Raw genomic sequence first — 144,179 nt, 5'->3', positions numbered from 1 at the left:
TCATCTCTTTCTAAAGATTCATTGTACAAATAATTACACTGTAACCTGCAAAAGTTGAAATAAATTTTATACCACGTTAAAAAAACAACAACAACAACACTCTGATGCTTTTGAGGCTGCTTTCCCTCTCCCATAATACCTTGTGCTTTCTTCTTTCTAACCATGGCTGTCAGCATGGCTCCCGTGAAGAAGAGTGGTGAGAAGGGCCTTTCTATTGTTAACAAGTAGTGACCAGAGAATACATCATCAACATTCACACACACATTCATGGAGTGGGTTTCAAGATGCGTGTCCCTGGGCACTCAAAGAGATCTGGAAATTTGCCAATAAGGAGATGTGGTGTGTGCACTGACACCAGGCTCAACACAGTTGTCTAGGCCAAAAGAATAAGGAATGTTCCATACTGTACCTGTGTGTGGTTATCCAGAAAACTTAAGATTTACCAAAACAAACAAAACGTAAGATTTACCAAACAAACTCTACACATTTTTTACCTTTGTATCTGTCACCACTTTCAAAAATCTTCAGACAGTTAATATGGATGAGAACTAATTGTTGATTATCAGTAAAGGCCAAAAAAAAAAAAAAAAAGTTTCCTGGAACATAATAAGATATAAAAACATGGAGCTGTTATTATTTCTCTAATTTACTTAGCCAATTTTGTTTGTTGTTGTTGTTGTTTTTAGAATCATCATTTCATTGTCTGTAACATTAAATATTTTTTTCTTTTTTTTTAAGATTTAATTTATTTATTTGACAAACAGAAATCACAAGTAGGCAGAGAGGCAGGCAGACAGAGAGGAGGAAGCAGGCTCCCCACTGAGCAGAGAGACCGATGTGGGGCTCGATCCCAGGACCCTGAGATCATGACCTGAGACGAAGGCAGAGGCTTTAACCCACTTCAACCCACCATATATATGTCACCATATTTTTAAACATGCTAAAGTTCAGATACAGACTCCAATTCTTTTCAGTTACAAAGAAACTTTCCTTTTACATATAAGCTAGAAATTTCTTTTGTCACTGAAATCATATAGCATTCTATTTTGTTTTTAACTGCTTACTGATGGGTAGAAATCACTTAAGGTAAATTATATTATGGAAATGATGCTCATAATTTTATTCTAAGTTGGCAGTATTTGCCTGAAAGACCACACCTGTCCATTATTATTAATAATAATCAGGTTTGTATAGTTGTAGATTACTTATAGAATTATAGAATTTGGAACTCTTGCAAAGTCTACTTAAAGAGTTTTTCATATATAGTTAATTGTTTAAGTTTTGCCTTAGCTAAAGTTTAAAAATCCTATCAATTCTATCCAAAAGACAGCATTTTTTGAGACCATAAAGGATTGTTACTTTTTTTCTTTAATTAAACACAAAATATTTTGATATATAAAGAAGTTCTTCAAGTCAGCTTTGGTAGGTTGTATGTTTTAATAACACTAGATTCAGAATCATTTGTATTTCTTCAGTATCAGTTGTATTATATCCTTTTTCATGTATAATTTTATTTGAGTCCCCTCACTTCTTGGTAAATCTAGTAAAAGGTTTATTTATTTATTTATTTTAAAGATTTTATTTATTCATTTGACAGAGAGAGAGATCACAAGTAGGCAGGGAGGCAGGCAGAGAGAGAGGAGGAAGCAGGCCCTCTGTGGAGCAGAGATCCTGATGCAGGGCTCGATCCCAGGACCCTGGGATCGTGATCCAAGCCTAAGGCAGAGGCTTTAACCCACTGAGCCACCCAGGCACCCCACAGGTTTATTTTTTATTTACAAAGAAGCCTCAGTTCTTATTTCCATTGATCTTTTCTATTGCCTTTTTAGTTTTAAGTTCTTCTCTAATCTTTATTTTCTTCCTTTTAATAATTTTAGGTTTCATTTATTCTTGTTATTCTAACTCTCTGATGTATAAACTTAGGTTTTTTATATGATTTTTTTCTTGCTTATTTACATAGGCATTTATTGTTAAATGACTTTTGCTGCATCTTATAAAATTTGGCAGGCTGTGTCTTCAATTTGTCTTAGCTTATTCTTTTATTTCTCCTTTGACTTCTTTTTTGTCTCAATAGCTTTTCAGGAGCAAGTTGTTTAATCTCCATATATTTGTGATTGTTCTTTCTGTTTTCTTTGTGAAATTAAATTCTAGTGTCATACCATTACAATTAGAAAATATACTTGGTATGACTTCAATCTTTATAAATTGATTAAGTAAGAATTATTTTGTGGTTTAACATGATCTAGCCTAGAGAATCTTTCATGTGTTTTTGAGAAGAATGTGTACTCTGCTGCTGTTATATGGAATGTTTTGTTTATTAGGTACATCTGGTCTAAAGTGTAGTGTAAATACAGGTTACCTTGATGGTTTTCTGTCTGGATGATCTATTCATTAGTGAAATTGGAATATGGAAATGTGCTCCTATTATTGTATTGCTATTTCTCTCTTCAGTCTATTAATATTTGCATATAATATACCCTCTTGATGAACTAATCTCTTTATCACTGATAATGACAATGCCTCTTGTTATATTCTTTGGCATAAAGTCTATTTTGTCAAATATAAGTATCAAAACCTCTTCTTTCTTTTGGTCTCCACACGCATGAATTATCTTTTTTTTTTTTTTTTTTAATCTCTGTACTTTCAGTCTACATGTGTCCTTAGATTTCAACTAAGTCTCTTTGATCCAATTAGTTACTCTGTTTTCTGATTGAAGAATTTAGTCTACTTGCATTTAAAGTAGTTAATGGTGGGTAGGTACTTATTAATGCTATTTTGTTCATTGTTTTCCTATTGTTTTTTGTAGTTGCATTGTTCCTTATTTTCTGTCTTGCTTTCTTCCTTTGTGATTTGATGATTTTCTCTAGTCATATGCTTTGATTACTTTCTCTTTATCTTTTGTGAATCTGCTGTAGGTTTTTGCTTTATAGTTACCATTTGGCTTACATAAAACATATTATAGATATAACAGTCTATTTTAAGCTATTAGCAACTTAATTCTGAACACATAGCAAAGCCATATGTATTCTCCTGATCTTAGGTTTTTGATGTCATAATATATCCCATTTTATATGTAGTTTTCACAGCAAATTATTGAAATTATAGTTAATACTTTTGTTTTTTAAGCTTCATACTAGATTTATAAGGGATTCACTTCTTTAGCACAACTTTTATACATTTCATGTTACTAATGAGAGCCTTTTGGTTTTCTTTTTTTATTTAAATTAAATTAGCCAACATATAATACCTTATTAGTTTCAGATGCAGTGCAATGATTCATCAGTTGCATGTAACACCCAATGCTCATTATATCACATGCCCTCCTTAATGCACATCACCCAGTCACCCCATCTTCTCTCCAGCAAACCTCAGTTTGTTTCCTATAGTTGAGAGTCTCTCACGGTTTTTCTCCCTTTCTGATGACTTCCCATTCAGTTTTCCTTCCTTTCCCTTATGATCCTCTGCACTGTTTTTTATATTCCACATATGAGTAAAAGCATATAATTGTCTTTCTCTGATTAACTTATTTCACTCAGCGTAATATTCTCCAGTTCCAACCACATCAATAAAAATGGTAACTATCATATCTGATGGATGAGTAATATTCCATTGTAGATACCTGTATAACTACATATATCTAGATATTTATATATACACATATATCTATCTATATCTATCCTTATATCTATACCTTTACCTTTCTCTCTCTCTCTCCATATATATATATGACACTTCTTTATCATTTTATCTGAACTGATTAAACTCAACACCCACAAAACAAAAAATCCTGACAAGAAATTGGCAGAGGATGTGAACAGAAATTTCCCCAAAGAGAATGTACAATAGACACATGAAAAAATGTTCCACATCACGTGGCATTAGGGAAATACAAATCAAAACCACAAAGAGATACTTCATCACACCAACACAAATGTTGGCAAGGATGCAGAGAAAGGGGAACCCTCTTACACTGTTGGTGAGAATGCAAGCTGGTGCAGCCACTCTGGAAAATGGTATAGACGTTCCTCAAGACATCTTTCAGTTTTCATTTGAAGAAGTTACCTTAACATTTCTTGTCAGACCACTTTCATGGTGATAAACTCCTAGAGTTTTTATTTATCTGGAAAACTGTTCTTTTTTCAAATCCCAAAGGACAATATTATTATATTTTTTAAAGATTATTTATTTATTTATTTGACAGAGAGAGACCGCAAGTAGGCAGAGAGCTAGGCAGAGAGAGAGAGAGGAGGAAGCAGGCTTCCCACTGAGAAGAAAGCCCAGTGCAGGGCTCGATCCCAGGACCCCGAGATCATGACCTGAGCCGAAAGCAGAAGCTTAACATACTGAGCCGCCCAGGTGTCCCCTGAAGGACAATATTATTGGTTAGAGTTCCTGTTTGGCAATTTCAGCATGTTGAATAAATCATCCCACTCTCTCCTGGTCTGCAAGCTTTCTGCTGAGAAATCTGCTGATAGACTTATTAGGATTCACTTGAATATGATGATTTTTTCTCCTGCTGCCTTCAAGAGTCTCTTTTTTGTATCTCTTTAGATTCATCTTTTTTAGAAATCTTTTTGTTTGTCTATGATTTCTGTTCCCCCACTCCCCCCCGCCCAGGTTAAGGAAATTTTCAGCAATTATTTTATGGAATAAGTTTTCTGGCCTTTTTTCTTTCTCTTTTCTTTCTGGGACACTTTATAATAAATATATTGGATCAGTAGATGGTGTCTCATAAGACCCATATTCTATCTTCACTCTTTTTAAAATATTTTTCTTTTTTCTCTTATGATTCAAAGAATTTTAGTGCCCTGTCTTCAAGTTCATAGATCCTTTCTTTCTTTTGTCTAGTTTGATGTTGAATCCAACTATTATAATTTCTAGTGAAATTGCTGTATTTTTCTATTCAGTAATTTCTGCTTGGTACTTTTAAATATTTTCTCTCTGTTGATATTTTTAATGTGTTTATGCACAATTCTCCTGGCCTTCATTGATCACTAATTTGAAATCTCTCTCAAGTGAATCATTTATCTGTTTCTTTAAAATCTACTTTGGGAGTTTTCTCTTGTTCTTTGTTTAGAAATTGTTCTTCTGTTTCTTCATTTTCCTTAAATATCTCATTTAGTTTCTGTGTACTAGAAAAAACATTCATCTCTCCCAGTCTTGATAGAATGGTCTTGTGTTGGAGATGAATCATGTCAGTTAGCCCAGCTTGAGCTCCTACTCACCTCTCAAAGTTTTGTGATTAAGCTGCCTCCTTTGTTCTTAGAGGCTTCTAGTAGGTAACGATGCCTTAAGAGCCATCAGTATCCATTAGGGTATAATTACAATCAGCACCTTGCTGTAAACTGATTAGAGGCTGGACCCTCATACCTGCCAGGAAAGTATAACACTAACACCCGAGAAGAAATTAAGAGGTGAAAATTTTTGCCTTCTCAGATGTAAAGCCACAGAAGTAGTACTCCTGCACCTATTAGAGTTGCTTCTTAGTTTTCTACAGTGTGGTGGGACTTGTTAACATAGACCCTCTTGACTATCAAGCCAGTGATCAGAGGCCTGTCTCTCAGATGGCAGTGACAAAAGTTTTGATGCCAAACATATGTACAAGCTCCTTCCAGAGTTGCTGGATGAAGGAAAACGTGGGAAATATGCCATCCAGTCTTTAGGAAAGACTACAGCTAGCTTCTCAGCAGCTTTTAAAATATTCAGATAAAGCATTTTCAGGAAAAGAGTGAGAAATGGATAGTTTTGTCTGCTGCTTCTGCATCGAACCCTGGGCAGATAGCCAAGTAAAAACTGCCTTTTTGTTTGCTACAGCTGTGTTGTGTAATATTGATTTTTAGAGATGCAAATTGTGTATCTATATCTTTATCTAACCCTAATGATTAAAACAACAACAACAACAAAAAAACTGTTAGAAGTCATAAACTAGGAGCACCTGGGTGGCTCAGTCTTTAAGCATCTGCCTTTGGCTCAATCATGATTCCCAGGTCATGGGATTGAGCCCTGAATTGGGCTCTCTACTCAGCAGTAAGTCTGCTTCTCCCTCTCCCGCTCCCTCTGCCCCCTGCTTGTGTTCCCTCTCTCACTGTATCTCTGTCAGTTAAATAAATAAATATAATTTTAAAAACTCAAATTAATCAGTAAAGTTATAAGATACAAAATCAATGAACTATCAGAAAGAAAATTTAAAGAAGTCACAAATGAGTAGAAAAATACCTTTTCTCATAGACTGTTAAATTAATGTTGTTCCAGTGTCTGCACTAACTCATGCAATCCCTATCAAAATCCCATTAGCATTTTTCACAGAAACAGAAAAAATAATCCTAAAATATGTATGGAACTACAAAGGACACTGAATTGCCAAAACAATCATGGAAGAGAATAATGAATTTGGAAGGATTACACTTCTTAATTTTAAACTTAAATTACAATATATGGTAATCAGAATACTATGGTAATGGCAAAATAGACAACAGCTATAAAATAATGAAAACAAACCATTATCTTATACTGTATATGTAAAACCAAAAATGGATGAAAGAATTACTGGGCCTAAAACTATATTAAATCCTAGAAGAAAACATAAACAGTTAACTCCTCAATATTGGTATTGAAAATGACTTTCTTGATATGAACCAGAAGTCGAGGCAACTAAAGCAAACAAATGGGATGGCATTATACTAAAAACTTCTGTACAGCAAAGGAAACCATCAACACAATAAAAGGCAAATTATGGAATGGGAGAAGGTATTTGCAAGTCATATATCTGATAAGACATTAGCATCCAAAATATATAACTATGAAACTCAGTAGGAAAATGAAACAATTAGATAAAAAATAGACAGAGGAGCTAAATCAACATTTTTCCAAAGAAGTGGTACAGAGAGGCTATGGGTGAATTAAAAAAATGCTAAACATTATTAATCATCAGGAACATGCATATCAAAAGCATAATGGAATATCATTTTGAAGCTGTTAGATGGCTGTTATCCAGAAGATAAGAAACAAATTTTGGTAAGGATGTGGAGGAAAAGGAATGTTTGTGCACTGTTGGTAATCTAATTTGGTGTAGCCACTGTAGAAAAAAAAGAGTATGGAGGTTTTTCAAAAAATTTAAAATAGGAATACCATATTATTCAATAATTTCACCTTTGGGTATTTACCCAGGGAAAATGAAAACACTAATTCCAAAAGATATAATGCATCCACCCCTATGTTTACTGAAGCATTATTTATAATAGCCAAGACATGGAAGCAATTTAAGTGTCCATCAATGGATGAATATATGTGTATATACAATATATATGTTTGTATATATAAACATGTGTATATATGCACACACATACACACATATATATACATATGCACACACAGACTAGAACATATATATATATAGACTAGAATATTATACAGTCATAAAAAAAGATAAACTTGTGTCATTTGAGAAAACATGGATGGACCTAGAGGTGTTATGCTAAGTGAAATAAGTCAGAGTAAGACAAATACCATATTATCCCACTCATAAATGGAATAAAAAAAAAGAACAAACATACAAAAAGCATAATCAGAACTATAAATACAGAGAACACAATAATAGTTACAATAAGGGAGGGGATAAGGGATTGGGCAAAATGAATGAGGGGAAAGAGAGAGATAGATCTCTAGTTATGGAATGAGTAAATCATGAGAGTAAAAAGCAGTACATAAAGAATACAGTCAACAATATAGTAATAGCAAAGTAATGGGACAGATGGTAGCTATACTTGTGAATATATGTGTAAATTTGTCAAATCACTAATTTGCACATGTGAAAGTAATGTGACATTGTGTGTCAACAAAAAAATAAAAAAAATAAATCTATAAATATACAATTAAAAAAAAAGACAAGGGATTACAAGTATTGAAAGGGGACCTCTTATGCACTGTTGGTGAGAAACTTCTGTGGAATTGATATGGAATTTCTTCAAAAATTTCAGAATAGAACTACATATGAACTAGCATTTACACATCTGGTTATTGACCAAAAGGAAACAAACTCAGAATCTCAAAAAAATATCTGCTCTCTTGTTATTGCTAGTATAATTTTCCATACCCAATACATGGAAAAAGGAGTAAGTGTCTATCACTGGATGAATGGGTAAAGAAAATGTGGTATATATATTTATATACAATGAATATTATTTGACCTTGAAAAAGGAAAGGTTGCCATTTGGAGCACCATGGTTAGAACTTGAGGACATTATGGTTAATAAAACAACAACAACAACAACAACAACAACAACAAAACAACCCATGAATACAAAAAATATGTTGGTCATTGCCAGAGATGAGGATGGGAGGGGAGCAAAATGGGTGAAAGTAGTCAAAAAGTACAAACTTTCAGCATAAAATAAATAAGTCTCAGGGATGGAATGTACAGCATGATGAGTATAGTTAATATTGTATTTTTGAAAACTGCTAAAAGTGTAGAACTTAAAAGTTCTTATCATGAGAAAAAATATATGTGGTAAAAGATATTATCTTACTATGCTAATCATTTTGCAATATTTATTCTTTTTTTTTTTTTAAAGATTTTATTTATTTATTTATTTGACAGAGAGAAATCACAAGTAGAGGGAGAGGCAGACAGAGAGAGACAGAGGGAAGCAGGCTCCCCTCTGAGCAGAGAGCCCGATGCGGGACTCGATCCCAGCACCCTGAGATCACGACCTGAGCCGAAGGCAGAGGCTTAAACCACTGAGCCACCCAGGCGCCCTGCAATATTTATTCTTATACAAAGTGGAGGGGTTGGGGAGCTGACCCCGAGTGCAGTAAAAAATGCATGTATAACTTTTCACTCCCCCAAAATATAACTACTAATAGCCTACTGTTAATCAGAAATCTTTCCTATAAGTCAATTAATATATATATATTTTATATCATATGTTTTATATACTATATTACAATAAAGTAAGCTAGGGAAAAATGTTATGAAACTCATATGGAAGTAAAAAATGCATTTATAGCACAGTACTGTATTTATCAAAAATATATGTATATAAATGGGCCCATGAATTTCAAACCCCTGTTTTTCAATGGTCAATTCTCCATGTGGTATATATGTTTATATACTGTGTTCTACCCTTAAACCTAATGCAGTGTTATATGTTGATTAAAAAGAGAGTGAAAGACATTAAGACACATAAACATATATAATGTGTATGCATTTATAGATGTGTATGTGCGTATATATAAATATGGCTCCCAAATATATAACCTTGGTGGCTCTGTCACTTAAGCATCTGCCTTCAGTCCAGGTCATGATCCTGGGGTCCTGGGATTGAGCTCTGCTTTATGGTCCATGATTAGTAGAAAGCCTACTTGTCTCTCTCTCTCTGCCCTTCCCATCCCCTCACTCATGCTCTCTCTCTCAAATAAATAAAATACTTGAAAAAAAATAAATGTATCTACTACATACACACACATATATTAAACATTTAAAGAAATTAATTTCAAAGTTAAAAAAAAATCTTGAGAAACTAATATTATAATTTATAGAATATCTAATTTATAGAATAATTATAGAAAAAATTTAACTGACAGAGTTATGACTCAAACTGAGTTTTTATATCATAAATGCTGCTAGAGCAGCACTTCCCAACCCATGATTTAAGCAGCAGTGGATTCTGAATCGACTAAAAGGAATTCCATACATTTAAAAACAACAACAACAATAATAACAAAAACAAAGAGGAGAAAGGTATATAGAGAGATATACATTATACATAGATAATGGATTTGAAGAGCTGAAAATTAAATTTAACTGAGTTACATGAAGAATGTCTTCCCAGAACCTTTAAAAATGACTTGAGTGCATCATGAAAATAATTGTAAATAAAATTTTTTAAACTTTTTGTAAATTTTCCCAGAGAACTTGACATTTACTAACATTGTAGGAAATCTAGTTTCTATTAAACTCAGTTTTAGAAATTCGGTTCTAGCGGAAAAGTTTTATTTCCCCTAAATTTTAAATATTTCTATTTGCATTGTATTCTCAAAGAACACATTCAACACCCAAAGTTAGTTTCCTAGTGCATATTGTGTGTCATTTTTTTCCTTTAAAAATAAGCAACTTATGTTTAAAGAATTCTACCAATATCAAAGGACACAAACATAATTGAATGTTACCAATGTCAAAATAATGCTTTAAAAGAAGAGTAATAGCTTTAGAGCTGGAGAACTGTCCCCCCATCCTTAGCCCACATTTTGTAGGCTGATGGTTAAAGAGCATCCTGAGATCTATAGTAGTCATACTTGTCATACCGAGTAGGTGGGTCAATTTTCTATATACCATATACAACTTGAACTTGTGTCTGGGCTCTCAATGTTTTGTTCATGATATCTAGTTGAATGAACCAGAATATAAGAAAAAAGGAATTTTGAGGATATCTGGGTGACTCAGTTGGTTAAGTGTCTGTCTTTGGCTCATTTCATGACTCTAGTGCCCAGGGATCAAATCCTGCTTCAGGCTCCCCAGTCAGTGGGGAGTCTGCTTCTCTCTATGACCCTGCCCCTCTCATACTGTCTCTCTCTCTCAAATAAGTAAATGAAATTTAAAAAAAAAAAAGGAATTTTGATTAAAGGATTCCATTTTCTACTCCGAGTTATGGGAAAACACTTATTTAACTCATTCAACAAGCATTATTTCCATTATTTATTCTAGGCATTCTACTAAGAATAGCTTAAGGATCATCGTGTGTTGTCTTTCCCTGTGGTGAGGAAATGAGTCAAACTACCTCTCATATACAAAAGCAACCACTGCATGCCATTTACACTACTTATTTATTAAAAAAAAAAGTTACCTTCTGGACTTCTTATAATAATAGAATAATCAAGAACTTTAGTGATATAGATATGAAAACATTCCTCATTTGAAGCCACAATTTCAACTTCTTTGTGCCTTATTGGTTGTCTCATTGGTGAAAGGGTGAAAATAACATCTTCCCTGAAGCACCAAAGAGATGTTTTGGAAATTAAACACAACATATTTCAGGCAAAGTTTAAAGTGCTAAAACATTTTCAGGGCTATTAAATATGCTTTTTACTTAAAATTTCTTTCATGATATTTTAATTGAGAAATTTAAACTTACCTCAAGTGAGCAAAATATGTTTTATATATTCTATATCTATTCCTAGTCACAAGTGATATTAAAGTTCATAAAATGAAACTTGATTAGAATAAATCATCTAGAAATAGTTGTAAAACACTTTCTATAGATGTATTTTAGCATAAAAATGTTTTTTTTTCCTTTACTCTTTCATTTTCTTTAATTCCAGTCCAGTGGTATGCTTATCATTTTACAAATCTGATGGCAAAATTTTGTCTTTCCTGCCTGTGCAGCTATCCATCTGGGAAAAATATATATATATTTTTAAAGTCACTGTTTAATTCTGAATCACACAACAGTGGGCTCCAAATTAGAGACATCTCATGTAGAGTAAGTTATTTTCTAGGTATTGGAATTTCCTTTCAAAGTACAATTTTCATGACAGATTCAGAATCCAATCTAGTGAAAAAATAGCTATTGGCAACAAACAAAATAAGACATTTCTGTAAAACCATGTGTTATTTTTAAACTAAATTTGAAGTTAAATAACTTCCAGGCAACATATCTTTAACACCATCTATGTGTAATATGTATGTAAAAATGTATCAGATTTTCCCGATAAGCAGTTGAGTAGGTAACCACAAAATTTTGTAACCAAAAAATTGTACTATAGAATCATGACTATATTAATTTTAATGTCTAATAGAAACAAATTTGCAACTAAATTTAATTAGTAATATTTGTGTAGAATTAATGAAACAGGGTATAATGACAAAAAAAGGGCAATTTCAAATAAATATATAGAAAGCAACAGATATAACTTTAATTTCTTAATCCAATCATATAGTTGGTGGACATCCATACAATTTTAATACTTAAAAATAACATTACATTTACCATTATTAGTTGTTTCTGAGTTTTCTTTCAATGAAATAATCTATTTAGATTTTTAAACATTTTTTAATGCATGATATTGTGAACTTAATAGGAATACAAGTAAGAAAATTGATTTTATAACTCCTATGGTCAAAAGCAATCATTATTACATTTACACACTCTTAAAAAAATTTAAACAAAATTAACATCATAGCAAATAAATACTTTATCTGGCATTTAATTTGTTTTCCTACAATTAAATTTTAAAGATTTTTTTGTTTTTGTTTATTTGACACACACAGAGAGAGAGATCACAAGTAGGCAGAGAGAGAGTTGGGGGGGAAGCAGACTTCCTATTGAGGAGAAAGCCTGATGCAGGACTCGATCCGTGGGATCCTGAGACCCTGGGATCATGACCTGAGGGGAAGGCAAAGGCTTAACCCACTGAGCCCCCCAGGCGCCCTCCTACAATTAAATTTTATAGAAAGTTTGCCATGAATCTTTGTATTCATTTGAATATGTCATTTTAATTATTTATTTATTAAGGATATTTAGTATATTTTAATATTTTCCTTTCATAATTAGCACTGGTATGTGTACTTAAGGTGACATAACTTCTTACCCTTTGTGAAATGGGTGTGCATTTGAATATGGAGTCTATCTTTTCTGATAAATATTTTTCTGTAATACATATGTAGATAGAGACTATACATGTGTATATAAAATATATATACTGTAATTATATATACTGTGTGTGTATATACACTTACCATATATATACTATATATATATGGTATAAACAAAAGTTTAAAACAATCCTGAAATATGTGAACTGTAAATGCCTTCAAAGCTTTGAGAGGATATGAATTTCCCTCTCTTGTCTCACCTCAAACTGAAAGTTTCCCAGGCTGGTGGAAAAAAAGTCATTCTGACTACCTGCAAAGCAGGGGTGGCAAAGGATTTAGGCAAAAATGTAGTTTTTACAATGTATTTTCCAAATGAATTACTTGTTTTAGAAAAGTGATACAGAGGAGAATAAAACCTGAGGACCATTAGGTAGGAATCATGACATTTAGAGACTTAAGAAAGAGATTGAACCTCCATTTAATCTCCTCTCTGGCTCTTGTGTGTCTTAAAAACAAACAAGCAAAAAAATTGCCAAGGTAATTTCATTCAACCAACTGATTTCAAATTGTTCCTTGAGGCTAATTTTGTAAAATTTCTTTGATATTTTATGGTTATACAGTTTTATGAGCACCATAAATGCCACAAACCTCAGAAATGGCATATCATTTCAACAGGAGCATCTTTTCTTAAAATCAAGATGAAGCTAAGTTACTGACTCTTGAACTCCTTTGACAGTCTCACTCTGGTTTAAATTTTACCAGACTACCTAACATGACTATTAGTTCAGTGTAATATTATCCTGAGTTCTTTTATTATAGATTTATTATTTAATGTTTATTTTTTTCTGAACAAATAATGTGTGACCTATTTGTGGTACAACACTTTCAGGTATCTCTCACTAAATTAAAAACTTGGCAAAAAACAAACAAACAAACAAACACAGAAACAAACAAACAAAACAACAACAACAACAACAAAAAACTTGATAATTAATCTCTAAGCACAGTGAAGTTACCCTTCAGAAAGTACTAATCACACAGGTATTGGATTGATACTCCAGCAAGAGAACATTATTTTTATATCAGAACACCATGCAATAAAACAGAAAACAAAAAACACTAAAATATCACTGTTGTATTAGAAATGCCCATAACTGAACAATAGGGCAGAATGAACAGTAGTGTCACTATCTGGTGCATTCTGGTACAATTAATACATTGTATACCTAAAAACATGCAGAATGTGGTATTAAAAAAGGCTGATTTTTCATTTTGATCTTTGAGAAAATAACAGGAATGCTACTGTTTTCCAGGTTTTAGAAAATTTCCTCCCGAATCAAGTCCATTTTTCCACATTCTATATTTTTAAAGAAATTGTAGCAAAACATGGGATATCCACAATGGATACAATTTCCCTTATTATAAGTAAAAATCACTTCTACTGAGATCTTAAGGACACTTCAGTTCATTTTCTTTCAAGAGAGAACAATAATTGCTCATCTTAAACCTTACCCTGCCAATGAAGACAAGAAGACAGTCTCTAGATAATAACCCACAATGCTTTCACTAAGTAGAGCTTTTCAAAAGATGATATGAATTTCACAAATATGTTATTGTGGTTTGTGTCAAGAAGCAAAAATCTCACACAAAAGACTGAAAAGGGAATAATTTTAACCTCAAGTAGGAAACTATTATTATCCCTATCCAGGATTCCAGTGAAAGGATATCCGAGAGAAAATAAGAATGGTAGAGATAGTAATAAACATTATGATTAATTTTGTATATTGTGCTGCATGGTGAGTGAGTAAAAATAATGAACCTGAGCCAAATTCTATAAATTCTATAAATGTTATTTTCAACATTTGTCAATATAAGTAAAATGTAGCTATGAGAATTGAGTGACCTTAAGCTGATAATACCACATTATTTTGTCATTAAGTACATGAAAAGGATGTATATCTTTGCATTTTACATTAGTGAAAACAATGATGAGGAATAAAGCACAAAACAGTGGACATTGCCTAACCTTTATCTGTTTGCCTAGAAACATATGACTGAAGTGACATTCCTAACCAATTATCAAATAATAGGAATATAAACTAAAGTGAAAAGTCTTTACAGGTGGGTAATAACAATATTATCAATCACAATTATAAACAACTATAGCAATTGTGTCTCTTTATTAAGAGGCACACCTTTGGAATACATTATTTATCTCATTTAATCCTCTCAGCAACCCAGCAAGAACATATGACTAACTGTAGTTTGAACATTAAATTATTAGGTCTAATATGTGCTTGCATTGAGGTAACTAGTAAGTAATTAAAGTCAAGATTAGAACCTCAGCAAGTTTTGACTCTAATTTTTTTTTTACTCTAATTACATCAAGCTGATTTTCTTTTTTTTTCTTTTTTTTTTAAGATTTTATTTATTTATTTGACAGAGAGAGATCACAAGTAGGCAGAGAGGCAGGCAGAGAGAGAGAGGAGGAAGCAGGCTCCCTGCTGAGAAGAGAGCCTGATGCGGGACTCGATCCCAGCACCCTGAGATCAAGACCCGAGCCGAAGGCAGCGGCTTAACCCACTGAGCCACCCAGGCGCCCCTCAAGCTGATTTTCAAAAGAAAAATAAAACATTGTTTCAAAGCACACAATGTATTTTCTTAATTAAATTGATGATTACACAAACCTGTGTGGTAAGTAATAATTATCATTTCTATTTAGAAATAATATAAAAGAGATTTAAAGAGGTTAAGCTCATTTCTGAAGCCACAATACTGAAGCTAAGAAAGGATTTATATCTCAGGATTTCCAATTTCAAATATAAAGTTGTTTCAAATATTCCACTATAGGGAATGCTTTAGAACAGTGGTTCTCATCTTTTCTTTAATACAGTTATTATTCTTCCAAAAACCTGGCAGAAATAAAAGATAAGAGTTTTCCAAGAATAGATTTTATATATTTACTGACATTTTAATAATATATTTAGTACTTATAATAGGATTTTGTGATTTACAAATCAAAGTAATGTTGGAATGAAGTTGAATATTATAACTTTAAAGTATAAGCAAATATATAGTTACTATTTGCTTAGCTATATAATAATACTATCAAGTTCACATTTTTAACTATGTTAATAGAAGTAACAAAAATGATAATAGATATCCTGCTTGCATTTATTATAGTTATATAGTTCCTAATAATTATGTTACTATAGATTAGTCACTATAGTACATACTTTCTCTACTTATTATTGAATCCTATAAATGACTTAGCATTCTAAGATATCGATATCCTCATTTTCACAATGGAAAAGTGCTAATAAAAGAAATTATCTTTGTTGTAGAATATTAAGTAAGTGACTGAACCAATCTGAACTGATGATCTTATCCATCATACTATACTGTTTAGGCCAAAATAGAAATTATCTCGATTTGACAGTACTTCACTGGGATATATTTGAAAGTGTACTAACTGAAACTAAGATTACAAATTTCAAAGGAAAAGTGGGTAGCTCTTTTATAAGAGTGGGAATTTCAGCCTTGCTGAACAGACATAAGCAGAAGAAGCAGTAGAGAATCATGTAGTATGACAATTCATTCATGAAATCTACTGGTTGATGTCAGTGTATGCTGATCGTGAGGTTCTCAAACCCAGCTCGCTTGACTTTTCATTCATTCTCAGCTAGTAATTTCCTTTTCCTTTTAGGATCATATGTTCCAGTATTCCCCATATTAAGGTAACGTCACTTTTCTTGAAATATTTGCTAGCACAATGTGTTTAGCTGCTATTACAGAAAATATCATCTCATCACATAGACATTTTGTACTAGAGAAGTATTTTTCCTAGTACATTCCTCCCATGATGATAATCAATGGTAAAATATGAATGAATTAATAGAAATTTGCTTTGCACCTCACTTTGCTAAAAAGGTACTATAAAAATACTTGAAATTTAAAGTGTCCAAATTTTCACACAAATATTATTCATGAAGGTAATTTTTCCTATTTTCCAACTGTGAAATATGAAGCCTTTAAAACTACCCAGTGTCATGCCATTATCCTGTATTTATTTTTTAATGATTCTGATACTCAAAAGATTATTAACAAAATCAAATTACATATTTGAAATAATACATTGAAATTTCATACTTAACATTTTATAAAAGGTACCTGTTCATTTTACTGTGTACTGTAAGCTATAATATGTAGTCTTTTACATTTAAAAATTTAATTTTTCAAAATTCTCCATATTTTGTTCCAAATCAGCTTTTTGCAGTTATTCCAATTACTGTACATCACTAACATAAAATCGATCAAAGTATTTACCATAATTTATTAATTAAAGATGGCTAATTAATATCATCATCAATTGGTAATGGATGCCCAGAATACTATGTTGAGAAGGACTATGAGGTTGTATACAGTTAAAAAGATTGCTGTGATAGATTAATGATACTATGTAAAAGCAAAGAACAAGGAAGCCAGAGCTTTTGGAACTCATTCTTCCAGATAAGTACTTGAAAATTTGGGGGCTGTAAACTTTATTTACATAACACTTTTGTTGAGTGGTCAAAAATTAACCATCTAAAAAAGATCAATTTAAATTCAATGCCTATGATGAAGCATATTTTGATCTGCAATTGCTAAGCAAGTGATAATAATCACAAATAATCAATAATTTGACTTTTTGGTATTATTTGTTATGTTTTCTATTTTTTTTAACCAACTATGAACATGCTTCCACATTTTGCCTATTCAAGGAACCCACAGAGGTCAGTATGTTTGAATAACTAAAAGATGAAAATGAAGAAGGTTATAATGTGATTTGGAGGTAGATAGGGGCATCATTTAAAGTATCAGAGGCTAATATGAAACTCCAAGTGGATTCATGCTGATAAGTGCCATGATCTGATTTATAGTTTAAGAAACATACCTGCTTGGGGTGCCTGGGTGGCTCAGTGGGTTAAGCCTCTGCCTTCAGCTCAGGTCATGGTCTCAGGGTCCTGGGATCGAGCCCTGTGTGGGGTTCTCTGCTCAGCAGGGAGCCTGCTTCCCTTCCTCTCTCTCTCTGCCTGCCTTGCTGCCTGCTTGTGATCTCTGTCTGTCAAATAAAGAAAAAAAAAAGAAAAAAAAAGAAGCATACCTGGCAGATGCTTTGAAAAGCATCTAGAGTATATTGCCTCAAGCACAGATCAAGAGTTGATACCATTGGGGCGCCTGGGTGGCTCAGTGGGTTAAAGCCTCTGCCTTCGGCTCAGGTCATGATCCCAGGGTCCTGGGGTCGAGCCCCAAATCGGGCTCTCTGCTCAGCATGGAGCCTGCTTCCTCATCTCTCTCTGCCTGCCTCTCTGCCTACTTATGATCTCCATCTGTCAAATAAATAAATAAAATCTTAAAAAAAAAAAGAGTTGATACCATTTTAAGTTCTAGTTAAAAAATAATTCTGGATCCATATATTTAAGGAAACTGTCAAAACACTAGCACATCACTAAACTATTGGGACACACACTTCAGTGGCTAGATAGAAAAAGAAACACATAATTTCAAAAGCTATTAAGAAAACTCACAACACAAGCAACAACCATCAAATGTTTTGTTTTCAACAACACCAAAAAAAAAAAAACTTGAGACATATAAAGAAAAAAGAGAAAAAAAGTACAGCTTATATTCAAGAAAATAGAAATTATCCATGAAGAAATCTAGGTGTTGGACTCAATAAACAAGTGCTATACAAAACCTATCTTAAATATACTCTGATTGGTCAAGCAACCCACAGACAGCTAACAGGAACAAGGAGAATAATGCCTCACCAAACAGAACATCAAAAAGGAGATGTAAAAAAGAATGAAATAGACATTTTGGAGCTGAAAATTGCAAAGCTTAACGGGGGAAAAATCACTGGAGATATTGGTCATCAGCAGTTCCAGAGAGCAGGAGAAAGTATAAGCAAATTTTAAGATAGGTCAAGTGAGATTGAATCTGAGGAATAGGAAAGATAAAGATTAAGAAAAATTAACAGAATCTCAACATATACTTAATGGGAGTCCCATAGGCAGAGAAGAAAAAGGGCTTAAATTTTTTTGTAGATAAAATGTCTCAAAATTTCCCAAACTTGATGTAAAATCCTAACCTACATCTCCTAGAATCTCAAAAAACTTCAGAAAAAAAAAAAAAGTCAAGGAGATTCATATTTGGACATCATAGAGAGCAAAAATCTTAAAAACAGCAAAAAAGGAGTGATTTGTTACACAGAAATAAATCCCATTTACAATTGCACCCCATTTAGAAATAAATCCCATTTACAATTGCACATTTCTACAATTGCAATTGCATAAGATAAGTAGGAATAAACCTAACCAAAGAGACAAAGTATCTGTACTCAGAAAACTATTAAGTACTCATGAAATAAATTGAGGAAGACAAAGAAATGGAAGAACTTTTCATTTCTCATGGATTGGAAGAATGAATATTGTGAAAATATCTATGCTACCTAGAGCAATGTACACATTTAGTGAAATCCTTATCAAAATATCATCAACTATTTTCAGAGAAATTGAACAAATAATCCTAAAATTTAATATGGAACCGGAAAAGACACTTAACAGGCAGAGGAATGTTGAAAAAGAAAACCAAAGTTAGCAGTATCACAATTCCAGACATCAAGCTCTATTGCAAAGCTGTCATCATCAAGACAGTATGGTACTGGCACAAAAACAGACATATAGATCAATGGAACAGAAGAGCCCAGAAATAGACCCTCAACTCTATGGTCAACTAATCTTCGACAAAGCAGGAAACAATGTCCAATTGAAAAAAGACAGCCTCTACAGCAAATGGTGTTGGGAAAATTGGACAGCCACATGCAGAAAAATGAAACTGGACCATTTCCTTATACCACAAACAAAAATAGACTCAAAATGGATGAAAGACCTCAATCTGAGACAAGAATCCATCAAAATCCTTGAGGAAAACACAGGCAAAAACCTCCTTGACCTCAGCCACAGCAACTTCTTCCTAGAAACATCGCCAAAGGCACGGTAAGCAAGAGCAAAAATGAACTATTGAGACTTCATCAAGATAAAAAGCTTTTTCACAGCAAAGGAAACAGTCAACAAAACCAAAGGACAGCTGACAGAATGAGGGAAGATACTTGTAAATGACATATCAAATAAAGGGCTAATATCCAAAATCTATAAAGAACTTATCAAACTCAGCTTATCAAACTCAAATAACCTAGTCCAGAAATGGTCAGAATATATGAACAGACATTTCTACAAAGAAAACATCCAAATGGCCAACAGACATGTGAAAAAGTGCTCCTCAAAACTCAGCATCAGAGAAATACAAATCAAAACCACAGTGTGATACCACCGCATTCCAGTCAGAGTGGCAAAAATTAACAAGTCAGGAAACAACAGGTGTTGGTGAGGATATGGAGAAAGAGGAACCCTCTTACACTATTGGTAGGAATGCAAGCTGGTGCAGCCACCCTGAAAACAGTGTGGAGGTTACTCAAAAAGTTGAAAATGGAACTATGCTATGACCCAGAAACTATACCATTGGGCATTTACCCTAAAGATACAAATGTACTGATCCAAAGGGACACGTGCACCCAATGTTTATAGCAGCAATGTCCACAATAGCCAAACTATGGAAAGAGTCTAGATGTCCATGAACAGATGAGTGAATAAAGATGTACACACACACACACACACACACACACACAGTGGAATACTATGTAGCCATCAAAAATTGAATTTGTAGGAATGTGGCTGGAACTAGAGGCTATTATGTTAAGTGAAATAAGTCAATCAGATAAAGACAATTATCCTATGCTCTTGCTGATATGAGGAATTTAGGAAACAAGCGAGAGGATCTTAAAGGAAGGGAGGAAAAAATGAAACAAGATGAAACCAGAGCGGGAGACAAACTACAAGACTCTTAATCTCAGGAAACAAATGAGGGTTGTTAGAGGGAAGGGCAGTGTGAGAGGTGGGGTAGCTGGGTGATGGACATTAGGGAGGGTATGTGCTATGGTGAGAGCTGTGAATTGTGTAAGATTGGTGAATCACAGAACTGTACCCCTGAAGCAAATAATACATTATATGTTAATTTTAAAAAATCTTAGATTTCCTAACTTATATATCAGCTTGCTTAAAGTTCTATTTTATTTAATAATAATAAACTCAAATATATAACATTTGAAAAAAGAAATAATCTTTATATTAAAAGCAAATTTTTCTTCAGACAACATAAACAGTGTGAAGCCAGGGATATATATTTATCTCTCTATATCTATATATCTATATCTATATCTATATCTATATCTATATCTATCTATCATCTGTATCTATACATCTATATATATGTATATTTAATGTGTTGAAATGAATAATAACTGAATACCAATATGTCTGTATATGACAAAATTCTTCGAATATCAAGGAAAAATTGAGATGTTATTAAAAAAAAAAAAGACCCAGTTACTAGTGGACCCACCCAAGAAGAAAACTTAAAGGAGTGGTCTAAGTTAAAATAAAAGGATACTATGTGGCAACTAGAATACATATAAATAAAGAGAAAGAAAATATAGCTACATAGCCAAAAATAAAAGCTAATTGTAGAGCACTTTGACTTTGGAACTTCTTTATACATATACAATTTAAAAGACAAATATAAACATACATGTTATAAGTATAAAAGGTACAAAAATTATTTTTTATAATAAAAAAATAAAGGCAACAGAGCTGTAAAAAAGCCGAGTTTTTGTACACTGATGCAGTTAAGGTGATACTAGTTTAAACTTGATAGCTATAAAGTTAAGTTACTAATAGTAATCTTAAGGATAGCCATTAAAAACAAAAACAAACACAAATCAACAAACAGAAAAAGCAATCAGGAAAGAATTAGAATGGTACATTAGAAAATAGTAACTAATCATAAAAGAATGTGATGATGGAAGAATTAAATGAAAAAATAATATATAGAAAAAATAAAATTGCAGAGGTAATTCCTTTCTTATCAATAATTGTTGAATGTAGAGTAAGCTGTTCAATCAAAAGGTAGAGATTGGAATAATTGAGCTGTGTTGATTCAACCAAATGCTGTCTAAAAAAGACTGACTTAATTATGACATAAAAATTTTAAAAACATAGAAAAAATATATATAATGAAAATACTATAAAATGAGATATGGTTATGATATTGTCAAATAAACTAGGCTTTAAAAAATTGTTTTAAGAGGCAAGAATGAACATTATACATTGTTAAAAGGGTCAGTCAAGAAGCTATATTATTAATGTGTACACACAAAAAAGAACGGAGCACCAAAAATATATAAAGAAAACCTGCCAGAATTGAAGGGATAAATAGTCCTACAATAATAATTTGACACTTCAATACAACAGTTTTCTTCCCCCCCTCAAAGACTTTATTTATTTATTTGACAGACTGAGATCACAAGTAGGCAGAGAGGCAGGCAGAGAGAGATAGGAGGAAGCAGGCTCCCCACGGAGCAGAGAGCCCAATGTGGGGCTTGATCCCAGGACCCTGGGATCATGACCTGAGCCTAAGGCAGAGGTTTTAACCTCTGAGCCACCCAGGTGCCCCCAATACAACAATTTCCAATAATGGATATAATAGCTATTAAAACCAAAGTATCTTTTCTACTATGAGATCACATTTGAAATAATAACAGAAGAAAAACTAAAAATTAACTAGTATGTAGAAATTAAACATCATTCAATGTGCCAAATAAGAAATTGTAGTGGAATGATGTGAGCAAATTTATTGATTAGGAGTTTCCAGTCCTCATCCTCTCACAAAAATGGACATAACCCTTAGAGAATGCCACATTAAAATGGAGAAGCTGCAGCAACCCATTGGGGCACAAAAAAACAAGGTTGGCTACATTAAAAAAATAATAATAATAATAAATAAATAAATAAGCAAACAAAAGATCCAGGATTTTACATCTGTCCTCCCATTCACTATCCCAGAACAGCTCAGCTCTAAGGATAACTTAAACTATTACTTTCCTCATGGGAAAAAGAAGAGAAGGAGAACCCCTGCCATTTTTGCCCACACTGACCAAAAAGGGCAGAACTTCCTGGACTCTATACTGCTATATCTTTTCAGAACAGGAGAGAGTTGTTCATGGCTCTCTCCTCTAAGATCCTAAGGCTGATAGGAATCCTTCAGGCATGGTGTTGTTACAAGAAGGTGGAAAATGAGAAGAGAAGAACCCCAACATCCATCAGCACTAAAGAACCCAGAAATGCTGCCATGACTGCAGATATCCACAGCCTTAGTAAACAAGAGCCCCTGGAATATTTACTGACACTGACCTCAGTAAAGAAGCTGTCTAGAATCCATGCAGCTGTAAATTTCTGGAAAGGGAGCTGCTGCACACCACACAACCAGTACCCTTGTACCAACCCAGAGTCAGTCCCTAAATTCTGTAAGAAGCAACTACTTATTCACATAAGCAAAAATTGATTCAAAGATACCAGTAGCATGAAAAACAAGGAAATATGACATGAGCAAAGAAACCCAATACGTTTCTAGTAACTAACATAAAAAAAGGAAATCTATAAATTATTTAACAAATATTTAAAAATAATGATTTTAAAGAAGCTAAGCAAGCTAGATGGACACTTCAATGAAATTAGAAAAGTAAACCATAAACACAAAGAGAAATTCAACAAATATGTAGAAATAATTTTAAAAAGAGAAATTATAGAGATAAATTATACAAATAATGAAATGAAAAGTGTTATGTAGAGCTTCAGTAGCATACATTATCAACCAGAAGAAAGAATCTGAACTCAGAACGATCATGTGAAATTTTCTTAGTGGTGAAAACAGATAAAAAAGAATGAAAAATGGAAGGAAACTTAGATCAATATTGGGACACTCTTAGGTGAAACAATATTCACATGATAGGAACCCCAGACAAAAGTGGAAGGCTTCCCTTGCCACCTTGTCTCCAGCTGCCCCACCATGGTATTCCCTATATATAGCACCTCATGATAATTGATCTAGCACCAATTTCAGCTTCTCACCAGGGTGTCTTCTGCACATGGAACCTAGAAAACCCATGTCTTGCACTCATTTTAGCTTCAGCTCTCTTACCAGGGCATGCTCTACATGAAGAGTCACAAAACCATCCCAGGTATACCCACTTTAGCTCTAGCCATCCTAGTGGGTCAGGTCTACCAGAGTGCTTCAGGACATCCCACCCAAGACAACCATAGCTCAAGCTAAACAGTCAGAACACTAAGCACACATAGTCAGCCAGGGAGGGAAACTATATCCAAGATCATTATTTCTAATTTAGGAGAAGTACCTATTCCACTTTATTCATAGATAGAAACACAAAGTGAAGCAAAATGAGGAAACAGAGGATTTTGCTCCAAAGAAAGAATAAACCTGGGTTTCTAGGTGGTTCAATCCATTAAGTGTCTGCCTTTGGCTCAGATCATGATCCTGGGTCCTGAGATTGTAACCCTCATTGGGCTCCCTGTTCAGCGGAAGCCTGCTTCTCCCTCTCCTCCCTGACTGTGCTCTCTTTTGCTATCTCTGTCACTATCTTTCTCTCAAATAAATAAGTAAAAGCTTAAAAAAATAAACCAAAATCTCAGAAAAGGGACTAAACATAATGCTCTCCAGATTAGGGAAAAGAGTAGAGGAACTCAGTGAGGACTTAAAGAGTGAAAAAATATTAAAAAGAACCAATCAGAGTTGAATAATACAATAACTAAAATGAGAAATACAGTAGCTAGTATCTTCAGTAGATTAAAAAGATACAAAATAATGTGTGGATTACTTGATGGACATAGTAATGGAAAACATCCAAGCTGAGGTATGTGGGTGGGTAAATCAGCTACACATCTGCCTTTGGTTCAGGTTATGATCCCAGAGTCCTGGGTTTGAGCCCTGAATCAGGCTCCCGGCTCAGGGGAGAGATCGTTTCTCCCTTTTCTCCTTCCCACTTGAGCTCCCTCCTCTCTCTTAAATTAAAAAAAAAAAAATCATTATTTTTTTGGAATTTTTCTTTTTTTTTATTGGGGTAAAATACACATAACATAAAATTTACCATCTAAACTATTTTCTTTCTTCTCTTTCTTTCTTTCTTTTTTCTAACCTATGTCTTTTTTAGTTTTATTTTTTTTAATTAACATGAAGTGTATTATTTGTTTCAGGTGTGCAGGTATGTGATTCATCAGTCTTACACAACACCCACTGGCTCACCGCAACACATACCCTCTCCAATGTCCATCTCCCAGCCACCCCATCCCTCAACCTACTTCTCCAGCAACCCTGTTTTCTAAAATTATGAGACTCTTATGGTTTGTCTACCTCTCTGGTTTCATCTTGTTTCATTTTTTTTTTCCATCTCTTCCCATATGATACTCTGCCTTGTTTCTTAAATTCCTCATATTGGTGAGATTATATGATAATTGTCTTTGATTGATTTAGCTTGCTTTAGTAATATCCTCGAATTCCATCCATGTCATTGCAAAAGGCAGAGTTTCTTTCTCTCTCTCTTTTTTTGTGACTGCATAATATTCCATTCATCTGTCAATGGACAGATGGGACATTGGGGCTTTTTTTGTTATTGGTTATAAACATTGGGGTGCAGATGGCCCTTCGGATTTCTACCTTTGTATCTTTGCGATAAATCACTACATTTGTATCTTTGCAGTACTGCCATTGCTGATTCATAGAGTAGCTTTATTTTCAACTTTCTGAGGAATCTCCATACCATTTTTAGAGTGGGTACACCAGCTTGCTTTCACACCAACAGTGTAAGAGGGTTCTTCTTTCTCTATATTCTCACCAACATCTGTCATTTCCTGATTTGTTCAGGTTTTCTATTTCTTCCTGGTTAAGTTTTGGTAGTTTATACATCTTTAGGAATGCATCCATTTCCTTCAGATTGCCTAATTTGTTGGCAGATAGTTGCTCATAAAATGTACTTATAATCATTTTTATTTCGTCAGTGTTGGTTGTGATCAATAATCTTTCATTCATGATTTTATTAATTTGGGTCCTTTCTCTTTTCTTTTGATAAGTTTGGCCAGAGGTTTATCAATCTTATGAATATTTTTCTTTTTCTTTTTTTTAAGATTTTATTTATTTATTTGACAGACAGAGATCACAAGTAGGCAGAGAAGAAGCAGGCAGAGAGGAGAAAGCAGGCTCCCTGCTGAGCAGAGAGCCAGATGCCGGGCTTGATGCCAGAACCCTGGGATCATGACCTGAGCCAAAGACAGAGGCTTTAACCCACTGAGCCACCCAGGCACCCCAATTGTATGAATTCTTTAAAAGAATCAACTCCTAGATTTGTTGATCTGTTCTACTGTTCTTTTTCTTTTTGTCTTTTCATTGATTTCTGTTTTAATCTTTATTATTTCTCTTCTCCTACTGGGGTTGGGCTTTATTTTCTGTTCTTCACCCAGTTCCTTTAGGTGTAAAGTTAGGTTGGGTATTTGCTACCTTTCTTGTTTCTTGAGAAAGGCTTGTAGTGCTATATACTTCCCTCTTAGGAACATCTTTACTGCATGCATTCCAATGGTTTGAACAGTAGTGTTTTCATTTTCATTTATTTCCATGAATTTTTTTTTTAATTTTTTATTTTTTATAAACATATATTTTTATCCCCAGGGGTACAGGTCTGTGAATCACCAGGTTTACACACTTCACAGCACTCAACAAAGCACATACCCTCCCCAATGTCCATAATCCCACCGCTTCTCCCAACCACCACTCCCCCCAGCAATCCTCAGTTTGTTTTGTGAAATTAAGAGTCTCCCTCCCAATTCCAAATTGTTTCATTGATTCTTCTTCTACCCACTTAAGCCCCCATGTTGCATCACCACTTCCTCATATCAGGGAGATCATATGATAGTTGTCTTTCTCTGCTTGACTTATTTTGCTAATCATGATACGCTCTAGTTCCATCCATGTTGTCGCAAATGGCAAGATTTCATTACTTTTGATGGCTGCATAGTATTCCATTGTGTATATATACCACTTCTTCTTGATCCATTCATCTGTTGATGGACATCTAGGTTCTTTCCATAGTTTGGTTATTGTGGACATTGCTGCTATAAACATTTGGGTGCACGTGCCCCTTTGGATCACTACATTTGTATCTTTAGGGTAAATACCCAGTAGTGTAATTGCTGGGTCATAGGGCAGTTCTATTTTCAACATTTTGAGGAACCTCTGGACTGTTTTCCAGCGTGGCTGCACCAGCTTGCATTTCCACCAACAGTGTAGGAGGGTTCCCCTTTCTCCGCATCCTCGCCAGCATCTGTCATTTCCTGACTTGTTGATTTTAGCCATTCTGACTGGTGTGAGGTGATATCTCATTGTGGTTTTGATTTGTATTTCCCTGATGCCGAGTGATATGGAGCACTTTTTCATGTGTCTGTTGGCCATCTGGATGTCTTCTTTGCAGAAATGTCTGTTCATGTCCTCTGCCCATTTCTTGATTGGATTATTTGTTCTTTGGTTGTTGAGTTTTATAAGTTCTTTATAGATTTTGGACACTAGTCCTTTATCTGATATGTTGTTTGCAAATATCGTCTCCCATTCTGTCAGTTGTCTTTTGATTTTGTTAACTGTTGCCTTTGCTGTGCAAAAGCTTTTGATCTTGATGAAATCCCAATAGTTCATTTTTTCCCTTGCTTCCCTTGCCTTTGGCAATGTTCCTAGGAAGATGTTGCTGCGGCTGAAGTCGAAGAGGTTGCTGTCTGTGTTCTCCTCAAGGATTTTGATGGATTCCTTTCGCACATTGAGGTCCTTCATCCATTTTGAGTTTATTTTCATGTGTGGTGTAAGGAAATGGTCCAATTTTATTTTTCTGCATGTGGCTGTCCAATTTTCCCAGCACCATTTATTGAAGAGGCTGTCTTTTTTCCATTGGACATTCTTTCCTGCTTTGTCGAAGATTAGTTGACCATAGAGTTGAGCGTCTATTTCTGGGCTCTCTATTTTGTTCCATTGATCGATGTGTCTGTTTTGGTGCCAGTACCATGCTGTCTTGATGATGACAGCTTTGTAATAGATCTTGAAGTCCGGAATTGTGATGCCACCAACTTTGGCTTTCTTTTTCAATATCACTTTGGCTATTCGAGGTCTTTTCTGGATCCATATAAATTTTAGCATTATTTGTTCCATTTCTTTGAAAAAGATGGATGGTACTTTGATAGGAATTGCATTAAATGTGTAGATTGCTTTAGGTAGCATAGACATTTTCACAATATTTATTCTTCCAATCCAGGAGCATGGAACATTTTCCATTTCTTTGTGTCTTCCTCAATTGCTTTCATGAGTACTTTATAGTTTTCTGAGTATAGATTCTGTGCCTCTTTGGTTAGGTTTATTCCTAGGAATCTTATGGTTTTGGGTGCAATTGTAAATGGGATTGACTCCTTAATTTCTCTTTCTTCTGTCTTGCTGTTGGTGTAGAGAAATGCAACTGATTTCTGTGCATTGATTTTATATCCTGACACTTTACTGAATTCCTTTACAAGTTCTAGCAGTTTTGGAGTGGAGTGTTTTGGGTTTTCCACATATAGTATCATATCATCTGCAAAGAGTGATAATTTGACTTCTTCTTTGCTGATTTGGATGCCTTTAATTTCCTTTTGTGGTCTGATTGCTGAAGCTAGGACCTCTAGGACTATGTTGAATAGCAGTGATGATAATGGCCATCCCTGCCTTGTTCCTGAACTTAGCGGAAAAGCTTTCCGTTTTTCTCCATTAAGAATGATATTTGAGGGGCGCCTGGGTGGCTCAGAGGGTTAAAGCCTCTGCCTTCGGCTCAGGTCATGATCCCAGGGTCCTGGGATTGAGCCCCACGTTGGGCTCTCTGCTCAGCAGGGAGCCTGCTTCCCTTCCTCTCTCTCTGCCTGCCTCTCTGTCTACTTGTGATCTCTCTGTCAAATGAATAAATAAAAATCTTTAAAAAAAAAAGAATGATATTTGAGGTGGGTTTTTCATAGATGGCTTTGATGATATTGAGGTATGTCCCCTCTATCCCTACACTTTGAAGAGTTTTGATCAGGAAGTGATACTGTACTTTGTCAAATGCTTTTTCAGCATCTATTGAGATTATCATACGGTTCTTGTTCTTTCTTTTATTGATGTGTTGTATCACATTGACTGATTTTTGGATGTTGAACGAACCTTGCAGCCCTGGAATAAATCCCACTTGGTCGTGGTGAATAATCCTTTTAATGTACTGTTGAATCCTATTGGCTAGTATTTTGGTGAGAATTTTCGCATCTGTGTTCATCGAGGATATTGGTCTATAGCTCCCTTTTTTGATGGGATCCTTGTCTGGTTTTGGGATCATGGTGATGCTGGCCTCATAAAATAAATTTGGAAGTTTTCCTTCCATTGCTATTTTTTGGAACAGTTTCAGGAGAATAGGAATTAGTTCTTCTTTAAATGTTTGGTAGAATTCCCCTGGGAAGCCGTCTGGCTTTGGGCTTTTGTTTGTGTGGAGATTTTTAATGACTGTTTCAATCTCCTTACTGGTTATGGGTCTGTTCAGCTTTCTATTTCATCCTGGTTCAGTTGTGGTAGTTTATATGTTTCTAGGAATGCATTCACTTCTTCCAGATTGTCAAATTTGTTGGTGTGGATTTGCTCATAGGATGTTCTTATAAAAGTTTGTATTTCTTTGGTGTTAGTTGTGATCTCTCCTCTTTCATTCATGGTTTTATTTATTTGGGTCCTTTCTCTTTTCTTTTTGATAAGTCTGGCCAGGGGTTTATCAATTTTATTAATTCTTTCAAAGAACCAGCTCCTATTTTTGTTGATTTGTTCTATTGTTTTTTTGGTTTCTATTTCATTGATTTCTGCTCTGATCTTTATGATTTCTCTTCTCCTGCTGGGCTTAGGGTTTCTTTCTTGTTCTTTCTCCAGCTTCTTTAGGTGTAGGGTTAGGTTGTGTACCTGAGACCTTTCTTGTTTCTTGAGAAAGGCTTGTACTGCTATATATTTTCCTCTAAGGACTGCCTTTGTTGTGTCCCACAGATTTTGAACCGTTGTATTTTCATTATCATTTGTTTCCATGATTTTTTTCAATTCTTCTTTAATTTCCCGGTTGACCCATTCATTCTTTAGAAGGATGCTGTTTAGTCTCCATGTATTTGGGCTCTTTCCAAACTTCCTCTTGTGGTTGAGTTCTAGCTTCATAGCATTGTGGTCTGATAATATCCAGGGAATGATCCCAATCTTTTGATACCGGTTGAGTCCTGATTTAGGACCGAGGATGTGATCTATTCTGGAGAATGTTCCATGTGCACTAGAGAAGAATGTGTATTCTGTTGCTTTGGGATGAAATGTTCTGAATATATCTGTGATGTCCATCTGGTCCAGTGAGTCATTTAAGGCCTTTATTTCCTTGCTGATCTTTTGCTTGGGTGATCTGTCCATTTCAGTGAGGGGAGTGTTAAAGTCCCCTACTATTATTGTATTATTGTTGATGTGTTTCTTTGATTTTGTTATTAATTGGTTTATATAGTTGGCTGCTCCCATGTTGGGGGCATAGATATTTAAAATTGTTAGATCTTCTTGTTGGACAGACCCTGTGAGTATGATATAGTGTCCTTCCTCATCTCTTATTATAGTCTTTGGCTTAAAATCTAATTGATCTGATATAAGGATTGCCACTCCTGCTTTCTTCTGATGTCCATTAGCATGGTAAATTCTTTTCCACCCCCTCACTTTAAATCTGAAGGTGTCTTCAGGCTTAAAATGAGTTTCTTGGAGGCAACATATACTTGGGTTTTGTTTTTTATTCATTCTGATACCCTGTGTCAGGGGTATTTTGACAGGGCATTTAGCCCATTAACATTCAGGGTAACTATTGAGAGATATGAATTTAGTGCCATTGTATTGTCAATGGTGACTGTTACTGTATATGGTCTCTGTTCCTTTCTGATCTACCACTTGTAGGCTCTCTCTTTGCTTAGAGGACCCCTTTCAAGATTTCCTGTAGAGCTGGTTTGGTGTTTGAAAATTCTTTCAGTCTTTGTTTGTCCTGGAAGCTTTTAATCTCTCCTTCTATTTTCAATGATAGCCTAGCTGGATATAGTATTCTTGGCTGCATGTTTTTCTCGTTTAGTGCTCTGAAAATATCATGCCAGCTTTTTCTGGCCTGCCAGGTCTCGGTGGATAAGTCAGCTGCCAATCTAATATTTTTACCATTGTATGTTACAGACTTCTTTTCCCAGGCTGCTTTCAGGATTTTCTCTTTGTCACTGAGACTTGTAAATTTTAGTATTAGGTGACAGGGTGTGGGCCTATTCTTATTGATTTTGAGGGGCGTTCTCTGAACCTCCTGAATTTTGATGCTCGTTCCCTTTGCCATATTGGGGAAATTCTCCCCAATAATTCTCTCCAGTATACCTTCTGCTCCCCTCTCTCTTTTTTCTTCTTCTGGAATCCCAATTATTCTAATGTTGTTTCGTCTTATGGTGTCACTTATCTCTCGAATTCTCCCCTCGTGGTCCAGTAGCTGTTTGTCCCTCTTTTTTTCAGCTTTTTTATTCTCTGTCATTTGGTCTTTTATATCACTAATTCTTTCTTCTGCCTCATTTATCCTAGCAGTGAGAGTCTCCATTTTTGATTGCACCTCATTAATAGCTTTTTTTATTTCAACTTGGTTAGATTTTAGTCTTTTATTTCTCCAGAAAGGGCTTTTATATCTCCCAAGAGGGCTTCCCTAATATCTTCCATGCCTTTTTTGAGCATGGCTAGAACCTTGAGAATTGTCATTCTGAACTCTAGATCTGACATAGTACCAATGTCTGTATTGATTAGGTCCCTAGCATTCGGTACTGCCTCTTGGTCTGTTTTTTGTGGTGAATTTTTCTGTCTTGTCATTTTGTCCAGTTAGAAGTATATGAAGGAGCAATTAAAATACTAAAAGTGTGGCAACAACCCCAGGAATATATGCTTTAACCAAATTAGAAGAGATCCCAAATCGTGAGCGGGGAGAAAGGGGATAAAAAGAGGTTCAAAACGGAAGAAAGAAAAAAAAAAGAAAAGAAAAGAATTTAAAAAAAGAAAATGAATAAAGAAACATATAAAAAAGAAAAAATATATATATTAGATAAACTAGTTAAAAAACTTTAAAAAAAAGGGTAAAAGTTAAAAAAAAGTTTTACCAGAAGGCAAGAAAAAAAAAAATGAAAAAGAAAAAAATTAAATTAACTGCAAAACTAAAAAAAAATCACAGGGAGAAAGCCATGAGTTCCCTGCTTTGCTGTCTCCACCTCTGGAATTCTGCTGCTCTCCTTGGTATTGAAACTGCACTCCTTGGTAAGTGAACTTGGTCTTGGCTGGATTTCTTGTTGATCTTCTCGGGGAGGGGCCTGGTGTAGTGATTCTCAAGTGTCTTTGCCCCAGGTGGAATAGCACCGCCCTTACCAGGGGCAGGGATGAATAATCTGCTCGTGTTTGCTTTCAGGAGCTTTTGTTCCCTGAGCGCTTTCCGTAGAGTTCCACAGGAGAGGAATGAAAATGGCGGCCTCCTGGTCTCCGGCACAGAGGAGCTGAGAGCCCGGGGCCCCACTCCTCAGTGCGCCCTCAGAGAACAGCGCCCAATTAGTCCCATCTGCCTGACCTCTGGCAGCGCTCCGAGCTCACTGAGCCTGCGACTGTTTCACGGTAACTCCGAGCTGTGAGCTTACTGTCGGCTCTGTCTCTGGAGCTGGTTTTTCCGTTCCAATACTCGCAAGCTCTGCGACACTCAGACACCCCCGATCCTTCTGTGACCCTGTGGGACCTGAGGCCACACTGACCCCGCGTGGGCCTCACCTCAGTTTAGCCTCTGGAGCGATGTCCCTCAGCAGAACAGACTTTTAAAAGTTCTGATTTTGTGCGCCGTTGCTCGGCCGTTGCCAGGAGCCCGCCCCTTCCCCCGGGGTCTATCTTCCCGTTGCTTTGGATTCATGTCTTTGCCGGTCCTACCTTTCAGAAAGTGGTTCTTTTTCTGTTTCCAGAATTGCTGTTCTTCTTCTCTTCGATCTGCCGATGGATTTGCAGGTGTTTGCAATCTTTAGATAATCTATCTAGCTGATCTCCTGCTAGTTGAAGTAGTCTCAGCCTGCTACTTCTCCACCATCTTGACTCCTCCAACCCTCCATGATTTTTTTTTTAAATCTTCTTTAATTTCCTGGTTGACTTATTCATTCTTTAGTAGGATGATCTTTAGCGTCTATGTATTTTAGTTCTTTCCAACTTTCCTCTTGTGATTGAGTTCTTGTTTCAAAGCATTGTGGTCTGAAAATATGCAGGGAATGATCCCAATCTTTTGGTACCAGTTGAGACCTGATCTGTGATTCAGGATGTGATCTATTCTGGAGAATGTTCCATGTGCACTAGAGAAGAATGTGTATTCTGTTGCTTTGGGATGAAATGTTCTGAATATATCTGTGATGTCCATCTGGTCCAGTGAGTCATTTAAGGCCTTTATTTCCTTGCTGATCTTTTGCTTGGGTGATCTGTCCATTTCAGTGAGGGGAGTGTTAAAGTCCCCTACTATTATTGTATTATTGTTGATGTGTTTCTTTGATTTTGTTATTAATTGGTTTATATAGTTGGCTGCTCCCATGTTGGGGGCATAGATATTTAAAATTGTTAGATCTTCTTGTTGGACAGACCCTGTGAGTATGATATAGTGTCCTTCCTCATCTCTTATTATAGTCTTTGGCTTAAAATCTAATTGATCTGATATAAGGATTGCCACTCCTGCTTTCTTCTGATGTCCATTAGCATGGTAAATTCTTTTCCACCCCCTCACTTTAAATCTGAAGGTGTCTTCAGGCTTAAAATGAGTTTCTTGGAGGCAACATATACTTGGGTTTTGTTTTTTATTCATTCTGATACCCTGTGTCAGGGGTATTTTGACAGGGCATTTAGCCCATTAACATTCAGGGTAACTATTGAGAGATATGAATTTAGTGCCATTGTATTGTCAATGGTGACTGTTACTGTATATGGTCTCTGTTCCTTTCTGATCTACCACTTGTAGGCTCTCTCTTTGCTTAGAGGACCCCTTTCAAGATTTCCTGTAGAGCTGGTTTGGTGTTTGAAAATTCTTTCAGTCTTTGTTTGTCCTGGAAGCTTTTAATCTCTCCTTCTATTTTCAATGATAGCCTAGCTGGATATAGTATTCTTGGCTGCATGTTTTTCTCGTTTAGTGCTCTGAAAATATCATGCCAGCTTTTTCTGGCCTGCCAGGTCTCGGTGGATAAGTCAGCTGCCAATCTAATATTTTTACCATTGTATGTTACAGACTTCTTTTCCCAGGCTGCTTTCAGGATTTTCTCTTTGTCACTGAGACTTGTAAATTTTAGTATTAGGTGACAGGGTGTGGGCCTATTCTTATTGATTTTGAGGGGCGTTCTCTGAACCTCCTGAATTTTGATGCTCGTTCCCTTTGCCATATTGGGGAAATTCTCCCCAATAATTCTCTCCAGTATACCTTCTGCTCCCCTCTCTCTTTTTTCTTCTTCTGGAATCCCAATTATTCTAATGTTGTTTCGTCTTATGGTGTCACTTATCTCTCGAATTCTCCCCTCGTGGTCCAGTAGCTGTTTGTCCCTCTTTTTTTCAGCTTTTTTATTCTCTGTCATTTGGTCTTTTATATCACTAATTCTTTCTTCTGCCTCATTTATCCTAGCAGTGAGAGTCTCCATTTTTGATTGCACCTCATTAATAGCTTTTTTTATTTCAACTTGGTTAGATTTTAGTCTTTTATTTCTCCAGAAAGGGCTTTTATATCTCCCAAGAGGGCTTCCCTAATATCTTCCATGCCTTTTTTGAGCATGGCTAGAACCTTGAGAATTGTCATTCTGAACTCTAGATCTGACATAGTACCAATGTCTGTATTGATTAGGTCCCTAGCATTCGGTACTGCCTCTTGGTCTGTTTTTTGTGGTGAATTTTTCTGTCTTGTCATTTTGTCCAGTTAGAAGTATATGAAGGAGCAATTAAAATACTAAAAGTGTGGCAACAACCCCAGGAATATATGCTTTAACCAAATTAGAAGAGATCCCAAATCGTGAGCGGGGAGAAAGGGGATAAAAAGAGGTTCAAAACGGAAGAAAGAAAAAAAAAAGAAAAGAAAAGAATTTAAAAAAAGAAAATGAATAAAGAAACATATAAAAAAGAAAAAATATATATATTAGATAAACTAGTTAAAAAACTTTAAAAAAAAGGGTAAAAGTTAAAAAAAAGTTTTACCAGAAGGCAAGAAAAAAAAAAATGAAAAAGAAAAAAATTAAATTAACTGCAAAACTAAAAAAAAATCACAGGGAGAAAGCCATGAGTTCCCTGCTTTGCTGTCTCCACCTCTGGAATTCTGCTGCTCTCCTTGGTATTGAAACTGCACTCCTTGGTAAGTGAACTTGGTCTTGGCTGGATTTCTTGTTGATCTTCTCGGGGAGGGGCCTGGTGTAGTGATTCTCAAGTGTCTTTGCCCCAGGTGGAATAGCACCGCCCTTACCAGGGGCAGGGATGAATAATCTGCTCGTGTTTGCTTTCAGGAGCTTTTGTTCCCTGAGCGCTTTCCGTAGAGTTCCACAGGAGAGGAATGAAAATGGCGGCCTCCTGGTCTCCGGCACAGAGGAGCTGAGAGCCCGGGGCCCCACTCCTCAGTGCGCCCTCAGAGAACAGCGCCCAATTAGTCCCATCTGCCTGACCTCTGGCAGCGCTCCGAGCTCACTGAGCCTGCGACTGTTTCACGGTAACTCCGAGCTGTGAGCTTACTGTCGGCTCTGTCTCTGGAGCTGGTTTTTCCGTTCCAATACTCGCAAGCTCTGCGACACTCAGACACCCCCGATCCTTCTGTGACCCTGTGGGACCTGAGGCCACACTGACCCCGCGTGGGCCTCACCTCAGTTTAGCCTCTGGAGCGATGTCCCTCAGCAGAACAGACTTTTAAAAGTTCTGATTTTGTGCGCCGTTGCTCGGCCGTTGCCAGGAGCCCGCCCCTTCCCCCGGGGTCTATCTTCCCGTTGCTTTGGATTCATGTCTTTGCCGGTCCTACCTTTCAGAAAGTGGTTCTTTTTCTGTTTCCAGAATTGCTGTTCTTCTTCTCTTCGATCTGCCGATGGATTTGCAGGTGTTTGCAATCTTTAGATAATCTATCTAGCTGATCTCCTGCTAGTTGAAGTAGTCTCAGCCTGCTACTTCTCCACCATCTTGACTCCTCCAACCCTCCATGATTTTTTTTTTAAATCTTCTTTAATTTCCTGGTTGACTTATTCATTCTTTAGTAGGATGATCTTTAGCGTCTATGTATTTTAGTTCTTTCCAACTTTCCTCTTGTGATTGAGTTCTTGTTTCAAAGCATTGTGGTCTGAAAATATGCAGGGAATGATCCCAATCTTTTGGTACCAGTTGAGACCTGATCTGTGATTCAGGATGTGATCTATTCTGGAGAATGTTCCATGTGCACTAGAGAAGAATGTGTATTCTGTTGCTTTGGGATGAAATGTTCTGAATATATCTGTGATGTCCATCTGGTCCAGTGAGTCATTTAAGGCCTTTATTTCCTTGCTGATCTTTTGCTTGGGTGATCTGTCCATTTCAGTGAGGGGAGTGTTAAAGTCCCCTACTATTATTGTATTATTGTTGATGTGTTTCTTTGATTTTGTTATTAATTGGTTTATATAGTTGGCTGCTCCCATGTTGGGGGCATAGATATTTAAAATTGTTAGATCTTCTTGTTGGACAGACCCTGTGAGTATGATATAGTGTCCTTCCTCATCTCTTATTATAGTCTTTGGCTTAAAATCTAATTGATCTGATATAAGGATTGCCACTCCTGCTTTCTTCTGATGTCCATTAGCATGGTAAATTCTTTTCCACCCCCTCACTTTAAATCTGAAGGTGTCTTCAGGCTTAAAATGAGTTTCTTGGAGGCAACATATACTTGGGTTTTGTTTTTTATTCATTCTGATACCCTGTGTCAGGGGTATTTTGACAGGGCATTTAGCCCATTAACATTCAGGGTAACTATTGAGAGATATGAATTTAGTGCCATTGTATTGTCAATGGTGACTGTTACTGTATATGGTCTCTGTTCCTTTCTGATCTACCACTTGTAGGCTCTCTCTTTGCTTAGAGGACCCCTTTCAAGATTTCCTGTAGAGCTGGTTTGGTGTTTGAAAATTCTTTCAGTCTTTGTTTGTCCTGGAAGCTTTTAATCTCTCCTTCTATTTTCAATGATAGCCTAGCTGGATATAGTATTCTTGGCTGCATGTTTTTCTCGTTTAGTGCTCTGAAAATATCATGCCAGCTTTTTCTGGCCTGCCAGGTCTCGGTGGATAAGTCAGCTGCCAATCTAATATTTTTACCATTGTATGTTACAGACTTCTTTTCCCAGGCTGCTTTCAGGATTTTCTCTTTGTCACTGAGACTTGTAAATTTTAGTATTAGGTGACAGGGTGTGGGCCTATTCTTATTGATTTTGAGGGGCGTTCTCTGAACCTCCTGAATTTTGATGCTCGTTCCCTTTGCCATATTGGGGAAATTCTCCCCAATAATTCTCTCCAGTATACCTTCTGCTCCCCTCTCTCTTTTTTCTTCTTCTGGAATCCCAATTATTCTAATGTTGTTTCGTCTTATGGTGTCACTTATCTCTCGAATTCTCCCCTCGTGGTCCAGTAGCTGTTTGTCCCTCTTTTTTTCAGCTTTTTTATTCTCTGTCATTTGGTCTTTTATATCACTAATTCTTTCTTCTGCCTCATTTATCCTAGCAGTGAGAGTCTCCATTTTTGATTGCACCTCATTAATAGCTTTTTTTATTTCAACTTGGTTAGATTTTAGTCTTTTATTTCTCCAGAAAGGGCTTTTATATCTCCCAAGAGGGCTTCCCTAATATCTTCCATGCCTTTTTTGAGCATGGCTAGAACCTTGAGAATTGTCATTCTGAACTCTAGATCTGACATAGTACCAATGTCTGTATTGATTAGGTCCCTAGCATTCGGTACTGCCTCTTGGTCTGTTTTTTGTGGTGAATTTTTCTGTCTTGTCATTTTGTCCAGTTAGAAGTATATGAAGGAGCAATTAAAATACTAAAAGTGTGGCAACAACCCCAGGAATATATGCTTTAACCAAATTAGAAGAGATCCCAAATCGTGAGCGGGGAGAAAGGGGATAAAAAGAGGTTCAAAACGGAAGAAAGAAAAAAAAAAGAAAAGAAAAGAATTTAAAAAAAGAAAATGAATAAAGAAACATATAAAAAAGAAAAAATATATATATTAGATAAACTAGTTAAAAAACTTTAAAAAAAAGGGTAAAAGTTAAAAAAAAGTTTTACCAGAAGGCAAGAAAAAAAAAATGAAAAAGAAAAAAATTAAATTAACTGCAAAACTAAAAAAAAATCACAGGGAGAAAGCCATGAGTTCCCTGCTTTGCTGTCTCCACCTCTGGAATTCTGCTGCTCTCCTTGGTATTGAAACTGCACTCCTTGGTAAGTGAACTTGGTCTTGGCTGGATTTCTTGTTGATCTTCTCGGGGAGGGGCCTGGTGTAGTGATTCTCAAGTGTCTTTGCCCCAGGTGGAATAGCACCGCCCTTACCAGGGGCAGGGATGAATAATCTGCTCGTGTTTGCTTTCAGGAGCTTTTGTTCCCTGAGCGCTTTCCGTAGAGTTCCACAGGAGAGGAATGAAAATGGCGGCCTCCTGGTCTCCGGCACAGAGGAGCTGAGAGCCCGGGGCCCCACTCCTCAGTGCGCCCTCAGAGAACAGCGCCCAATTAGTCCCATCTGCCTGACCTCTGGCAGCGCTCCGAGCTCACTGAGCCTGCGACTGTTTCACGGTAACTCCGAGCTGTGAGCTTACTGTCGGCTCTGTCTCTGGAGCTGGTTTTTCCGTTCCAATACTCGCAAGCTCTGCGACACTCAGACACCCCCGATCCTTCTGTGACCCTGTGGGACCTGAGGCCACACTGACCCCGCGTGGGCCTCACCTCAGTTTAGCCTCTGGAGCGATGTCCCTCAGCAGAACAGACTTTTAAAAGTTCTGATTTTGTGCGCCGTTGCTCGGCCGTTGCCAGGAGCCCGCCCCTTCCCCCGGGGTCTATCTTCCCGTTGCTTTGGATTCATGTCTTTGCCGGTCCTACCTTTCAGAAAGTGGTTCTTTTTCTGTTTCCAGAATTGCTGTTCTTCTTCTCTTCGATCTGCCGATGGATTTGCAGGTGTTTGCAATCTTTAGATAATCTATCTAGCTGATCTCCTGCTAGTTGAAGTAGTCTCAGCCTGCTACTTCTCCACCATCTTGACTCCTCCAACCCTCCATGATTTTTTTTTTAAATCTTCTTTAATTTCCTGGTTGACTTATTCATTCTTTAGTAGGATGATCTTTAGCGTCTATGTATTTTAGTTCTTTCCAACTTTCCTCTTGTGATTGAGTTCTTGTTTCAAAGCATTGTGGTCTGAAAATATGCAGGGAATGATCCCAATCTTTTGGTACCAGTTGAGACCTGATCTGTGATTCAGGATGTGATCTATTCTGGAGAATGTTCCATGTGTCCTTGAGAAAATTGTATATTCTGTTGATTTGGGATGGAATGTTCTGAATATATCTGTGAAGTCCATCTGGTCCAGTGTGTCATTCAAAGCCTGTATTTCCTTGTTGATCTTTTGTTTAAATGATCCGTTCATTGCAGTTACAGGGGATGGGGTGTGTAAGAGTCCCTTACTATTAGGATATTATTGACAATTTTTTTTTTATTTTGTTATTAACTAACATATAATTGGCTAATCCCATGTTAGGTGCTAAAATATTAATAATTGTTATAGCTTCTTGGCATAGACCTTTTAATTATAATATAGCATCCTTCCACATCTCTTATTACAGTCTTTGATTTAAAATCTAATTTGTCTGATATTAGGATTGTCACTCAGCTTTCTTTTGCTGTCCATTAGCATGATACATGATCATTTTAAATCTGGAATCTTTGGGTCTAAAATGAATCTCTTGCAGACAATATATTGATGGGTCTTGAAAAAATAAGATTGCTTCCAATCTGATATTCTGTGTCTTTTGAATGGGGCATTTAGTCCATTTACATTCAGAGTAACTATTGAAAGATATGAATTTAGTGCCATTGTATTGTCTGTAAGGTGACTGGTATTGTATTTTGTCTTTCCTCCTTTTTGGTTTATGCTAACTTTGGGCTCTCTCTTTGTTTAGAGGACCCTTTTCAATATTTCTTGTAGGACTGGTTTCTTGATTGCAAATTATTTTAGTTTCTGTTTATCCTGGAAACTTTTTATTACTCTTTCTATTTTGAATTATATCCTAACTTAAAAATTATTGGCTGCATGTTTTACTCATTTAATACCCTGAATACGTCATGCCTCTCCTTTCTGGGTGCCAGTTCTCCATAGATAGGTCTCCTGCCAATCTAATGTTTCTCCCCTTGTAGGTTATAGACCACTTGTCCCCAGCTGCTTTCAGGATTTTTCTTTTGTCTCTGAGATTTGTAAGTTTCACTATTAGATGTTGTGATGTTGACCTATTTTTATCAATTTTGGGGGGCTTGTCTGTGCCTCCAAGATTTTGATGCCTATTTCCTGCCCCAGATTAGGAACATTTTCTGCTCTATTTTGTTCCAGTAAGCCTTTGCCATCTCTTTCTTTCTTCTTTTTATGGAATCCCAATTGTTCTAATTTTGTTTTGCTTCATGGTATCATTTACCTTTCAAATTCTCCCCTTATAGTCCAGTATTGTTTATCTCTCTTTTCCTCAGCTTCTTTATTCTCCATTGCCTGTTATTCTATATCATTATTTCTCCCTTCTGCCTCATTTATCCTAGAAGTTAGAACTTCCTTTTTTTTATTGCATCTCATTAATAGCCTTTTTTATTTCAACTTGGTTAAATTTTAGTTATTTTATTCCTCCAGAAAGTATTCACTAGTGTTTTCTATTTTTTTTTTTAAGATTTTATTTGACAGAGATCACAAGTAGGCAAAGAGGCAGGCAGAGAGAGAGAAGAGGAAGCTGGTTTCCCACTGAACAGGGAGCCTGATGCATGGCTTGATCCCAGGACCCTGAGATCATGACCTGAGCTGAAGTCAGAGGCTTAACCCACTGAACCACCCCAATCTTCTATGCTTTTGTCAAGCCCAGAAAATATCTTTATTTATTGTGAGCTCTGGTTCTGGCATCTTATTAATGTCTATAGTGATTAGGTTCTTGGCATTCCGTACTGCCTCTTGTTATAAAAACACCACTACCAACAGCAGCAAACACAAACTGAACAACAACAACAACAAAAAATAATAAAAAAAATCAGGATATGTTAAGGGATTTCATGCACCACATCAAGAGAACATTCACATTATACAGGGCCTAGGACAGGGAGATGAAAAGCAGAAAGCTTATTTGAAGAAATAATACCTGTAATCTCTCTGAGGAAGTTGAGAAAACTTAACCTTGGGGAGAAGACATCCAAATTTAGGAAGTACAGAGTGATCCAAACAAGATGAATACAAGGGGTTCGGCATCATGTCACATAGTTATTTAAATGCCATGAATTAAAGATAAAAAGATAATTTGAAAAACAACAAGAGAGAAGAAAATAGTTACATACAAGTGAAACTATTAGGCTATCAGCTAATTTATCAGCCAAAAATTCTGCAGGACAGAAGGGAGTGTGATGATATATTAAAAGTGGTGAAAGGGAAAAAAAATTATGACTAAAAATACCCATTTGCCAAGGCTATTTTCAGAATATAGAAAACATAAAGAGTACCCAAATGATCAGAAGTTAAAGGAATTCATCACTACTAACCCAGTCTTACAAGAAATGTTAAAGGGACTTCATTAAGTAGAAAGAAGAGGCTACAATTCAAAAATAAGAAAATTATTAATAAAAGGGGGGAAATGTGACAATATTTACATAAAATGTGAAGAAAGGAATAAAAAGGAATACTTTTAGATTGTATTCAAACTTAAATGACCCTCAGTTTAATATAAATTGCTGTATACTAAGAATGGTATAAACAAACTTCAAGGTAATCATCATTTAAAAAAAAACTGTAATAGATAAATAAAAAATAAATACAAATTATCCTAAATATGACACTAAAGAAAGCCATTAAAAAAAGAAAGAGTAAGAGAAACAGAAAAGAACAGACCACCACAAAATCAACCAGAAATTATTTAACAAAAAAAGCAATTATTACATACCTATAAGTAATCATTTAAAATGAAAATGGGGCACCTGGGTGGCTCAGTGTGTTAAAGCATCTGCCTTCCACTCAGGTCATGGTCCTGGGGTCCCTGGGATCGAGCCCCACATCAGGTTTTCTGCTCAGCAGGGAGCCTGCTTCCTTCTCTCTCTCTGCCTGCTTCTCTGCCTATTTGGGATCTCTGTCTGTCAAGTAAATAAATAAAATCTTTTAATAAAAATTAAAAAAATGAAAATGGCATAGATGCTCTAATCAAAAGATATAGGATGGCAGAATGGATACGAATAAAAACTCATCACTATCCTGCTTACACAAGCTCACTTCAGACTTGTAGAGTTATTCAGACTGAAAGTGAGAGGATAGAAAAAATAAAATCATGAAAATAATACAGACCTACCTCAAGAAGCATGAAAAACCTCAAATACACAGCCTAATCTTACTGTTAATGGAGTTAGAAAAGGAACAGAAAATAAAGCCTAAAGCAAGCAGAATAAGGAGGATAATAAAAATTAGAGCAGAAGTAAATCATACAGAAATAAAGAAGTTAAAAAAAAACAACAAAACAGTGGAACAGATCAATGAAACTAAGAGTTAGTTCTTTGAAAGAATTAATAAAATCAATAATCATCTAGCCAAATTTATCAAAAAGAAAGGCAAAAGGACCCAAACTAAAAAAAAAAAAAAAAAAAAAAATCATGAATGAAAGAGAAGAGGGGCACTTGGGTGGCTCAGTGGGTTAAAGCCTCTGCCTTCAGCTCAGGTCATGATCTCAGGGTCCTAGGATCGAGCCCTTCATCGGGTTCTCTGCTCAGCAGGGAGCCTACTTCCCCACCCCCTCCTGCCTGCCTCTCTGCCTACTTGTGATCTGTCTGTCAAATAAATAAATAGTATCTTTAAAAAAAAAAGAAAGAGATCACAACAAATACCACAGAAATACAAGCAATAAGAATATTATGAAAAATGTGGGCACCTGGGTGGTTCAGTGGGTTAAGCCGCTGCCTTCAGCTTGGGTCATGATCTCAGGGTCCTGGGATCGAGTCCCGCGTCGGGCTCTCTGCTCAGCGGGGAGCCTGCTTCCTCCTCTCTCTCTCTCTGCCTGCCTCTCTGCCTACTTGTAATCTCTGTCTGTCAAATAAAATAAATAAAATCTTTGAAAAAAAAAGAGAATATTATGAAAAATGATATGCTGAGAAATTGGGAAATCTGGAACAAATGGATAAATTCCTAGAAACACACAAACTGCCAAAACTGAAGCAGGAGGAAATTAAAAAAAAATCAGATATATAACCAGTGAATAGATTGAATCAGTAATCAAAAATCTCCCAACAAACAAAGTCCAGGGCCAGATGATTTCTTGGGGGGAATTCTATTAGATATTTAAAGAGGAGTTAACACTTATTCTTCTCAAACTGATCCAAAAAATAAAAATGGAAAGAAAACTTCCAAACTCATACTGTAAAGGCAGAATTATTTTAATTCCAAAATCTTATGAAGACCTCAATAAAAAGGAGAATTGTAGGCCAATATTTCTGATAAACAGTGATGCAAAAATTCTCAGTAAAATACTAGCAAACCAAATCCAAGAGTATTTTAACAAAAAATCACCATGATCAAGTGGGATTTATTTTAGGACTGTAAGGGTTGTTCAATATTCACAAATCAATCAACATGATACAATACATTAATAAAATAAAGATAATAGACATACAATCTTCTCAATAGATTCAGAAAATGCATTTGAGAAAATACAGCATCCATTCTTGTTAAAAACCCTCCACAAAGTAGAGATAGAGGGAACATACCTCATCATCATAAAGGTCATGTATGAAAGACCCTCAGTGAATATCACTGTCAATGGGAAAAATGGAGATTTTACTGCGATTTTACTCTGTAGTCAGGAACAAAATAGAGATGTCCACTCTCATCATTGTTATTTGTCATAGTACTAGAAGTCCTAGCCTTAGAAATCAGACAACAATAAGAAATAAAAGACATGCATATCAGCAATGAAGTCAAACTTATACTCTTCACAGACACCACAATACTCTACGTAGAAAACCTGAAAGACTTCACCTAAAAATTGCTAGAACTGATAGACGAATTCAGCAAATTCTATGCATCAATAATAAAGAAACAGAAAAAGAAATTAAGGAATTGATCCCATTTACAATTGCACCAAACACCATAAGACATGTAGGAAAGAAACCTAACCCAAAAGATAAGAGATCTGTACTCTGCAAACTATAGAACCTTATGAAAGTAATTGAAGATGACACAAAGAAATAGAAAAAGATTCCATGCTCATGGATTAGAAGAAAAAAAATCATTAAAATGACTATACTATGCCGAGCAATCTACACATTTAATACAAGTCTTATCAAAATATGACCAGCATTTTTCATGGAACTAGAATAAGCCATCTTAAAATGTGTACAAAACCACAAAAGACCCTGAATAGCCAAAGCAATCTTGAAAAAGAAAAAGCAAAACTGGAAGCATTACAATTCTGGACTTCAAGATACATTGCAAAACTGTAATCAAGACAGTATAGTATTGGGGGTGGGGATAGATCAATGGAGTAGAATTTAAAAAACAGAAGTAGATCCACAATTATATGATCAACTAATCTTTGACAAAGCAAGAAAGATTATCCAGTGGGGGGGCGGGGAGACAGTCTCTTCAACAAATTGTATTGGGAAAACTGGACAGCAACATGCATAAAAATGAAACTGAGCTACTTTCTTATACCAAACACAAAAATAAATTCAATATGGTTTAAAGACCTAAATGTGAGACAAAAAACATCAAAATCTTAGAGGAGAACACAGGCAGTAACCTCTTTAGTTCAGCTGTAGCAACTTCTTACTAGACACGTCTCCTGAGATGAGGGAAACAAAAGCAAAAATGAACTATTGGGGCATTATCAAGATAAAAAGTAAATGAAACAATCAACTAAAGTGAAAAAGCAGCCTACAGAATGGGACAAAATATCTGCAAATGACCCATCTGATAAAGGCTTAGTGTCCAAAATCTATAAAGAACATACCAAACTCAATATCCCCAAACCAAATAACCCGGTTAAGAAATGGGCAGAAGAAGGGGCGCCTGGGTGGCTTGGTGGGTTGGAGCCTCTGCCTTCGGCTCAGGTCATGATCCCAGAGGCCTGGGATTGAGCCCCGCATCTGACTTTCTCCTCAGCGGGAAGCCTGCTTCCCCTCTCTCCCGCCTGCCTCTCTGCCTACTTATGATCTCTCTCTCTCTCTCTCTCTCTCTCTCTGTCAAATAAACAAATAAATAAAATCTTAAAAAAAAAAAAGAAAAGAAATAGACAGAAGAGTTAAATAGATATTTTTCCAAATAAGATCCAGATGACCAACAGAGACATGAAAATATGCACAACATCACTCAGTACCAGGGAAATACAAATCAAAACCATGATGAGATATCATCTCACACCTGTCAGAATAGCTAAAATTAACAACACAGAAAACAACAGAAATTGTTGAGGACATGGAAAAAGGGTAACTTTGCATTACCACCATTACACTGTTGGTGGTAATGCAAAGTGGTGTAGCCACTCTGGAAAACATTGTGAAGTTTCTTTAAAATGTTAAAAAGAAAAAAAAAAAAGAACTACCCAAGACCCTGCAATTTAACTTCTAGGTATTCACCCAAAGAATACAAAAATACAGATTTGAAGGGTAGCATTCACCCCAATAATTATAACATTATCAAAAATAGCCAAATTACTGAAAGAACCAAAATATTCAACCATTGATGAATGAATAAAGAAGATGTAGCATGTGTGTGTGTGTGTGTGTGTGTGTGTAATAGAATATATTCAGCCATCAAAAAATTAAATTTTACCATTTACAATGATGTAGATAAAACTACAGTGTATTTTGCTAAGCAAAAGTAGGCAAAGATAAATACCATATGATTTTGAACATATGTGAAATTTAAGAAACAAAGCAGGTGAACATGGGGACATTAAAAAAAAAAAGGAGAGGGAAGTGAACCATATAAGACTCTTATCTATAGAGAATAAACTGAAGTTGATGGAGGCAGGTGGGTGAGAGATGAAAAAATGTGTGGTGATTATTAAGGAGGTCACTTGTGTTGAGCACTGGGTGTTACATATAAGCAATGAACCACTAAACTCTACTTCTGAAACCAATATTACACTATGTTTTTACAAACTAGAGTTTAGTAAAAATGTGAAAAGATAAAAAAAAGAAAAGATACCCATAGAAATATAAGTAGAAATTAAAGAGAAATAACAACTGACACCACAGAAATACAAAGGAGTACAAAATATTGCTACACAATAATTATATGCTAAGAAATTGGACAGCCTGGAAGAAATGGATACATTCTTAGTAATGTATTTCTAACCTTTTCCAAAATTTAATCAAAAAGAAATAAAAAACCTGAACAAACCAATTACAAGTAACAAAATTGAATCAGTAGTTGAAAAAATTGACCAACAAACAAAATCTGGGATCTGATGAATTCACAGATGAATTCCACAATATATTTAAAGAATAGTTAATTCCTATTGTTTTCAAACTATTCCAATAAAAAAAAAAAAGAAAAGAAAGCAAAGAAAGAAAAAGAATGAAACATTCCAAATACATTCTATAAGGCCAGTGTTACACTGATACCAAAACCAGACAGAGACATTAAATCAATGAATCAATAAATAAACAGACAAACAAGCAACAAATAATAATAATAATAATAATAATAATAATTGCAGGCCAATATCTCAGATAAATATAGATAAAAACCATCTACCAAATACTAGCAAAAAGCATTCAGTAGTATATTAAAAGGTCATTTACCATGAGAAAGCTGGATTTATTCCAGTGAGGCAAGGATGTTTCAATATACACAATTCAACCAATGTGATATATTAGGGTAACAAAATGAAGGATCAAAATCATATAGTCATTTAATAAATGCAGAAAATAATTTTATAAAATTCAATATCTATTCATAATAAAGACTCTCAATAAAGTGGGTTTAGAGGGAACATACTTCAACATAATAAAAGCTTTATATGAAAACAATCTACAAGTAATATATCTTACAATGGCGAATAACTGAGAGATTTTCCACTAATCAGGTACAAGACAACAATATCTACTGTCATTACTTTGATTTCAAATAGTACTAGAGTTACTAGGTGTAGCAATCAGACAAGAGACAAAAAAAGTCATCTAAATTGATAAAGAAGAAGTTAAACTGTCATTATTTGCAGATGACATGATGCTATATACAGAAACCCTGAAGACTCCATCTTAAAACTATTATAAGTAGAAATGAATTCAGTAAAGTTACATGTAAAATATTAATACACAGAAATAAATTGTGTTTCTACAAAGTAATAATGAAAAATCAAAAACAGAAATTAAGGAAACCATCCCATTTACAATTACACCAAAAATAATAAAATACCTAGGAATAAACTTAACCAAAAAGGTGAATTATTCATACTCTTCAAACTTAAAACACTGATGAAAGAAACTGAATATGATATAAAGAAATGGAGTGGGTTAGAGCCTCTGCCTTTGGCTCAGGTCATGATCCCAGGGTCCTGGGATCAAGTCCTGCATTGGGCTCTCTGCTCAGCATGAGCCTGCTTCCTCCTCTGCCTCTGCCTGTCTCTCTGCCCACTTGCGATCTCTGTCTAACAAATAAATAAATAAAATCTTAAAAAATAAAAAAAGAAATGGAAACATATTCCATGCTCATGGATTGGAAGAATTCAAGTTTTTAAAATGTCTGTGATACCCAAAGAATTTACAGATCAATCAATCTCTACCAAGGTATCAATAGTATTTTTCATCAACCTAGAAAAAATAATTCTAAAAAGTGTGTGAAACCACAAAAACACCAAAGCAATCTTGAGAAAGCTAGAGGTATCACAATTCCATATTTCAAGATATACTATAAATCTATAATAATAAAAACAGTATGGCACTGAAACAAAAATAAATGCATAGATCAATGGAGCAGAATAATGAGCCCAGAAGTAAATCCATGCTTATATAGGTAATTACACTACAACAAAGAAGACAGGACTATACCTTGGAGACAAGACAATATTTTCAATAAATGGTGCTAGGAAAACTGGACAACTACATGCAGAAGAATGAATTTGGTGCAATTTCTTAAACCATATGCAAAAATAAAATCAAACTTGATTAAAAACCTCAATGTGATACTTGAAATTAAAACCTCTAGAAGAAAATTTGGACAGTAGTCCTTTTGACATTAGACTTAATATTTCTCTAGCAAAGTCTCCTTGAGCTAGAGAAGCAAAAGCAATAATAAATTATTATTATTATATCAAAATAAAAGGGTTTTGTGCAGTAAAAGAAACCATCAACAAAACAAAATGGCCTCCTAATGAGTGAGAGAGGATAGCCAATAAAGATTTAACAGCCAAAATATATGAAGAACTCATACAACTCAATACCAAAAAAATAATGCAATTAAAATGGGAAGAGACTGAATAGACATTTTTGAAAAGACAACATAGAGATGACCAATAAACATGTAAATATGCTCAATATCACTAATCATCAGGGAATTGCAAATGAAAACCACAATGAGATACCACTACACAACAGTCAAAATGCTTAGAAGAAAAAAAGAGAGAGAGAGAGAGAAATGACAGTGTTGGCAAGAACGTTTCAAAAAAAAAAAATCATGGCGCACTGATAGCTAGAATGTAAACAGGTGCAGTCACTGTGGAAAACAGAATGGAGGTTCCTCAAAAAAATAAAAATAGAGGGGCGCCTGGGTGGCTCAGTAGGTTAAAGCCTCTGCCTTCGGCTCGGGTCATGATCCCAGGGTCCTGGGATCGAGCCCCGCATCGGGCTCTCTGCTCGGCGGGGAGCCTGCTTCCTCCTCTCTCTCTGCTTGCCTCTCTGCCTACCTGTGATCTCTGTCTGTCAAATAAATAAATAAAATCTTTAAAAAAAAAATAAATAAAAAATAAAAATAGAAATAACATATGATTTACCAATTCCAATACAGGGTATTTACTTAAGTAAAATGTAATTCAAAAAGATTTAGGGTTTATTCTGGATATATATCCAGAAAATTGTTGAAAAAATAAACCAAAACTGGTGACATCACAATTCTGGACTTCAAGCTCTATTACAAAGCTGCAATCATCAAGACAGTATGGTACGGGCACAAAAACAGATACATAGATCAATTGAACAGAATCCAAGAAACAGACCCTCATCTCTATGGTCAACTAACCTTTGACAGCAGGAAAGAATATCTAATGAAAAAAGGACAGTCTCTTCAACAAATGATTTTGGGAAAATTGGGCAGCTACAAGTAGAATCATGAAACTGGTTCATTTTCTTACACCATACACAAAGATAAATTCAAAATGGATGAAAGACATAAATGAGAGACAGGAATCCATCAAAATCCTAGAGGAGAACATAGGCAGCAACCTCTTTGACCTCAGCCATATCTTCTTGATAGACACATCTCCAAAGATGAAAGATAAAAGCAAAAATGAACTTCATCAAGATAAGAAGTTTCTTCACAGAAAAGGAAACAGTCAACAAAAACTAAAAGACAACCTAAAGAATGGGAGAAGATATTTGCAATGACATATCAGATAAAAGGCTAGTATTCAAGATCTATAAAGAACTTACCAAACTCAACACCAAGAAACAAATAAACAAGTCAAGAAAAGGGGAGAAGACACAAATGGACATCTCTCCAAAGAAGACACACAAATGGTCAACAGACACATGAAAAAATGTTCCACATAAGTTGGCATTGGAGAGATACAAATCAAAACCACAATAAAATACCACCTTAAACCTGTCAGAATGGCTGAAATTAACAAATCAGGAAACAACAAATGTTGGTGAGGATGTGGAAAAAGGGAAACCCTCTTACACTGTTGGTGGGAATGTAAACTGGTGCAGCCATTCTGGAAAACAGTATGGAGGTTTCCCAAGAAGTTAAAAATAGTTACCCTACAACCCAGCAATAATAAATATGAGGTATTTACTCCAAAGATGCCAATGTAGTGATCTGAAGGGGCACCTACACCTCAATGTTCATAGTATCAATGTCCACAAAAGCCAAACTAGAAAGAATTGATATGTCCATCAAGAGATGAATGGATAAAGATGTAGTGTCTATACACAAGGGAATATTACTCAACCATCAGAAAGGATGAATACATACCATTTACAATGACATGGGTGGAACTGGAGAGTATTATGCTGAGCAAAATAAGTCATTCATAGATAGATAATTATCATATGGTTTCACTCATATGAAGAATATGAGAAACAGAACAGAAGACCATAAGGGAAGGGAGGGAAAACTGAATAGGAAGTCATCAGAGAAGGAGAAAAACCATGAGAGACTCTTAACCATAGGAAACAAACTGAGGGTTGTTGGAGGGGAGGTGGATGGGGAGGTTGGGTAATTGGGTGATGGCTTTAAAGAGGACATGTGACGTGATGAGCATTGGGTATTATACACAACTGATGAATTATTGAACTCTACATCTGATACTAATGATGTACTGTATGTGAGATAACTGAATTTAAATTAATAAAAAGGTATATGTACTCCTATGCTGCAGCATTATTTACAATAACCAAAATATGGAAGCAAGCCAAGTGTCCACTGATAGATGAATGCATAAAGATATGGTGTGCATACACATATAAACATACTCACATAATTGTATATTATTCCATCTTAAAAAAGAGAATGAGATATTGCCACTTGTGACATGAATAGACCTAGATGATATTATGTTAAGTAAAATAATTGAGACAAAGAAAGACAAATACTGTATCGTTTCACTTATATGTGGTATATTAATAACAAAAGAAAAGAGCAAGCAACAACAGAAGAAACAGATCCATAAAGATAGAGAACAACTGGTGATTGCCAGAGTAGAGGGAAGTAGGGGATGGGAAAGATAAGTATAGTGGAGTGGGAAGTTTAGCCTTCCAGTTATGGAATGAATAAGGCATGGGGATGAAATGTATAGCTTAGGGAATATAACCAATAGCATTTAATAACATTGTATGTATGTACTTGTCATGGACATAATATAATGCATAGGGTTGTGGAAACACTATGTTAGACACCTGAAACTAAAGTAACATTGTGTGTCAACTACACTCAATAAAGAAATTAAACGTATCTTTAAGACATTGTTTACAACATTATCATTTTCTATTATATCCGAAGTAAGAATTATTTTCTCTATATTCTCTTCAAAACCTAATGTAAGATTATTCCCACTGAGAATTAAAACAAAACAAAACAGAAATATTGGAAGGTCTTCCCCACCACTAGATCTGCCTTGCAAGAAATTATTCCAGTTTGAAAAAAAATTCTAACCAGTGACATATAAACTTATGAAAATACACTATGCTCTAGTAAAGGTAAAGTAGTAGAAAACTATAACACTATGTTATAATGGTGTATTAACCACTTAACTATAGTATAAAAGTTAAAAGAAAAGATTATTGAAAAGGAAAGTTATGGAAAATTACTATAGTAATTACAATATGTTAAAGAAAACATGACATAAAAAGAGGTAAATTACATCAAAAATATAAAAGGGAGTGATCAAGTGGGTTATCCTTTATAGACATAAAATAAGTTAAATGCTTTTGGGGCAAAATGGACTGTTTATAAGATGTTTTATGTAAGAATCATGGTAACCACAAAGTAAAAACTTAGGGTAAAATTACAACATAAAAATAAAAGGGAGACAGAGCATACCACTATGGAAACCTACAACTTAAAACTCAAAAATAAATCCTCAAAAATATTAGCTAATTGAAGCCAGCAGTATATCAAAAGAATCACAATGCATGATTGAGTGCGATTTATTCCAAGGATGCAATAATTGTTCAACAATGTGAACAATCAGCATGATACAGCACATTAATAAGATGAAAGATAAAAATTACATGGTGATTTTAATAGATGTATGGAAACCATGTGACAAAATTTAACATCCAATTATGATAAACATAGCAAAAAAGAGGGTATAGAGGGGCTGTACCTCAACAAAATGAATGTCATACATGAAAATCCTACAGCTAACATTATAACTCAATGGTGAAAAGCTGAAATCTTTTCCTCTAAGAATAAGAATAAGACAAGGATGCCCATTCCTGCCATGTTTATTCAACTTAGGACTGGATGTCCTAGCCACAGCAAGGGTAAGAAAAAGAAAGAAAAGGCATCCAAATCAGAAAGGGGAAACCAAACCTGTGACTATTTGCAGATGACATACTATATATATATAAAGCCTAAAAATCTACCAAAAGTCTGTTAGAATAAATGAATTCAATAAAGTTGTGAGATAAAAGTCAATATACAGAATTTTTTTCATACACCAATTTCTGTACACTAGTACACACTATACAATAACATATCATCAGAAAGATCGGGAAGAAAAATTAGGAAAACAATCCCAATTACAATTGCACTAAAAATAACAAAATAAATTTTTAAAAAGTAACTAGAAATAAATTTAACCAAGGAGATGAAAGACCTACAGTAAAGACTTTAAGACACTAGTGAAACAAGCTAAAGAAGACACAAATAAATGGAAATATAATCCATGATCTTGGATTGCAAGAATTAATATTGTTAAAATGTCCATAGTACCTAAACCAAGCTACAAATTCAATACAACGCTGCCAAATTCTGATGGATAGTTCATAGAATCACAAAAAAAACCAAACAAACAAACAAAAAAAAAACCAACTTTAAAATCTGTATGGAACCACGAAAGATCTCCAAGAGGCTAAGTAAACTTGAAAAAAGAACAAAGCAGTATATTTTACACTCCCTGATTTCAAACTTTATTATAAAGCTATAGTAATCAAAGCTGTATGGTATTAGTACAAAACAGACACACAAATCAATGGAACAGGATTGAGAGCACAGAAATAAACCTACATGTATATGGAAAACTAATCTATAACAAAGGAGCCAAGTAAAATGGAGAAAGGGCTGTCTCTTCAACAACTGATGTTGAGTAAATTAGACAGCCACATTAAAAAAGGAAGGAAGGAAGGAAGGAAGGAAGGAAGGAAAGAAGGAAGGAAGGAAGGAAATGATAAACAAACAAAAAGCAAACCGGACCAGGATCTTACACCATACAGAAAAATAACACCAAATGTGTTAAAGAGTTGAATGTAATACCTGAAACTATAACATTTCTAGAAAAAAGCATAGGCAGTAAGCTCCTCGACATCATTCTCAGTGATGTCTTTGTGGTTCTGACTCCAATGGCAAGGAAAATTGAAGGAAAAAAAAAAAAGTACAACCAAACTAAAAATTTCTTCACAGCGTAGGAAATAATTTAACAGAATGAGAAGGCATATATGCTCTTTATCTGAATAAAGTGGTCTCCTTCTATTGCTCATTGAGCCTTTTTCATGAAAGAATTTGGAAATTAAATTGTATTGTATTTCCATTAAAATGCTATATTACTTAATTTTATTAATTGAACTATAGATTTCTAGGGTTAATAGCACTTGGTTGTGAATCATAATCCTTTTATATGCTAGTATATTTAATTTGGTAATATTTTATGGAATCTTTTTACATCTACATTAAAAAAGAAAACTGGTCTGAGACAATAACAACAAAAAGACAACTTATTTAAAGGGAGAAAATATTTGCAAAGAGGAATTCTGATAAAGGGTTAGTATCATAAATATACAAAGAATTTACACAAATCAATAAGAGTTGTCAATCCAATTAAAAATTGGACAGAAAAACTAAATGGGCATTTTTCCAAAGAAATCATGCAAATGGACAACAGCTACCTGAAAAGATACTCCATATTTCTAATTACCAGGAAAATGTAAACCAAAACCACAATGTTATCTCACTTCACCACTGTTGGAGCAGCTATCATCAAGAAGACAAGAAATAAGAGGTATTGAGGGGCGCCTAGGTGGCTCAGTGGGCTAAAGCCTCTGCCTTGGACTCAGATCATGATCCCAGATTCTGGGATCGAGCCCCACATCGGGCTCTCTGTTCAGCAGGGAGCCTGCTTCCCTGTCTCTCTGCCTACTTGTGATCTCTCTCTGTCAAGTAAATAAATAAAATCTTAAAAAAAAAAAAAAGAAAGAAGAGGTATTGATAAAGATATGGTGTAAAGGTACCCCTGTACACTGTTGGTGGAGATGTAAATTGCTGAAATTACAATGGAAAACAGTATGGAGTTTCCTTAAAAAAAAAAAAATCAAATACAGAATTATCAGATGATCCAGTAATTCCAATTCTGGATATATATCAAAAGGAAAGGAAAACAAGATGTTAAAGAAATAAATGCATTGCCATGTCTATTGCAGCATTATTCAGAATAACCTAGATGTGGAAACACCTATGTGTCCATCAATGGATGAACTGATAAAGAAAATGTCGTGTGTGTGTGTGTGTGTGTATCTGTATGTGTATGAGTGTTGAATATATACACAGATATATAGAATAATATTGAACCATAAGAAAGAAGGAGATTCTGCAATTTGCAATAACATGGGTTGACCTTTAGGATATTATACAAAACGATATAAATCAGACAAAGAAAGACAAATACTCTATGAGGCTACTTTATGTGGAATCTTAAAAAGCCAAACTCATAAAAACAGAGAATAGAATGGTAGTTACTAAGGGCTGGGGGAATGGGTGGATTAGGGAGATAATAAGGGCACAAACTCGCAACTAATAGATGAATAAGTTCTAGAGATTTAATGAACCGCATAATGATTATAGTTAACTGTATTCTAAACTTCAAAGTTGCTAAGAGACTAGATCTTAATTGTTATCATTACAAAAAAGAAATGATAATTATGTGACATCATGGAGACATTAGATAACATTATGCTGGTACTTCCATTGCAATATATAAATGTATCTAGCCAACACATGTACACCTTAAACTGACAGTGTTGTATACCAATTACATCTCAATTAAAAAAAAAAGAAAAAAAACTGTAATATCAGGGAAAAAGAAATAATAAAAACACAACACAATTCGAAAAAAAACTATAAGATGACAGAAATAAGTCTTTATATTTTCATCACACCAAAAGTAAATAATCAAGTGACTGGATAGATAAAAAATTAAGACCCTACTATATGCTGCTTATAGTACTCATTTAGCTTTAAAATAGGACAGAAATTGATATATTATGCAAGTAAAAACTAAAAGAAAGTATGGATAGCCATACTTCTATCAACAAGTTTAAGCCAAAAATGATAACAGGGGGCAAGGTCATTATAAACATCAAAAAGATTATATATGTATACATCCAACAACACTCACACACACACACACACACACACACCACTTAAATTTCTCAAGCAAACACTAACAGCTGTGAAGAGAGAAATAGACAAACAACAACAACAACAACAACAACAATAATAATAGCAGGGGACTTTAATACCCCAATGTCATCAATAGATAGGTAAGCCAGATGGAAAGTCAAGGAAATGTAATAGAACCATACTTTAGACCAAATAGACTTAACATAAATATATAGAATAGTCTATCCAACATCAGTAGAATATATATTCTTCTCAAGTGCTTGTGGAACATTCTCCAGGATCAATCATATAGGATACAAAACAAGTCTTAGCAAATTTAAGATTTGAAGTCATACCAAGTAGCTTTTTAGGTCATAATAAGAATCTAAAACTCATCAAAAATAGACATTGGAAAACCTACAAATATGTGAAAATTTAGCAACATACTTCTGTATAACTAATTGGTCAAAGAAAAATCAAAGGGAAAACAGACTAAAATGAGTTAAGAGATTGAGTCAGTAATCAAATCCTCCCAACATAGAAAACTCCAGAACTAGAAAGTCTCATTGGCCAAGTCTATCAAGTACTTATAAAGAAGAGTTAATGCTAATTTACATAAAAATTTTCCAAAAAGATGAAGAGGAAGAAACATTTCTTTAAACTCATTCTATAAGGCCATTATTTTCCCGATATTAGCCAGATAAGAACATTTTAAGAAGACTAGATAATATCCTTGATTGAATATAGATGTAAAAATTTTAAAGAAAACAATAGCAAATCAAATTCAATAACACATTAAAAAAATTATTCACCACAACCAAGAGGAATTTATCCTTGGAATGCAAAGATGGTTAAACATACACAAATCAATGAGTGTAATACATCACATTAATAAGAAAAACAAAAAGATAAAATCACATGATTTTTTTAATGGATGGAGGAAAATGACTTAAAAATCCTTTTGTGATAAATACCCCTGGTAGAATGAGTATAGACAGAAAATACTTCAACATTATAAAGACCATTATGACAAGCCCACAAATAACATTATACACAATCCAGAAAAAAAAAAAAAAAGTTTTTTCCCATAAGATCAGGATGAAGGCTTTGATGCTCACTCTCACCACTCCTATTCAATATGGTATTAGAAATTTTAGGCAGAACAACCAGGAAAGACAAAGAAAAAGAAGACACCCAAATCAGAAAGGAAGAAGCAAAATTGTCTCTGTTTGGATAAGACATTATAAAGAGACAACACCAAAGATTTTATCAAAACTTTTGTAATTAATATACTAATTCAGCAAAGTTGCAAGATTCAAAATCAATATACAAAAATGAGTTGTTTCTGTCATTCAAGAGCTACTTGAAGAAATTATGAAAACAAGCCTATTCAAATACTGACTATAAAATATTGATGAAAGAAATTTAAAAAGAAAAAAAACAAATAGACATCCTCCTCATGAATTGAAATTGTTATTATTATTATTAAAATGAAAAAGAAATGTATTACCAAAAGAAATGTGATCTGCAGATTCAATAAAATCCAGATCAAAATTCCAATGACATTCTTTTTTTAAAATTTATGTTTTATTTATTTTCATCATAACAGTATTCATTATTTTTGCACCACATCCAGCGCTCCATGCAATCCGTGCCCTCCATAATACCCACCACCTGGTACTCCAACCTCCCACCTCCTCCAGCCACTTCAAAACCCTCAGATTGGTTTTCAGAGTCCATAGTCTCTCATGGTTCACGTCCCCTTCCAATTTCCCCCAACTCCCTTCTCCTCTCTAACTCTCCATGTCTTCCATGCTATCTGCTATGCTTCACAAATAAGTGAAACCATATGATAATTGACTCTCTCTGCTTGACTTATTTCACTCAGCATAATCCAATGACATTCATTACAGAAATTGAGAAACAATCCTAAAATTCATGTGAAAATACAAAGAGCATAAGTAGCCAAACCAATCTTGTGCAAGTAGAACAAAGAAGAAGGCATTACACTTTCTGAATTAAAAAAAAAAAAAATACAATCCTATACCATTAAAAGCTATTGACAATATTGACCTGGCATGAAAACATAAATATAGAATATTTCATCTTTATAGATCAATAGAACAGAATAAAGATCCCGGAAAGAAATCCGGGATCTTTTTTTAATTTTTTTCATATTTTATTCAATTTTTATTCAACTTATTTTTATAAAGGTGTCAAGAGTACACAATGAGAGATGGTCTCTTCAGTAAATAGCATTAGGGAAACTTGATACCCCACACCAAAGAATGAAATTGGAACCTTATCTCACATCATATAAAAAAAAAAAAACTAAAATAAATTAAAAACTTAAACATAAGACCTGAAATTGTAGAACTAATAGAAAAAAAATAAGGAAAATGCTTATTGACTTTGGTCTATGTAATGATTTTTTGAATATGTCAGTACAAGCATAGGCAACAAGACCAAAAATAGGCAAACAGTATTTCATCAACATAAAATCTTCTGCACAAGAAAGAAAACACTGAACAGAATGAATAGACAACCTATGGGATGGGATAAACTTCCAAACCTACAAGTAACTCCTAAAACTCAACAGCAAGAAACAAATAACTTGATTTAAAAATGGACAAAGCAGTGTCTCCCAAAATGGAGCTCATATTATTGTCTGGCACCTGAATATTTGTAGCAGCCATGAGGGGAAACCTCCATCTTTCCTGGCTTTGGTGGCCAGTGGGGCTTATGCCTGTGAGTTCCACTGAATTCTAATTAACTAAAAAAGGAGTTTTAAGCAACCACCACTCTCAGGGCACATCAAGAGGCAACAGACTTTGGAGCTCAGTCTTTCTGTGAAAGAGGCCTATTGTCTAACCATAGGTGCAGTTTGAGTAACAGACTTCTAATTAAACACAGAGCTAAAGGCAGACTATAATCCTTTCCAGAGTTCTCAAAAAGCAGTAATTGTCAATGTGTTCTCCCTCTGCCATGTTCTCTAAAAGGGGAGTTCTTATACATCTCTGGTGTCCTGGTTGCCTGGGTTTTGGTAGCTGCTACTCTGATGTTCATGACTCCTGGTGTTCAGGGGACCTTGTGATCCTGGGTCCTCCAGGATTCTAACAATCGGATATACAGTTCTTGGTAGGCTACAAACTCCAAGGGACTGCACCAACAACAAACTGAATCATACCCCTAGTCCTTCTGTGAATGAGGCCTATTTGTTTATCCTGGAGCCTCAGTCTGAAGAACAGGCTTCAGGTTCCACGCAAATTTTGGGCCTATGGAGTAGCTCTCAAAAAACATTAGCTGATAGATATTATCTTTGTGTTGCTCTCTGCCTGACTATAGCTTTCTAGTATCTTCCAGAGAATAGCTTATATAATTGTATTGTGCCCCAATTTTTACAGCTGCTGCCCAGATGATATCTCCAGATTGTCTGGGTCTGTGACCAGTAGGGTTATACCTATGGTCTTACGTGACTGTGCATATTTGCCTGTTTTAAGACCTGCTGACTGGGAGTCTAGCTTCCAGCCACAAGATTGTAAGTGCTGTGATCTTCCCTTTTTATAATACTAGCAGATTTTAGCACACCCTCAGAAACTAGGAGCTATTAAAAAACAATAGGTTGTTTGGGCAATCACAAAATTTTAAAAGACAAAAAAGAACAGGATAGCATGGAATGACAAGGTTCATCTACGATAAGAGACCACTACTCCAAGACTTCCAAGACTGGAAGAGGTGGTTTTTTCATCTAATATATAGAAACCAACACAATGAGTCAGAAAAAGGAACAAATGAATACTACCCAAACAAAAGAAGATAAAACTCCGGGGAAACAAGACAAAAGAAAACAAAACTTGTTTAAATGGAGATAAGTAATTTACCTATAAAAAGTTCCAAGATGCTAATTGAGCTTTGGAGAAGAATGGATGAAATGCAGTAAGAACTTCAACAAAGAGAGAGGATATTTATTTTTTTATTTTAAAGATTTTTATTTATTTATTTGACAGGCAGAGATCACAAGTAGGCAGAGAGGCAGGCAGAGAGAGAAGGAGGGGAAGCAGGCTCTCAGCTGAGCAGAGAGAGCCCAATGCAGGGCTCCATGCCAGGACCCTGGGATCATGACCTGAGCTGAAGGCAGAGACTTTAACCTACTGAGCCACCTAGGTGCCCTAGAGAGAGAATTTAAAAACAAAACAAAACATCATAGAGTTAAAGAGCTGAAGCATGCAATTCTGAACTTAAAAAAAAAAAAGAAAGAGAGAAATTAAATAAATAAATAAATCACTAGGAGGATTCAACAACAGACTAGGTCAAGTAGAAGAAATAATTAGTGAACTCAAAGACAAATCAGTGAATTCACCCAGTGAGAGCTGTAAATAGGAAAAAAAATGGAAAAAGTTGAAGATAGCTTAAAAGACACATGAGACAACATCGAACAAACTAACATTTCCATTATAGAGGTCCCAGAGAAAGAGAACACAAAGGGGCAGATCATTTCTTTGAAGGAATAATGGCTGAAAACTTTCATAACTGGGTAAAGAAAACAGATATCCAGATCCAGGAAGTCCAGAGAATTACAAAATTAGATAAACCTAGAGACTCACATGAAGGCAGATTATCATTGAAATGTCAAAAGTTAAAAATAAGAAGAGAACAATGAAAAATAATGAATACTGTTATGCTGAAAATAAAAAATAAATTTAAAAAAAAAAAAAAAAAAAAAAAAGCACCATAGGGAATACAGTCAATGGTATTGTAATAGCACTGTATGGTGACAGATGGTAGTTACCACATCATATTATAACATATAGAATTGTCAAATCACTATGTTCTATACCCAAAAACTAATGAAACACTGTGTGAACTATATTTCAATTAAAAAGTAGCAAGATGTATGTAATTACTTGTGACATACAAAGCAACTCCCATAAGACTCTCAGTAGATTCTTCATCAGAAACTTCGTAGGACAGAATAATTTGGCACAAAATAGTCAAAGTGCTAAAACAAACAAACAAACAAATCTTCCAACTAAGAATACTGTATTCTACAAAGTTGTCATTCAGAATTTAAGGAGAAGTAGACTTTTCCAGACAAGGAAAAGCTAAAGGAGCTCATCATCACCATGACAGTCTTGTGAGAAACCTTAAAGTGATTTCTGTAGCTGAAAAGAAAGGTTGCTAATTAGTAACAATAACAACAACATATATAAAAGAGTGAATCTCACTAGAAATACATAGTAAAAATCATGTATTAATCACGTAAAGCTAGTAGGAAGGTTAAAAGGCAAAAGTAGTAAAAACAACTATACTTAAAATTATTTAAGGGATTTACAAGATAAAAAAAAACCATACAATGTAGGAGGTCCTGTGTCTCTCACTCTTGGTTTTGACTCAGGTCATGATCTCACGATCCTGAGATCTAGTCCTATGTCAGTCTCCCTGCTCAGTGTGGAGTCTGCTTGAGATTCTTTCCCTCTTCTTCTCCTTCCCCCTCTACCTCTTCCCTGGCACAAGATTTCTTTCTCTCTCTCTCTCTCTGCCCCTTAAACTAATTAATTAATTAATTAAAAATTTAAAAGATGTGTAATGTGATATAAAAAACTTAAAATGTGGACACCTGGGTGGCTCAGTCTGTTATGTGTCTGCCTTCAGCTCAGGTCATGACCCCGGGGTCCTGGGATTGAGCCTCACATTAGGCTTCCTACTCAATGGGGAGTCTGCTCCTCCCTCTGCTTCTGCACCTCCCATAGATTTTGCACTCTCTCATTCACCCTAATTTAAAAAAAAAAAAAATCTTTAAAACATGGGGTTAGTTAGAATGTAGAGTTTTAGAATCTAACCAAATTTAAGTTATCAATTTAAGAGAAACTATTATAAATCATTATATATAAGGTTCGTGGTAATCACAAGGCAAAATCCTAAAGTGGATACACAAAGATAAAAAGGAAGGAATCTAATCATACCAGTAAAAACGTCATCATACTACAAAGTGAGAGAATAAAAAAGAAGAGAAGAGAATCAACAAAACAGCCAGAATCAATAACAAAAAAATTAACATATGACTTCAATGAAGGAAATCAAAGAAGACACAAACAAATAAAAAGACACCCTGTGTTCATGAAATGGAAGAATTTAATATTGTTAAAATGTTCATACTACTCAAAGCCATCTGTAAATTCAATGCAATCCTTATCAATATTCTAATGGCATCCCTCACAGAAGGAAAAACAAAAACTACCCTGAGATTTGTATGGAACTACTGAAGACCCTGAATAGCCAAAACAATCTTAAGAAAGGAAACAAAACTGAAGACATCATGCTCCCTGATTTCAAACCATATTACGAAGGTATTATCATTAAAACAGTATGGTAGTAACATAAAAACAGACACCAAGATCAACAGAACAGGATAGTGATCCCAGAAATAAACTTATGCAAATATGGTCAATTGATTTGCCATAAAGGGGTTGAGGATATGCAATGGGGAAAGGACTGCCACTTTCATAGATGGTGCTGGGAAACTAGAGCACTATATGACATTATACTCCCCCAAATTAACTCAAACTAGATTAAACCCTTGAATATAAGTCTTAAAGCCATAAAAATCTCAGAAGGAAACAGACAGTAAACTTTCTGGCATTGGTCTTGTGATGATTTACTGAATCCAACACCCAAACAAAAGCAAAAATGTATAAGTGAGACTACAGCAAACTAAATATCTTCTGCAAAGCAAAACCATCAAGAAAATGAAATGATAGCCTAGTAACAGGAAAGAAATATTTGTCAATCATATATCTGATAAGAGGTTAATGTCAAAATATATAAAATACTCATAACCTCAACAGCAAACAATCAAACTAAAAAATGGGCAGAGAATCACAATAGACATTTTTCTAAAGAACACATGCATATAGCCAATGGACATATAAACAGATGTTCAACATCACTAATCATCAGGAAAATGCAAATTAAAACCACAACGCAATATCACTTCACATCTATTAGAATGTACAGTAACAAAGGAAAAAAAAAAACAAAATAAAAACAAGACATAAGTGATGGTGAGGATGTGGAAAAAGGGGGCCCTTGTGCACTGTTGGTGGAAATATAAATTGGCAAATCCATTATGGAAAGCAGTATGGTGTTTCTCAAAAAAAAACCAAAAAACAAAAAACAAAAAAAACTAACAATAGTATTACCATGTGATCTAGTAATTTCACTTCTGGGTATTTGTCCAAAAGAACAAAAACAAAATACTAACTTGAAAATAATACGCATCCCATGTTTGTTGCAACATTATTTACAACAGCCAATATATAAGAAAAACCCAAGTACTCATTGATGAATGAATGAATAAAGAAATAATGGTATACATAAAAAGTGGAATATTATACTGACAAAAAATTGATTGAAATCTTGCCATTTCTGACAAAAAAGAGAAATAGCCAACAGGTAAAACAACATGCTCAACATCACTATTCACCAAAAAAAAAAAAGCAAACAATGCGGGGAAAACAGGATAACTATATGTAAAACAATGAAAAACCTCAGGATGCCTGGGTGGTTCTGTCAGTTAAGTGTCTGAGTTCAGCTCAGGTCGTTATCTCAGGGTCCTGAGATCAAGCCCTGGGATAGGCTCCAAGCTCAGTGAGTAATCTACTTGTCCCTCTCTCTCTCTGCTGCACCTGCCTGCATATGCTCTCTTTCTCTCAAATAAATAAAATCTTAAAAAAAAAAAAAGAATGAAACACCTCACTTCACATTCAAAAACTAACTAAAAATGAAACAAAGGTGTAAATGTGAGAGAGCCAGAAGATAATTCTTCACAGTCTTAGATTTTACAGTGATTTTCTTACGTATGTCATGAAAAGCTGAAGCAACATTAGGAAGAGGTCAGTAAACTTGTGCTAAATAAAAGAAGCCAGATACAAAAAGTCACATATTTTATAATGCCACTTATATGAAATATGCAGAATAGGTACATTCATAGAGACTTGAAAGCAGCTTAGTGGTTTCCAGGGACTAGGTGAAGAAAGAATGGACAGTGTCTGCTTCATGTGTAAGGAGTTTCATTGAGGGCTGTGAGAATATCTTGGAACTAGATAGAAGTGATGATTGTACAAAATGGTGAATGCAGTAAATGCCACAGAATTCTACATTTAAAAATGGTTGACTTTGGGGCACCTGGGGGGCTCAGTGGGTTAAAGCTTCTGCCTTCAGCTCAGGTCATGATCCCCCGGTCCTGGATCAAGCCCCAAATCCAGCTCTCTGCTCAGCAAAAAGCCTGCTTACCCAACCCCCCTCTGCCTGCCTCTCTGTCTACTTGTGATCTCTGTTGGATAAATAAATAAAAAATAATAAAAAACAATAAAAATGGTTGAATTTATGTTATGTAAATTTCACCTCAATCAAAAAAGAAAGAGAATCCAGAATAGTTTTACAAATATGGTCAGGTAGTGAGAATGTTTAAAATTTTCATTTCATTTATATGAATGCATTGTGTGCACACACAAATCCACATTAATTTAATCTGATTAACATTTATGTATTTTTGAGGGAATTTTATACTAACAAAAGCACAGACCAGAGTCCTCCTACATTTTTTTTTTTTTTAACTAAGAATACTCTGAGGTTATGTTTATTGAGTATCTACTGGGTGCTTTACTTACATTACATTATACAATCCTTAAAACAAAAGTGAAAGGTAGCTATTGCATTTCCTTATCTTAAATGAGCAAACAAAAGGAAAGAGGGGTGAAATAATTTTTCTTTGTTATACAGCTACTAATTGTCAAAATTAAAATTTAAATGCAGTTTAAACCTATAGCTTATACTGTCTTCATATTGGCACTCTGTCTCTTGTCATCTATTCATTAGCAAATTGTATAGACTATTCTACTCTCTCCCAACGTAAAATGATATTGTATTTGATGGCTAAATTGAACAGAATTCTGATTTCAGTTATTCTTCCTAGCTTTAAAACATTTCTAGTGGCAGTTGAGGCTGGATATTAGCATTACCAAATGATATTTCATAAGCTTGAAAAATGGCTACTTTATAATGAAGCCAAGATTTATGCTATACTGTAGCCAAGGAGTAAGAAGAATAGCTATTTACTTTAAATGGCAGAGAAGGAACAGGCTAGTAAAAATACAACTTTACTAGAGGCAATAAATAGTTTTTTATGAAATGTTATGTTGTTGATGACAAAGGACAATTTAAAATGTTAAAATATTTTACCTACTAACATCAGCTCAGATGTTAGGGAAAAGTTCACTCAAACTATTTTGAGTTTTAGAGTATGTAAAATTATAAACATATAGTAATGTTTATTTATTTATTTATGGCATCCATTTACTCAATGAGGAGATATATTAGTATCTCAGAAATGATCTTTGAAAGACTCTCAAGTCTTAAATATTTTTCTGATTTACAGTTTAAGAATTAGCATAGGAGATAGTATTATGTGTATCTACTACCCTCATTTTTGAGCTAATATTACAATATATTTAAGGCAATATAATTTTAACAATTAGAATTCTTATAGCTAAATTTATACATGTGAAGGCTAGAACATATCTTGAAAAAATAATATAATTTTAACTACCATTAAGAGTAGAGTTTATTAATCTTTATCACCTCCAAGGGAGGTGTTCCCAAACTGACAAAATTCCTGTGTCAAACAGTGTCTCAATTTGCAGTGTTTTAAATATAACTTTGCATGTTAAATATAAAATAAAACACATTACTGCAGAAGAAAATATTTTATTTGGAGCACAACATGATCAGGATTCCACAAAAGAAATTATTTGCCTGTTTCTTATGATTCCCTGTGTCTTTTCAGCATTACTATTTTTAGTACTGGGTGAGATTGATGATATTGTGTTCTGACTTAACAGCTTCACATGTTGTGATCTTAAAGATGGCTACCTATAAAGCTGTTTAGTTTTTATATTGTTTTCCTTTTAGAAGAACCCTATATATCTTGAATAAATCAAAATAAATAGAGATTATAGGAAAAATAATGTTTGTGCAGTCTCTCTTAATCATTGTTTTAAAATATTAAAATATTTATTGCAGTGGAATTCATCTATGTGTAACATATTCTTTCCTCATCCTTACTTCGACTTTTCTCAATGTCACAATTTTGGCATTTCTATGTGACACCTGTGTTACTTTTCATGGATTTATTTTTTTACTTATCAAATGATACACCCTATGTGTATGAGTGTGTGTGTGTGTGTGTGTGTGTGTGGTGTGTATGTGTGGGTATAGAGAGAAAAGACCATGCATACATATAGAAATAGAAAAGTAGCCTAAAAATGACTCATTCTAGTATGACATAGTTCTACTCTAGGGGATAAGCATTATATCTGTTTTATTTATACTATTCGGACAACTTTAGCTATGTGTATAGCTATACATAAAAATATTAACATAATTTAGATATTATTCTACAGTTTACATTTATTCATTCCATACAGTATTAAGGGTATGACTCAATATCGATGGTTAAGGAAATTATGGTTTTATTTTTATGTTACTTTATGAATATACTATAATTTATATATGCATTGATAATTATTACACTTATTCTAGTCTTTTACACCACAGATGCTGCTTCTGTAAACACTCAGCACGTTTCACCACATAAAAGAAAAACATCTTCAAAATTAAATTTTGTAGTTAAAACTTAAACAAATTCTACAGTTTGAAAGATTATGTCCAAATGTCTTCAAAGGGGGGCTATTTATTTTTCTTCTTAGCATTACCCATTAATATTTTAAATTAACTCTTGCAAATCAGGATTAAAATTCATTAGAATAGAGTACTGAATCTTACAGAATATTCTGTTAAATTTTTACCCTGACCACATTCTTTATATATAAATCCAAAGTTTAAAAGTAAGCACCAGTTGGGGAGAACAGGTTACTTACACAATACCAGAAACCATGATGAAAAAGATAGATAAATTTTATAGTTTTTGAATCCCAAAATGTCACAAATTAAGGACAAACTAGTAGGTGATATTGGTAATAAGTATAAATTCACAAGAAAATTTTTATAATTATTAAGTAGTCCTAACATGTACTGAGTATTACTAAGAAAAACTCAAAACTGAGCAGTTTCATACAACTGTAAACTCATGATCTCATGCCTCAGCAGGACCTTCAACACTGTTACTACCATCTAGTAACATCAGCTTAATCTTCCATTTGTCATCTCAGCTCTGCTTCTTGTTGAAGTTTTCTTGTTCCATTTTCTTATCTTCTCAATCCCCCTGACTTAGTTCATAATTCCTAGAAAAAACAGAAGCCATTATATTGGAAAATCATTCATCTTCCAGACAACAAAATTACCAACCTACTGTGTTTGTATATCCTTTTTTATTTATTTTTTATTGCTCCTTAAAATGATTAAATATTGTTCTGCCTGGGAAGAGACCATAACTGAAATCCACCCACACCTGGAACCTGCTCTAACAAATGCTATTTTCTCTCTCCTACATCTTCAGGACCTCCTTCTCCATGGGTTCTTAACGCTCATGTGTATTTTCACTTTAAAAAATCATACAAAACTAAACAAATCCTTGCAACTCTCTCAGCCAAATATTTGCAATAGTTGCAAATATAAAATCTTCTGAAAACTTACAGTTTTGGTCTCACTTGACCAGTTACTTTTGTTGTTATTATTTTTTAAAGATTTTATTTATTTATTTGACAGAGAGAGAGAGAGCACAGCAGCGGGAACACCAGAGGGAGAGAGAGAAGCAGGCTCCCCTCCCAGCAGGCAGCCTGATGCAGGACTCTATCCCAGGACTCTGGGATCATGACCTGAGTCAAAAGGAGAGGCTCAACAATCTGAGTCACCCAGGCGCCCCTATTGTTACTTTTTTAATAACAGTTTTTCCTTGGAGTCTATAAAACTACACTCTTCTTGTTTGCCTTTACTTCCCTTGGCTCTCTTTTTCTTTTCTTTTCTTTTTTTTTTAATATTTTATTTGAGATAAATCACGTGTGTGTGAGAGAGAGAGCACTAGCAGGGAAGAGGGTGCGAGAGAGGGAGAAGCAGACTCCCCACTGAGAAGGGAGCCCAATGTGGGGCTCAGTCCCAAGTTCCTGGAATCATGACCTGAGCTGAAGGCAGATGCTTAACTGACTAAGCCACTCAGGTACCCCTTTTACATTGTTTTTAAATTCATTTTTGTTGAATCCAAATTCTTCAGATTTGCATAGTGAAAAAGTCTTAATATTATATGCCTACTTTAAGAATTTTCCAGTCTAATACAGCAGCCACTAGGCCAGCAACATGAGGCAACTGAATACATGAACTGTGACTAGTTTGAACTGAGATGTGTTGAAGGGTTAAACATACACAGATTTTGGAGATTGTGAAAAAAATCAAAATATGTCCTTAATATTTTATATTTATTGCATATATAAATGATATTTTGAGCACAGTGTTAAATCTTTAATTAAAATTATTTTCATCTGGGGCACCTGGGTGGCTCAGTTGGTTAAGCATCTGCCTTTGGTTGGGTCATGATCTCAGGTTCCCTGCTCAGTAAGGACTCTGCTTCTCCCTCTCCCTCTGCTGTCCCACTCATGCTTGTGCTCTTCCTCAAATAAATAAATAAAATCTTAAAAAAAAAAATCACCTTTTTGTATTTACTTATTGTGGTTACTAGGAAATTTAAAATTATACATGTGAGTTACATTTGTGATTCACATTACATTTTTAATGGACTGCACTGTCCTGGACCATGAAATGCAATGTGAATATTAGGTGTAGAGATTCTCATTCTCCATTCATATAGAAATAATTCTGGATTAAATTACTGGTTGTTCCTTTTGTAAAAGGTGTATATTCTCCAGTTTTTGCATAAGCTTGCTGTGAAGATCCCTTACTGTATCTCTGATTGCTTTCTTTGACTTTGTAAATATATCAGTTTGTAATATTCTCTATTATATAAACTCATATCGTGAAGTTTATCCTTCAATGTAAAATATCCTCTCAATTATTTTGCTATGAAAGGACTTGTTCTTTCATTAAAAGAAATCCCTCCACTAGCTTCTAAAGTAATGCATTTTATTTTATCTACATATTTAAAAGTTATTAAAGATTATCCTTTAATTAGCTGATTGACTCACATTTGAGGATTAAATTTGTTCACCCTCTCAAGTGAACTGATACACTATTTAAACATAGAAAATATATAGAAACTTTGTAAAACTGATTCAATCTTAATTATAAAATCTGATATGTATTTGTTATGATACATCATGTTATAAATAAAATTATCCCTGAAGATGCTGAATGATTCAAACATTAAAAAAAAAGTAAACATTATTTAGCTAAGAGTCAAATATATATAATTCTTGTCAGCAAATGGTCCTCCTTTGAAAGGACCAAAGGACCTGTGTGCCTTCCTTGTTCTGGATCCATTACTCATCATCATCTGCATCCAGCTGGAAGAAAGATAAAAGTGAGTGTGGAGAAGATATACACAACTGCTAAATGTCTTAGTCATTAAATGGCTTACGTGGCATCCTGAAATTCTAACAAGCACAACTCAAATACATGAAGGAAATGAACTTCAAGGAAGAAATATAGTGAAGATGTATGCACAGGAAGAGGTACAGATTTTGTTGAGCATTTAGCAGTCTCTTCAGTAAGTAGGATAGAATTACACATGAACATTCTCATAATGGTATATTGGAAGCAAAAATCATTGGTAAAAGTCTACCAAATAAACTTCAGCAATAAACACAAGAATATAAAGAATATGATCCAAGGAGCATATTAAGTCAATCATATTCATATTTAATCAATCATATGAATCAATATTTAGACTTTAAACAGTCATAGAAAATAACAAAATAATATGTTCTGATACATATCAGAGGGCTAAAATAAGAAAAATAATCATTTTATAAAAGAAAAATGTTTCATATATAATTAATTCCTTATTTTAAAACGAAAAAAAAAACCACATGCAAACTTGGAGTTATAATAAATTTTATTTCAAAAAAAATTTTTTTAAACCAGACCCATCTTTTGCCAACAATAGAAAAAAAAGTCAGAAAAGCATGCCTATCAAAGCCTTAAAGACACTAGAATGGCGGTGATTTTTACCCTTCTGAACAATAATCTGATTATTTAATCTAATATACAAACACATATAAATAAAAAATCTACTTTTTCAAAAAGTAAAAGTGGAGTGATAGAATGAGAAAATCTGATGATCAAATTAGAAAATCTAAAAGATTCACCTGTAAAAACACTGAGATTAAGAAGAGTTTTAAGTAGCAGTTTGGGCTATGAAATATATCTATAAAAATAGTTGTCTCACTTAAAAATATGGAGATTTAAAGGGTGCCTGGGTGGCTCAGTGGGTTAAGCCTCTGCCTTCGGCTCAGGTCATGATCCCAGGGTCCTGGGATCGAGCCCCACATCAGGCTCTCTGCTCAGCAGGGGGCCTGCTTCCTCCTCTCTCTGCCTACCTATGATCTCTGTCAAATAAATAAATAAAATCTTTTAAAAAAATGGAGATTTAAAATTACACATACATATGCATGCATTCAATAATTAAAAACACTCTTACAAGAAATAAGAAGTATTGATTTTATTTATGATAGAAATTTACAAGATATAAAAATGATTTTTTAATATATAATGTATCTGATTGTATTTTTTTTTGTAAATTAGTATATAAACCTAATGTAATTTTCTTCTACTTTTTGGTGGAACTTTGGAGAAGTGTTGGAGAGTAAAGAAGACATTTAAAACTTTTCAGTTTTTTTTTAATAGCCAAGAGAATAAGTCACCATAATCAAGTAGAACATATTCCATATATCCAAGGGTAGTTCAATATTCACAAGTTAATATGATACATTATCATGTTAACAAGAGAAAGAATAAAAACCACATGATCATTTCAAGGGATCAGAAAAAGCAGTTGACAAAATATAGTATCCATTCATGAAAACAACTCTCAACAAAGTGGGTGTGGAGGGAGTACACCTCAACACAATAAAGGCCATATATGAAAAACCAACAGCTAACATCAGACTCAGTGGTGAAAAACTGAGAGCTTTTCCTCCAAGATCAGGAACAAGACAAAGATGTCCACTCTCACAACTCTTATTCAATATGCTACTAGAAGTTCTTGTGGAGTTTTAGTCCTGGTGGACAGCAATTAGACAAGAAACAAAAGGCATCCAGATTGGTAAGGAAGAAGTAAAACTCACTGTGTGCAAAATGACATGATTCTATATATAGAAAACCCTCAAGATTCCAACAAAAACTATATGAAGTATAAATGATTTCAGTAAACTTTCAAGATACAAAATTAATACACATAAATCTGCATTTTTATACACTAATAACAAAGTAGTAGAAAGAGAAATTAAGAAAATAATCCCACTTACAATTGCACCAAAAAGAACAAAATACCTAGGAATAAACTAAACCAAGGAGATGAAAGACCTCTACTCTAAAAAGTATAAAACACTGATGAAGGAAATTGAAGATGACACAAAGAAATGGAAAGATTTTCCATGTTTATGGATTTAAAGAATTAATGTTAAAACATTCACGTTACCCAAAGCTGTCTACAGATTCAATGAAATCCTTATCAAAATACCAACACCATTTTTCACAGAACTAGAATAAATAATGCTAAAATTTTTATGGAACAACAAAATATTTGGGATAGACAAGCCAATCTTCATTAAAAAAAAGAAAAGCTGGAGGTATCACAATCACAGATTTCAAGATATATGATAAAACTTTAATAATAAAAACAGTAGCTTACTGGTACGAAAACAGACACATAGATCAATAGAACAGAAGAGATAGCCCAGAAATAAATCCATGTGTTTATGTTCAATTGATGTGCAACAAAGGCAGCAAGAATATACAGTGTAGAAACTATCATCTCTTCAATTATTTCATTTTTTAAAGATTTTATTTATTTATTTGAGAGAGAGAGAGAGAGAGAATGAGAGAATGAATGTGAGGAAGGGCAGAGAGAGAAGGAGCAGAGGAGGGAGCCTGATGCAGGACTTGTTCCCAGGATCCTGGGATTATGATCTGAGCTGAAGGTAGTTGCTTATTAGACTGAACCACCCACGCACCCAAAAGATCATCTGTTCTATAAATAGTGTTGGAACACATACAAAAGAGTGAAACTGGCACACTTTCTTATATCATACACAAAACTAAACTCAGAATGGATTAAAGATGTAAATTTGAGACCTGAAATCATTAAGTTCCTAGAAGAAAATATAAACAATAATCTCTTCAACATAAAATTTAGTGATATTTTTTTCTAGATGTCTCCTCAGGCAAGGGAAGCAAAAACAAAAATAAATTATTGGAACTATCTTTCTGCACAGCACCAAAAAAAAAAAAAAAGTCAACAAAATGAAAAGACAAGTACTGAATGGGATCAGATATTTGCAAATGACATATCTGATAAGAGTTTAATACACAAAATGTATTAAAAAAAAAAAAAAAACCTTACACAAATCTGCATCAACAGTGAGGGCCTAGGTGGCTCTTGATTTCAGATCAGGTCATGATCTCAGGGTCATGAGATCAAGCCCCACATCAGGCTCCGTGGTCTGCTTGAGATTCTCTATCTCCCTCTCCCTCTGTCCCTACCCCCTACTCATGTGAAGACACTCTCTCTTAAAAACAAAAACAAAAACAGAAACAATCAAACAAACAAAACAAATATAAGCTGAGGACCAAAGAAGCTTGGGAAGATAGAACAATAATAGCAGGACCTTAATCTCACTTTGTTCCCCATTTTCAACTAGATACCATGCACATCCAAGTCAATAAACCAGGGAGCAAACCTACAACTGGCAGAACAAACTTCTCAAATAAATATATGGAAGAAGTTGCATCTGAAATATTAGGCAGGTCAGAAAGACAGAGGGAGGCTGCCTGCAGGAGGAACAAGCTGTGCACACAGGGAAAGCCCAGGGAGCTCACATGGTGAAGACTAATCACCATAACATTTGGCTTTAAAAACCAGAGAGGTTGAATTCCATGAGTTTTGTATAATCAGTGGGACTTGGAACCTGGAGCTTTAAAAGTCAGCTGACATATCTCTGGGAAAACCAGAAGGGTGAGTGATAGCTAGGTCCTGCCATTAAAGTGACAGCAGCTTGTGTGGAGAGGCAACATAAAATGGCAGTTTACACAACGCCAGGGGAAAACAGGAGACTGATCTGTTGATACTTATTTTGGAGCACATTAGGGATTTCTCTGAAAATAAGGGAGCTGCCATTTTCCTCCCTCCACACCCCAGTATAAACACAAGGACACCTACAGGCAGGGCTGCACAGACACTTGCTACTTAACCTTCTAGTAGTACACCAGGCACATGAATTCTCCTGAAGACTCATTCACCCCAAGTCTGCTAGCCTTGGTTCTGGGATCAGGACAAATTTTACTAAACCTAGGTGGATACCCTGCTCAACCACTGGGTGCAAGGATACCACTGTACACTCCACACATCTGCCGTCTCATACCCACCTATGTAACCCCCAGTGCTATTGCACTCTCCATCCAGCCACACTCTCCTAACCAGCTTTGCTTTCTCCCAGGGGACCTTACATCCTACCCCCTCCCCCGCTGGGTAACCTCAGGCATATTTGTGCACCACATACAATTACTGGTCCACAGCAGCAGTGTTGTGCTGCACCCAGCCTTGACCCCAAGCAGCTTAGCTTACCTGCCAAACCAGGTCCCACGGATGCTATCATGCAGTGTGCCCAGTCACAGGCCCTCATTCCCCTTGCACTCCATACACAACCACACACCAGTAGCCACAGGTTGAGCCCTGCATCCAGTCCTTACTCCCAGCCTACTTTGCACACCATACCCAAAACCTACTGCAGCACACCACACCTTACAGCCATATACCTTCAAACATCATCACACACTGCCCAGCCTTGTGTCCCCAGCCACTCTTGCACAGTCCTCATACACTTTAGCACTTCAGGGGATCCTGCATAGACTAGTGTCCCAGCATAAATTTTCTAACACACTGCCTGCTCCCAAGTTTCCTGGTGAGCATGTCCCCGCAGCCCCAGAGCTGGCCTGCTTGGTTTCCACTGACACAACAGACAGCAGGCACAGCCTACAACAAACAAGGAGTCAGTGTAGATGACTGCACTAAAAGGAAAACTGACTCAGACAAAAGAACAGGGCATAAACAACAGACACACAATACTCCCCTGCAGAGCTAGGTTCTGGTGTACAGTGGACACTGCACTGTAAGCCACTCCAGTATCTCTTCTTTATAAAATCACTATTTGCAAGAGCAGAAGACACAGCTTTCTTTCTTTTCTTTTCTTTCTTTCTTTTTTTCTTTCTTTCTTTGACAGAGAGAAAGTGAGAGAGAGCGAGTGAGCACACAAGAAGGGGGAGAAGCAGGTAAAGGGAGAAGGAGAAACAGACTCGGTGCTGAGCAAGGATTTGGATGTGGGGCTTAATCCCATGATCCTGGGTGGTGAGTAGAAGGCTGGTGCTTAACTGTCTGAGCCACTCAGGTGACCCAACACAGCTGTCTATCTTAACACACAGAAACAGACACAGAGAGAAAGACAAAAGGAGGTGATAGAGGATGAAGGAATAAGACAAAGTCGCAGACAGAAATCGAAGCAAAACATGTATAAGTGGCATGCCTAATAGAGAATTGAAGCAATGATCATAAGGGTACCCATTGTACTTGAGAAAAAAAAAGTGGAAAAAATAAGTGAAACCCATAACATACAGAAAAGGGATAACATAATAGAGATAAAGGTGCAAAAAATGAAATGAGAAACACACTTGATAAAATAAACACCAGGATGAAGGAATCAAAGGAATCAATAAGTGACCCAAAAGACAGAGTGATAGAAAGTAATTAAATTGAAACAAAAGACAGAAAGAAGAATTATGTAAAATGAGAATACATTTAGGGAACCTGGTTCCTCTATCATGAATAACATTCATATTATAGGAGTCCCAGAAGAAGAAGTGATAGAAAGAGGGCATAATATTTATTTGAATAAATAATGGCTGAAAACTTGTCTAACCTATGAAAGAAACAAATATCCAGATCCAGGAGTCATGAGAACCCAGGACAGAATCAAGAAAAGCAGACAGTAACAAAAACATATTGTAATTAAATTTGCAAAATAAACAAACAAACAAACAAAACAAAATCCAAAATTTAAAAGCAGCAAGACAAAATAAGTTGTTAATTTACAAGGGAAACCACATAGGACTAGCAGAAGATTTTTCAATAGCATCTTTGCAAGCAAGAAGGGAATGGCATGATATATTCAAACTGTTGAATGGAGAAAATCTGTAGCTGTGAAGAGTCTATTCACCAAGCTATCATTCAGATTAGAAGAAGAGATAAAGATAAACAAAAACTAAAGGACATCATGACCACTAAACTAGCTTTGCAAGAAATATTAAAATGGATTAGTGGAGTGGAAAGTGCAGAGCAAAAGTGACATTATAGAAGTAAGAAACACAAAAATAATTTAAAAAATGAATATTTATGTAAAAAACTCAGTCAAGGAATTCACAAAAAAGGATACAAGATATAGTAACATATACTTAAAATATGGGGAGGAGAGAAGAAAAGAATGGTTTTAAACTTAATATAGACTGCCATGTTCAGAAGAGGTTATATACAAACCAAATGGTAACCATATTTCAAAAACCAGTATAAATACATAATGAATTAAGAAAAAGAAATCCAAATACATCACTAAAGAGAATTAGCAAAACATGAAAGAGACAAAGAAGGATCAGAGAAAATCTTCAGGAGAAAAAACCCCAGCAAGTAATAAAATGGCAATAAAAGCAATTCTATCAAAAATTACTTTGAATGAAAATGGACTAAGTACTCCAATCAAAATACAAAGGTTGACAGAGTGAATATAAAAAACAAAAACAAACAAACAAAAAAAATAAGACCCATCTATATGTTGCATACAAAATATCTGTTTTATTTTATTATTTTATTTTATACTTTTTATTTTATTTTACATTACATTTTATCATGTTATTTTATGTTGTTTTGTTTTAATTTTATTTTCTAGAGACCAATTTCAGATCCAATGACACCTGCAGATTGGAAATGAGAAGATGGGATTTGGGGCAAGATGGTAGAGAAGTAGGAGACCCTGTTTTAACCAGTCCCCTAAAGTGAACTAATTATCTACCAGAACACTTTGAACACCCATGAAATCAGCCTGAGATGTAGGATTATACACTTCTGGATCTCTACAGGGCAGAAGACTCCAGTGATGAAGTAAAACATACTGGGAATGATTGGACTGATATAGGAGGATAAAAAGAAGGGGGAGGGAGCCAAGAGAAGCAACCCATTAAAAAGTAATACCCCAATACGAGAGTGCCTAGTGATTGGGGACCAGCATTAACCTGGAGTCTGGTTAAAAGCACTCAAAAAGAGCAAAAGATCTTAAGGGGCAACTAGCGGAATTGGGTGGTCATGGGCACAGGCCTAAGCCCATGGACCAGGACAGCCACCACTGGAAACCACCTATGCCAGAGAAAGTGCAGCAAAGCCTCCAGATCCTAGTCCCTGAGCCGCTGGCTTTCCTCAGCTTGCACCAGGACTGGGCCAGGCACCCTCCACATGTGAGGGAGTCTGATGTGTGTGCCAGCTAGTGATCTCTAGAACCACAGCCTTTTGCACTCTGCGCGTGCACTGCATGACTGGGGACTGAACCATGTACACTCCCTGCCGGTGCCTCAGAGTGCTCTGTGCGGGCCCTAGCCTGTGGGCTCTAGGACAGGCTGAGTCTGAACACTCTGAGCCCAGGATTAAAAATCTCAGCAGGCTATCTCTGGTCTACCTCAGTCCCAGGAAAGGCAGCCACTGGAAGCCAACTCCCTGGACCAAAATTGCTCATGGTTTTAGTAGCACAGGAGTGCAGAGACAAGCATGGGAGCTTTGCGTGACCCCTGAGATGGGGGCTGGGGGTGCACACTGCCTGTGGGAGGTTCAGCAGACTATGAAGAGGGTAAGTCTGTGTGTTCTGGACCGCCCAGAGGGGAGCAAACTGAGGCTTCTCTCTGAGACGGAGGTCTTGATGCAGTTCACTTTCCACTAAACTTCCAAAAAGCCTCAAAAAGCCACCAAAGAACAAAACCTCCAGAAAACAAAAGTCTGAAAAAGTGTTTTCCACAGAGCCCAGAGCCTTGATATAGATAGCAATAGGACTCAACCCAAGCAAGACTGACTGAAAAACAATGTGACAGGCCCCTTCCACAGAAAACCAGCCAAAAAAATTAGAGGACAACCACCACAGGGTCCCCATAAAACTGTAAAACCCCAATATTAGGGGGAAAGTAGATATTAAGCTCCCAGTATTGCCATAAAACCTGTATATTTCATAAATACAACTTTTTTTAAAAATTTGTTCTCCTATTCTCTTTCTTTTTATTTTTTTTAATTTTTTGACATATTTACCATTACAATGAGAGGTTCAATGCAACATGTTCCATAATAAGTTTTTTTTAATTTTTATTTATTTATTTATTTTTTTGCAATTTTTTTAAAAATTTTTTATAAACATATATTTTTAATCCCCAGGGGTGCAGGTCTGTGAATCACCAGGTTTACACATTTCACAGCACTCACCAAAGCACATACCCTCCCCAATGTCCATAATCCCATCCCCTTCTCCCAAACCCCCTCCCCCCAGCAACCCTCAGTTTGTTAAATAAGTCAAGCAGTGAAAGACAACTATCATATGATCTCCCTGATATGAGGAAGTGACTCCATAATAAGTTTTTAACTTGAACTTTTTTCATAATATACCTGTGTTTTTCTTTTGTTTTTCTATTTTTTATAATCATATAGATACAAGCTTCAAGATAATCCTTTTTTCCTTAATAAATACTACCCCTTATATATAAACCAGTTTTAACTCCCTTTATCTCTGGAAAGTTGAGTCTTCAACAAAGATATCAAGATACACCCAAGAAAAATCAAAATAACATTCCTCACCCACATCAAGGATTTATAACTACCCTCCCATCTTTTTCTTCAGTCAGTGTTTCTGTGTATTTGTTTTTGTCCTGGTATTATAGAATACTTATATTTGGGGTTCATTTTGGCTGGGTTCATTTTTTTTTCTTGTCATTTACTATTGTTGGTCTTTTTGTTTGTCCGTTTTTGTTTGTATACCTTATAAATCTTACCTTTGGGGCCCATTCTGTCTGGGTCTTCTCTCTCTCTCTCTCTCTCTCTCTCTCTTTTATTTTTTTTTCCATTTTTCTGTCTCTCTCTCTCTCTTTTTTTTTTCCCATTTTTTCTTTCTTTTTGGTGGTAGTTTCTGACTGCTCAGAAGTGTCCTAGGATGCACCTTGCCTGGATCATGGTTGATATATTCAGCTACACATCCCCTCAGCCACCATTCACCAAAATGACCAGGAGGAGGAAAAACCAACATAGGAAAAATTCAGAGACTGTGCCCTCTCCATAAGAGCTATTGGATATGGACATTAACAGTATGTCAGAAAGGGAATTCAGGGTAACAATTATCCAGGCAATGGCTAGCTTGGAGAAAACCATTAATGACAATATGGAATCTATTAGGGCAGAAGTGAAAGCCACCCAGGAAGAAGTTAAAAATGTTATCAATGAGATCCAATCTAATCTAAATTCACTAATAGCTAGGGTAACTGAAGCAGAAAATAGGATTAGTGACCTAGAGGACAAACTGATAGAGACAAAGGATTGGGAGGAGGCCTGGAACCAAGGGCTTAGAAGCCATGAAAGAACTAGGGGAAAAAAATGAGGCCATGAAACATTCCAACAACAGAATTATTGGGATCCCTGAGGGGGCAGAGAAAGAAAGAAGACTAGTAGATATAGTTGAACAAATTCTCCATGAAAATTTTCCCTGTCTGGGGAATAGAACTAGTATTCATATCCTGGAGGCAAAAAAGATCTTTCCCCCAAGATCATAGACTCTATAAAGGCCTTGAGACACTTGATTGTAAGACAGATGAATCATAATTTTAGTCAAGAGCTCTTGAGAGCAGTGAAGGGGGAGAGGTTCCTTACGTAGAGAGGATGGTCCATCAGAATAATGTCAGAACTGTCCACAGAAATCTGGCAAGCCATAAAGGGTTGCAAGACATATTCAGGGCACTAAATGAGAAGAACATGCAGCTCAAAATACTTTATCCATCAAGGCTGACATTAAAAAAATGGATGGAGAGATAAAGAGCTTCCAAGATAGGCAAGGTTTAAAAGAGCATGGGACCACCGAGCTGGCACTATAAGCAATATTAAGGGGGGATTAAACAAAAGAAGAAAGAACCTAAGAGTGACATAGAACAGAAATGTACAGAAACAATCTATAGAAACAAAGACTTCACAAGCAACATGATGTCAATAAAAATGTATCCTTCAATAATCACTCTCAAAATGAATGGCCTAAAAGCTTCCATAAAATTGCACAGGGTTGCAGATTGAATAAAATCACAGGACCCATCTATATGCTGTCTACAAGAGACCCATTTTGAACTTAAGGATACATCCATACTGAAAGTGAAGGAAGGGATGAGGAAGCACCTTTCATGCAAATGGACATCAAAAGAAAGCTGGGGTAGCAATTCTCATAGCAGATAAATTAGATTTTTTTAAAGATTTTATTTATTTATTTGACAGACATAAATCACAGGCAGGCAGAGAGAGAGGAAGGGAAGCAGGTTCCCTGTTGAGCAGAGATCCTGATTCGGGGCTTGATCCCAGGACCCTCGGATCATGACCTGAGCTGAAGGCAGAGGATTTAACCCACTGAGCCACCCAGGTGCCCCTAAATTAGATTTTAAACTAAAGACTGTAGTCAGAGATAAAGAAGGAAACTAAATCATTCTTAAAGGGTCTATTCACCAAGAAGATCTAGGAATTATAAATATTTATGCTCCCAATACATGAGCAGCCAACTACATAAGACAACAGTTAATCAAGATAAAGAGTCATATCACTATGAATACATTAAAAGTAGGCAATCTTAACATGAGACCTTCAGTAATAGATTATATAAGCAGAAAAATCAATAAGGAAACAAGAACATTGAATGACACAATGACCAGATGGACCTCATAGGATATATAGAACATTCCATGCTAAAACAACAGAATACTCATTCTTTTTGAATGCCATGGAACTTTCTCCAGAATAGACCACGTACTGGGTCACAAATCAGGGCTCACCCAATACCAAAAGATTGAGATTATTCACTACATATTCTCAGACGACAATGTTTTGAAACTGGAACTCAACTAGAAGAAAAAGTTTGAAAGGAATTCAAATGCTTGGAAGCTAAAAACCACCCTGCTTAAGAATGTTTGGATCAACCAGGAAATCAAAGAAGAACATAAACAATTAATGGAAACCAAAGAGAATGAAGACACATGGGTCCAAAATGTGTGGGATACAGTAAAAATGGTACTAAGAGTGAAATACATAGCCATCCAAGCCTCCCTCAAAAAAAAAAAAAAAATTGAAAAATTCTGAATACAGAAACTCTCTTTACACCTTAAAGAACTGGAGAATCAACAGCAAATTAAGCCAAACCCACACATAAGAAGGGAAATAATCATGATTAGTGCAGAGATCAATGAGATAGAAACTAGAGATACAGTAGAACATATCTATGAAACTAGAAACTGCTTTTGAAAGAATTGATAAGATTGATAAACCATTTGCCAAAATAATCCAAAAGAAAAGAGAGAGGACCCAAATTGATAACATTATGAATGAAAAGGGAGAGATCACGACTAACACCAAGAAAATAGAAACAATCCTCAGAAACTATTATCAACAGTTATATGCCAATAAGTTAAACAACCTAGATGAAATGGAGGCATTCCTGAAAACCTATAAACTTCTAAAACTGAATCAAAAAGAAGTTGACAACCTGAATAGACAAATATCTAGTAATGAGATTGAATCAGTGGTCAAAAACCTCCCCCGCAAAAAAAACATTAGCACAGGACCTGATGGATTCCCTGGGGAATTCTACCAAATATTCAAAGAGGAGATAATACCTATTCTCTTAAAGCTGCTTCAAAAAATAGAGACACAAGGAAATCTTCTAGACTCTTTTTATGAAGTCAGCATTAACCTGATCCCCAAACCAGACAGAGACCCCCACAGAGAAGGAGAATTTCAGACCAATATCCTTGATGAATATGGATGCCAAGATTTTCAACAAGATCCTAGCTAATAGGATCCAATAGGACATTAAAAAGATTATGCACCATGACCAGGTAGGATTTATCCATGGGAAACAAGGGTGGATCAACATTCACAAAACAATCAATGTGATAGAACAAATCAGTAACAGAAGAGAGAAAAACCACATGGTCCTCTCAAATGGTGGAAAAAAAAAAAAAAAAAGCATTTGACAAGATGCAGCATCCGATCCTGATTAAAATCCTTCAAAGTATAGGGATAGAGGAAACATTCCCCAACTTCATAAAATCTATCTATGAACCACTCCCTTACCAAAAAGCCAACTAACCAACCAACTAGACAAACAAACAAACAAAAAACAGTGAAAATCATCCTCAATGCGGAAAAGCTGATAGTCTTCCCTTTGAGATCAAGAACATGACAAGGTAGCCGACTCACACGCCACTGCTATTCAACACAGTCTAGAACTCCTAGCAACAGCAATCAGACAACACAAAGAAATAAAAAGTATTCAGGGATGCCTGGGTGGCTCAGTGGATTAAAGCCTTTGCCTTCGGCTCTGGTCATGATCCCAGAGTCCTGGGATTGAGTCCCGCATTGGGCTCTCTGCTCAACAGGGAGCCTGCTTCCTCCTCTCTCTCTGCCTGCTTTTCTGACTACTTGTGATCTCTGTCAAACAAACAAATAAAATCTTTTTAAAAAAGTATTCAAATAGGCAATGAAGAAATCAAACTCTTTCTTCACAAACGACAAATACTTTAAATTGAAAACCCAAAGACTGCACCCCCCAAACTATGAGAACTCATACAGCAATTCAGTAATGTGGCAGAATACAAAATCAATGTACATAAATCAGTTGCTTTCTTATACACTAACAAAGAAATCATAGAAAGGGAAATGAGAGAATTGATTCTGTTACTATAGCACCAAGAACCATAAGATACCAGGGAATCAACCTAACTAAAGAGGTAAATGATTCGTACTTGAGGAACTACAGAACACTCATGAAAGAAATTGAAGAAGACACAAAAAGATGAAAGAATATTTCATGCATATGGATCAAAAGAATAAACATTGTTAAAATGTCTATACTGCCTAGAACAATCTATACTTTCAACGCCATCCCCATCAAAATGCCACTGGCATTTTTCAAAGAGCTGGAACAAATAATCCTAAAATTTGTATGGAACCAGAAGAGATGTCAAATTGTTAAGAAAATGTTGAAAAAGAAAAACAAAATTTGGGACATCACATTGCCTGATTTCAAGCTTTACCACGAATCTATGATCATCAAGATAGCATGGTACTGGCACAAAAACAGACACATAGACCAATGCAACAAAGGAGAGAGCACATATATGGACCTTCAACTCTATTGTCCAATAATCTTCAATAAAGCAAGACAAAATATACAGTGGAAAAAAGACAGTCTCTTCAATAAATGGTGCTGGAAAAATTGGACAGCTATATGTAAAAGAATGAAACTCTACCATTTTCTTACACTGTTCACAAAGATAAACTTGAAATGAATAAAAGACCTCAATGTGAGACATGAAACTATCAAAATCCTAGAGGAGAACCTTGGCAGTAACCTCTTTAACATTGGCCACAGCAACTTCTTTCAATATATGTCTCCAAAGGCAAAGGAAACAAAAGCAAAAATGAATTTTTAGGACTTCATCAAGATCAAAAGCTTTTGCACAGCAAAGGAAACAGCCAACAAAACAAATATGCAACCCATGGAATGGGAGAATATATTTGCAAATGACACTATAGACAAAGGGCCAACACCCAAGATCTATAAAGATCTCCTCAAACTCAAAACACACAAAACAGATAATCACATCAAAAAATGGGCAGAAGGTATGAACAGACAATTCTCAAAGAAGATATACAAGTAGCTAACAAACATGAAAAATGCTCATCATCATTAGCCATCAGGGAGATTTAAATCAAAAGCACATTGAGATACCACTTTGCACCAGTTAGAATGGCCAAAATCAATAAAACAGCAAAACACATTTGTTGGAGAGGATGTGGAGAAAGGGGAACCCTCTTCCACTGTTGGTGGGAATGCAAGTTGGTGCAGCCACTTTGGAAAACAGTGTGGATATTCCTTAAGAAAGTAAAAATAGAGTTTCTCTATGACCCTGCAATTGCACTACTGGGTATTTACCCCAAAGATACAGATACAATGAAAAAAGGGCCATCTGTATCCCAATGTTCATAGCAGCAATGGCCATAGTTGCCAAACTGTGGAAAGAACCAAGATGCTCATCAACAGATGAATGGATAAAGATATGGTCCATATATTTAATGGAGTATTATGCCTTCATCCGAAAGCATGAATACCCAAATTTTATATCAACATGGATGGGACTGGGGGAGATTATGCTGAGTAAAATAAGTCAAGGAGAAGTGAGTTGGGAGAAATCGGAGGGGGAGACAAACCATGAGAGACTGTGGACTCTGAGAAAAAAAACTGAAAATTTTGGAGGTGAGGGGGCTGGGAGGTGGGTGAGCCTGGTGGTGGATATTATGGAAGGCACGTATTGCATGGAACACTGGGTGTGGAGCATAAACAATGAATTTTGGAACATTGAAAAGAAATAAAAATAAAAGGAAAAAAAGTAACAGTCAAAAAAAAAAAGGAATATGTGGTATATTTGTGAAATACTATATACGTAATTGATATATTGGAATAGTACTCAGCCACCAAGAAAAAAAAATATATGAACTATTACAATTGTAATGATGTGGATGGAACTGGAGGTTATTATGCTAAGCAAAATAAGTTAATCTGAGAAAGACAATTGTCATGTGATTTCACTCATATGTAGAATTTAAGAAACAAATGAGGATTATAGGGGAGGAGAGGAAAAATAAGCAAGACAAAAGAGAAGGAGCCTAACCATAAGAGGCCCTTAATCATAGGAAAGAAACGGAGGGTTGCTGAAGGAAAGGTGTGTGGGGGGAATGGGGTATTTGAGTGATGGGCATTAAGTAGGGCACATGATATGATGAGCAGTGGGGGGTATAAGAGATGCTGAGGAATCACTGGCCCCTACTTCTTAAACTAATAATACATTATATGTTAATTCTTTTAATTTAAATAAATAAAGACACCCTTGTGCAAGGAAAAAAAAAAAGAAAGTGAAAGGATTGGGAAATGTTTGTCATGCAAAGAGATGTCAAAGGAAGCCATAGTATGAAGATTTATTTTTTTTTATTTTTTTATTTTTTTTAAAGATTTTCTTTATTTATTTGACAGAGAGAGATCACAAGTAAGCAGAGAGGCAGGCAGAGAGAGAGGAGGAAACAGGCTCCCCTCTGAGCAGAGAACCCGATATGGGGCTCCATCCCAGGACCCTGAGATCATGACCTGAGCCAAAGGCAGTGGATTAACCCACTGAGCCACCCAGGCACCCCGAGTATGAAGATTTATATTGAGTGAAACATCTTTTTTTTTTTTTTAAGATTTTTGTTTATTAGAGAGACAGTAAGAGACAGCATGAGAGAGGAGAAGGTTAGAGGGAGAAGCAGACTCCCCATGGAGCTGGAAGCCCTATGCGGGACTTGATCCCAGGACTCCAAGATCATGACCTGAGCTGAAGGCAGGTGCTTAACCAACTGAGCCACCCAACTGCCCCTGGATGAAATATACTTTAAAACAAAGAATGTAACAAGACACAAAGAGGGATACTATAGAACAATAAAGGGGACAATCCAACAAATAGTTAGCTAGCTTAGAAATATTTAGCTAGCATAAACTTCTAAATTCATTGTATGAAGCTAATATTACCCTGATAAATAAATTGTAAATATTTGTGCACCCAACATAGGAACACATAAATATATATTATAGTTAATAACAAACATAAAAGAAAAATAATAGTAGGGAGCTTTAACACTTCAGTCATAGCAATGAACAGTTTATCTAAACAGAACATCAACAAGGAAACAATGGCTTTGAATTACACTCTGGGCCAGATGGACTTAGCAGATACATTTAGAACATACAATCCTAAAACAGCAGAATACAAATTCTTAAATACATATGAGGCATTCCTTAGAATAGATTGGATACTAGCCCACAAACCAAACCTCAACAAATTGAAAACTATGGAATTCATAACATGCATGTTCTTTGACAACACTGAAACTAGAGTCAACCACAAGAAAAAAAAAATGAGAAAGACTACAAATACATGAAGGTTAAATACATGCTATAAGTAATAAAAGGGTCAACAAGGAAATCAAGAAAGTAATAAAAAAAAGTACAAGGAAACCAATGAAAGTGAAAATGGAATGGCCTAAAATCTCTGTGATGCAGCAAAAGTGGTTTGAAAAGAGGAGTTTATAGCAATACAGGTCTACCTCAAAAACCAAGAAAAATCTCAAATAAGTAACCTAAGTTTATATCTAAAGGAGCTACAAAAGAAACAACAAAGCTAAATCCAGCAGAAGGAAGAAAATTAAAAAAAAAGAAGAAAGAAAGAAAGAAAGAAAGAAAGAAAGAAAGAAAGAAAGAAAGAAAGAAAGAAAGAAAAGGAAAGAAAAGGAAAAACTTGAGTAGAAATAAATGATACAGAACCTGAAAAAAAAATAGATCAATGAAACCAGTGTTGAAAAAAATATTAAAATTGATAAAACTCTAATCATACTTATCAAGGAAAAAAAATGAAAAGGTACAAATACAATTAGAAATGAGAGAGGAGAAATAGCAACCAACACCACAGAAATATAAATAACCATAGGAGAATATTATGAAAAACTTTATGTCAACAAATTGGACAACCTAAAAGAAACAAATAAATTTCTGGAAACATATAAACTACCAAAACTGAAACAGAAGGAAATAGAAAATTTGAACAGACTGATAACCAGAAAAGAAATTCAGTGAGTAATCAAAAAAGTCCCAAAACAAACAGAAATCTGTGTCCAGATGGTTCCATAGGCTAATCCTATCAAATATTTAAAGAAGAATCAATACTTAATCTTCTTACATTATTCCAAAAAGTAGAAAATACGGAAAACCTTCTGAATTCATTGTATGAAGCTAGCATTACCCTGATAACAAAACCAGATAAAGACACTACTAAAAAAGAGAACTAGAAGCCAATATTCCCAAAAAACATAGATAGAAAATTCTCAACAAAATACTGATAAACCAAGCCAGCAATACATTAAAGGAATCATGCACCACAATCAAGTGGGATTTGTTCCTGGGTTGCAAGTGTGGTTCAATATATGCAAATCAATGTGATACATCACATCAATAAGAGAAAGGACCAGAACCATCTGATTATTTCAAAAGATGCAGAAAAAGCATTTGACAAAGTACAATATCCATTCACAATTAAAAACTCTCAACAAAATAGGTTTAGAGGGAACATATCTCAATGTAATAAAATCCACATATGAAAAACCCACACAAACATTGTACTCACTGGAGAAAAACTGAGAACTTTTACTGTTAGATGAGGAATAAGACAAGGATTTCACTCTCACTGCTTTTACTCAAAATAGTACTGAAAATCCTAGCTAGACAGAATAGATAACAAGATATAAAAAGAATCCAAACTGCTGAGGAAGAAATCAAACTTTAACTATTAACAGATAAAATGATACAGTATAGAGAAAACCCTAAGGATTTTACCCCAAAACTGCTAGAGCTGATAGATGAATTCAGTACTCACAGGGTACAAAATCAATGCAAAGAAAACTGTTACATTTCTATACAGCAATAATGAAACAGTAGACATAGGAATTAAAAAAAAAAAGAAATTCATTTCCAATTGGACCAACAATAATAGAATACTTAGAAATAAACCTAAGCAAAGGGGTTAAAAACTGCTCTGAACACTGAACACAACATAAACACTGATGAAAGAAATTGAAGATGGCACAAAGAAATGGAAAGACATTCGTGCTCATGGATTGAAAGAAAAAGTGTTAAAATGTCTGTACTACCCCCCAAAATCTACATATTTAAAGCAATCTCCATTAAAATAGCAATACCATTTTTCAGGGAACTAGAACAATAGATCATAAAATTTGTATGGAACTACAAAAGTCCCTGAAAAGACAAAGTAATCATAAAAAACAAAAGCAAAGCTGAGGCACAACAATTCTTATCTTCAACTTATATTATAAAGCTACAGTAATCAAAACAGTACACTACTGGCACAAAAACAGAAACATAGATAAATAGAACAGAAAATCATATAACTTTAGACATACCCCACAATTATATGGTCAATGAATCTTCAAAGTAGGAAAGAATATTCAATGGGAAGTCTGTTCAACAAATGGTGTTGGGACAACTGGACAGCAACATGCTGAAGAAGGAAATTAGACCGCTTACCTACATCATACACAAAAATAAATTTAAAGTGAGTTAAAGATCTAAATATGAGCCTTTTAAAAATATTTTATATATTTATATATTTATTTATTTATTTGAGAAAGAGAGAGCATGGGAGGCGGGAGGGTCAGAGAAAGAAGAGGACTACCCAATGAGCAGGGAACCCAATTCAGAACTCAATCCTGGGATTTCAGGATCATGACCTGAGCTGAAGGCAGTTCCTCAACCAACTGAGCCACCCAGGTGCCCTAAATGTGATTCTTAAATTCATAAAAATCCTAGAAAAGAACACAGGCTGTGACCTCTTTGATACTGGTCATAGCAATTTCCTTCTAGATACATCTCCTGAGGCAAGGGCAAGAAAAGTAAAAATAAACTATAGGGATTTCATCAAAATTAATCTGAGGGTTTTGAAGGGGTGGGGGTGGGAAGCTGAGTGAGCCTGGTGGTGGGTATTATGGAGGGCACGTATTGCATGGAGTACTGAGTGTGGTGTATAAACAATGAATTCTGGTACACTGAAAAGAGATTTAAAAAAAAATTAAAAGCTTCTGCACAACACGGGAAATAGTTGACAAAACTGAAAGGGAACCTACTGAATGGGAGAAGATATTTACAAATGATATCTCTGATAAAAGGTTAATCCAAAGTATATGAGGCCCTGATACAACTCAATACCCCAAAACAAATAATCAAATTTTAAAAATGGGCAGGGGCACCTGGGTGGCTTAGTGGGTTGAAGCCTCTGCCTTCAGCTCAGGTCATGGTCCTGGGGTCCTGGGATTGAGCCCCGCATCCGGCTCTCTGCTCAGTGGGGAGCCTGCTTCCTTTCCTCTCTCTCTCTGCCTGCCTCTCTGCCTACCTGTGATCTCTGTCTGTCAAATAAATAAAATAAAATCTTTAAAAAAATAAAAATTAAAAAAATTAATAAATGGGCAGAAGATGTGAGCAGACATTTTCCAAAGAAGATGGCCAACAGACACATGAAAAGATGTTCAACATCACTCATCATCAGAAAAATGCAAATCTGAACTACAATGAAATATCACTTTATTTGTCAGAATGGCTAAAATCAAAAACAGAAGAAACAACAAAGAGTTGGCGAGGATGTGGAGAAAAAGGAACACTCCTGCTGGTGGGAATACAAACTGGTGAAGCGACTGTGAAAAAGGGTATGAAGTTTCCTCAAAAAGTTAAAAATAGAGCTACACTATGATTCAACAATCCTGCTTCTGGGTATTACACTCAAAATCAAAAACACTACTTCAACGGGATATACACACCCTTATATTTATTGCAGCTTTATTTACCCCAGACAAATTAGGGAACCAGCCAAAGTTTCCATCAACTGATGAATGGATAAAGAAGATGTAGCGTATATATACAATGGAATGTTATTCAGCTAACAAAGAGAATGAAATCTTGCCTTTGCAACAACATTGATGGAGCTAGAGAGTATAATTTTAAGCAAAATAAGTCAATCAAAGGAAGACACTCATATGTGGAATTTTAAAATTAAAACAAATGAAGAAATGATAAGAGAGAGAGAGAGAGAAAGAGAGAGAGATAGGCCAAGAAAGAGACTCTTAATTATAGAGAACAAAGTGATGATTACCAGAGGGTAGATTGGTGGATGTAAGGGTGTAAAAGATGAAGGAATTAAAGAATGCACTCGTCTGTTGCATACCAGATGATGTATAGAATTGCTGAATCACTATATCATACACTTGAAACTAATATAGCATTATATGTTAACTATATTGGGATTAAAATAAATGAAATTAAATAATAATTTGTTAATACAAAGGATATAAGAGGGGATATCAGTAAATATCTTCTGGACCAAATACACACACACATAAATGCACACATATTTATCATAAACTAGGCTATAAATATAAATTTGGCTATAAATTTTATAACCTAGGTGTATTGGGACAATTTTAAAATACAAAATTTTCTAAAACTCACTCAAGAAGAAATTAATAATCACAATAGGCCTATACCTACTCAATAAATTGAATCAATAATTAATAATCTTCCAGGAAATGAAACAACAGGCTAAGATTGAGTTCCTGATAAATTTTACCAAACTCTTAAGGAAGAAATTTCATTAATTTCTACAATCTTTTTCAGAATATAGAAATAAAAGAAATATTTCCTACCTCATCCTATAAGACCAACATTACTCTCATACAAAAGCCAGATGAAGAAATTACCAAAAAAAGGACTATAGGCTAATATCTCTCATGGGCATAGATGCCAAAATCTTCAATAAGATATTAGCCCAAAATTCAACAATGTATAAAAAGAGTTATATACCACAACCAACTGGAATTTGTCCTAGGTATATAAACCAATTTCAACATTTGAAAAACAATGTCATCTGTAACATAAACAGACTGAAAAAGAAAAATCACATGATCACATTGGTATATTCAGGAAAACATTTGATTGAATCAAGTATTCATTCATAGTAAGAACTTTCAATAAAGTAAGATCAGAGGGAAACTTCCTCAATGTCATAAAGAATATCTTTAAAATTTCTATAGTTAATATTCTACCTAAAGGTAAGAAACTAGAAACTTTCTAGCAAGATGTTGCAAACGAGAATGTCTTCTCTTATACCCCATTTAAATATTGTAACGGATAAGGTAGGTAATGGAACAAGAAAAATAAATAAAGAGTATCTTGCTTGGATCATAACATATCAAACTGTCTTTGCAGATGACATGATGGTCTTTGTACAAAAATGTATAAAAATTAACAAAAAAATTCCTGTAACTCAGAAGTGATTAGTAAGGTTGTCTGATCTGAGTTTAATTATTAAAGTCAATCTTTTTCCTATGTACTATCAATAAATAGGTGAAATTGAAATTTAAAAACACTGCTTCTTACATTAATACCCTCAAATGAAATACCTGGAATAAATCTAACAAATTATGTCCAAAATCTGGAGAAAATTATGAAGAAAGCTACATACATATATGGGGAAACAGTCCATGTGTATGAATAGATGTTATCAGGACTTCAATCCTTCCCAAATTAATCTACAGATTCAGTGAAATTTTACTCAAAATCTCAGTATTTTGTGAATATTGTCTGATTAATTCTAAAGTTTAAATGGAGAGGCAAAAGACTGAAACAGCCAACATAATACTGAAGCAGAAGAGCAAAGTCAGAGGACTAACACGGACTTCAAGACTTATTATAAAGCTACAGTAATTAAGAAAGTGTGGTATCAGCAAAAGAATGGACAAACAAATCATTGGAAAAGAACTGGAACCCAGAAATCAACCCTCATAAATATACTCAACTTATCTTTGACAAAGGAGCAAAGACAATATGGTATAGAACAAGTACTTAAAAAAAATTGTGCTTAAACTAACTGGACACCCACATTCAAATACTTGCATCTAGATAATCAAAAAATCATAAAATAATTCAAAATAGATTACAGACCTCCATGTAAACATAAAACTATAAAAATCCTATAAGATGACACAGAAGAAAGTCTAGCTGACTTTGGGTTTGGCGATAACCCTTTAGATATGATATCAAAGATACAATCCATTAAAGAATATTTGTTAAGATGGACTACATTGAACTGAAAATTTTTGCTTTGCAATAGATGACGTCAAGAATATGAGAACACAAGTCACAGACCGGGGAAATATATTAACAAGAGATATATCTAATAAAAGACTGTTATTCAAAATATACAAAAAAATTCAAAACTTAATGATAAGAAAACAAACAATCCAATTAAAAAATTGATCAAATATGTGAATAGACACCTCACCAAACAAGATCTACAAATGGCAAATGAGCATATGAAAAGATTCTCCACATTGTATGTCACCAAGGAAATGCAAATTAAAAATACCAGTGAAATATCACTACACATCTATTTTAAAAGATCAAAATCCAAAAACTGACACTGCCAAATCTGCAGAGGTTTTGGAGCAGCAAGTGATGGTGGCAATTTACCTATTGTTGGTTGGAATGGCAACATAGGACTCACCACTACAGAAGACAGTTTGGCAACTTCTTACAAAAGTAAACATATTCATACTATTTGATTCAGCAGTCGCGTTCCTTAGTATTTACCTAAAGGATATGAAAACTTATGTCCAGAGAAAAACCTACTTACATGTATATTGCAGGTTTATTCTTAATTGCCAAAACTTGGAAACAATCAAAGGGTGGGAACTATGCAAGTTCAGAAGCATGGAGTATATATAAAAGCTCTGTACCTTCTGTTCAATTTTGTTGAAATTAAAACTGGTCTAAAATAAATTTATTTTAAAAATCAAAATATTTTAACAAAAACACAAAATAACTACTAAAATGTACAATGACCTATATGTAAAAATGACATAATAAAATTAAATGCTAATTTATAAGAAAAAATAAAAATAACTCTTGAGAATAATCCATATATCAGTCCACTTTCAGTAATCTTCATAAAAAAGAGTTAGCATGTACTATAAACAATAATACAATATCTAAAATATAAAATGTTCATAGATAACATTTTATTTATATAGTAATAATTTTGAAAAAAGATCAATGTTTCAAAATGTTATTAACAGTGCAAATTCAGAAGCAACTAAATGTGAATTATCTAATGCTTTTTTATGACATAAAATGGGAAGGGTAATTCTAAAATTAAATTAAATTAAAAAATAAACCAGAGTGCAGTGGTAAAATGAAGTTTGGCACTTCCTCAAACAATTAAACTAAAGATGACTCAGCAATTCCATTTCTAGATATATATTTAAAATATTTGAAAGGCATTTTTCAAACAAAAACTTATACCTGAGTGTTTACGGCAGCACGATTCACAGGAACCAAAATGTGAAAACAAACCAAATGTCTATCAACGATGACTGGATAAATAAAATGTGATCTTTCCATATTATAGAATATTATTTGGCCATAAAAAGGAAAGAAATATTGATATGTGCCTTTTATAACATGGATGAACCTTGAAAACATTATTCAAAGTGAAAGAAGTCCATCACAAAAGCATATATATGATAGGATTCTATTTATATGAGATACCCAGAATACGCAAATCTAAAGAGACAGTAAGTAGATTGGTATTTGCTTCGGGCTGGGGGAATGGGTGGATAAGGGAATGAAACTAGAGAGTATAGGAAGTCTCATTACAGGGATGAGCATGTTCTAAAATTGACTGTGGCAATGATTGCACATATCTGTGAATATACTAAGACCATTCATTATACACTTTACATGGGTGAACTAAATGGTATGTGAATTATATGTCAACAAAGATTTTTTTAATTATGTATTTATGTAACACATTTTAAAAGGAACTTTCATTTCTTATTTTCCTCTGAATGTGTGAAAGGTTTCATATCAAATATCTATAATTTTTAGCAAAACAGTCCCAGCTTTATTTTCTGTTTATTTTCTCACAATTTTGTGGTTTCATAATTTGGGCATTTTTCAAGCCAAGTTGTCTCTTCTCTGTTCCTTAGGGGATTAATCAAGGTTCATGCATGCTGTTGGCAAGTTCACTATTTCACGATGTGGCCATTGTGTGGTACTATTGTCTGGGATACCAGATTATGCTTCTCCAAGGCCTTAGCATATACTACCTTATATGGCAGCTATGTTCTGGGAAGGTAAAAGTAGAATTTACAAAGCCTCCTGAGGTCTCTGTTTGGAATTGATACAAAATTCCTTCTGCCATATTGTAATGGTCAAAAAATTTCACAAGAGCAATCTACATACAAGTTGTAAAAGAACTATTTCACTTATGGATGAGAGAAAGAAAAGAGTCGCAGTGCAAAACCAAGAGTTGTTAGTTGCTATAGGCCAACTTCATAACAATCGACTCTAGTAGATTAAACATTCTGGGAGTTCCCAGAGACGTAGCAGTTATAAAGAATTGTAAAACTGCACTGGGGAGGTAAAAGGTGGGAGGTTAATGAATGGTGGAAAGGAAATGAAACCTTTCACTAAAATGCTTATCTTTAGATACCACACCTGCAAATAGGAGAGTTATTTTTTTTCATATTGACAATATTTATGCATATGAGACAGAATATGCTAACATATTAGACAGCTGACAGAACACTTAGCTCTGATCTCACTGTTTTATTCAGCCTACTTCTACTGCATATTGATGCTATTCCTACAGATTACTGCTTGCAATCAGCGATATCTTGAAAAAAGATATGATGCTTTGAGTTCTTAAATTGTATGTGATACTACTTAATCAGGATGCCAAAAAAATGAAAGAAATGGAAAAATCAATGGAGAAAGAAAGAAAAGAAAAAATCAGAGAATTTGTTTATCAGGATAAGGACATATAAGAATCACTTGTTGGGCGCCTGGGTGGCTCAGTGGTTAAGCCGCTGCCTTCGGCTCAGGTCATGATCTCAGGGTCCTGGGATCGAGTCCCGCATCGGGCTCTCTGCTCAGCAGGGAGTCTGCTTCCTCCTCTCTCTCTCTCTGCCTGCCTCTCTGCCTACTTGTGATTTCTCTCTGTCAAATAAATAAATAAAATCTTTAAAAAAAAAAAAGAATCACTTGTTAAAATAAAGCTCTACTAATATCTAATAATTTAAGATATGCAGTTTATGGCAAATAGCTAAATAATCTTCAATAACAGCAATAATGTTATTCTTTTCCCTTTGGACCATCAAAAGTGTCAAAATAATGTGCTGAACTTTGATGAGGTGATTGGGGCAGGAAACATTTTCCAAAAGAGTGTTACAGATCAAATGAAGCAGAGAGCTGAATGAAAATAACAGGATGATTTAAATAGACATATAGTTACTGCAGAAAAATAATTCATATACATTAGTTACATATATATGCCAATTTCATATATACACATATATTTACATATTTTTACAAATATGCGTATATTTTACATATATATTATACATCTATTTTAAAATTCATGGTTAAAATAGTTATTGCTAACCAGAAGTATCATCTTTCAAGAACCAAAACCAAAATATATATATCTGTCAAATTATATTATATATAAAATAAAATTACACACTGGTAAGACCGTTACTTAGACATGTTTCATGTTATCTAAAACTCATAATATGAGCATATATGTATATGCATTCAGAAATATAAACTGGATATGCCTGAGCATTTAATTTCTGTTAATATTTTTATGTCTCATTATTACATTAACATTATACATAATTCCTTAAATTTCAGCATGTTTGCCTCAGAGGTCAGAGTATAAAAAGCCAATACTAAAGTGACAATCCTGCATCTCACAATTAGAACTGTGTAAAGGGTCCTTGGCAGCTCAGTAGGTAGAACATGAGACTTAATCTTGTGGTTATGAGTGCAAGACTTATGTTGGGTGGGGAGCAACTTTAAAAATAAATAAAATATTAGGGCAGCTGGGTGGCTCAGTGGGTTAAGTCTCTGCCTTCAGCTCAGGTCATGATCTCAGGGTCCTGGGATGGAGCACCGCATAAGGCTCTCTGCTCAGCAAGAAGCCTGCTTCCCTCTCTGGCCTCTGCCTGCCTCCCTGCCTACTTATGATCTCTGTCTGTCAAATAAATAAATAAATAAAATCTTTATAAACAAACAAATAAATAAATAAATAGAATAAAAACAAAACAAAACAGCACTGTGTGAAGAAATTTCAATTAATAACTTTGCAATATCTGATCTCTAGTGGATCCCACCACTGACACTTTACTTCAGACCACACTAAACACACTTTATTCTGTGGAAAAGTAATGTGAATCATTTGGGGCCTAAAACAAAATGAAATATGAGAAAGATTATGGTACTGCTTTATGTCCACTTTATCTCAGTCTTTCTGCTATTCAGACAAACTGGACTTTTTTAGTTCTATGAGAATCCTTTCAGTTTTCTCAGTAGTTTAATGAAAAACACAAAGTACTTGCATAATTAATCTTACTTTTCATAAGATATCCCACTTATTTTGTTTAATGTTTGAAAATCTAAAATATATTTCTCCCTTGCATCACTTTTGGAAGGAGTAGCATAGTTACGTCCTTGGCATATATAATCCAGGGAACATGAGAAAGTCACAGCTTTTGTGAGGATCATGTACCCTGTGGGAATCTGATTAGAACTACTGCCAGGAGACCATGAAAAATTCAAATACAAACTTTATATATACCATACACCACGAGGGAGCTTATGGATTTTATATATCATCTTCATAGACCTTCTAGGGTTCATCCACTAAAAAAATCAAAAACAAAAACAAAAATATTCTAATCATTGAGTGCGTGCATAAATTTTTGTTGTTGGTGGTGGTGGTGGTGACGTTTATTTCGTGATTCTGAGGCCACAACAGCCTCACCTTGGAAGATTTACTGTGGGAAAATCCAGTCGCCAGGCTCCCTTTTCTACTCCAGGTGCCAACTACCAGTTCTGCTTCCTTGTCCTGGCTGACTTTAGCCCTTGAAGGGGCCCAAAGTCTGAGGATGGACCCAGAGGGGTTGGGAGCTCTGCAGCGGCCTGGAAGCAACCCATGGGTGCGAAGGCGAGTCTACGTTTTCCTCCTACTACTGCGTTTCTTGTTGCAGGATTTGATTAATTTCTGGGAAAGAATCTTAAGTGCCGCAAGGCTCACCATGTCATTGTGTGTGTGTGTGTGTGTGTGTGTGCGTAACGTGTATAGGCACACTATATTATATATTATAGTTGAATACACAGATTACATTTGATATGAAATTGTTGTTATTAAGTAGTTTGTGCCCAGATTAGAAATAACTTTCTGAGAAAAAACAACCCTATTGGCAGTTATAAAAAAGTAATAATAATAAAAATCAACTAATTGCCATCTTACATAAAATCTTCCTACAACTAGAAATACAAATATAGAAAACTATAAACACATACAATAAATAACAAAGCTGCACACACTTGTAGCAAAATATATTTTAAAATATTAGGGGCACTTGGGTGGCTCAGGGGTTAAAGCCTCTGCCTTCCACTCAGGTCATGATCCTGGGGTCCTAAGGATCGAGCCCCACATCAGCTCTCTGCTCAGGGGAAAGCCTGCTTCCTCCTCTCTCTCTGCCTGCTTCTCTGCCTACTTATGATCTTTCTCTCTCTCTCTGTCAAATAAATAAATGAAATCTTAAAAAAAAAGATATTAAATTTCATCGTATACTTAGTTGATTTTTATTTCATTTTAAGTAAAGCTTTTTGATATTTTGCTTTAAAAATTATGGTGGAGTTTGGGATGAGTTGTAAGAAGGGAACATGGTAAAGTAAAATAATCTGAAAGAGCAGAGTTTTGCAAAAAGTTTAAAATAAGTGAAAGGGATTTGTTAGGTGTTTTAAAAAGAGCTGGGGGAAGGGGGACCCGGAGAAGTGGGGTGGGGTTATGGACAGTGGGGAGGGTGTGTGCTATGGTGAGTGCTGCGAAGTGTATAAACCGGGCGATTCACAGACCTGTGCCCCTGGGGAAAAATATATTATATGTTCATAAAAATAAATAAATAAATAAATAAATAAATAAATAAATAATAAAAGGATTGCCTTTGAGAAGCAGGCGACTTGGAGAGATTTCGGAGGACTAGATGGTCACAGTTCTGTAGGTGTCAGAAATAGCTAGGCTCCAAGCCCTGCTTCAAGGCATGATACTGAGAAGGTATACTAGACCTCTTAGAGAAACACTGAACTTTGCATTTAGGAAGGTAGGATTAGGTAGAGTTTGCCCTACCCAAACCTGGCACAGAATTGGCAGGGTGTCCAAAGAACACTGCTAAGATGAACAAAGATGAGAGAGAGGATGCATTAAAATGGAAGCCATCTTTTGGTGTTAATATTCACTTGATGTGTCACACAGAAACAAAGAAGGTTGTTGGAAAGTGGAGATAATATAGCGGCTTTAGATAAAATTATTATTTTGCTTAAAATAATTTAGCCCCAACTGTTACGGAGCCAAGAAGAGACGTTTAACAGGCAGGTAGATCTATGAAGCAAAAGATCAAAGACAACTCTAGGGATGTCATTTGGGGAACTGTTTCATAACATGTACAAATACACAGGCAAATTTGATCCCGGGGAAAAAATGATTACAACACTATTATAAATTTTTTTTCCATTTTTATTTCATTAAGGAACACAGAGAATAGAGGAGAGGACTACAAGGAAAGGGAGTAAAAACTGCATGGGAAGAAATCAGAGAGGGAGACAGACTGTGAGAGACTCAGACACCAAGAAACAAACTGAGGGTTGCAGAAGGGAGAGGGGTCTGGGGTTGGGATGATGATGAGCATTAAGGAGGGCATGTGTTTGGATGAACACTGGATGTTATATGCAACTAGTGAATTGTTTAACAGTATAACAAAAACTTATATTGTACCATATGTTGGTTAACTGAAAATAAAATATTAATTAAAAATGACCTATTGTAGAGTTCTAACCATGTACATTTCTGTTCTCTACATCACATTCTAAGAAATGCTTATTATAAAACTAAATATCTATATTGTTAGACTTTTTAAAAGAACTTAATTTTTATGTTATTCACTTAATATCTCAAAAAATAGTAATCCAATTTCAATAAATAAGTCAAAATCTTTATTCATAATTTATTCTCCACAAAGGAAAACACACACATATATTTTAACCATGTGCCCATACACACACACATAAGAGAAAGAACAGAATGAAAGTTATCATTCATTGATTCCACAATCTCTTGTTTTTAAAAATATTATCATTAATCAATCCAAGATAAAATCAAACCAAGATAAAAATACACTTGTAGTTACTAGACAAGAGTTCAAACAATTTGAGAAAAACTGGCACCATGCCATAAGAAAGTCCTATAAGCTTCCTAAGAGTAGACTTTCTTGGAGAAAAAAAAAAAGTATGTGATGTTCCCTAATAAGTAAATAAGTAGGGTTACGTGTTTATTTAATCAAGATGTCAAACTTCGACATGTCCTCTTCAACCAAGAAATTAAAAGTTCGGTTGTGTTACATTAGGTATGCTGTACATAGAAAGTAATATACAGATATAATTGCACAAAAGGGACACTGCAATGACAGCACAATGTCTTTTTATCTATAAAATGTCAGTCTTCATAAAGACAACATTTAGCTGCCAATACTTTAGCATTTATCTTCCTTAATGTAAAATCAATATTTCAGTGGAAGCTAATTACACTGGGCATTAACTAACAAAAACGTCTTGTCTTTTCAAGTGCCCTGGAAATAAAAGGATGTTCCAGAACAAGTCAGCTATGAGTTAATGCTAATTGGCCTGATGACAATTTATTTAGTTGTTACATGGAAAAGGTGATTTATTTTGATGATAAAATTTTAATATTCTGCTGCTAAATTGGCAGAGGATTCCTCTACATTCTGCTACTATGGTGAGTGGAAGATCTATCTTTGAATATTTGGAGAAATGAGGATCTGCATAACTTCCTAAAGAAAGAAGACAGGATGTCTACCACAGATGAAGGAATCATCTTTTTTTAAATTAATTTATTTAAATTTAGTTAATTAACATATAATGTATTATTAGTTTCAGAAGTAGAGTTCGGTGATTCATCCATTGCATATAACACCCAGTGCTCATCACATCACATGCCTTCCTTAATGCCCATCACCCAGTTACCCCATGCCCTTACTCCTCTCCCCTCTAGCAACCTTCAATTTTTTTCCCTATGATTAAGAATTTCTTATGGTTTGTCTCCCTCTCTGATTTCATCTTGTTTCATTTTTTCCCTCCCTTCCCCTTGAAGGAACCCTTTTGACACAAGTAGAACAGACCGAAAGAAAACAATGCTGTGTTGTTTTCCCAAGATTTTTTCATTTATTCTTTATTCTTCCTATTTAAGACCTCTCCCACTATTCTCCAGACTCCAATCACATATTTGGGCATACTGACAGATGGGGGATTATAAAATATTGTATTTCTAAATATCAGATTATCTACTAAAATATGAATGCAGAATCAAATTTACACACAATTAAAGTGAATATTTAAACAATATGTATTTTTTCATTTCTTAAAAAAATAATAATATCTATTTCTATCTAGAATGTGGAAAATTACTTTTATGTGTACTATTGTTGCTTTAATACATCACAAATTCAAAGGATTAAATATACAAATGTGTGGTTTCACAGTTCTGAAAGTCAAAACTCCAAAACAGTTCTCTTTAGACTGAGATCATCAGGGCTATACTCCTTTCTGGAGACTCTAAGGGAGAATCTGTTTCTTTGCTGAAGCCTCCTGAGGCTGGTGACTTCTTTTCTGCATTCTCAAAACTATCAGTGCTGCATCTTTGACTTTTCTTCCATGCTTATATCTCCCTGACCCCAGACAGGAATATTTCTCAGCTTTTAAGTGCTAGTGTGGTTGGATTGAGCCATTCTGGAGAAACCAGGAATATCTCCCATCTCAGTTTCCACAGTCTTAATCGCAACAGCAGAGTCTGCTTTGTCACAGGTTCCAGGGATAAGGATATAGACCTCTTTTTTTTTTTTTTTTTCTTGTTGGTAAAATGGTAGTCACTATTTTGTTTATCACAATTAAATATATTTAAGAGGTATTTACTGCTCAGAAATCAGGAACTTTCAGGAAACTTCTGCATGACTAAACTATGTCTCACTCTAAAGTAGAAGCATGATAAAGAAACAAAAGGAGGTGCCTCGTTAGTGCAGTAAGTAGCACATCAGTCTCATAAAGCAACAAAAGGCACTGAAAAAGACTGACTCTGAGAAATCCACATAGCTGCATCACTGCTGATGGGAAAGATAAAATGTTTGATTCCCTTCCAAATCTCAAATTAATGCTTTTCAAGAACAGAACATACTCTGGATGAATATGAGAGAGAGAGGGAAGAGATAGAAGATAAAGACCGGTACCAAAAGAAAAGGCAATCCTTGACTGTTGGATTAAATTCAAATCATTAACATAGGCATATCATGACTCAGAATACTAAAAGTTTTGTAGAATTTTTTTTCACTTATATTTGACTTTTGTTGGGCTGGCAGAAAGGGCTACTTAAGATGGCGAAAGTTCCCGCCACAAGACCTAAGCTCGGACAGGAGAACAAAGGCCCAAGCAGGAATCTGAGACCCTCCCGCCCCAGACAAGCAGGAATCTGAGACCCCTGCCCCGGGCTCCAGTGCACCAATGGGACCCCTAAGAGCAGGCAAAATATCCAAATAAGGGAAACTTCCAAAAGACCCCTGAGCTTCCTCTGAGACCCCTTAAAAGCCCCCTCCTCCCTGCCTTGGGCACTACTTCCACCACTCTACTTTCCAGAGTCGCGGAACCTCGCCCGAGGGTGCCCACCTCCGCCGGGGGCCACTTTCCTGGCTCCCCTTCTCCTGAGCCCTGAAACTTCGCCGGAGAGCATTTTTAATAAATCTTGCCTTGAACCCACTTTGCCTGGTGTTGTGTTTATCTCGCCAGAAAAAACTTTACAACCTTAAATATGCTTCAGATGTTAACTGCTTAATATGTCTCAAATTATTAAAATAACAATTTATTTTTTTCTGTATTTGTGTTTGCTAATTTGTTTTAAATAACCCGTTTGTGAACCTTTATTTTTGAGCACTACACTTCTCAGAGGAATTCTGAACAATGCTATGAGATTACCAAATAAATTCACTTTCCTAGTGATAAAGCAAAGCTTTGAGTGACTTTCAGCCACTTTGCATCTCAGTGGGCTCATGTCTAATTCCCAAGATTGAAAGACAGACAAGGTCTATTATCTTTTGTCTCAGTTTTATCTAATGAGCTCATACATTTTGTTTGTGAGCATATTCTTTTGTGAGGATATTCTTCTTTCTTCTGTTTTTAATTCTATTCTATTTTTCACCTTTCATGAAAAGTTACAGACCCATGAATTCAAAATAGGCCAGTTCCAAAGTGCCCAGATGGCTCACTTGGTTGAGCATCCAGCTCTTGATTTTGGCTTGGGTGATGATCTCCTGGGGTCATGGGATCGTGCCCCTCATCAGGCCCCATGTTCAGTGTGGAGTCGGCATGTTCCTCTCCTTACCACTCTCCCCACTTATGCACTGTCTTTCTCTCTTTAAAATGAGGAAATAAAATCTATATCAAAAAATAAAACAAAAAAACCCACAAAAACCCAAAACAAACAAAATAGGCCAGTTTCAAAAGGACAGATTAGCATGCAACTTTTATTTACTTTTTACTTTTTATTGTCTTAAGTTATTATACCTAAAAAATTACTGTGACACTGTGACATATTTTATATATATGTCATTTCATATTAATATATTATTTCATATATATTTTCATGTATATTAGCTAAGATATTCATTGTGGAAACATTAAATAATTCAGGAGAAATAATTTATTAGTTCCTTTGGTTCAAAAGTAAGAGTGGCAGAGTCTTAACACTCACTTTATAGAGAGTTATACAGAAATGCATAAAGACTAAAAGGCAGTGATAATAGGAGAGAATCTAAGTCCATTTTCCTGGACCTCACATATTTTCTATTTTTTCAACTTGTATAATCTCATTCTCTAGTATACATCTGGCATTTGGGAAATAAGAGAAAATTATCTGTCTTGGGAGCAAAATGACATTGATAAACTTTGCAGATACTTAACTGTCATTTCCCCAACTTAAAGGACTTTTCCTATCTGACACAGAAAATTTAGTAGTTATGAATGAAAAAGGAAAAAAAAAAGAACTTAAAAGAAAACTTCTTAAAAGAAATAGTTTATACTAAAAAATGAGAAGAATGACAAGAAATATAAGATCATCAAAATTACTCAGAAAAATAGAGGATATTCTTTTTTCTTCTATTTTTTTAATAAACAAATCTGAGTTGTCTCTAAAGGTATAATTAACTGAGATGGAAAAGAGAACACTGCATCAAACTACAAGTAGGTCAGCTCATTTGAGGTCCTCGTCGGCTCTGGCAGGCTCTGACAGCTGGCTAAATATATATATATGTGTGTGTGTGTGTGTGTGTGTGTGTGTGTGTGTGTGTGTGTGTATGTGTGTGTATATATACACACATACAGGTTCCAGTGATTCATTGGTATTTCTTCCCCTAATGCCTGCTATGTGTATAGAAAAAATTGGAAAAGAAAACCTGTAAGTTTTTCCTTTTTGCTTAGGAAAAACCTACACTGGGGACTTGAGTGTAATTATGAAATGGAGTTAGCTGTACCCAAGTTCATGAAAGACATTTCTAATTATATTTAAACACAGAGGAACTATGATTGATGAAAGAAAGTTTTGATATGTTCTGATGCTGTAGATATTTTACCTAAATTTTACTTCATATAATATTTAATTTCTGGCATTTTAAATGTTAAATATAGCTCCCTTTCTCACCAGATAATTAAACACAGAAATGTTGGTATTGCTCCCCTTAAAAATCCTTAAATTTTGCAAATAATACAACTGTAGAAAAGCAAAGTGACCTGCTTCCAGACATGAGCAAATCCCACCATGCTTGATTCATGAGACTGACCTGACCCATTTCAAGGACATCCAAAACAACTCATCTCATGTGGCTCCCTAAGTAACCAATATTCCACTGGGGGAAGGATGCTTAATTTTATCTTCATTTTGGAAAGCTAAATCCTATACTTTGAACATATTTGAAATATTTTATCTCTGATTTAGGCTTGTGAGTTTTGAGTATTTTGCACTATGCCTATTATCCCATTCTTATCACTCTTCCAATCCACTTAAACTCAACAGATCATCTCTTTAACTCGTGTCATGTCAGTCTTAGCAGACCCAGCTCAAGTGAAACTGCTACAATAACCTCACTACTTCAAATCTCTGCAAATGGGCTTCTGCTCACATCACCCCACTAACGGTACAGATTATTATATTTCTAAGGCCAGTGGAAAATATGGCCCATGTATTACTTAAAATTGGTCACAGATGAGACTATTAGACTCTGTATTTCATTTCAAGAAATTACTTCTTTTGTCTTCAGAGTTCTTTTTCTCTAGCCAGTTTCTCCAGAAAAGCTGAAAATAATCTCTGCTTCACATTTGCTTACTCTCTTTGAAATATTTGTATAACCACTATAGTCTGATGACTATAAAATTTATATATTCAACACACACACACACACACTTTTATTAGTACTTTATCATTATTATCTCATGTGCATATCAAACTCAGTACATTTGAAATTGAGCTAATATTCAAAAAGCACTTATAACAGAACCTGGTCCACAGTAAACAAGTATTTGTTATGTAGAAATACATTTTGCACAGTGGAATGTCTAAAAGTATGCACTTTATAGTTAGCTATGCAAGATTTGAATACTAAGTTTTAATAAATATGATATTATAATACTTGCTTAATACCATTACAGTCTTTATGAAGATGCAATAAAAAACTTATACTGGGCAGCCTACAGAAAATGCCTAGATAGGTTATTATTGTTCTAAATAATACTTTAAAGTAGACTCTATATTCTATTTAATTTTTATCCTACATGTCCATGAAATCTCATCCTAATTTTATCATTCTTACTAACACTGCTTTAGATCAAGCCCTTACCATTTGTTGTTTATATTGCTGAAATATTCTTCTAATAAGATCCTTACCATTCAAGTTCAGTTCTCAAAAATTCCATGAAAATATTCTTCTAAAATTCAAAATCAGTCATAACACTTCCATATTTAAATTTATTCATGGTCTTGCATATATTTACTGAATACTTTAAAATTCCTGAGAAAAGCATTCAGGATTTTCTTGTACTTCTCCAAGTTTACTCCCATCACTACTGCTCTTACATTCTATGCTACAACCATACTCAATCACTTTTAGTACTCCTGTTGGATCATGTTCACTGTCATGTTTGGGCCTTTTGACATGAAGGACATTTTATCTTGCCTCAAGTTTCTCTTGGTTTGTATAGCACATCATTTTCTTTCCCTTACCATTTTTTTTTTTTATCTTTCAATCTCAATTCTTAACCCCTTTTCTTACATGGTATTCTGAATATTTCCTTACTATAGCACATAATAACCTTTATTTTAACTGTCAGTTCACCTGTCAGAAGTGCAGGGAATATGATTGTCTCTGTATTCTTCATGTTCAGCCCAGGATGTGATGCATTGAATGGCAGTAAGAGTTATGATAGAATATGAGTAAAGTGATATGGAATCTAAACATCATCAATTTTAATCTAAGATCTGTGAAGGTAAGCATTATATATGAGACTTCTTTGTATCCTTTATGGCTTAGAGACCAATAATAATTTATTAATATTTGCAACTTTTCTTTGATCCTTTTAAATAATTTATTATTCCTTTGTCTTTTACATGATAACAAGGTCTAGCAGGTTGCAACATGTACAGACTTATGGTGGTGTTACGGACTTAAGAGTTAGATTCAGGGGGAAAGGTTAGTCCATTTCTCTCAAGAATACTATTATAATGCCTTTCAATATCTGTCTTAATATCATTGATTCGCTCAACCAAAAACAGTACCACAGTGAACAGAATCCCCCAAAAAAGTTTCTCAAAAGAACTATTGCTGTTTGAGGAACTAAGTAAATTGATCAGTAAGATATTCACAAATTTAAATGCCACATAAACTTTATTAAGTTTTGTTCTAAAAGTTTAATCTAAAGTCTATCTAATTAATGCATGTCATTTTAAATTCTAGGTATTAAAGGCATTAAAAAAATATCCAAGATACCCTTAAAAGTTTCAATAAATTTTATATGTAGGTTTACTCATGGCAAGTTACTTGTCCAAAAAACAAATGAAAATTGCCAAGCACCCTTTGTTCTTTGAAGGAATCAGTTCCTTTCTAAGTATCCAAAAGCTCAGATATGATATAAATATAGCTCCAAATATGACTTTTTCTTGCACTCACTACAGAAAATAAAATAATCTTTTAAGATTTTTCTTATTTATTTATTTGACAGACAGAGATCACAAGTAGGCAGAGAGGCAGGCAGAGAGAGGAGGAAGCAGGCTCCCCACTGAGCAGAGAGCCTGATGTGGGGCTGGATCCCAGGACCCTGGGATCATGACCTGAGCCAAAGGCAGAGGCTTTAACCCACTGAGCCACCCAGGCGCCCCTAAGAGCACTTTTAAAAAACCATGTACCTATATGAATGTAAACTTCCAAAATATTTACTATCTGTAAGGACTATGAAAACTATTCTGTCTACTTTAAATATTCAAGACATTCTCTAACTAAGGTGTTAGCAAACTATGGCCCATATTCCAAATATAGTCCATTGCTTGTTTTTATAAAGTCTACTATACCATAGTTATACCAATTTCTTTGTATTATCTATGGGTGCTTTCTCAATATGATGGGAGAACTGAGTATTTGCAGAATCATACAACTCTCAAAGCCCAAAATATTTACCATCTGACACTTAGAAAAAAGTTTTCCTGATCCCTGCTAAAACTCTTACAATAAATTTATTACAACATAGCTAATCAAACCTTTGCAAAGTCTTCCCAAGCCACAACATCATCTAATAGAGATGTCCAAATACTTTTACATAACCACACATGTACATATACACATGACAAACGTACATACACATGTGTGTACATTTATGTACAGTACTTTTTAAAAAATCTGGCCACACAGAAACATTTTTACCATGACAAAACAAATTGTCAGGGTCCTTTGACAGCACTGAATAAGAAAGTCACATGAGATACTCAGGGACTGACCCATCTTTGAATAAGTGACATGGAAGAGCTATCTTAGCTTATAAAATTATGAAATTCATATTTGATTAGTGCAAAAAAAGAATGACATAATTTAGCCCAAGAGTATGTTTTCAAAACAAGGGTTAGGCCAATTTAGAAAGGGTTGGAAAAAGGAAAATGAAAGAAGGAGAAATATCAGACCAAGATACAATAACACAGCCTGAAATCTGAATAGTAATAGTGGTTTTTAGCCTGAAAATTTTTAAAACATGGATAGGATCTATGCAATAGTGGGTCTTAATAAATTCTATGTCAGATAAAAAAGACCTATAATCCTTGAGAGGTAAAAAGTAAAGGAAGTGAGTCCAAAATTTTTTTCAGTTGTTCTGAAAAGTTATTTTCTTTCTTCCTTTCTTTCTTTCTTTCTTTCTTTCTTTCTTTCTTTCTTTCTTTCTTTCTTTCTTTCTTTCTTTCTTTCTTCTTGACAGAGAATGTGTGAACATGAGCAGTGGGAAGGGGAAGAAGGTAAGAGAGAATCTTAAGGAGGCTCAATGCCCAGCATGGGCCCTACATAGGACTTGAACTCACAACCGTGAAACATGATCTGAGCCAAAATCAAAAGTCAGACACTTAAGTGACTGAACCACCCAGCTCCCAATGTCCTTCTTAAGTCTTGCAGAGGAAGGGCAAACACAGGCTAACCCACAGCCTACATGAGTTATGAGATGAGACTGGCCTTTTATAAGAGCTAAGGCAAGTAGAGTTCCCAAGGCAGAGTCCTGCCAGGGACAGAGCTATGAAGACTTTGAAGAGTTCTCTTAGCATTCAGTTGAATACCTCATTAACTCATGTATATAAAGTAACTAGCCAAGACCAGAAGAAAACAAAAACAAATAAACAAAAAAAGATTAGAGAGGGAAAACAAACAAACAAACAAACGAAAAAACAAACAACCTTCTTTAATTTACCAATGGCAGTGACTGGGGGGCTGTCCTCACTTGTCAGAGTAGAAACTCTGAGCACTTATAAACATTGGATAAAGTAATCAGGAGAGTTTAGTTTAATAAAGGAAAATTAGCTATAGATCCAATACTGCTCTTGTCTTACCCAAAAAAGCTTAAAAGAAAGACTCTAAAGCATCATCAACCATGTCCCAGAACAAACTTCAAAAATATTTAAACAAATATAATACTATTCACAAACAATGTAAAATTCATAATATGTGACAACTGAATATAAAAAGCAACAACAACAAAATTATTACCAGGTACCATAAAACCAAGACTCAAGCTACAAGGAGAAAAAAATACCAATCATTTGAAAATTGTCCAGCAATGAATATATGAGAATTACCAGAAGTGTGCACTAAAGTAGTTGTTAAAACTGATTTTCATGTTGAAAAATTAGAGGAAAGATTGCACACATTGTTTTTGTTTTTGTTTTTAGGATTTATTTATTTGAGAGAGAAAGAGAGAAAAAGGGAGAAGGCCAAAGAGAGAGAATCCTGAAGCAGACAAGCCACTGAGCACAGAGCCTTATGGGTGCTCAATCCCGGGACACTGAGATCATGATCTGAAGTAAAATCAAGAGACAGCTGCCTAACTGATTCAGCCACTCAGGTGCCCCAAGATCACAGATGTTAAATAGAGACATGACAAACATGAATAAACATCAAAACAAACTTTTAAAGAGGAAAATTATGTTCTGAGATAAAAAATGCTTTAGAGAGATTAATGCTGGTTAAATACCACAGAAGTGCATTGTCAATAAACCTGAAGGCACTAGAATAGAAAATACCAAAAATGAAACACAGAAGGGGGAAAAAAAACAAACAAACTGGAAAATAAGAGAACCAAAAGTGAGGGAGATGCAGAAACAGTTTTGAAATAAATTATGCTAAAATTTTTCCAAGTTTTATGAAAAGTAAAAACTTACTGAATCAAAAGCCAAATGAATCACAAGCACAAGAAAAAAAAATAAAGAAACAAAGGAACATCATAATCCAATTACTTAAAAATCAGTGACAAAGTTAAAATTTTATAGTTTTCAGTACATAGGTCTTTCACCTCCTTGGTTAAATTTCCTGAGGTATTTTATTCTTTTTCATTCACTTGCAAATGGAATTGCTTTCTCAATGTCTCTGATTGTTTATTGTTTGTATATAAAAATGCAATAGATTTCTCTATAACTTTGTATCCTACAACTTTACTGTATATGGTAAGTTCTAACTTTTTTTTGTAAACTCTTTATGCATAATTTTCTACATATAATATCATGTCTTCTGCAAATAGTGACAATTAGACTTTTTCCTTTTTAATCTGGATGTCTTTTATTTCTATTCCTATCTAATTGTTCTGGCTGGAATTTCCAATATTGTGCTAAATAAAAGTAGTAAGAGTAGGACTTTCATCCTATCACTGTAGAGTATTATGTTAGGTATCTTATTACATATGGTCTTTATCCGGTTGAGGTAAGTTCCCTTTATATCTTCTTTGTCAAGAGTTTGTAATCATAAATGGATGTTGAATTTTATCTAATTATTTTTTGGACACCTAATAAGATGGTCATTTTTTTTTAATCTTTTTGTTTCTGTGGTGTATCACGTTGATTTATTTGCAGATGTTGAACCATCTTTTGTTCCTTGGAACAACTCCCACTTGATTATGGTGTATGATCCTTTTAATGTATTGTTGAACTTGGTCTGCTAATATTTTGTTGAGGGTTTTTATTCTATGTTTGTAAGGCATATTGGCCTCTTTTTTTTTTTTTTTTCCCTTGTTTTAACATTTGTCTGTTGCTGGTACAGGGTACTGCTGGCCTTGTGAAATGAGTTCATAAGTGCTTTTTCTTCTATTTTTGTAAGAGTTTGGGATGTATTGGTACTTATTCTTTGAATGGTGAAATTAATTAGAAAAGCTTCTTATTCCTGGACTTTTGTTGAAAGGTGTTTGATCAGTGAGTTAATCTTCTTATACTAATCAGTCTGTTCAGATTTTCTATTTCTTCATGATTCAGTATTGGAAAGTTACATGTTTCTAGAAATGTTTCTATTTCTTCTAGGTTGTTTGATTTGTTGGCATGAAATTATTCATAGTTGTCTCTTATGATCTTTTTCTTTCTGTGGTATGAGTTTTAACATTCTTTCGCTTATGATTTTTTAAAAAAATTATTTATTTATTTGTTTGTTTGTTTGTTTGTTTGCTGAAGAAGTCCTTCCTTGTTTAACTAAAGAGTTGTCTCTCTCTTTCTCTTTCTATGTTTTGTTTTGTTTTGTTTTTTTAACTTTACAAGAACCACTTCTGGGTTTCATTGATCTTTCTTAAAGTTTTCTTAGTCTCTATTTTATTTATTTCTGCTTTGAACCTTGTTATTTACTTTCTTCTATTAACTTTAGACCCCCCCCCCAGTATTACAATAGTATAAAGTTAGGTATTTGAGATTTTTTGTTTTGTTTTGTTTCTCTTTTAAAAAATTTTATTTATTTATTTGAGAGAAAATGAGAGAGCAAGCATGAGGGGGAATAGGAATAGAGGGAGAAGAAGAAGCAGACTCCCTGATGAGTAGGGAGCCTGATATGGAGCTCGATACTGGGACCCTGGAAACATGACCTGAGTTGAAGGCAGACACTTAATGGACTGAGCCACTGAGGTGCTGTTTGTTTGTTTCCTGTGGTAGCATTTATTTCCATGAGCTTCATCTTAGAACTGCATTTGTTGCACTTTTAAGCTTTGATATATTATATTTAAAGACTATATGACATTGATGAAAGAAATTTAAAAAGGAAACACAAATAAATGGGAAGATATTCTGCACTCATGGATTAAAGGAATGCTGTTAAAATGTCCACATACCCACAGCAATCTGTAGATTCAATGTAATTCCTATCCAAATACTAATGGAATTTTTCAGAGAAATGCAACAAACTAATCTACCCAAGGTCAGATACTAGTATGTAGTATTTAATCAAGATAGATTTATCTAATCTAACATTTGGTACATTCTTACAGAAAACATTAAAGTATGATCCAAAAGCAAATATTGGCTAAATTTAACTTCATCAAGTTTAATTAAATTAATTGACAAAATAATAAAACCATTAGCACAGACTGCAAGAAAATATTTGCAAATCACATATGCAATAAAAGACTTGTATCCAAGATCAAAAGCTTCTTCACAGCAAAGGACACAGTCAGCGAAACAAAGAAGCAACCCACGGAATGGCAGAACATATTTGCAAATGACACTACAGACAAAGGACTGATATCCAAGATCTATAAAGAATTCCTCAAACTCAACATACACAAAACAAATAGTGATATCAAAAAATGGGCAGAAGACATGAGCAGACACTTCTCCAAAGAAGACATACAAATGGCTAAAACCCCCATGAAAAAAATGTTCATCATCATTAGCCATCAGGGAAATTCAAATCAAATTCAGGGAATTTTCAGGGCATTTCAGGGTATTTTAAAATCAGAACCACATTAGATACCACCTTACACCAGTTAGAATGGCCAAAATTAACAAGACGGTAAACAAAAAGTGTTGGAGAGGATGTGGAGAAAGGGGAACCCTCTTACACTGTTGGTGGGAATGCAAGTTGGTGTAGCCACTTTGGAAAACAGTGTGGAGATTCCTCAAGAAATTAAAAATGAGCTTCCTTATGACCCTGCCATTGCACTACTGGGTATTTACCCCAAAGATACAGATGTAGTGAAAAGAAGGGCCATCTGTACCCCAATGTTCATAGCAGCAATGGCCACAGTTGCCAAACTGTGGAAAGAACCAAGATGCCCTTCAATGGACAAATGGATAAAGAAGATACGGTCCATATGTACAACAGAGTATTATGCCTCCACCAGAAATGATGAATATCCAGATTTTATATCAGCATGGATGGGACTGGAAGAGATTATGCTGAGTGAAATAAGTCAAACAGAGAAAGTCAATTAACATATGATTTCACTTACTTGTGGAGCATAAGGAATAACACAGAGGACATTGGGAGATGGAAAGGAGAAGTGAGTTGGGGGAAATTGGAAGGGGAGACAAACCTTGAGAGACTGTGAACTCTGAGAAACAAACTGAGGGTTTTGGAGGTGAGGGGTTGGGGGTTTGGGTGAGCCTGGTGGTGGATATTATGGAGGGCATGTACTGCATGGAGCACTAGGTATGGTGCATAAGTAATGAATTTTGGAACACGGAAAAGAAATGAAATAAAGTAAAATGATTAAAAAAAAAAAAAGATGTTATCCAGACCATACCAAAAAAAGGTAAACCAAATAAATGGCCAAACTTAAGCAAATAGTTTCCCAAACAGAATACATAGATAGTATATAAGCAGATGAAAAAATTGTTCAATATCATTAGCCAGTAATGAAATAAAAATATGACCCCAAATTATATATCACTACACATTTATTAAAATAGATAAAAGAAAAATATTGAAAATATCAGATCCTTAGGAAGATATGGAGCAAATTAGTTTCTCATATTTTTTGGTGTGAATGGGAAATTGTATAGTCACACTGGAAATTAATTCCATAATTTCTTCCTTCCTTCCTTTCTTCCTTCCTACTTCCTTCTTTCCCTTCTTTTCTTTTTTTTTTAAGTTTGATGGTTTTTTAAAATACTTTTTACACTTACCACATAACCTAATAATCATTCTTCTGGGTATTTCTCCAAGAAAAATGGAACTATATAATTAAGGGGGAAACCCTTTGTATAAGAGTATTCATAGTAGCTGAATTCCTTTTTTTTTTTTTCCCAAAGATTTTATTTATTTATTTGACAGAGAGAGATTACAAGTAGGCAGAGAGAGAGGAGGAAGCAGGCTCCCTGCCAAGCAGGGACCTGAACCCAATCCCAGGACCCTGAGATTATGACTTGAGCCAAAGGTAGAAGCTTAACCCACTGAGCAACCCAGGCACCCTAGTAGCTGAATTCTAATAAGCAAAAACTTAAAAGAAAATTGAAGTTGGTGAAAAAATAACGGTGTCCATACAACAGAATATTATTCAGGACTAAAAGAAAAGAGAGACTTTTTATATATACAACAACTTAGATGAATCTCAACAGCACTATGGTGGAAAAAGCTAACCTTAATAAGTTACATTTTTAAAATGACAAAATTATAGTACTGAACTGATAAATGCTTGTTAACAGTTAGGTTTGAAGAGAGAGTTGGAGTAAAATAGGGAAGTCTAAGCAATCTAAATTTTTCTGTGGTGACAGAACAATAAAGGGTACTGATTGTGGTGGTGGTTAACCGTGATATAATGCCATAGCACTATACACTGAATAAAAAAATAATAATAATAATAAAATAAAAGCATTAAAATTGATAAAATCTGAATGTATGCACAGTATTTTACCAAAGTCAATGTCTTGTTTATGATAAATGTATTTTGGTTACACAAGTTGTTACCACTAGGGAATGTGGTTAAGGGGTAGATGGGAACTCTACTACTTTTCAGCTTCTACTGAGTATAAAATGATTTCAAAACATTAACTGGTCTATAGATTTATGGTTAACGTTTCTCTTATTGTAGTGGTTGATTTATTTACAATATAGCACAACTATGTTATTTTAAATCAGAAACTCTATTGTTGATTTTTTCCTTTTTTAAATATTTTGTCTTCTAGGGCACCTGGAAGTTAAGCGACTGCCTTTGGATCAGGTCATCATTCCAGAGTTCTGGGATCGAGTCCCACATCGAGTTTCCAGCTCCAAAGAAAGTCTGCTTCTCCCTCTAACCTCTCCTATTAAGCTCTGTCTCACTCTCTCTCTAGCAAATAAATAAATAAATAAATATTTTTGTCTTCCATACACATAAGGCGAACATGCTATTTCTCATATACATGTTTCTAGTCAGTAAAAGCCTTGGTCTAGCATATTGAATTATTTATTTATCTTTCACACAGTAGTTTTAGATTTCCCTGAATTGCTGCTACAAACACACTTTCATCATTCTTGCTTAAATCTGAACATTCCTGACAGTTCTACTCTTTTAAAGTCTTACTGATTTAAACTCTGAGACATATAAACCATAGGATTCTAGGACATCTCTAGAGCTTAACACTTATCATTTTTATTTACATTGACTCCCCATAGTTCAGAAGATTCCCTTAGTGGAAGTGTAAGCCTAAGATGTCTGTGGCAGTAATTGATTTCAGAATCAAATGCCAGATTTATATTGATTATTACCATGAAACCAATCATGATCATTGTGACTTTTATACAAGTTGGTTAATTTTATATGGCATATCACACTAACCCAGAATAATGAGAAGTGACAGCCTATCTGGATCAAAATGATTGTTTGATCTCCCAATAAAGTAAAAAATAACACCTGTCACTACTGTAGCAAATTAGGTAATATGGCAGAACCAAGGAGTTTGGATAAAACCATGACTATAGGTCAAAGTTAGAAATAGATGAAAGAATGGCATATCATAAATTATGACTTATTAATGGTAACTAAAAATTATTAACAATAACTGTTTATTACTTTCTAAGAAATTACATGCTCATTGATTTTATTTTTAAATATTGTGTCCTGACTGTATCCAACATTATGCAGGTGGTTGAAACAGTGATTATCAAACTGGGAGTTTACATTTATATCCAACAAGGATAAGGAACCAATCCTTAAGTGTAGGATAATATTTTAATAAAGTCTAATAATATTAGGCATAAAATAAACCAATGACCTATAGCCAATAAATGCAACTTGCAGTTTAGTCCCTATAACAATATAAACTATATTAAAAAAAAAAACCCTGCAAAGTCTGGAATTCTAACCACTGAGAGATGTCAGCATAACTGAGCTCAAGAATAATCTCTTCTGAGGGCTCTCTATGCCCTCAAACAGAAATAAAATTCTTGACTCTCTACCCCCCTGATACACTTTTAGCATATGCTAAATTTTTTTGAAACTGTTTAATTGTCTCATAGTTATTTGAGATTCCCTTGAGAAAAATAATTTTGTGTTGTTTTGCTAAATGTTCACAGCTTTTAACACAATTTCTGAGACAAAGCAAGAGCTGATACAAATTTTCTCTGAAGTAAATAAGTATACATCCAGAATATGCCAATGGGGAGAAAAGAGTAAAGAATTCAGAAGGGACTAGAAAATGTAATACTAAATATAATGCAATACTACAATAACATTCTATGAGTAATTGGTGAATGCTGGAAGAGGTGTACTAAGTGTATTTCCTAATTAGTACATGTAGTCAGGGTGGGTAATCAAACAGATTGTATAAATTGATATAATACATTTTTTTAAATTATGTACAAAAACAAGGAAAATGAAAACAAATGGAAGTAAAAATATAGAAAATATTTTTTTTTACTTAAATATAAAGTCAGGAATCCATTTTTTAAATTTAAATTCCACTTAGTTAATATAAAGTGTAATATTATTTTCAGGCATACAATATACTGATTCGACAATTCCATACATCACCTGGAGCTCATCACTCATCACAGCAAATGCACTCCTTAAACCCCATCACCTATTTACCCCATTCTCCCACCCACCTCCTCTCTGATACCCATTAGTTTGTTTTCTACAGTTAAGAGTCTTTTTCTTGATTTACCTCTCTCTCTTTTTTCCCCCATTGCTCATTTCTTTTGTTTCTTACATTCCACATATGAATGAAATCATATGTTATTTGTCTTTCCTGACTTATTTTGCTTAGCATAACACTCTCTGATGATTACAGCAGAATTATCTATAATAGTCAAATTATAGAAATAGCCTGAGTGTCTATCAACTGATGAATGAATAAAGATATGGTATGTATACATAATGGAATATTAGCTATAAAAAAGAATGAAATGTTGTAAATGGCAATTACATGGATGGACTAGAGAGTATTATGTAAAGCAAAATAAGTCAGAGGAAAACGTGTATTTAAGGCATAAAAAACTGCAAGAAAATGCTTTTCACTATAATAACAAAAATATTCTAGGGATGCCTGGGTGGCTCATTTTAGTTAGAGCATCTATGTTTAGTTCAGGTCATGATCTCAGAGTCCTGGGATCAAGCCCCATATCAACTCCCTGCTTAGGAGGGAATCTACTTCTTCCTTTCCCTTTACCTCTCCCTCTCCTTGTTCTCTCTCTCTCTTTTTCTCTCTTTCTCAAATACTTAAATAAAATCTTAAAAATAAGTTAGATACTCTAAAAAATGGTTTTTGAGCCCCTCAGACAGCTGAGGTCACAATGCTTACTGAATTCCAACGGTCAATAAACACCTCCATGAAGACTAGGCATAGAATGAATTAATATAATATTCTAGAATCACTGGAAACCATGAATAAAGTTAGTCTGCACTTTCTCATTTTTTCTATACTTCCAAGAAGGAGTCATGAGAAACAAGAAGGTAGGGTTGGAGACTTGATAAACAGCTTCTCCCATGACACATGAATGCAGAGCCTACCATGATTTGAGGGGAAACTGGATAATCTTAAGATAACTATAAGCACTTTAGACAATATATTAGTATAAGGTATTGGTGAGTACTACACAGCAGAAAAAGGTACAAGGGCACTAACCTTTCTCTGTTACAAAACAAAGGATAGCTCCTGGTGCCACAGTGATGCGAAAGCAGCCTGAGTCTCAACCTTCACTGATAGCAGGCAGATGTAGGCTGCTATTGTGGGAGGGACAGGAAGTCTGATGTACTAGCCTTAGCAACAAGTAGGAGAGCAGAAATTGTTTGTCATTCATGAAAAAGAGAGAGAGAGAGAGAGAGAGATGAGAAATTCCCATCTCTGAGGTACAGATGCACAAGACATATCTAAGACTAAGGAAGTAGAATAATCAAGATTACCCCATTTCTACATTGAAGTGGCAAGCTATCGTAATCTATTGCAAAGGGAAGGACAAGAATGGTGGGTGGATCACACCTATGATTTGGGCATGCTAAAATCTGAAAACAGGCATATTGAGATAAACTCTGGTATTCCAGTCCTCACAGTAAGTCCAAGATAGTGGCCAACAATTTCTGTAGGTATTTGAGGCTTGTTTGCTCACTAGGTAACCATAGTGACAATACTCAAAGATCAACTATAGTCTATATTGACTTAAACCCCACAATATAATGTCCTGGAAAAAAAGGAAAAAAGAGAGGGGCACCAGGGTAGCTCAGTGGGTTGGGACCCTGCCTTCAGCTTGGGTCATGGTCTCAGGGTCCTGGGATCGAGCCCCGCATCATGCTCTCTGCTCAGTGGGGAGACTGTTTTCCCCTCTTTGCCTGCCTCTCTGCCTACTTGGGGTTTCTCTGTCTGTCAAATAGGTAAATAAAACCTTTTAAAAAAAAGTAACCTAATTCTTGGCATAAATATTATTCGCATCTGATTTCATTGTTCTTTTACCCAAAAGGACTGGATTCAATGAAAAGAAATTCTATAAGAGTCTTTTTGTTTTAACTCCAACATGTAACAAGCCTGGAGCCTGTCATTTCTGTCCTTGCAATACCACCACCACCAACAACCTGAACAAACTGAAAATTAAAATTAAAATTAAAAAACACTACCATCAACAACAACCTGAGCAAACTGAAAATTAAGATTAAAATAATAAAAAAAAACACCACCAATAACAGCAACATTTCTTCTACTGTCAGAGAACCAATGTCATAGGGAAATCCTCAGGCTCAGAACTGGAAGAGACAAGTACATACAGCATCTCAATCAATATCTGCTTAGCTGGAGCAAAAGGTGATAGGCCCAGTAACTGTTAATAAAACTTAAGTGGTGATTTTGAGGAATTTCTATATGCTGAACATGGCATAACTTCAGAGAAAATTCATGGAGATTTCAGGTTTGTGGGCTTTACTCATTTCCATGGCTTTTTCCTCCAGGAACCCCAAAAGATTCTCATGGTGAAAATCCAAGTAATTAATATTCCATTGTCATTCTGTCAAAACAAAGGGAAGAATAAGGCTTATGAAATACTCCCAAGTTCCTTCTTCATAACAAAGGCCTACTCTCCTAGAAACTATCAATACTCACACTCAAATTGCGAGAAATAATTGATCAAAATAGGCCCTTATCTATTAAGTAAATTAAGTGAATTATTAATAACTGTTAAAAATTAAACTATATTTCTCTTCCAGAACACAGAAGTAGAGATAAATGTTCTCACTTGGAAACATACCTATAAGTTTAGTGTTCCTCAAATACCAAAATCTGATGAAAACATTGCAAGAAATTAAACTATAGACCAATAACTCTCAGAAACATATATACAAGAATCTTAACCAAGTCTCAGGAAATCAAATTCAACAATGAATAAAAAATTACACACCTTAATCAAGTGGAATTTATGCCAGGTATGCAAAGGTAGTTTGACATTTGAAAATCAGTACAATTTACCACATTATCAGTTAAAGAAGAAAAGTCATATGACCATATCAATTCATGAAGAAAAAACACTTGACAAAATCCAACATTCAGTCATCAAAAACATTCTCAGCAAAGTAAGAATAAGTAAGAACTTTCTTATCTTGATAAAGCACATCAGCAAAAAAATACAGCTACAGTACACTTAATGCTAAGAAACTGGACACTTTTCTCCTAAGATCAGAAAGAATACAAGAATGTAATTTTTTATGAGTTCTATTTGATATCACAGTGTATGTTCCAGTTGTGCAACAAAATAGTAAAATAAAATACAGCTTATACCAATTCGAAAAGAAGAAATAAAACTGGCTTTAATTGTACATGACATGATTGTCTATATAGAAAATCATAAAGATGTTACGGTATTGATGAAAGAAAAGAATTGTAGGTCAGTGGAACAGAATAGAGAGACCAGAAAAAGACTCCCAAGAATAGAGTTAACAGAACTTTTACAAAATAAAGACAATGCAATGAAAAAATGATAGACTTTACAAAAAATGGGTTTTAGGGTGGGGAGAAAAAGATGGTGGAGGAGTAGGGGAGCCTATTCCAACTGGTCCCTATATTGAGATGGATAACTACCAGACCATTCTGAACACCCACAAAATCAGCCTGAGATGTAAGAAGATATAGCTGGATCTCTACAAACAGAATATCTCCGATGGTTGGTCTTGAGGTATGAAGCAGGGAGCTGTGATTCTGTAGGCAGGTATCAGAAGATAAACAGAAGGAGGGAGCCTCTGTGAACTTTTGCCAGGAAGGCAAAAGCTTCCCATGCTAAGGACTGGGCACAGACTCACTGATCAGTAGTGTTGGGGAAGGGTCTTTAGGGTAGCCTCCCAGACTGAAACCTGAGCTACAGGTGTGTGCATGTGAATGGAGAGTGGCTTGTGGTTTTAGAAGCACAAAGGGCAGAGATGTGCCCAGCCCTGGGAGCAACAGCTGAGAGTGCTACTGTGGGGTGCACAACCGGGAGACTGTAGTTTTTAGCAGCACAGAAACAGAGACAACATGGTCTGCAGAGCTCACTAAAGAGCAAACTGCAATCTCTCTCTTCTGAGACAGAGATTTGGATGCAGTCACTTCTGCTCTGACTCTCAGAAGAGATCCAGAAAGCCACAAGGGGGAGCAGTCAGGGCACAAAAGCCCCCAAAACCAGTTTTCAGTGATCCCAGTCCCCTCCAACATGGGTGTAGGACAACCCTACCCGAACAACTCAGGGCAACTCTTACCTGAGTAACAGCTCAGCAGGCCCCTCCCCTAGAAGACAGGCAGAAGAACAAGAGGCCAAAAACTCTAAGGTCCCTATAAAACAGGTGCACCTTGCTTGGATTATGGTTAATACTTTGGACTCTTTACATTCTCTCAAACACCTTTCAACAGAATGATTGAGAGGAGGAACCACAACAAAGGAAAGGATCAGAGACTTTACCCTCTGGAACAGAACTCATGGATATGGATATAACAAGGACATCAAAAATAGACTTCAGAGTAAAAAATTATGAAGTCATCTATACTTAAGAAAAATATTAATAATAATATGAAATCTCCAAGGGTAGGAATGAGAGCTAATCAGGCTGAACTTAAAAATGGTATGGACAAAACACAGTCTAAACTGGATACTCTGACTTCCAGGTTAAACAAGGCAGAGGAACAAATTAGTGAGATAGATGAAAAGACTATAGAAAAGGAGGAAACTGAAGTGGCATGGGAAAAACATTAAAGCCCAAGGGATCAAATTGAGAGACACTAATGACTGTGAAACATTCCAATATCAGAATTACTGGGATCCCTGAGTGCGTGAAGAGAGAGAGCCATCTAGAAGATATATGTGAGCAAACTGTAGTGGAGAATGTCTTTAATCTGGGGAAAGAAACAAGCATTCTTGTCCAAAAGGCAGACAGGACCCCTCCCAAGATCATGAAAACAGACCAACACCATCACACATAACAGTATAATTAGAAAATCTTAGCTCCAAGGAAATAATCTTGAAAGTGGTGAGGTGAGAGAGATGTTTTACATACAGAGGGGATATCATTAGAATAATGACAGGCCTGTCCACAGAGACTTGGCAAGTCAGAGAGGGCTGGCAAGACATATTCAGGGTATCAACAAGATCTCAAGTATACAAACTAAGAAAAAACTGATGGAAAAAAATAAATAAATAAACATAAGCCATGGAGGAATTGAGAAATAATTAAGATTAAAGCAGAAATCAATAGATTAGAAACCAGAAATACAGTATAGCAGATCTATGAAACTAGAAGCTGGTTCTTTGAAAAAATTAATAAGATGGATAAACCACTGGCCAGGCTTATCCAGAAGAAAATAGAAAGGACCCAAATTAACGAGATTATGAATGAAAGGGGAGAGATCATGACTAACACCAAGGAAATAGAAGCAATTATTAGAAATTATTACCAACAACTATATGCCAATAAATTAAGCAAACTGGAAGAAATGGATGCCTTCCTGGAAACCTATAAACTGCCATAATTGATGCAGCGCCTGGGTAGATCAGTGGGTTAAAGCCTCTGCCTTCGGCTCAGGTCATGATCTCAGGGTACTGAGATCAAGCCCTACTTTAGGCTCTCTGCTCGGCAGGGAGCCTGCTTCCTCCTCTCTCTCTCTCTGCCTGCCTCTCTGCCTACTTGTGATCTTTCTCTCTCTCTGTCAAATAAATAAAGTCTTAAAAACAAACAAACAAAAACTACCATGATTGAAACAGGAAGAACTTGACAATCTGAATAGATCAGTAACCAGTAATGGAATTGAAGCAGTGATCAAAAACATTCTAAAGAACAAGAGTCCGAGGTCTGATGGATTCCTGGGGGAATTCTGTCAAACATTCAAAGAAGAAATAATACCTAATCCTCTGAAGCTGTCTCAAAAAATAGAAACAGAAGTAAAACTTCCAAACAGGCTAGCATTGCCTTGATTCCAAAACCAGCTGAAGACCCCAACAAAAAGGAGAATTATAGGCCAATATCCTCAATGAATATGGATGCCAAAATTTTCAACAAGATCCTAGATAATAGGATCCAACAGTACATTTAAAAAATTATCCACCACGACCAGGTAAGATTTATTCCTGGGATGCAAGGCTGGTTCAACATTCACAAACTAATCAGCATGATAGAACACATTAATAAGAGAAGATACAATAACCATATGATTTCCTCTCAATTGATTCAGAAAAAGCATTTGAAAAAATACAATATTTCTTTCTGATTAAAATTCTTCAGAGTGTAAGGATAGAGGGAACATTCCTCAACTTCATAAAATTCATCTATGAAAGCACACAACAAATATTGTTCTCAGTGGGGAAAGGTTGACAGCACTTTCCTTTAAGGTCAGGAACACAAGGATGCCCACTCTCACCACTATTGTTCAATATAGTAATAGAAGTCCTAGTTACAGCAATCAGACAATGAAAGGAAATAAAAAGTATTCAAAGTGGCAAAGAAAAAAAATCAAACTCTCTTTTTTTGAAAATGATTTGAAACTTTCTGTGGAAAATGCAAAATACTCCATCCCCAAATTATTAGAACTCATTCAGTACATCAATTCAATAATGTGACAGGAAACAAAATCCATGCACAGAAATCAGTTGCTTTATTATATACCAACAATATAATTGTAAAAAGAAAAATTAGGGAATCAATTCAACTTTCAATAGCGCCAAAAATCACAAGATACCTTGAAGTAAACCTAACTAAGGTGGTGAAGGATCTATTTTCGAGGAACTACAGAACACTCATGAAAGAAATTGAAGAAAACACAAAAAGATGGAAAAACATGCTATGCTCATGGATCAGAAGAATAAACATTGTTACAATGTCTATCCCGCCCAGAGCAATCTATACTTTCAAAGCCATCCTGATCAAAATACTACTGGCATTTTTCAAAGTGCAGGAACAAATAATCCTAAAATTTTGTGGAAACAGAAAAGACCCCGAATCATCAAGGAAATGTTTAAAAATAAAAACAAAGCTGGGGCATCATGTTGCTGTATTTCAAGTTGTATAACAAAGCTGTGCCAGCTTTTGTGCCAGAGTAGTACTGATACAAAACAGACACATAGATCAATGGAACAAAATAGAGAAGCCAGATATGGTCCTTCAACTCTTTGGTCAACTGTTCTTCAAAAAGAGGGAAAAAATTTCCAATGGGGGGGGAAAAAAAGACAGTCTCTTCAATAAATGGTGCTGGAAAAGCTGGACAGCTATATACAGAAGAATGAAACTCAAATATTCTCTTATCTTATACAAAAATAAACTCTAAATGGATGAAAGACCTAAATGTGAGACAGGAATCTATCAAAATTTTAGAGGGGAAAATAGGCAGTAACATCTTTGAACTGGCCACAACAACTTCTTTCAAGATATATCTCCAAAGACAAGGGAAACAAAATTGAAAATGAACTTTTGGTATTTCATCAGGATCAAAAGCTTCTGCACAGCAAAGGAATTAGTCCCATCATTTTCTCCCATGGAATGGGAGAAGACATTTGCAAATGACACTACAGATAAAGAGCTGGTTTTAAAGATCTATAAACAACTTCTCAAACTCAACACCCCCCCAAAAAATAACCAAATTAAAAAATGGGCAGAAGACATGAACAGACACTTCCCCACAGAAGACATAAATGGCTAACAGGCACATGAAAAAAATGTTCCTCATCATTAGTCATCAGGGAAATTCAAATCAAATTCAGGGAATGTTTAGGGAATTTCAGGGTACTTTAAAATCAAAACCACATTAGATACCACCTTACACCAGTTAGAATGGCAAAAATTGAGAAGGCGAGAAACAACAAATGTTGGTGAGGATGTGGACAAAGGGAAACCCTCTAACACTGTTGGTGGGAATGTAAGCTGGTACAGCCCCTTTAGAAAACAGTGTGAAGGTTCCTCAAAAATTTAAAAATAGAGCTACCCTATGACTTAGCAATTGCACTACTGGGTATTTGCCCCAAAGATACAGATGTAGTGAAAAGAAGGGCCACATGCACCCCAATATTTGTAGCAACAATGTTCACAATAGCCAAACTGAGGAAAGAACTTAGATGACCTTCCACAAACAAATAGATAAAGAAGATGTTTTCCTTAAATATAATGAAATATTACTCAGCCAATAGAAATGATGAATATCCAACTTTTGCATCAACATGGATGGGACTGGATGAGATTATGCTGAATGAAATAATTTAATCAGAGAAAATCATTTATCATATGGTTTCACTTACTTGTAGAATTTAAGGAATAGCAATGGAGGATATTAGGAGAAGGAAAAGAAAAATGAAGGGTGGGAAATGAGAGGGGGAGACAAACAATGAGAGTCTATGGACTCTGAGAAACAAAGGTAGGGTTTTAGAGAGAGGGTGGGTGTGGGGATGTATTGGCCCAGTGATGGTTATTAAGGAGGGAACTTACTATATGGAGCACGGGTGTATACATAAACAATGAATCTTGGAACACTACAATAAAAACTAATGACATAGTGTTTGGTGACTAAATAACATAATAAAAAACAATACAAAGGGAGGAGGAGTCAAGATAGCAGTGAAGTAGCAGGCTGAGACTACTTCAGGTAGCAGGAAAACAGCTAGATAGCTTATCTAAAGATTGCAAACACCTACAAATCCAATGGGAGATGGAAGAGAAGAAGAACGGCAATTCTAGACAGAAAATCAACCACTTTCTGAAAGGTAGGACAGGCAGAGAAGTGAATCCAAAGTGACAGGAAGATAGACTGCGGGGGGAGGGGCCGGCTCCCTGCAAGCAGCGGAAAAACAGCGCATAAAATCAGGACTTTTAAAAGTCTGTTCCGCTGAGGGACATCACTCCAGAGGCTAAACAGGGGTGAAGCCCATGCAGGGTCAGTGTGGCCTCAGGTCCCACAGGGTCACAGAAGGTTCGGGGATGTCTGAGTGTCGCAGAGCTTACAGGTATTAGAATAGGGAAGCCAGCTACAGAGACAGAGCCGAGGAGTGAGCTCCCAGCTCCTACCTTGAACAGGTCAGAGGCTCAGTGAGCTCAGAGCGTGGCCGGAGGCCAGGGAGACGGGAGTAATAGGGGGCAGTTCTCTGAGGGCACACTGAGGAGTGGGGCCCCGAGTTCTTGGCTCCTCCTAGCCAGAGACTGGGAGGCTGCCATTTTCTTCCCCGTCCTCCAGAACTCTACAGAAACAGCTCAGGGAACAAAAGCTCCCAAAAGCAAACCCAAGCTGATTACTCAGCCCAGCCCCTGGTAAGGGCGGTGCAATTCCGCCTAGGGCAAAGACGCTTGAGAATCACTACAACAGGCCCATTCCCCAGAAGATCAACAAGAAATACATCCAGAACCAAGTTCACCTACGAAGGAGTGCAGTTTCAATACCAAGGAGAGCAGCGGAATTCCAGAAAAGGAGAAAGCAATGCACAGAACTCATGGCTTTCTCCCCATGATTCCTTAGTCTTGCAGCTAATTTATTTTTTTTTCTTTTTCAATTACTTTTTTGTCTTCTTCTAAATTTTTTTAAACTTCTATGCTTTTCTTTTTTAATGTTTCTTAACTAGTTTATCTAATATATATATATATATATATATATATATATATATATATATATACTTATCCTTTATTCATTTTCTTTTTATTAATTGTTTCTTTTCTTTGCTTTTTTTTTTTTTTCTGAACCTCTTTATATGCCCTTTCTCCCCCGTCACAATTTGGGATCTCTTCTGATTTGGTTAAAGCATATTTTCCTGGGGTTGTTGCCACACTTTTAGTATTTTACTTGCTCCTTCATATATTCTTATCTGGACAAAATGACAAGACAGAAAAATTCATCACAAAAAGAACAAAAGGCAGTACTGAAGGCTAGGGACCTAATCAATACAGACACTGTTGATATGTCAGATCTATATGTCATCATCAGAATGATGATTCTCAGGTTCTAGACGGGCTCGAAAAAGGCATGGAAGATATTAGAGAAGCCATCTTGGGAGATATAAAAGCCCTTTCTGGAGAAATAAAAGAACTAAAATCTAACCAAGTTGAAATCAAAAAAGCTATTAATGAGTTGCAATAAAAAATGGAGACTCTCACTGCTAGGATAAATGAGGCAGAAGAAAGAATTAGCGATATAGAACAGCAAAAGACAGAGAATAAAGAAGCTGAAAAAAAGAGGGACAAACAGCTACTGGACCATGACGTGAGAATTCGAGAGATAAAGGACACCATAAGATGAATGGGGAGAATTTCCCCAATATGGCAAAGGGACCGAGCATCAAAATTCAGGAGATTCAGAGAATGCCCTGCAAAATCAATAAGAATAGGCCCACACCCTGTCACCTAATAGTAAAATTTACAAGTCTTAGTGACAAAGAGAAAATCCTGAAAGCAGCCCGGGAAAAGAAGTCTGTAACATACCATGGTAAAAATATTAGATTGGCAGCTGACTTATCCACAGAGACCTGGCAGGCCAGAAAGAACTGGCATGATATATTCAGAGCACTAAACGAGAAAAACATGCAGCCAAGAATACTATATCTAGCTAGGCTATCATTGAAAATAGAAGGAGAGATTAAAAACTTTTAGGACAAACAAACAGAAAGAATTTGCAAACACCAAACCAGCTCTACATGAAATATTGAAAGGGGTCCTCTAAGCAAAGAGAGAGCCTACAAGTGGTAGATCAGAAAGGAACAGAGACCATATACAGTAACAGTCACCTTACAGGCAATACAATGGCACTAAATTCATATCTCTCAATAGTTACCCTGAATGTTAATGGGCTAAATGCCCCAATCAAAAGACACAGGGTACCAGAATCGATAAAAAAAACAAAAGCCATCTATATGTTGCCTCCAAGAAACTCATTTTAAGCCCGAAGACATCTCCAGATTTAAAGTGAGGGGTTGGAAAAGAATTTACCATGCTAATGGACATCAGAAGAAAGCAGGAGTGGCAATCCTTATATAAGATCAATTAAATTTTAAGCCAAAGACTATAATAACAGATGAGGAAGGACACTATATCATACTCAAAAGGTCTGTCTAACAAGAAGATCTAACAATTTTAAATAACTATACCCCCAACGTGGGAACAGCCAATTCTATAAACCAATTAATAACAAAATCAAAGAAACACATCAACAATAATACAATAATAGTAGGGGACTTTAACACTCCCCTCATTGAAATGGACAGACCATCCAAGCAAAAGATCAAAAAGGAAATAAAGGCCTTAAACGACACACTGGACCAGATGGACATCACAGATATATTCAGAACATTTCATCCCAAAGCAACAGAATACACATTCTTCTCTAGTGCACATGGAACATTCTCCAGAATAGATCACATCCTCTGTCCTAAATCAGGACTCAACCGGTATCAAAAGATTGGGATCATTTCCTGCATATTTTCAGACCACAATGCTCTAAAGCTAGAACTCAACCACAAAAGGAAGTTTGGAAAGAACCCAAATACATGGAGACTAAACAGCATCCTTCTAAAGAATGAATGGGTCAACTGGGAAATTAAAGAAGAATTGAAAAATATCATGGAAACAAATGATAATGAAAATACAACGGTTCAAAATCTGTGGGACACAACAAAGGCAGTCCTGAGAGGAAAATATATAGCAATACAAGCCTTTCTCAAGAAACAAGAAATGTCTGAGGTACACAACCTAACCCTACACCTAAAGAAGCTGGAGAAAGAACAAGAAAGAAACCCTAAGCCCAGCAGGAGAAGAGAAATCATAAAGATCAGAGCAGAAATCAATGAAATAGAAACCAAAAAAACAATAGAACAAATCAACGAAACTAGGAGCTGGTTCTTTGAAAGAATTAGTAAAATTGATAAACCCCTGGCCAGACTTATCAAAAAGAAAAGAGAAAGGATCCAAATAAATAAAATCATGAATGAAAGAGGAGAGATCACAACTAACACCAAAGAAATACAAACTATTATAAGAACATCCTATGAGCAACTCTACGCCAACAAATTTGACAATCTGGAAGAAATGGATGCATTCCTAGAAACATAAACTACCACAACTGAACCAGGAAGAAATAGAAAGCCTGAACAGACCCATAACCAGTAATGAGATTGAAACAGTCATCAAAAATCTCCAAACAAAAAAATCCCAGGGCCAGACTGCTTCCCAGGGGAATTCTACCAAACATTTAAAGAAGAACTAATTCCTATTCTCCTGAAACTGTTCCAAAAAATAGAAATGGAAGGAAAACTTCCAAACTCATTTTATGAGGCCAGCATCACGTTGTTCCCAAAACCAGACAAGGATCCCAACAAAAAAGAGAGCTATAGACCAATATCCTGGATGAACACAGATGCAAAAATTCTCACCACAATAGTTGCCAATAGGATTCAACAGTACATTAAAAGATTATTCACCACGACCAAGTGGGATTTATTCCAGGGCTGCAAGGTTGGTTCAACATCCGCAAATCAGTCAATGTGATACAACACATCAATAAAAGAAAGAACAAGAACCATATGATATTCTCAATAGATGCTGAAAAAGCATTTGACAAAGTACAGCATCCCTTCCTTGTCAAAACTCTTCAAAGTGTAGGAATAGAGTGCACATACCTCAATATTATCAAAGCCATTTATGAAATGCCACCACAATTATCATTCTCAATGGTGAAAAACTGAAAGCTTTTCCGCTAAGGTCAGGAACACGGCAGGGATGTCCAGTATCATGACTGCTATTCAACATAGTACTAGAAGTCCTAGCCTCAGCAATCAGACAACAAAAGGAAATTAAAGGCATCCAAATCAGCAAAGAAAAGTCAAACTATCACTCTTTGCAGATGATATGATACTATATGTGGAAAACCCAAAAGTCTCCACTCCAAAACTGCTAGAACTTGTACCGGAATTCAGTAAAGTGTCAGGATATAAAATCAATCCACAGAAATCATTTTCATATCTCTACACCAACAACAAGACAGAGGAAAGAGAAATTAAGGAGTCAATCCCATTTACAATTGCACACGAAACCATAAGAAACCTAGGAATAAACCTAACCAAAGAGACACAGAACCTATACTCAGAAAACTATAAAGTACTCATGAAAGAGATTGAGGAAGACACAAAGAAATGGAAAAATGTTCCATGCTCCTGGATTGGAAGAATAAATATTGTGAAAGTTTCTATGCTACCTAAAGCAATCTATAAATTTAATGCAATTCCTATCAAAATACCATCTTTTTTTTTTCAAAGAAATAGAACAAATAATCCTAAAATTTATATGGAACCAGAAAAGACCTCAAATAGCCAAAGGAATATTGAAAAAGAAAGCCAAAGTTGGTGGCATCACAATTCCGGACTTCAAGCTCTATTACAAAGCTGTCATCATCAAGACAGCATGGTACTGGCACAAAAACAGACACATAGATCAATGGAACAGAATAGAGAGTCCAGAAATAGACCCTCAACTCTATGAACAACTAATGTTCGACATAGCAGGAAAGAATGTCCAATGGAAAAAAGACAGCCTCTTCAATAAATTGTGTTAGGAAAATTGGATGGTCACATGCAGAAAAATGAAATTGGACCATTTCCTTATACCGCACATGAAAATAGACTCCAAATGGATGAAGGGCCTCAATGTGTGAAAGGAATCCATCAAAATCCTTGAGGAGAACACAGGCAGCAACCTCTTCAACCTCAGCCCCAGTAACATTTCCCTAGGAACATCACCAAAGGCAAGGGAAGCAAGGGCAAAAATGAACTATTGGGATTTTATCAAGATCAAAAGCTTTTGCACAGCAAAAGAAACAGTTAACAGAACCAAAAGACAACTGACAGAATGGGAGAAGATATTTGCAAACAACATATCAGATAAAGGGCTAGTGTCCAAAATCTATAAAGAACTTAACAAACTCAACACTCAAAGAACAAATAATCCAATCAGTAAATAGGCAGAAGACTGAACAGACATATGAAAAAGTGCTCCATATCACTCGGCATCAAGGAAATACAAATCAAAACCACAATGAGATATCACCTCACACTAGTCAGAATGGCTAAAATTAACAAGTCAGGAAATGACAGTTGCTGGCGAGGATGCGGAGAATGGGTAACCCTCCTACACTGTTGGTGGGAATGCAAGCTGGTGCAATCACTCTGGAAAACAGCATGGAGGTTCCTCAAAATGTTGAAAATAGAACTACCCTATGGCCCAGCAATTGCACTACTGGGTATTTACCCTAAAGATAAAAACGTAGTGATCCAAAGGGGCATGTGCACCCGAATGTTTATAGCAGCAATGTCTACAATAGCCAAACTATGGAAAGAACCTAGATGTCCATCAACAGATGAATGGATCAAGAAGAGGTGTTATATATACACAATGTAATACTATGCGGCCATCAAAAGACATGAAATCTTGCCATTTGGGATGACATCGATGGAACTAGAGGGTATCATGCTGAGCGAAATATGTCAAGCGGAGAAAGACAACTATCATATGATCTCCCTGATATGAGGAAGTGGAGATGCAACATGGGGGGTTAAGGGGGTAGGAGAAGAATCAATGAAACAAGATGGTATTGGGAGGGAGACAAACCATAAGTGACTCTTAATCTCACAAAACAAACTGAGGTTTGCTGGGGGGAGGGGTCTGGGAGAAGGTTGGTGGGGTTATGGACATTGGGGAGGGTATGTGCTATGGTGAGTGCTGTGAAGTGTGTAAACCTGGCAATTCACAGACCTGTACCCTTGGGGATAAAAATATATGTTTATAAAAAATAGTTTAAAAATTAAAAAAAAATACAAAGTAAATAAATAGACAATAATAATAAATAATAAATAGTAACAATAAATAATAAATAAGTACAATGAAATAAAAATATATATAAGATAATATGTAAAATGTAAATTAAAAGCTAGGCTTTGGGAAGAGAGTGTTTAAGATAAAATCCCACTTTTGTCTCTGACTAGATATATGAACTTCAAATGATTATTTAACTGTTTCAGGCCTATTTTTTGTAATTGTAAGAACCTAATGATACCTACAATAAATGGTTACTTCATTGTTGTCAGAAGAAATGATGTGATGGTTAGAAATATCTGACAGCCAGTGTTCCTGAAAACCAATCGAGCTTTAATAAAATTAAAATGAAGTAAAATTCATTTTGAATTTCAGGCATCTGATTTGTTTTTAGAATTAAATTAGCTAGTACTCCACATTCCCCAAGATTATACTAACATTCTCCATGAAATCCTCTTCAGGCCAGTGATGCAATCAGAACAAATTGTTACTTTTAAAAACTCATTCAGTCACTTCCATTGAATGAATATAGGGTAAAACAAGATCACTTCTACTTATTTACCCAACTAATAGGAAAAACTATTTTTATATACTTGCAAACAATTATTTATGACAACTTTGCAATTATGAAAAACTTCAACTCGAAGATGAACGTCAACATCTGAATGGATAAACTAGCAGTGACATTATAATTTAATTAAATACTATTTATCAATATAATGAATGTGCTAGCAAGCTATGCAAAGACATGGATGGATGTCATGGATGTCATGAATGCATATTGATAAGCCAAATAACCCAGTTCCAAAAAGCTACCTATTACATGATCTCAGCTATGTGACATTCTGGAAAAGGCACAGCTGTAGAGACAATAAAATGATGGAACAGTGGTTTCGAGCTATTTGGGGAGTGGTAGGCATAGGGCTGAATACATAAAACATAGGAAACTTACTGGGTAGTAAAATTATTCTGAACAATATGTAATGGTAGATACATTACACTATAAACTTGTCAAAACCTGTAAAACTTTCAATACAGAGGGAACTTTATGTGTGAATATTAAAAAAAAGAATCACTTATGATACTGAAAGTTCCCATGAAGGAATGTAGACTATTAGAAAACTATCCAACTATATTACAAATGTATGAAATACCCTCACTGATTTGGGTGGGGGAGAAAGCTACTGATATAAATAATTTTGGAAATCATTGAAATATGGAAAAGTAAAGGCAAATGAAATGGTACATGAAGACTGAGTTCCAGTGGATAACTTTTCTCAGCATTAAGGGTAGGGGTGAAAGTATTTGATACCAATATATAATTATTGGAGTAGAAGTTTACAGACAAGCAAGAAGAGGCTAGAATGGCCCACCTGATAGTGGATTAGAAATAAAACTGTCAGTCTGAATTTATGTTTTGCTTAGTAGGTTTATAGATGGCTTGAAATAGAGTTTGAAATAGATGGTTTTATATATATATATATTTTTTCTTGCTTTATATATATATATAAAATATATATATATATATAAATATATATTTTTTCTTGCTTTATATATATATTTTTTCTTGCTTTATCAGTTGGTATGCCCTAGAAACAATGATATTTCAGAAGTAAAGGACACATTTAGCTCAGATCTTGGTTTCAAGTATCATTCTCCAACAAAATATTACAGAGTTCCTGGAGAAGTGGCTAATTCAAGGATGAAACAGGTAATCTACCAGGTGATCCTGTGATTTTGAAGAGCCAGAGAGTGCTATACAGAAAAACAAAACAAAATACAAACAAAAATCCATGATGATAGGAATAAATAAATAAATAGGGATAGAAGAACCAATTGAAAGAGCCTTCAATGGCAAAAATCTGGAACATTTTGAACTACAAAATCAATAAAATAGTATTAGAATCTAACCAAAGTATTAAATAAATAATTCTGTGTCCATACTGATGCAATTAGATGACTGAATAAATACATGGGGTTGGGGATGGATGAGAGATTAATAACCCAAGCAGAAGGATTCCAAATAATGTATGTAAATACTCCATTATCAAAGAGGTACAGGAAAACTCACTCTTTAGGTGTGAGCTATAGTACTGAACTCCTTTCAGATAGTACAGTACAAGAACTGGGGATAAAGAATATCTTTTGCTAAAAGAAAAAAGAAAGTACTTTCTGTGATCTTTCTTGCATAGCTGCAGTCTAATCATGAGACAAATACTCTACTATAATTGAGGGATTTTCTGTAAAGTTATTGGCCAGTACTCTTCAGGAGTTTCAAGTTTCCTGAAAATAAGAATGACTGAGAAACTGTCACAGCCTCAAGTTGTCTAAGGATACATACTGATTAAATGCAATATGGTATATTGGATTGGATCCTGGAAAAGAAAAAAAAATGACATTTAAGTGAATGTTAAGAAAATATGAATAAGACAAGAAAGTATAACTCTTTGGGGCGCCTGGGTGGCTCAGTGGTTTGGGCTGCTGCCTTCGGCTTGGGTCATGATCTCAGGGTCCTGGGATCGAGCCCCGCATTGGGCTCCCTGCTCCGCAAGAAGCCTGCTTCCCCCCCCACCCTCTGCCTGCCTCTCTGCCTACTTGTGATCTCTGTCTGTCAAATAAATAAATAAAATCTTTTAAAATAAATAAATAAATAAATAAAATATGAATAAGATATGAACTTTAGTTAATTATCAATATTGGTTTCTAAATATAACAAGTATTTCATACTATTGTAAGAGTACAGAGTCTAGGGAAACTGCTTCTACTCTTTCTATAGTATTGCTGTATATTTAATTTATAATAAAAACTACTAAAATGAAGTTGAAGTATATATTTCTCAAATGTAAGAAAATATAGTTTCCATTAAACCTGCATTACATAAGATTTTAAGAATTTGTGAGGGTTTATAATAGGTATATTTGTAAAATATTTAACATCAAGAGATAGGATTTTTAAATTGCCATGATATTATATTGTAAGATTTTTACATTATAAGTGAAGCAACAAATATTAATTAGAGAATGCTGAACTAAAGTTGCATATTTTATTCCCTAAAGAAATCCATAAAAATAACAAAAAACAGTGCTCCTGAAATTTCAATAGGGGAGATAAAATGGCTTAACAACAAAATTTCCTTGATTTTAATGACGATAAAAGAAAAAGAAAATGGAAGAAAGAAAAGAAAAATGGAAAGTCTGTAGTATAAGGGCTAACATAAAACCAACCTTATGAAGAATTACATTAAATACAAGTGAAATAAAACCCAAAATTAAAAACAGATATTGTCTAACAAGATTAAAAATACAAAATGAGGCTATAGGCTATGTAGAAGAGAAGCATTTTACGTAGAAAGACATTGCCAATATGAAAGGTAAAGATTCCAATTGGGGGAGTGTTTCTGTTAATATTTACAGTAAGCACAAGACAGCTGGTTTGGCTATATTGATTACAGAAAAAACAGAATTCAAAGCAAGCAGTGTTAACTGCCATAAACAGGGTCATTTCATAATGATAAAAGGGTCTATTCATCAAGAATTCTTACTATCTCTAAATATAAATGTAGCTAGTTAAAATTCAAAATGCATCTAGTCAATACCCTCCACCCTGAAGCTACTTTCTCTTCTCAATCTCCTTAAGTTATGCCTGCTATTAGAGAAATCATATAAATGATAACATGTTTGTCCTGAAATAAAGGTTTTTTTATATTAAGTATTATCCATTATAATTTATCAACTTATTTTACAATTAAATTTCCTTTTTTTTGGCATACAATTTACATATCATTCACCCATTTTAAGTATATAAATTAATGACTCTTGATAAAACCTACATGCTCACCACAATATAGCTATAAACATACCACTCATTGTTCTTAAGCTATTTGTCATATCCAATTAATATTTGCCATTAAAGTGTGCATGTTTATAACTATTAATTCACATTTTCTTTACAAATTTAAATTTGTGTAAGCATGTAAAATAAAAGTACCCATATTCCACTTCCATTTCTGTTCCCCAGCATTATCTCTTGAAAACTATTGTTAAAGTCTACATTTTCTTAAGGTAAGCAATATTGTATTACATATACATACACACACAAACAGATATCTATTATGTTCTATTGGTACTAAGTAAATAGAGCTTCCTAAAAAGTTATACTGAACCCTCATTTATGTTTCTTTATGTTCTCATAGCCTGGAAACTTATTTTCCTTTGTCCAAAACAAAAGTCAATTTGGACTAAATTATAGACCAAGAGAACGGTGTGCTTAACTACATGATGATGTTTAGTGATTTTCTTGGTACTTGTTTCTTTACTTTCTAAAGTACTCTGCTTTCTATGTTTTTCTTTTCAAGGAATATCACATAATTCTTTGTATTCCCCAAACCTACAACAGTTGGGAAAATAAAGGACTCTTAAATAAATATCAACTAACATGTAAGATCATGTTCTAATGTTATTTGCTATAAAAAGAGATTGGATTTCATAGCTGAGATCTCTAAAAACATGACTGATTTGCCATTCTTTACTTTGTAAAAATAAATATCACAGGGAAAAATAAATGAATGAATGAATGAATAAATAAATAAATATCACAGAAATGCTATCATGCCCTTAGATAAATTCATGACATATTCCAAATAAATATATTATATCTTAATTCCACACATGTATTTATGGAGTTTCTCCAACCAAAGTTTTAAAACATGAAAAAATTATGGGAGACAATAGCACGAAAAGGGTTAATTTTGTAGTTTAAAACAGTAGCATACCATAGAAAAGGTAATGCATTTTAGAGAAGTGAAAAATTGAAAAAAAAAAAAATGCCAAGTGTGTCAGGTAAGACTTAGGTAGAAAAAAAAGTAGAATTTGAGTAGGGTATAAATATATAAGAAATCACAAAGATATATCAATTGCTGCACAATGGAAATGGAAAAAGAGCTTATTTGTAAAAGTACCAACAATGGGTAATTTATATGTCAATAAGGAAAATAGTTTATGAATTTTTTGGGGGGATGAGAAACATATAATGTGTGGAGGGATTAAAGCTAGTTTTCAGAATTAACACTGAGGACTAGCGATTTGACACTAGAGAAAACATTTTGATGTTTTGAAGGATGTTTTTACTAAAATAACATGTTAACAACAACAAAACTGAGCTTTGGAGAAATCATTAACTCTGCCATTACCTTCAAATACTTTATATGGCCTTGTAATAAAATTACTCTTTGTTTTTGAGAAAGGACCATTGCAAACAGAGATTTGCAAGACTTAATCCTGGGTACTGAAGCTTTGCTAAAAGAAACACTATTAAATAGATTGAGCAGGCTCATTATTAGTCAATGTATTTGCAATAGGGTGGAAAAAATGACCTATTTGTAGTGAAAGAAGCAAGAATTAAACCTATAAACAATCTAGAGATAAGCACCAAATGGGAAGAAAAAAAAATAAATCATTTTAACATTATTTCTCTTCTTCAGCTGTAAATATTTTGAATGAATTTATAGTAAATGCTGTACTTAAAGTGACAAAAGTAAAGTATGATATGAGAGGATAAAGTTGACAGAAGAAAGTCTATTGGAAGTACAGATTTTCTTCCACCTTGCAGTTCTTTAGTCCATTAACTTTAAATACTGAACAAATGCCAAATTTTAATACAAACATTACTTCTGCACATAGTCTTTTTAAGTTATATCACACATTACATTTAGAATGCTTTCAATTTGGCTGTAATTGGTTTACTTAAAGATAGCTGAGCATATAAGGTTTTAAGCTTCTTTCTCCGTTGATGATGCTTCTGTTCCTATTTCTCTGTATTACACAGTTGGATAGTAATTTGACTTAAATTTTTAAACTTACATGGACAGTACATAATTAAAACATGACTGAAAGACTGTTGCAATCATACCGATTTAACCAGTTGCTTAAATGTTCTTGCGATTTAGTATTAGAAATATTTAGAAGATTATTCATTTTGGTGGCAAAATATGATTAGTCTATAAAAAATATTGTGCAGTAAACAGTTCTCTTTGGATTCCATGTATAAGTACATTACATGAGATTTCTTATATAAGAGGTTGCTGAATGGGTTCCCAGGGATTTAACTTGCAGATTGCAAAGAACAGGAAATTTATGTTCTCTTTCAAGTTTTCTATCTTCCTAAAAGTAAAATCAGTTTACTGTTTAAACTGAATCTCAGTTAAGGAGCTGTTTGTAAAGATGAGAGCTGTTTCTGCCTTTCCAATGCTTATTCCTAGCAGATCTAAAAAAAAAAAAAAAAAAAAATGTTAAGGACTTTGCTGTTCCTAAAATTTGTATCCCATGTTATAAGATAAAGCAATTATATAAAATGGATGAGGGGCATCTGGGTGGCTCAGTGGGTTGGAGCCTCTGCGTTTGGCTCAGGTCATGATCCCAGAGTCCTGGGATCAGCCCCCTGTCCTGCTCTCTGCTCAGCAGGGAACCTGCTTCCCCCTCTCTCTCTGCCTGCTTCTCTGCCTACTTGTGATCTCTGTCTGTCAAATAAATAAACAATCTCTTTTTTAAAAAAATAAATAAGATGGATGAAATTTGAAAAATAGAATATATTCCAAAATTCAAGAATAATAAGTATTAGTTAAGAAAATGAACAGAGATTATTTACATTCTTACAGAGACCTGGAAAATAAAAGGCTCACAAAATGGTCTGTGCCTATGCTCTGATTTCTGAGTTTACTTCCTTCATATAACACCATAACACCAATTATATGTATATGAATTTTATCATTTCCTTTGCAGTTCATCTACTTTAAAACTCAGAGTGATTCCATTACAGTTTTTCCCATCACAGGAAACTACGCATTAGTGAATCAAACAATTTCTTATTAAGGCTTTTTTTTTTCTATTTGGTAATTTACCATCAGTTGCAAAACAACAAGCAATCTTAAAATATTTCTCTGGAATAATAAGTTGAAGCAAATATTCATTGTATCAGAATTATAATTCTGAAAATGAGTGTGCTAATATCTCATCTTTGTCATCTGGATCATTGATGTCTCAAATTCTTTGCTGAATGAATAACTATCTCACCCACACCAATTACCATAATTTTGCTCTCCAGAATATCAATTTATTAGATTTTACCAATTCTTACATGCTTTGAATTCACATTTAAATGTAAATGTGGGACGCATGTTTTCCAGCCTGTGACAAATGTCTAGCATTGTGTAACAGCTTGCAATTTGATGGCAAAATTTGTACCCAAGGTGAGCCACTGTCATAACATCTTTGACCTCGTTCCCTTCAGTGCCAAAGACCAAAACCTTAGATATAAAGTAGAGGCTGTCAAAAGTGATACTCATTGTGCTTTGCATTCTTATTGAGATGTGATATTCAAATGTGGAATAAGACATTTTCACATACTTGTGCTTGCAAAGATTTCTAAATTATTAGTCTCAGGATAGAAAAGACTGAATAAAATATTGCTTTATACTTTTATGTAACATAGGAGATGAAGTTGGTTCACTGCTTTCCTAAATTATAATCCAACCATATTTATTCTATTATGAAATGGTCTCAAAATTATAAGGATCAAAAAAAATACAATTTTCACTGTAGAAATTTGTCTTCTGTTGAAACCATGTGATCAAAACTTAAAATATAAACTTGTAACGCAAATAACTTGTTTTTTTTTCTTCTTTTATTAACATATATTGTATTATTTGTTTCAGGGGTATAGGTCTGTGACTCATCAGTCTTATATAACTCACAGCACTCAACATAGCCCGCACTCTCCCCAATATCCATCACCCCACGACTCCAGCAACCCTCAGTTTCATCTTGTTTCATTTTTTCCCTCCCTTCCCCTATGACCCTCTATCTTGTTACCCAAATTCCTCATATCAGTGAGATCATATATAATTGTCTTTCTCTAAATGACTTATTTTGCTTAGCATAATAACCTCTAGTTCCATCCGTGTCATCATTGTAAATGGCAAGATTTCATTTTTGATGGTTGCATGATATTCCTCTCGTGTGTGTGTGTGTGTGTGTGTGTGTGTGTGTGTGTGAGATCTTCTTTATACATTCATCTGTTGATAGACATCTAGGCTTTTCCCATAGTTTGACAATTGTGGACATTGCTGCTATAAACATTGGGGTGCACATGCACGTATAAATAAAATACATTGATTTTATAGTGACCTGGTTTTAAAAAAAAAAAAAAGATGCATTCATACCATATAGTGAACTTTGTTTTAAAAGAATGAGGTAGGGACCCCTGGGTAGGTCAGTTGGTTAAGCGGCTGCCTTCAGCTCAGATCATGATCCCAGTGTTCTGGGATGAGTCCCACATCGGGCTCCTTGCTCAGAAGGGAGCCAGCTTCTCCCTCTGCCTTTGCCTGTTACTCTGCCTGCCTATGCTCGCTCTCGCTCCTCTCTCTCTCTCTGACAAACAAACAAATAAATAAATAAATAAAAATCTTAAAAAAATAAAATAAAAGAATGAGGTAAAATAATTATTTTTTGTGTGGAAAGTAATATTAAGTAAAATATCAATGTAAGCATTAAAGTATTTTAAAAGGATCAATATGAGAAACCTAACATGCTTATATTTGAGGAAAGAACCTTGGTAATGGGAAGATTTTTTTGTCTTATAAACATGACTATTGACTTGTTTTGAATGTTATTTTGAATGTTTTGAATGTTAAAAGCTATGTATATATTACACTCAATATTATATCTAATAATTGAGATAATAAAAATGTTTATTTTTTCTAAAATGTTCTAAATTTAAGTATTAGTAAATGTCTTATATAGTAAATTATAAGTTCAAACACAATCTCATAACCCATTTATTATTTTGTCACGAAAAGACTAAAATTTGGTACTGTAACATTGCTACCTCAGTGTCATTTAAATTTACTAGTATTTATTATTATTTTTGATAAGGAAGCTTACTTCTAAGTATTAATTACAGGGATGCCTGTGTGGCATGGTCAGTTAAGCATCTGCCTTCAGCTCACGTCATGATCCAAGGGTGCTGGGACTGGGTCCCACATCAGGCTCCTTGCTCAGTGGGGAGCCTGCTTCTCCCATCTGCATGCCACTCCCTCTACTTGTGCTCTCACTTTTTCTCTTACTCTCTCTCTCTGGCAAATAAATAAGTAAATAAATAAATATTCTTAAAAAAAAAAATAAGCCAAGACATTTCTTGGCTCCTTGTTGCAACTTTCCAATGAAATTTCCAATGACCAAAAGCATTATGTGTTAATTTCAATTCAACAAATTTTGTTTGTATAAATCAGCAGTTTTCAAGGCATTCCATTATCCATCCAAACTGAAGTAAATTGTTGGGATTCTTCTAGATATAACTTTATATCACTCAGAAATTGTTTGGGATGGTACGATTGTTTTATGGTTGTTTTAATTTATGACTTGCTAGACGTAATTTTTTTTTTTTAGGTGCAAAATGGTGGTTTATTAAAGCACGGGGACAGGACCCATGGGCAGAAAGAGCTGCTGCCCCAGGTTGTGAGGGATGGCAGGTTATGTACCCTGTGGCTGGACATACTTATTGTCATAAACTACAGTCTGTGAAAAATTCACATCAATATATACATAGGTGAGTTTTCTCAGCATGTATTCCATAGTGGTTGCTTTATAGATTAATGAATATGAGGAACTATCCATATGCAATTTGCTTTTGCATAGATTCTCTAAGTGCTACATGATATTCTACATAACTAGTTACCATGATAAATTTCTTAGGAAATTTAACCTAGTGTTCAGATGTTTTTGTAAATGTTATGACTTTGATAATAATGGAAAGAAATAAGTGGTGAATTTGTAAAAAAAAAAAAAAAAAAAAAAAACCAAAAACCAAAAAACAATAATTGTAAAATAATTACAATAATTACAGACTAGGAAGAAAACAAAGATACAAACATTTTATTTCTGTTAACTAATTTTTCTAGGTAAAATAAACAATTCAGTGATCCTAAGTATACTGTGATTACTGCTACTAATGAATAGGATTTAGGGATAAATTATCCAATTAATTGTATAATTTTTGTCTCTGCTTATATGTCTCTGAGAAGGATCACTGAAGAACAGGTCCATGTCTGATGGACAAAATATGAAATCAATGACAAGAAACTTGACCCCAGGAAGCTATGGCTTTTGGTCTCTTAGTTCAAATGCTCTATTTAGGTCTTGGAATTGATAGCACTCAAATAGCAATCACAGAAGAAACAAGTCATCTTTAATTCATCTAACCCAACAGAGAACCCTGGGTATTGGTTAGTGAGTATCTAATGTGTGGAGATGATTAAGAGTAAGGATGGGTTGTAATAAAGCACAATTTTTGCACAATACACCCAAATGTTTGTTTGTTGATTGTTTATTTATTATAAAAGCTTATGTTAAATGCTCAAGTTGATGGGCCATATTCAAGTGTAATCAGCTTACATATTAAAGTGTAATCAGCTTATGTTTATAAACAGTTTTTAGCTGACATTAACTTCTCTACTAATTCGGGATAACCTGAAGGAATAAAAATATTATTTAGTTCAATGCAATAGTAATAACCCTCCTCTGAGAGTTTGATCACACTTTCGTTATCATAAGACTAGTTTCCTGATCTGATATTGTCATTATTTAGCAAAAAGATAACATAAAAATCATAACTTGTTATATAACTTGTTACATTATCCCAGAAAGCTTTTTTACTATTCTGGACTTTATTTCTTTATCTGATAAAATTTTTTGTAACTATAAGTTGTGATCAAAACTTGAATATGGTTAGTATGGTTCCAAAATCCATGTACTTAACCAAATTCTGCCATATATATATATATATATATATATATATATATATATTCGTGTTGCTTTTTCAAAAATAGAACCTATAAAGTTTAAGTTAAGTGTGGTGCATTTTATTATCCATCAATCCCATTTTCTTTCTCTCCTATTTCTGTAATATGCATGGTTTATAAACACTTTACTCTTTGTCCACCTGTAATTATTTTTCATATAAAGCAATTTAGTATAGCTTAAAGTAAATAAACATAAATTTTTTTTATTTTTACAATTAATAGCACTATTACTCAACTTCAATTTTGTTTCCATTCCAAACATTTGGAAACATTTTCCAAATTGGAAACAAATTTCCATTTTGTTTCAAGAAATTTGGGACAAGGAGAGGGAAAGGAGACCATTAATAAGTCTGTCATGGTAATTACAAAGAGGTGATAGTGACATGAACTATGTTAGTATGCCATTGATAGCATAAGAAATGCAACAGTAAAGAATGCATGGATGACTGGATTGGGATAACATGCATGGAGTCAGAACCCAATAGGGTAGAAACAGGAGATAGGGCTACAGAAAGATGATAAATAGTATTTTGTGTTTCTGTGAAACATCCAAGAACAGGTTGCCACTTTCAAGGTGATGTATGATTGGAGGCTCAAGAATGAGCTTATGGGTATATTTAGGATTTATGAAAGAAATGGGTGACAGTTAAGCTATACAGGTGGATACTGTCAGCAAGAAGATGTCCTCAAGAAGAAGAAAAAGATGGTTTTAGAAATATATGTGAGTGATGGCAATATTTAAAATATAGATAGAGGGAGAGATCTTAACTAGAGATACAACACAGAATGAAAAAGATAAAACAACAAAACCCTTTAACTAATTGTAACAAAGATTTTTCTCAAGATGAGATAGGTAAAAAATAGCAAATATCGAGGAGATGTCACTGTGAGAAAGGTAAATCTTATATGTACTTAGGAAATATACAGATGATTTTATAAGCCATGTTATATTCTGTCTTAGTATTATCAATATAACAGAGTTATTTTTCTTCTGTCTACTAATGTATCATGAAAGGAAATCTAAAAATATTCTCACTCACTTGGAAAAATATTTTGAACTGAATCACTTCAAAATAAAGGAAAGATAATTGTAGAAGGAAAACTGATCTGAGGAGGCTTCAAATTGTTAGAAACACATATTTCAGAGCAGTCAGTCTTAAAATATGAGAGACAAATGATCTCAAAGTTAAACAGAATGAGGTCCCAAATATAAATACAAAGAGAGGGGCGCCTGGGTGGCTCAGTGGGTTAAGCCTCTGCCTTCAGCTCAGGTCATGGTCTCAGCGTCCTGGGATTGAGCCCTACATCGGGCTTTCTGCTCAGCAGGTAGCCTGCTTCCTCCTTTCTCTCTGTCTGCTTCTCTGCCTGCTCGTGATCTCTCCCTCTCTGTGTCAAATAAATAAATAAAATCTTAAAAAAAATAAATACAAAGAGAAAAACAATAGTACAGCTACACAGACTTTCATATTGAGTTTCTTTTTCGATAGGCAACTCTAAGAGGTATGTTACAGGACAAGAAAAATTAAAATAGTTCCAAGTGATGGTTGAAAATTGTCTTGACTGCATGATCATATAAACTATACGAAGGATATCTCATCTTTAAAAATACCATGCAATATGCAATAAGTTTGAGAACTTTATGTTGGAAAATATGTGAATTTTTAAACTGAAATTTGAAGCAAAGCTTTAAAATGTTGATTGATGAGTCCATCATGAGAATCCCAATTATAGCAATCATAAAAGTAATTTGTCAATAGAGGATTTACTTCAGTGTAAATCTATTCCAAGAACTGTAAATCATCATAATGTTTTAGGAATCAACTATATTTGAGACTAAACAATTTGCAAAATGTCAAAATCTACTCTGTAGAATTGCCTATGATAGCTTTATTTACAGATGCTCTATGGAGCTGTATGTAACAGATTGAGCAAGTGGAACACTGTAATTTTTTTTATATGGTTACAAATCATTAAATCTTTATATAGTAAAAAATTCTGTTTTAAACTTTTTAAACAGATAATTATTATTGCAGATAATTTAAAATAAAGATAATAGAAAATCAGTAAGAACAATATAAGAAATGATTAAAAATCTTGAATATTTTTAAGTTAACTCTTTCATCTACAAGAATTCTCAGACCAATTACTTACATAGAAACAAATGAGGATGAGGATATATTTACTCTTTTACATACACAAATATACACTATGCTAAATCTCAGCTTCAGCTACAATTTGATTTATCTCAAAGCTCATAGTATGATTATGATCTTTCTCAATATGTTGGGACTTGTTTGTTACCTAATATGTGATCTATTCTGGAGAATGATTCATGTGCCCCTGAAAAAACTGTGCTCTGTTGTTTTAGCATGAAATGTTCTGAATATATATGTTACGTCCATCTAGTACATTGTATCATTCAAAGCAACTGTTTCCTTGGTTTTTGTTTGGATAATCTGTCCATTGATGTAAATAGAGTGTTAAATCTCCTACCATTTTTTAAAGAGGTATTTACTTGAGAGAGAGGGAAAGAGAGAAGCAGCATGGGAGTAAGGGCAGAGGGAGAGAGAGTCTTAAGAAGACTCCTCACTGAGTGTGGAGCCTGACACAGGTCTTGATCTCACAATCCTGAGATTATGGTGTGAACCAAAACCGAGATGAAGGCTGAACTGACTGCACATCCAGGTTGTGCAAATCTCCTACTATTTTATTGTGTTATAATATATTTGTTCATTTGTATTCATTCTTTTTTTTTTTTTATGTTTTTGGGTGCTCCCATGTTGGAGGGGCATACATATTTACAAATGCTAGATCTTTTTGGATTGTTCCCTTTATTATTACATAGTGTCCTTTGTCTCCTTTGACATACTTTCTTTTAAAGTTTATTTTGTTTGATAAAAGTCTTGCAACCTCGAATTTTAGACATCCATTTGCATGATAAATGTTTCTTTATACTCTAATTTTTTATCTGCAGGTATCTTTAGGTCTAAAATGAGTCTCTTGGAGACATACGGATGAGTCTTGTTTTTCATCCATTCTGTCACCCTATGTTTTTTTGATTGGAGAATTTAGTCCATTTACATTCAGAAAAATTATTGATAGATATGAATTTATTGCATTTTGTTTTGTTTTGTGCTTGTTTTTGTAGTTTTTTCCTCATCCTTTCTTCTTTCTCTCTCTCATGGTCTGCTGGCTTTTTTTTTTGGTGTTGTACTTGAATTCCTTTCTCTTTATTCTTTGCACGTCTATTATGGGTTTTGATTTGTGGTTACCATTACATTTGTATGTAACACCTTCTGCAAATAGCAATCCATATGAAATTGATGGTTGCTTAAATTTGTACACTTCTTTACTCCACGGCCTCCATATTTTAGGTATGTGGTTTCATATTTTACATCCTTTTATTCTTTGAATCTCTTGATTGATTTTTACAGTTTTACCTACTTTTACTGCATTTGTGATTCCTACTCTTCATGATCTCACTTATGATCTTACCTTTCTACCCAAATGTCCCCCTTTAATATTTCTTATGGGGTAGTTTTAGTGGTCATGAGTTCTTTTAGTTTTTGTTTGAGAAACTCTTTACATCTTTCTTTCTAAATGGTAGCTTTTCTGGGTAGAGTATTCTGGGTTATAGATTTTTCCCTCTTAGCCCTTTGAATATTTTATGCCACATTCTCTGACATTTTCTACTGAAAAATAAGCCCATAGCCTTATGTTTTTTCCCCCTTATATGTAACTGCTTCTCTTGCTGCATTTTTTTTCTTTATCAGTAGTTTTTCCATTTTAATTATTATGTGTCCTGTTATGGACCTCCTTGGGTTGATTTTATTGGACAATCTCTGTGCCTCCTGGGTCTGGCAAGAGTTTCCTTCCCCAAGTTAGGGGAGTTCTCAGCTATTATTTCCTCAAATACTTTTTCTTCCTCCTTTTATCTCTCCTTCTTCTGGGATATCTGTAATGAGAATGTGATTATGCTTCAGGGAGTCAATGAGTTTCCTAAGTCTATTATCAGTTTGCATAATTTGTTTTTCCTACACTTGTTCTGTTTGATTACTTTCCATTACTCTGTTTTTATCTTATTCCTTTAGGTTATTTTTTTCCACATCAATTTCATTTTTAACTTTATTTATTATGTTCTTCATCGTTGATAGGTTATTTCTACCTGTTTGTTAAGAGTCTCACTGGTGTCATCCACTCTTTCTTGAGTCTAAAGGGTATCTTTATCATTATTACTTTAAATTCTTGGTCAGGCATATTAGTTATATCTGCTTTGCTTAGGTTTCTAACTGTGGTTTTGCCCCTATTCTTTCCTTCCTTTCTTTTTTTTAAATTTTTTATTTCTGATGGGAGGAGTCAAGATGGCAGAGAAGTAGCAGGCTGAGACTACTTCAGCTGGCTGGAGATCAGCTAGATAGCTTATCTAAAGATTGAAAACACCTGAAAATCCATCGGCAGATCGAAGAGAAGAAGAACAGCAATTCTGGAAACAGAAAAACAACCACTTTCTGAAAGGTAGGACTGGCAGAGAAGTGAATCCAAAGTGACCGGAAGACAGACCTCGGGGGGAGGGGCCGGCTCCTGGCAAGCAGCAGAGCAACCGCGCACAAAATCAGGACTTTTAAAAGTCTGTTCCGCTGAGGGACATCACTCCAGAG

This window comes from Mustela nivalis (genome assembly GCF_964662115.1).
Source record: "Mustela nivalis genome assembly, chromosome: 13".
Classification (NCBI taxonomy): Eukaryota; Metazoa; Chordata; class Mammalia; order Carnivora; family Mustelidae; genus Mustela; species Mustela nivalis.
This window is presented reverse-complemented; position numbering follows the sequence as displayed.